The 144179-nt window shown below is 39.9% G+C and overlaps 1 protein-coding gene across 3 annotated transcripts; it reads right to left on the bottom strand.

Annotated features, from left to right (window-relative positions):
* Positions 1-24082: 24082 nt before the first annotated feature.
* Positions 24083-135966, bottom strand: RYK (receptor like tyrosine kinase). 3 transcript variants are annotated; one of them, XM_052638043.1, is made up of 15 exons: positions 135738-135966; positions 109254-109375; positions 97645-97744; positions 95696-95830; positions 92619-92672; positions 88881-89025; positions 81684-81784; positions 78225-78359; positions 75572-75658; positions 66074-66143; positions 58544-58676; positions 57544-57653; positions 57220-57379; positions 25974-26110; positions 24083-24464 (listed from the first exon to the last, which is right to left on the bottom strand). In XM_052638043.1, exons 1-15 carry the CDS (start codon positions 135964-135966, stop codon positions 24353-24355), a joined length of 1830 nt encoding a protein of 609 aa, XP_052494003.1. In that variant the 3' UTR covers positions 24083-24352. The 3 variants fall into 3 exon arrangements, with proteins under 3 accessions (XP_052494003.1, XP_052494006.1, XP_052494008.1); XM_052638046.1 differs by lacking the exon at positions 135738-135966 and adding an exon at positions 124095-124187; XM_052638048.1 differs by lacking the exon at positions 135738-135966 and adding an exon at positions 124095-124187 and having other exon boundaries at positions 78225-78350.
* Positions 135967-144179: the final 8213 nt, after the last annotated feature.

The raw sequence follows: 144179 nt of genomic DNA, 5'->3' as shown, positions 1-144179 counted from the left end.
AGTCAATGAAGCAGAAATAGATGTTTTTCTGGAACTCTCTTGCTTTTTCCATGATCCAGTGGATGTCGGTAATTTGATCTCTGGTTCCTCTGCCTTTTCAAAAACCAGCTTGAACATCAGGGAGTTCATGGTTCACGTATTGCTGAAGTCTGGCTTGGAGAATTTTGAGCATTACTTTACTAGCATGTGAAATGAGTGCAATTGTGTGGTAGTTTGAGCATTCTTTGGCATTGCCTTTCTTTGGGATTGGAATGAAAACTGACCTTTTCCAGTCCTGTGGCCACTGCTGAGTTTTCCAGCATTATGTTAAAAATGTTATATTGAATACAACAATATATAAAAAGAATACAGCATCAAGTTGTATTCACTCAAGGTATACAAAATTGGTATATTATTACTACAGAAAATCAATCAATTAATTAAGTTGCCACATAACAGACTGAAGAGTATGAGGTCCATCAATACATTATGTATTGTATTGCTGTGATGGCTGTAGAACAATATAACATATTAGCATTAATAATAAAGTTTAGTTAGCTTGCTGGGTACAAACTCAACATAAAAAAATCAACATTCCTTCAGCAAGGTTGTTGGATACAGTATCAACATACAAAAATCAATTGTATTTCTATAAACTTGCAATAAAGTCTGAAAATGAAATTAAGACAACAATCCAATTTACTCTATCATCAGAAAGAATAAAATACTTCGGAATACATCTGACAAAATAAATGCAAGGCTTGTATATAGAAAACTACAAAACATTGTTGAAAGAAATCAAAGAAGTTTTCAATAAATGGAAAATGATCCCATGGTCCTGGACTGGAAGACTTCATATTGTTCAGATGAAAATATTCCCCAAACTCAATGTAAACCTAGTCTAACTCCTAGCTGGGGTTTTCTTTTCTTTTTCAGAAATGACAAACTGATCTTAAAATTCATGTGGAAATACAAGGGAGGCAGAATATCCAAAATAATCTTGAGAAAAGTATAAAGTTGGAAGACTTAAACCTTCTAGTTTCAAAACTTACTACAAAGCTATAGTAACCAAGACAGTATGGTGCTGGCATAAGGATAGGCATATGGATTAGCAGAATAGAATTGAGAGTCCAGAAATAAACCCTAGCAGTCATAGTCTCTACATTTTCGCCTATTCTGAACATTTCATATAAATGAAATCATTTAACACGTGGTCTTCGGTGACTGGCTTCATCATTTAACACAGTGTTTTCATGGTTCATCCATATTGCAGCATATATCAGTATTACATTCTTTTTTACAGTTGAATAATATTTTGTTCTATGAATATACCATGTTTTGTTTATCTAGTCATCATTTGATAGACATTTTGGTTATTTGCACTTCCAGATATAATGTAAAGAATTTAGAAGTCATCACTGTCATTCCTACATAAGAAAAAAGCTAAACAAATGGAAAATCAACAACTCTTCTTAGAGCCACAGAAAGTTGAAGTCATAGGGCAAACTGTTTCCCTGAAAACTAGAGAAACAGTTGGATACGGAGACCCATATCTCACCTGGAGAATCCCAGGAGCAGAGGTCAGTATGATAAAAAGTATAAATTACAATTGACAGATTGCCGGAAGCTCAGCATAGACAAGCTTGAGAGCTAAAAACTCTGAAGGGGGCAGTCATGGGGATTCCTAACACTTTTATTACTTTCAGGAGCCTCTCAACCTCTCATGTAAAGATTGGAGGTTTCCCCTTGTGCTTCTGGCAGAGGAGGGGAAAAGCAAACATTTTAGAATATGCCCAGAGTCCCCTCTTCTCCTTGACATGGCCTACCCTCAAGGGAAACTATTTTATCAAAGCCTGACTGACCTGAGTTTTGCTCAAGTCTAACCAGCCTGAGGAAAGGACACTACTCAACTGCAGTCTCCTCTGAGCTTCCTGTCTCACTTAAAGGGTGAGGGAGCTGGGAAGCGCTCGTGATGCCCAGGGACACGGGCCGACTAAGAGACTGAAGTCCAATGATGGTACTACAGAGTGTGTCCCTTCCCCCACTTCCACATCCTGTACAACAGGGATAACAGCCAAAAGATTGCAAACCTCAGATCTGACTTAAGAAGGAGTCTCTTGGGAAACTCAGTGACAACAGGGCAGACAAACACAAAAATGCTAGAAGAAAATTTAGCCTCTGACCGTAGCTCCAGCTGGCAGTGAACACAGCCTGACTCCCAGCCAGACAAATGGAAAATATTCCACTACTCCTCTGTTTGTTCCTTTCACACAATATTTCACATCCAGCTTTCAGCAAAAAATTGCAAACCTTGCTACAAGGCAAAAAAAAAAAAAAAAAGGACTGAAGACACAAAGTATCAGAATCAGACTCAAATATGGCAGAGATTTTGGAATTATCAGGCTAGGAATTTAAAATAACTGTGGTTAATACACTGGGGACTTTAATGGGGAAAAAAATGGACATGTAGGAACAGATGGGTAGTATAAGCAGAGAGATGGAAACTCTAAGATAGAACCCAAAGAAAATGCTAGAAATGAAAAACACTATTAACAGAAATGAAAAACACTATTAACAGAAATGAAAAACACTATTAACAGAAATGAAAAACACTATTAACAGAAATGAAAAACACTATTAACAGAAATGAAAAAATGCCTTTGATGGGCTCATCAGTAGATCGCACATGACTGAGGAAAGAACTAGTGAGCTCGAAAATATTTGAATAAAAACTTCCTAAATTGAAAAGCAAGGAGGAAAGGAAGAATATCCAAGAATTGTGGGACAGTTACAGAGGGTTAATGTAATAGCAATAACAGGGAGAGGAAAGAAAGGAATAGAAGTATTTGAAGTAAAAGGATGTCCAATCTCCTTACTTTGATTTCCAGATTCATGAATTCCCAATCAAAATGTTCAATAGGATGGTTTTCTTTTTAATTCTTTCTTTTAGTGAAACTGACAGGTTGATTCTAAAATACACAGGGTTAAGAGCCAAAGAATCTAAAGGAAAACAAAATGGAAAATCTTGGCCTATCAGATATTTAAGACCCTACAAAGAGATAGTAGTAAGACAGTGTGAATACAGTGCTCAAGGGAAAAGGAGTATGTCAAGGCTGTATTGAGTTTTGCCTGCTTATTTAACTTATATGCAGAGGACATCATGAGAAACACTGGGCTGGAGGAAGCACAAGCTGGAATCAAGATTGCCAGGAGAAATATCAATAACCTCAGATATGCAGATGACACCACTCTTATGGCAGAAAGTGAAGAGGAACTAAAAAGCCTCCTGATGAAAGTGAAAGAGGAGAGTGAAAAAGTTGGCTTAAAGCTCAACATTCAGAAAACGAAGATCATGGCATCTGGTCCCATCACTTCATGGGAAATAGGTGGGGAAACAGTGGGAACTGTCAGATTTTATTTTGGGGGGCTCCAAAATCACTGCAGATGGTGACTGCAGCCATGAAATTAAAAGATGCTTACTCCTTGGAAGGAAAGGTATGACCAACCTAGACAGCACATTAAAAAGCAGAGATATTACTTTGCCAACAAAGGTCCGTCTAGGCAAGGATATGGTTTTTCCAGTGGTCATGTATGGATGTGAATTGGACTGTGAAGAAAGCTGAGGGCCGAAGAATTGATGCTTTTGAACTGTGGTGTTGGAGAAGACTCTTGAGGGTCCCTTGGACTGCAAGGAGATCCAACCAGTCATTCCTAAAGGAGACCAGTCCTGGGTGTTCATTGGAAGGACCGATGTTGAGGCTGAAACTCCAATAACTTTGGTGAAGAGCTGACTCATTGGAAAAGACCCTGATGCTGGGAGGGATTGGGGGCAGGAGGAGAAGGGAACGACAGAGGATGAGATGGCTAGATGGCATCACCAACTCAATGCACATGAGTTTGGGTGAACTCTGGGAGTTGGTGATGGACAGGGAGGCCTGGCGTGCTGCAATCCATGGGGTCGTAAAGAGTCAGACACGACTGAGCGACTGAACTGAACTGAACTGAACTGAGTCTCAAGAATCCTATAATAAACATGACCAGTCCAGTGCAATAATCAAATCCTTCTCTCTTTACTGCCAGCTTCTCTGTCACTGCGTGGAAAACAGTTCTGGTCTGTAAGTGCTTGTGGGATAGATTCTCTGAGCCCCAGTTTCCCGGCCTGTGAGAGGTATTTCACACTGTGCTGCTTACCTTGTAGAGCTGAGGTGTGCAATAGCAGAATAAAGTGACCCTGTGGTGTCTCTAGAACTCTGCATACCATGCTCTCTCTGGCAGGGAAGACTCCTCCTAAATCCCCCTCCTGGACAGCTCTGCTCTTCCTCCTGACTTAGCTCCTGAGAAGCCCTAGCTCCTGAGATACCCCAGGCTGAATTTGGGGTTCCTCCTTCATGTTGCCATCTCTTGGAACTTGATCACACTGTTTGTGCTTGTGTGTTCTTACCTCCTGTTAGATCCACCACCACAGCCTGCAGTGGTGTTTGCTGAATACACAGAAAGAGAGGGGAAGAGTCCCTGATAAACGGTGATGAGAACTTAGCGATGTGAGGCTGGTATAACCGGTAATAAATGAGAGAGAGGAGAGGTAAGGGATGAAAGCAGGAAGAAGAAAGAGGCAGGGTGGGAGAGAAAGGAGAGGACCAGAGACAGAGGAGCAGCTACCCAGACTCACAGGCTTCCTGCGGTAGTTCAGCGGACCAGGGGGTGGGGCCAGCTCATCCCCGTCTCCTACTGAGCTGCTGGAGGAAGGAGGAGGGAACAGCTTTTGCTGGCTGTTTCCTGCTCCCTCAGCCTCACTCTCCCTCTTGTTCCCGTGGCCCAGCCCTTCTACAGGTGGCCTGTAGGCAGGGGGAGGGGGTAGGATTTAGAATAAGATTGTCTCCAAAGAAATTCTCCCATCTTCCTTGCTCTTCCTTCGTTTTCTTGAAACAGAACATTCCTTGGACATTTTCTTACAAGTTTTGTGTGTGATGGTCTGTCTCGGAATTGTTGGAATCTGATTGTCCATCACGTTGGTGACTCAGATGAACTGAAGAGTCCCATTTTAACACTGATTACACTAGTTTACAAAATGGCAAAAGGAAATGTAAGTTACAGCACTAATTCACAGCACTCATGGGACAGGGGCCACCAGAAGAGTTGGAAGAAAATCATATGGGACCATCCTGAGGGGCAGAGCAGGCAGCCAGAGATGTAGACGCCTGGGAGGTGAGAACCACTGCTCATGGGGACCTGGGAAGAGTCAGTGGTCAGAAAGTACAGGTACAGAGGTCATGAGACAGCAGGGAGGAGAAATCAAGGTGAGTCTTTTGCCCACCTGGAAAGAGTTGTGTCCAAGAGAACATCCACTGTATGCTTGCCCTCTGTATTGAGTAGGAAGAACAGTAGGCCAAGATGGTACCCACCCCAGGCCAAACCAGAGGGTGCCTTATAAAAGAAATTAGAGTTTTGGGAGAAGGCTGGGAGTTCCTGCAGCCAGTGTTACCAGCCCAGGAGAAGGCTTCTCCATTTTACTGGGGGCTGGGAGAGAAGAGGCCCTGGCAATGACCCTTAAATGGGATCTTGCCAGTTGATATGCCAAGGGTTCCAACTTGGAGGAGAGGGCTGTTGAAGAAATGGATTCTATGATTGTAGAGAAGATAAATACCAGCCATCTATATTAAAACACAAATCCTTCATTCGCAGATATAAATGTGTAGCCAAGGATCCCCAGATCTTTGAGTAAAACCAACAACCCATAAAAAAAGAGCCGAGATAAACAAACAGAACCATGAACCCAGAAGAAACAGAGATAGTGTAGGGAATAGAAAAATAACTGAAAAAAAGTCTACTTGGTATCCTCAGGGAGATTTTTAGGAGGTTTTTCTTTTATAGACAAAGGGAAAAAATGTCATCAGAAATAGAAAACAATGAAAATGTTCCTGGAAATTAAAACTGGAATTTTCACACTTAAAAAATGCAAAGACGTAGAAGAAATACCTGAGAACAGTAGGTCTCAAAATGTGATGCCCAACTAGCAGCATCAGGATTACTGGGAAACTTTTTAACATGAAAATTTCTGAGTTCCAGCCCAGACTTACTAAATCAGAAACTAGGGGTGGGGCCCAGCAATCTGTGGGTTTTCACAAGCCTTCCAGAAGACTGGGGTGCACCTCAAGTTTGATAATCACTGTGACCTAAAACATAGGAAAAAAAAAAACAGAGAGGTGAGAAATGTGAGAGAAAAATTAAAAGATCTAGAGAATGAACGGAGGAAGAGTCACTGAAAAAGAAAACAGATTTCTGGGGAGAACACAATCAAATACATAATTTCAGAAAATGTCCTTGAACTGAATAAAGATATAGAACTTTAAATCTGAGAGTCTTCAGAGTTGTATCTTTTCAGAATTGCTGGGAATATTAGAGCTAGTACATGTAAAGAATCTGTAACATCTCATAGCACAGAGCAAGCACTCAGTAGCTATTATTCCCTTCTCGTTCCTTGTTTGCTGTGTGCTCTTCCAGACCTCTCTCTACACCTTTATAGAGTCCTGCTTGTAGTTTATTTTTTACATAGGTTCATCTTACTGTACACAGTGTTTTGCAACTTAGTCTTTTGTGTTTAACAATCAGGATGTTCTCCAAGGTCAGTTCCTCCAGATTTACTTCAATTACTAGGCAGTATCCATACGACTCCCTGGTGGCTCAGAGGTTAAAGCGTCTGCCCTCAATGCAGGAAACCCGGGTTCGATCCCTGGGTTGGGAAGATCCCCTGGAGAAGGAAATGGCAACCCACTCCAGTACTCTTGCCTAGAAAATTCCATGGATGGAGGAGCCTGGTGGGCTACAGTCCATGGGGTTACGAAGAGTTGGACACAACTGAGCGACTTCATGACGACAATCCATACTCCACCTGCCTCTTGTTGATAAGTTTATGTCTATATTTTACAGTTATAAATAATGCTGTACTAAGTTTCAGGTCATTCAGTGAAGGTACCAATTTCCTTCATCAACACTTGATATTAAAAATGAGTTTAATTCTTGATACAAGTTATTAAAAAGAAAAGATCCTCTTGCTGCATTTCACTGCATCTCCTTGACTTCAGAGGGGGTGGCCCCTTTCTTGTGTTTGTTGAACATTTATGTTTGCTCTTCTATAAACTTTATGTTCATATTATTCTTCTAGTTTTTTTCATATCAAGTTCTTTTATTTATTGTTTCATATAGTATGAAAATTAATTTTTTCTTCTCAGTTGGTAAAGAATCCACCTGCAATGCAGGAGACCCCAGTTCAATTCCTGGGTTGGGAAGATCTGCTGGAGAAGGGATAGGCTACCCACTTCAGTATTCTTGGGCTTCCCTTGAGGCTCAGCTGATAAAGAATCCACATGCAATGTGGGAGACCCTGGTTTGGGAAGACTCCCTGGAGAAGGGAAAACTACCCATTCCAGTATTCTGGCCTGGAGATTCCATGGACTGTATATTCCATGGGGTTGCAAAGAGTTGGACACAACTGAACGACTTTTACTTTCACTTCATGTAACAAATTTACAGCTTCAGGTTAATATTAATTTTTGAGGTTATAACTTTCTAATTTTACTTTTTTTCATATAGATAATTTTTAAAAACTAGCATTTGAATAGTTTTTTTATCCTAAAAAAATGTTGTTTAAATCATTCCCCCATTGTCACATGTAAATATGCCCATTTCAGGGCTCTCTATTCTGTTTCAGTGACACATTTTTCAAATCCTTAATAATTTTCCCCACCCTAACCACATCACTACTACCAATCACCATCATTCTGTATCTTTTTCAAAATATTCTTATCTATTCTTGAACATTTTTCTCCAAGACAAACTTTAGAATAAGCATGCCAAGTTCATTTTATACTCACTTACTACTTTTTCAACATTCTCCCTCTGTGTAGATCCAAGTTTTTGACCTATATTATTTTCCTTCCCTCTAGAAGAACTTCCTCAAATATTTCTTGTTTAAAAAGGTCTATTGGCAACAGATTTCATGAATTTTTGTCAGAGGTAGTGTCTATTTCTCTTTTACTTTTGAAGGAAATTTTGCAGGGTAGAGAATTCTAGGTTGGTGAATTTGTTTTTCTTTTTCTCTTGGCACCTTAATTTCACCCCACAGCCTTCTTGATTTGCATGTTTTCTGAGGTGAAGTCCTATGTTAATTTTTACCTTTGTTCCTTTGTAGGTAAGGTGTTTTTCCTCTCTGTCTTCTTTCAGGATTTTTTTATTTTTTATTTTCAGTAGTTTTAAAATTGTACGCCTAGTCTTTCTTCTGTTTTTCCTTCCTTCCTTCCTTCCTTCCTTCTTTTCCTTCCTTCTTTTTTAGCATTTATCCTGCTGGATGTTCTCTGAGCTTCTTCCCAGTTCTGTGGTTTGGTGCCTGACACTCAGTAACTAACAAACAAAAATTTTTGTAACACAAACAAAATTTTTCAATAATTATTGTTTCAAGTGTTTCTTTTGTTTCTTGCTTTCTTCTCCTCTGGTCCTCCCATTACACGTGTACTACACATTATTGTTGTCTCACAGACCTTGAATCTTCTGCTCATTTTTGATTGTTTGCTTTGTCTTTTAGTCTTTGCACTCCTTGCTTTTCAGTTTTGGAGCTTTCTATTGAGATATTCACTAGCTCAGATTCTTTCCTCAGTTGTTCCAGTCTACTAATAAGACATCGAAGGAACTCTTTATTTCTGTAATGCTGCTTATCTCCAGCATTTGTTCCCCTGCTTACGTTGGGCATCTGGTTTGCATGTTGAGACTCTATCCGTTAGTTTCCTTAGCATATTAGTTGCTTTGAATTTATGGTCTCATAATTCTAATATCCACCCCCTCCATGTCCGCTTCTGTTTGCTCTGTCTTTTCAAGCTGTTTTTTGTCCTTTAGTATATCTTGTAATTTTTCTCTTGAAATATCCAACCCTGGTCAGCTCTAGTCTTCCACAAGGGAGAAGGGAAATTCCCAACTCCAGCCCCCTCTTCCCATTCTGTCCCACTAGAAGTGCCCCCCCATTCATTTAAAAAAGCCCTTGTTTTTAACTGCATTGAACCTATTAGTTAATTTGGGAAGAACTGACATGTTTATAATTTTGTATCTCTGTATCCAGGAACATGTTTAACAACTCCATTTATTCAGGGTTGCTTTTTAAAAAGTTCAGTATCTTCAATAATGCTTGATAGGTTTTTGTATAAGTCTTGCACATTTTAAGACTTGCTTATTCCTATTTTGTATAATTGTTTATAAAGCTATTTTTATAAAATGCTTTTTAAAAAGTCAAGTACCCTGTTTAGGTATTGTTGGCTTCTTGAAATGTTAATGGTTTTAGTAAGCTATTCTTTACTAGGCCTCTTTTTTTTTTTTTTTTTGGCTGTTTTTGCTTTTTTCCTTTACTTCTAATAGTTCGTCTAATAGCTTTATTAGTTCTAATTGTCAGTTGAGTCTCCTGCATTTTCTAGCTAGTTGATGAAAAAACCTGGTGATGACCACAATTTTTGTCACCCTTCCTGCACCACCACCTGCCTTCCTATATTATTTCTTATTCACATCTTACTCTACCATGAGATTTTGACAAATAAGGCCTGGAAGAACATGAAGTCACAATCCAAATTTATGGACCACGTGAGAAAAGAAACCACCACAAATGAAAGTCAGCAAAAACATGAGCAGCTTGAGACTAAAAATTTAAGAAATGGAATTAATAGATCCAAATTATTAAAAAGGAATGTGTAAAATGATTAAAGAAACAAAAAGTGTAATGAAAAACATAAGCAACTACTTAAGTAAAAAGAGATTTTTTTTTTTCAAAAAAAAAAAAAAAGAACTCTGGGAAATGAAAAAAAAGAGACACTGAACTTTAAAAGTCAAATTCCATTAGAGAGCAGAACAACTATAATTGAAAAAAAAACAAACAAACTGGTAAATCAGAAGCTAGTTTACAAAAATCTACCCAGAATGCAGGGCAGAAAATTAAAATGAGGAAAAATTTTAAAGAGAGGTTAAGAGACATGAAAAGGGGAATAGGTAGGCAGGCAGGTTTGGTAGCTCAGTCATGTCCGACTCTCGTGACCCCATGGACTGTAGACTGCCTGGCGGCTCCTCTGTCCATGGGAGTCTCCAGGCATGAATACTGGAGTGGGTTGCCATTTCCTTCTCCAGGGGATCTTCCCGACCCAGAGATTGAGCCTGGGTTTCCTGCATTGCAGGCAGACTCTTCGTTGCCTGAGCCACCAGGGAAGGGGAATAGGAAAAGACAAAATTAGACTTCAACATATTTTTTTCCCCTCTTATTGTTAAGGATTAATCTAACACTATACTCTAGTCCTGTATCCAAAACTTGGCATTTCCCCCCAGATAAAAGGAAGTTAATCAAATGCTTACTGTAGCAAGTACATTTACACACAAACATATTTTCCTTAGATCTTTGAAAACAATTTCAAAGCTGCTTCCTGGTATCCTGTGCCTAGATGAGAAAGTATATTTGTAACAAAGGTACTGTATGCTTTCTAATTTTGCTGCATACATTTTTTAAAAATAAAAAAATAGACCAAGGAATCTAATTCCTGGGTACGAAGGAGTGAGGGAAGGCATTTGTCATGAAGTCACCATGGTGGTTGCTGGTGCCTCTGTTCCATGGTGGGTCAGCCAACCATGTCAACTCTTCAGAACGACATTCTTAGTGATGTTTGTGCTGGTGAATTAGAGCAGAGAGTGATGATGTCTAGGTCATGGGTCATTTCCTTAGTGGCTCACTACCACAGGCAGCAGCCCAACCCCAGTAGGCGCCTTGTGGTCTCAAGTATGGGTCCAGAGGTCAGGGCCACTGGGCTGAAGTTGCTATCACTACTAGAAAAGCAGCTCCAGGGACTCTACCTGGACCGTGCACATGCTTAAATATAGGTTGAGTGAATGCATAAACATATGAGCCAGCACGATGCTATGCAGTGGAAAAGGGACCCCATCAGTGGGTCTCACGTAAAAACTTCCTACACGTGACCATCTCACCCAGTAGATTGCACTAAGCATTCCATTCTTCTCTTTCTTTCAGGAGGGTGTGTCTTAGAAAACAAGCTTGTCTCTCACATACCTTCCTCCAAGGCTTTTGAATACATTTAGATTTTTTTTCTGCCAGTAGGAGCTCTTAGAATAATGAATTCCATATGTGCATATTTCTCAGTGGGAAGATCACCTTTATTTGGTCAGTAAAATTTACTCTTTGCTCCAATAAATCATTATATTTCATAAGCCCTAGAAGAAGTTGCAGAGAAGAGAGTGGAGTGATCCTTCATTGCTTAGGAAGCTTACAATGTAACAGACTCCAAAATATATATCTCTGCTATGCATCAGTATTTGTTATTGGAAAACATTTCTCATACCAGTTTTTCAGAATGCTTGAGTGATTTTCAAAAAATAGAAAAAGAAGGTTAACTCTGGCAGCCAAGGTAAGACTGGGAAGAAGATGGAAAGGGAAGGAGCAGAAGGTACAGGAGAGGCTGGCCTGCAGACAAGACACTCTTAGGAGGATGGAGGCTAGAGCAGGATTGGTCAGAGAGATCCAAAATTCTGCCTCCGGTTGACTCAGTAAGAATCACAAGAGAAGGAGTGAAAGTGGCTCCCTGGTCATGCCCTGATGGAGGACCAAAAATCAAGAGGATGAGTTTTGTGTTGTCCATGTTGGTTTGAGGTAGCTGAGTAACATCCAGGTGGGAATGCCCAGTAAGAGATATTCAAAAAGGCCTGGACTAGAGCTCCCGGTGCGGGTGGGAAGGGAGGTGGTGGCTTGGCATGGAGCAGTTATCTGAGTAAAGATGGAACCACTGAGTAAGACAATGGAGAGAGAAGGCTGGGCTAGGAGCCTCAGGAAGTTCCACATTTGAGTGAATGGGAGAGAAAGGAGCCTGAGTAGAAGGCTAGAGGAAGAGGAAGAAAGGGCCCAAGGAAGAAGCACTGAGGGAACAGTGTTTTGCGCAGGGTGACGTGGTTGAGGGGTCAGGAGGAGGACACTGAGTCTTGCTGCTTCAGGAGCATTGGAACCTGCCAAGGGAGGCATCCCAGAGAATAGACACTGGTCACAGGTTGGGGTGCTGACCCCTGAGCAAGCCGTGAGATGGCCCAGGGGTGCTTGAGCTGCCTCTTCCTGTGATGCTGCCCAGCAGGGGGCACTGAATGGAGAGCAGAGGGAAGTCTGGACAGAGGAGGGGCCATTAGAGATGAGAGAATCACAGGGGATGAAGACCACCCTGAGAGAGGACCCAGGGCAGGAGGGGACGAGAGTGTTGGCAAGAGCGAGAGATGAGAAAGCTCTTCCAAGAAAGGGGAGAGGCATCCGAAGAACACGAGAAGGATTTTCTCCAAGGGCTAAGTCAGGGAGCTGCCGGGAAGGGTCAGCAGGAGGGAGAAGGTAAGATGAGATGGGAGGACAAGCAGGGCCAGAGTGAAGGAGAGGACAGTAGTGGGACACCAGCAGACAGATCAGACACAAAGTGGGTCTGGACAAGCGAGGGAGAGCTAGACTTCTGAGAGGTGCCCTGGCCTAGCCTGCAGCTTTGAAAAGGAGCCCAAGGTCACGCCGTGGTCAGTCTTCCTTTTCCCTGAGCCCCAGGGAACTCAAGGCTTCCAGGTGACCACCGAGACAGTGGTGGCTTCTTTTCTGGGAACACTCCAGCCCAGAGGTCCTCTGTCTAGCATAACCTGGCCTTGCTCTGTTTCCTGTGGTTTCCTCCCTTCACTCACAGCTTCCAGGGGAAGGAGGTGATACTTCCTGTGCTATTCCTTCTGGAATTCCTACCCAGGCTTTTGGGGTCCATGTTCTGGAGAATCAAGTTGTGCCATACTTGCCCACTGTGATGATCCAATGGGCCTTCAGCTCAGACAGCTGTGAGGACCATGGCCTGAAGTAAGGGAGGCTGGAGGGCAGCTTCGTTAGGAAGGGGTTGAAGTGTCCTAGCAGGAGAAATGGAGGCCCGGACAACAGGGTTGGTGATGGAGTGGAGAAGCGGCGGGGTGGGGGTGGTGGTGCAGGGGCACATTTGAGAAGGAGTGGATTGAGTATGGGGGTGAGAAAAAGAGAGGAACCAAGGCTGGTCTCTCAGACTAAGTGGCACTGAGTGTTGTCATCTGACCAGCAGAGTTCCTAGCAAGAAAGGTACTAATGAGTGCATGGCAGCCCAGAGGGTTTTCCACAAAAGAGCAGCTGTCTGTTTTCCTGAGAGGCCAAGAGGGTGGGCAGGGCCCATGGGTGAGGGCCCGCTTCTCCTGCACAGTCACGCAGGGACTTCCCTGAAAGGTTCAGGGTCAAAGTCTCTGAGCCAGCTCCGGGGAGGCTGGGGGAGGTCCAGCCTCATGGGACCACCTCAGGCCTGTGCCCTCAACTTCTCCCAGTTCCTGCCCTGGGTGCAACCATGCTGTGTGGACTGGGAGGCCAGGCTAGACTCCACTCATCCATCCTAGGAAGACAACTGACCTAACGTGATACAGCTTTCCACAAGATGGACATTTTTGGTTTTTATCTCTGGGAAATGGAGCATTTGTTTTGCAACAAACAGATTTTTGGATAGAAAGAACTGGATTTGCAAATAAAAGTTTTAATAAAAATGGGGGGAGCCAGGGAGGAGGTCAGCCAGACTCTTTCTAGCTGATGCCATAAATGATCGCCTTACTGTGAGGATGAGGCTCAACCCCAGGGTGTGTGCAAAACTGCAGCCAGACTCTGGGACCTCAGTGATCTGAGCTACTGGGTTTAGAATATAGGCTCTCCTCACACCAGTCAGAAAACCAAACTCCAGGACAGAAGTGATGGCCACTCACACGGACAAGGGCCATGCATGTCCACATAACCCACACACTAGCCCTTAGCAGCATTCCAATCCCACAGGAGTGGCTTGAGCAGTTCCCTCTTAGAACAGGAGCCACTGCCCCTCTAGGGATCACCCCACAATTCTGGAGATGCTGGTGATGCCCTCCCCTAGAGTTCAGGCTTTGCTGGTTTTATTGGGCCCGGGGGTAAGGTTCTGTGTGGCTGGAAACCTGGGGTGCCCCAGCTTCAGAGCCTTTCCTCTCATAAACACTGCGCCATAACTGGCTGGTTATCTGCCCTGCACCCCCTCTTCTGTCCTACCTTGCCACTCACACCAGACTGTGAGAAAAGATGTCTTCCTAGCCTTCTCCATTCCCAGGGACTGGCAGAGCTCCTCAGTGTTCTTGTGGAAGGAACAGACCAACAACCCAATACTCAGCCAGCTCATCCCATCCCTTTGGTACAATAGAAACTTTATTCCTCAGCGGTGAGGACAAACAACTTGTATCTCCCTAAAAGCCCCTCCTACACTCAAGGCCTGGCAGGACAACAAGGCAATGAGGAGCTTGCCTTTCTTTCCATCACTGTGCCCACGGCCACAGCCACAGCACTGAGCCCAGCACAAGAAGCAGCCGGGCTAGCTGTGGGTCTCATTCTGTTCTCCTGCACGTGACTGGCTGGCTGATGGCAGGTAGCACACAAGTTAGCTATGCTGTGGCATGAAAAGATGAGATGGGCAGGGCCAAGCAGATGGCCTGTCTTGGAAATTTGACACGAACATAAGCAAAGAAACTGCCAGTTAGTTACAGATATGCAGTGTGTACACAGAGGGCTGGAAGGGCCAAACTGGCCATATGCAAGTTTCAGTTACAAACTATAAATAAGAGAGGAGGAAGCTAGCTGGTACCCAGACAGAAGCCAAGAGGAGGCTTTAAAATTCTAGGGTTCAAGAACAGCCTCTAGGATAAGGGAAACAAAAGCAAAAATGAAGAAATTGGACTAAGTCGAACTAAAAGCTTTTGCACAGCAAAGATTATGATTAACCAAACAAAAAGGCAGCCTGTGAATGGGAGAAGATATTTGTAAACCATAAGTATGATAAGGGGTTAATATCCATAATATATAAAGAACTCATACAAGTCAACATCCAAAAAACAACCCAATTATGAAATGGGCAGAGAACCTGAATAGACATTTTCCCAAAGACATAGAAATGGTCAATGGACACAAGAAAAGATGCTCAGCATCATTAACTGTCAGGGAGATGCAAACCAAAACCACAGTGAGATAGTACCTCACACCTGTCAGAATGGCTATAATAAAAAAGATTACAAAATAACAAGTGCTAGCAAGGATGTGGAAAAAAGGGACCCTTCATGCACTACTGGTGGGAATGTAAATTGGTGCAGCAGCTACTCTGGAAAAGAGTACAGAGGTTCCTCAAAAAATTAAAATTGAACTACCATACAACCCAGCAATTCTACTTCTGGTATTTTCCCAAAGAAAACAGAAACACGAATTTGAAAACCTGTCTGCATCCCTGTGTTCACTGCAGCGTTATTCACAATAGCCAAGATATGGAAGCAACTGATATGTCCATCCATAGATGAATAAAGATGTGGTGTATACACACACACACGAGTATTGTTCAGACATAAAAAAGAATATCCTGCCATTTCAACAACATGGATTATACTACGTGAAAAAAGTCAGAGAAAGATAAATACTATGTGAATTCACTTACATGTGGAACCTGAAAACCAAATGAAGAAACAAAAGAGAAACAACCTACAGATGCAGAGGACAAACAGATGGCTGCCAGAGGGGCAGAGAGTGGGAGCGGTGGGAAAAAAAAAAAAAAGGTGACTGTGAAGCAATGAATGCTAATCCGCTTGCCTGTGGTGATCATTTCAAAACGTATATTTATATGAAACCATCACAGGTATACCTTGATCACATACAGCTTTTGTCAATTATACCTCAACAAAACTGAAAAAAGATTTTAAACATTAAATTTTAAAAGGACAGTCTCTTGGGAGAGATGAAATGTGTGGTGGTTTCTGCAGGTGAGGCTTTACCTAGATGGAAAGGAAGTGTGGTGTGGTGCACATTTACAGAAAGGGAGAGAATGGGAGAAGTCATATAAAGGGTATATGCGTAAGAACAACTGGCTTCGTGTGGTGGGTAGAAAGAAAGGGAAGGGAAGAAGGTGCATGTGAGCAGAGGGCAGGCCCAGATGGTGGAGGGTCCTGTGTGCTGGCTGCTGTGCAGGGAACCTTGAATATGCTCTGGGACGGCCTCACCTCTGGGCACCACCATGTCCCCATGCCCCCCTCCCAAAGCCATGGCTCCCCCATCCCCCAGAACTACGCCACTTCTAGACCCAACGTCAAGCCTACTCTACCCACAAAACACTAACTCCTATTCCAACCACTTACTACTTAATCTCACATCTGCTCTGCAGCCTCTATGACGCAAGGCTCCAGGCCCTTAATATCCTGGCCTAACTACTTTGCCCAGCTGGGACTCAGCTGATCACGTGAAATACGTCTCACCAACACCTGAAGCTTTCTCACACTGCTGCCCTTACACCTGTCCAGAAAAACTACAATCCTTCATCAACCCCACATTCAGCCTTCTCTCCTGTGGTGGGCTCCGAGCTGGCCTCCAAATCTATTTTCTTCTCTCACAATAGTAGAGTTTCATTTGGGAATGGTGGAGTTTAATTTAACTAGACCCATTTCCCAGAATTCCTTGTAGCTGGGTGTCTAAGGTCCCACCAGTGGAATGTGAACAGAGGTGATGTGCACAACTTCCCTCTCTCTTACCTGAAAGGAAACTACTTGTTTTCCGCTTCTGCTCTCAGGAGCTGGAACACTGCTGTGGCAGAGACCTGGCTGTGGCCACATTAGCAGTTGATGGGATGGTGGAACAAGACAGAAGGACTGAGGACCCTGAGAGGTTCTGGAAAAAGAGTCACTACACTCTCCTCCCTTTGGACTGTAACATGAGAGAAAATCAATGTTTATTGTATCTAACCCACTCCTTGTTATGGCAGATTCAAGTACAGTCAGAAGTGTGCAGAACAATGCCCTAACTGATCAGGGCAGTCCTGTCTCCAGGCCTCAGCTAAGATCCACCTTCACTTGATTCTGATCAGCTCCCTTGCCAATTTCCCGTAGTAAAAGCTTCCAGCTCTCATGTTTATCAGGCCCCCATCCGACTTTCACTCTCAACAATCCTGTCCCTTATGCACGACAAATGTGGAGATGAGCAAGCAGGGTTCACCAAGTCCCCCACACCCCTGCAATACTCTCCTCTATCCCAGTGGCTGGTGTCCTTTTCCCTGAGCTCTGATCAGACTCCCTGGATGGAATTCACAGCTCCACCACATACTACCTGTGCAACCCACCTCAGCATTCCTTTCCTCCGCTGCAAAATGGAGATGACAGTACTACTGAACAGGACTGTGCGGATAACTGAGATAATGCCTGGTGTTAGTCAGCAATGGCCACCAGCCACTAAAACAAACGTGACCACACCACCTTAGATGGAGGCCTTTCACTGAATCTCCATCACCTACAAAACTCAGTCTAAACCTTGCAATAAATAAATAAAGTCCTTCATGACACATTGGCCATTTACCCCAGAAATCTTTCTTGACATTTTTCCTTGAATGCTATGTTCCAAAAAATACCAAAACTGCCCACAGATCTAAAATAATAAAACATTCACTAACTAGACAGATAGATATTAAAATGCCCACTTTTGGAATATTAGTGACTACTCCAGTATTAATGTCTACTTCCCTTGCTGGAAAAAAACACCCACTCCCTAAAAATCACCATATGAAAAAGCCTATTTTTTATCCTGTGTCTGGGAAGTGATACTGAATTCAGTTTCCTAAAATAGAAGTTAGGATATCCATTTTTCAGCTCTAAAGTGCGATGATATTATCAGCTCTACGCTAAGATGATTTGAGGGAGGCAGGAAACAATCTTTACATCTACTTTTAAATCTTATTCTATCGTTTACATACATTTGAAGTGTTGCCTCCTGTGGAAAGGGAAGGATGTTCCTTTCAGAGGGACATGACACATGAGTCTGATGTTGAGGCTGGCAGTAAGACGGCCAGGGTGGCCAGCAAGGGCTGTGGGGACGGGGCAGGCCCTCAGGGCAGAGCTAGCTCCAGGTTTCCACAAAGCCCAGCAGTGCCTGGCTGTGGCCTCCTGTCTCTGCCTCTTCCTGCCTTCCCAGAAGAGGCTGGAAGGACCCCTAGGGAGTACTTAACCCCCCCTCCCCCCACTACCCCACCGAGACAAGAGTCTGATGAACTGACCAAGAATGCCTGGCAGGTCAAATAAAACTGCCCTCCTTTCAGTCGGGTCATCTTGTGGGTATCTAAGAGGGGGGGGAAACAGAGCAAAGGCCAGAGGGACACTGCCTAGAGATTCCAACACAAAACTTAAACACAGGTTTATCAAGACACTGCACTTCCTGATGAAGAGATTACGGTCAAGTCACACCTATTTTGGCCTGAACAAGTCAGAGTTAGATGAGCGAGCTTCATTCAGAATATGAACTCCAGCACTTTTCTGGGGCCAGGGCCTATGACCAATTCCTCAAGTCCACCAGTGTCCAGAATGTCCTGTTCTCTGAGTTATGCAGACAACATCTAAGATGTTCTTTAGATGTATATTAAGTAACACTGTCACCAAATACTTTCAATTCAAAATTAACAAACCTTACATGAATGCAGTCTTTAAAAAGCATATAAAATATAGTCCAATAAATTCACGTGATATTTCATTAAATGAATAAACAAATGTTTAAGCTCTTTTACTAAGAATTTTTATGGAGACAGACAGCTAATCCCAAAGGCTCTAGGTAGTGAGACTGAAGCTAGAGGAAAGGCACCTGGTGGGAAATACTGCAGGCCAAACACTGAGAACAAAAATATCCCCACAAGGCCAAACCTATAAAGTGGCGGCAGAATTATGGACTGGTGGAAAATAGTAGGGCTGAGGCCAAGGGAACAGCAATCATGGTGGAATAGTAGGGTTTTCTGGATATAGAGGCTCAAATGTTAGGCAGTTGTCCCGATCTGGCTTTCTCAAATAACGGCAGTACTCACCAACCCAAAAACAAGCTGACTGGGCCCTCCTTACACTGGGCAAGGCTTCACAACCACTGTACCCCCTCTCAAACTGACAGAACTCTGAAGCAGCAATACTGCTAAAGGAGCCCAGGGACCAGCCCCTTACCCCATTTCTGCACAAGGGCAGACAGTGCTAGCTGCCCACCAACAGCCATCCCTACTTCCTTACCAATGGAAGGTAAATCTTGTTCAATATTTGTGCTCAAATGTGCATAAACTGATGAACAGTATATGTTTACATACATGCATGCATATATACACACATATACATACATATATATTCATTACAATGGAAAATTTTGCATAAAAAGAAACACTGAATATGCTAACATATGCATGAACCCCAAAATGTTATGCTACATGAAAGAGGTTAGACATAAAAAGTTAAATGCTATATGATACCATTTCCATCAAAGGTCTAGGACAGGCAAATCTAGAGAGACAGAAAACACACTTGTGGTTGCCGAGGGCAGGGTAGGAATGGAATTAGGAGCGACTGCTGACAAGTATGGGTTTTTTTTCTTTTCGCATTGGTAAAAATGAATTCAACTGTGGTGATCACACAGGTCTATAAATACACTGAAAACCAGGGTTGTACACTGGAAGGGCAATATGTGAATTAAATCTCAATAAATCTTTGAAAAAAATCCAATAAAACTTTATTTCCCAAGATGGTGGACTGCTGGGGTGCCCATGTGCTACAGCTCTGGCTGGTAAGACGCTGGTGGAAGTACACTACGGATAAGTTGTCTCCTCAAGGAAAAGACTCAACTAACTCATGCCTTTTGCCTTTCATCCTTTTCTCATCTTTCTGCCTACTACAAATCTAGGCCCTGGGTCTCTCACAACAAAAACATGTTAAAGCTGAAAGAGTAGCCAAAATGGAGGTAGTGGGTAATGGGTGATATCCTGGGATCCCCACACCAGCTCTGGCTTCTCTCTCTCTGGAGTTGTTATGTGAAGAAATAAGCCTGTACTTCGTTAAGTGATTATAATCATGTTTTGATCACTTGCAGCCAAGCGATCATTCATGCATCATTATGAATGATAGCTAACATCAGCAGGACTGATTCATGGGGCCAAGAAGGCGAAAAAAAGAAGTTCAGAAAGACACAAAAAAGTGGTTTCCAAATGGAACATTCAGATGCCATGCAGTGGGCCTTAATTTTTTAAAAAAGGGTAGTTATTTTATTTTCAAACTATATGTATTTTTCCCAGTTTTGTATATCCCCAAGGGGGTGCTTACCCCTCTCCAAAAACAAATTGCTAAAAAATGTTTTAGTTTTGAAATACTGATAAACCAAATATGAACAAATGGCATACTATTATTTGCTCAGAGGAGTAATTTCAAATATAATCAATTTCCATCTTTTTTTAAAAATAATTTTCCTTATTTATTTTGGCTGTACTGGGTCTTCGTTGCTGCAGGACTTTTCTGCAGTTGTGGTGAGCAGGGTTCCTCTCCAGCTGTTGTGTGCGGGCTTCTCATTGCAGTGGCGTCTCTTGTTGCAGAACACAGGCTCTGGGGCATGTGGGCTCAGGTTTTCATGATGGAAACGTTAAAAGTTCTGTGCACCACTTCCCTTCACCCTCACATTCCCCCCGCCCCAGTAAAAACATAACCTTTACCGCAGAGAAAGAGATTGGTGGCTAGAGAGGTTTTCATGCTTGCAGACCAAATGATAAGAATGAAGAGGACTCTACACCCAAGGGATTTTTCTCCCTCTGCTTAGTCATTCCCATGAACAGGGAAACGTTTCCTGATACTGTATCTTCACCTGGAAAACATGCCTGTGCCCACTCCCCACACCCCCTTACCCACTCCCCACACCCCCTTACCCCAGTACCTCTCTGATCTCTTAATTACAGCACCATTTCCCTTCACAGCAAAACATTCAAGTAAGGTCTCCACTTTCCCACCTAGTATTTACACTTCAACTTGCTCCAAGCCCTACTGTTCTGCCAATAATTCCATAATGCCAAATCCCACACAGGCTTCTTCCTCCATTTTGAAATACTTTCTTCCCTGTTTCCTGTTTTTGTTGTTGTTGCTTTTTCCAAGTAGAGTGGTTTCTGCTCAGTCTTCTGTTATTTTTTCTTCTTTCACTAGACCATTACCAGTCGGAGTGCTCAGGACTCAGTCCCAGGATCTTCTCTCCATCTGTAACTGCTCCCAAAGCAAGTTCATCCAATGCCATGGCTTTAAATACGATCCACATGTTACACTCCTACACTTAAATGTTCACTAAGACCTCCTCCCTGAGCTGCAGGTTCTCAGCTATCTCCTTAACAATCTCCACTTAGATTACCAATTGGCATCTCAAACATGGCTTACCAAAGTTACTGATTTCCCCTGCCAAAGCATAATCCTGTTCTGAGGTTTTGGGTTTTTTCTCCATCTCAGCGTATAGTTTGGCCATACAGATTCAACTATACATTCAAGTGTCAAATTATCATTCTGATTGTGCTCTTTCTTTCTTCACCCCACCCTCCAACATCCAACAAATCAGGTCCAATCTTTCCCTCTTGACTTCCTGCACTACTCAGATTAGTCCCAAACCACTATCTTGTCTCTCCTAAACTATGCAACAGTTTCTTACAGCCTCATTACCTTCACCCTTGCCATCTAATCTTCACAAGAAGTTGGCATAATATTCTGTAAAAGCCATGCAGACCACGTCACACCCTTATTTAAACACTCCTTGAATGAAATTCCATTGTATTTAGAATATAAATGTGTCGCCTGGCTTACAATCTACCCTCCCCAAACAGGTCTGTCTCTGCATCTCCTCTGCCGCCCTCTTCCCTAACAACATTCTGGCCACACTGGCCTTTATTCTCTGCTTCCAGTGGCAGCAGCTGGAGAATGAACGGGGATGGCTGACACTGGAGGTCAGCTCGTTCCTGCTTTCAGGCTTCTAAGGATGTCCCTTCTGTCTGGATTGTCTCATGGCTGGCTTTTTGTCATTCAGATCTCAACTCAAATGCCAGCTGCCCAGAGAAGCCTGGCTAAAGACACTTAAAGACTCTCTATGATACCACCCTGTATTTTTTTCTTTTATAACACTTACCAAAATCTTGCTTATGTTCATTATCTGAGTCTTCTAACTAGAATGTGAGACCTAAAATGGGAGGGACATCAATGTCTTGTTCCCTGCGTATCTTGAAGGCCAGATGTACAGTGGGATCTCAGTAAATACAAACTGAATGAATAACCCAGACTTCCTTACTTTTAGAAAGAAAATTTTCTTACAATGGGATTGTTATAAGGAGAGAATGTAACAGTGTTCTTTGTCACTAGCTTATACCACATCAGCGCTTTGCCAATTTGCTTCTTTCCTATAAAAATTACATTTTCTACAAAATCTATTCTGTAATATCCACAAACCACTGGAACGAGACCAGCCATGGAAATCTTATAACTGCTGTTTTTGTTGCAGTCAATGACTCCAAGTAGTTCAGCAAGAAAAACCTACCTAAGTCTTAAACCACTTCTAAAACAAATATACAAACATAAAATAACTTATAAACAGAGATACGGTTACAGGCACTGCACATCCAAGCAAACTGAGAGCACCTCTTACTACATGCTAACTTAGGGTAGAAGTCAATGACAGCACTTTTTTCTCTGAACTGATCTTGTGTACTGAACTGTGATATCTAAACAACATACTATCCCGAACACTTAAAAACATGCACTGAATGTTAGAAGTGATGCCAGAGCTTAACCGCTCACTTCATGTGCATAATAATATACAGTAAATGCTATAAATATTTGTTGACTGAATGTCTTCTAAGATTGCAGGTTGTGAACCCAAACTTCTATGACTTACAAAGTTCAAAGAGCTGGCCCTTTAGGCGGCTGAGTATTTCACAAAACCGAAGAACCAGTATTAAAAAGGAGCACCCAGAGAGACCATGGTCTTGGCTGCTTGTAGCAGAGCACGAACCATGTAAGCTATTTCCCCAAATGAACTGCTGATTCATAAAGCTCATTTTAACAAGAGCAAAAGCCTTCAACTGCTACGTACTCTCTCTACTCTCTCTCCTGAGGATGGGAGCAGAGGCAGGCACCTGCAAGGCCTAGCTATTAACATTTAAGAGGCCCAGCCACCTCTGCCTTTGGCCAACTATAGCCAAACATAAACACATATACCCTAAATTTAATGGCTCTGGAGAAAAGCTTTAGTGTTGTAATACTGTCCTGTAATAATACTCTCAACTTTTTATTAGAACCTGGTGGCTGAGTAGAGTCGACTGCACTTGTGTTAGGGCTTGGGAGCCTGAGTGAGACGTGCATGAAACGAAACAGGGTGTCCAGCTGTTGTGTGTTCAGAGACTTATCAGACACGAACAATCATTCATCATGAAGAACATTTTCAATACTGTCATAATATAAAACAAATATTTTAATTTTTCAAGTGTTTTCTTTTAAAAAAAAAAGTTTTATACTTAAGTCAGCCTTGAAAATAAGCACAAAATCTACCTGTTTACATTTTTTAACTCAAAACACTCAAGCACCCATTCTGTGCATAGCACTATTCTAGGTGCAAGAAAAGGGAGTCTTAACTATAAAAACAGGATTTCACTTTCTGGAATTCTGTTATCTCCTTTCCAAAGAGTAAAAATAAATAAAATCACCATTGTTTACTGTTGACCTGCCCCCAAGCCCACTCCTGGCTCTCAGAAATGCTAGGTTCTGCCAAATTTAAGATGTTTCAATGAACTCAGTTCCTACTTCCCCCAAAATAAGAAAGCAGAACCCTTTTCCATTAAACAAATAAAAAAAGAAACAATTTTCCATGAAAGGCCAGTTTCTATTTCTAGTAAGTATTTTTCTTTTTTCCTCTCTATCTTTTCTTTAAGTTTTCTTCCTCCAACATTAGCTTTTCCTGTACAAGGCAAACCAACATTTTTTTCTGTTTTTTTTTTTTTTTTTTCCTAAGAAAAAGTACTGAATCTTGAAGACAAACCATTCCCAAGACTGGTGATATTCAAACAAACAAACAAAAAACTTTAAAGGTGAATCACCTACATTGATGAAGTAAAAAAAAAAAAAAAAAAAAAGCAGTTGGCACTAAGATAGCTATTCCAAATATCCATGTTTAAACAATTTAAAAAACTGTTTATTTATTTTGTAACAATGTACCCTAGTCCAAAGTTAACTATGTTTAAAAAAATTTTGGCCAAAAAATTTACACAAACATTTTCAGTTCAATCTAATAAAAGTGATATCTAGAAAATATTCCATATCATTAAGTCTGTCTTATATAGTTCAAATTCTAAAGCATTCCTAAGGCATGGTGTTCTGGAAGACAAATGTGCTTCTGTGGCGCTGCATGACGTATGTGGCATCCAAGATTGGCTCCAAGCAGGCCCGGCAGGCACGTTCCTCCTGACGCCATGAGACTGTGACAGCAGAGTCAGACGTAGGCCCCCAGGGCTGCATGGAACTCTGTGAGACACTGGACCAGCTGCTGGAACTTGGGCCTCTCCTCCGGATCTAAGGCCCAGCAACAAGCCATCACAGCAAATCTGCAGTGACAAAACCAGAAAATTTGCCTATTGACGATATACTGGTTTGGCCAAAAAGTGTGGGTTTTTCCACAAGGTGTTACTCTTAACCTTTTGATCAATATGATACCAGCTACATTTTCAGTCTAAATGTAGGTGTGGAGAGGAAGACACATTAAAAATCAATCTCTTCGCAGAGCAAAAATGAGTTATCTGGACATTACATGTGGATTTCAATTCTGAAACATGTCAAAATATACCACCAAGTAGAGATTTTATGTAATTATTTAAAACACAGTCAAAATAATAATCTGCTTTATCCTGCACAGTTGATTCTTGAAGAACACAGGGGTGAGGGGAGCTGACCCTCTGCACAAGTCAAAAATCTGCATATAACTTATAGTTAGCCATTCATATCCCCAGTTCCTCCACATCCATAGACTCAACCAGCCACAGGCTATATGATACTGCAACATTTATCACTGAAAAAAAATCTACATGGAAGTGGACCTGCAGAGCTCAAACCCACACTGTTCAAGGGTCAACTGTATACAAGCTGTGACAGAAAAAACTTGGAGGAAGGGGAAGCTGTAACTAAGCTGTAAGAATCCTGGATCTATAGTAAAATCTGTACAAAGCTGCCCCCTCATCACAGTATAAAAACCTCAGGGGATTCTGGAACTGTGACTTAATCACTGTGCACTGCATCACCCCTGAAGAGCCTCCTGCCCACTCTGATCCCATTACATGGGAAGACTAGCTATGTGGTAAAAACAGGAGATGGGAGATATGTCACTCACTAGACCAGAACGTCTTCCTTATACGTATATCAATTCACACCAGCTGGCAAGGCCAGATGGCAAAGGGAAAGGCTCGATATAGAAGCAGAAGAGGGCGTCAGAGGATAAGATGGCAGGATGGCATCACCAATGCAATGGATGTGAACTTGGGCAAACTTCGGGAGATGGTGAGGGACAAAGAGTTCTGGCATGCTGCAGTCCACGGGGTTGCAAAGAGTTGGACATGACTGGGCGACTGAATAACTAACAGCATGTTCAGTGTTTTCTCACTATGCAAATGAGTATCTTGGATTAATCACTACAAATATGAGACAAAAATGTCCTAATGTCAAATGCACTCAAGAGTGACTGAGTCTGGCTGACTCTGTGGTTTCTCTGTGTGCATGCTCACTCAGTCATGTCCGACTCTTTGTGACCCTTTGGACTGGAGCCCATTAGGCTCCTCTGTCTACGGGATTTTTCAGGCAAGAACAGTGGAGTGGGTTATCATTTCCTCCTCTTCTTCACCAAAGGATTGAACCCACATCTCCTGCATTACAGATGGATTCTTTACCACTGAGCCATCAGGGACGCTTACGGCTTCTCTACAGGAGTATAATTCAAGTCCAAAGAGGCATGAGTCTCAAAAGAGTAGTCTCTGTATTCGTACAGACACCTGTTCTTATTTCTTTCATCCCAATCACTGTAAATGGAATCAAATCCATGTCTTCAAGCTCAGAAAGAAACTTACAGTTCATCAGGACAGTTGATTGGCTGGGCTATTCGGTAACCGTCTTTCAAGTATGCAGCCATCTCAAATGGGTCGATGTCCACGTAGGGTGTCTGGCCCAGAGTCATAAGCTCCCACAGTGTCACTCCAAAGGCCCACTGAGAAGAAGAGTAGTAACACCATGAGGGGATATTTAACACAGTGGTCAGAATGCTGCTACTTGTGGCCAGGTACGGATAAAAAATACCAATCAACTCTTGACATATCCAGTTAGGTTCTCTTGTTGAACAGAAAAGAACAGTTGAATAAATACAATCTGTAATATGAATATTATTATGTATACTCTTAGAGCCACTGGAAAGAATTACTGTTGATTACAAGCCCCACCACTCAAAATCGCTAATTATTTCTAAAATTTTCGTAATATTTAAATGTGTTACTATAAATACCATGGCTAGCCTGCATAGCTGTGAAGTGGAAAATGTAAATCGTGTAAAATACAATGTCATGGATTTTACTATATTCAAATAATTTAAATTACCAGAAATTCAGGAAATTTCGGTATCTGGAAAGAATATCTTTCAATCTTGCTTGAGTAGAAGACCAGATAGTGGTAGGAGCAGAAATCATAAGCAGTGGCAACAGTGCTTAGTCATGGTCCATCCGGGCTCCTCAGTTCAGCTGCGGCTTCTGGGGAGTACGGCAGGAATATGGGGAGTGGCTGGCAGGAATACGTCTACATGCAGCTGCTGCCACGAGGCAGGGAAGGACCCAGACTGGGATACCCACTCATCTGCTACCACGCACGAGTCTTGAGGTCAGGGGAGCTGAAGGTGCACAAGGAGGAATATATCTGTGTACCATGCTGTCATGTTTCGAATCCCTTCAAGTTCTAGACCTTTTTTTTTTTTCCCATTTTTTCTCATTTTTTTCATTTTTCCTTCACAACAAACCTATAAGCATCATTGGTAGCCTGGTATTACAGATGAGGAAACAGGCTCAAAGAAATAACTTGCCACAAAATACACTTTTTATAAGTGATGGGGGGGGGGGGAAGGAAAGGAAAAAAGAGAGGAAAACACAAGAACTGGTCTGTTTAAAACATTTAAGCACAATGCATTAAATTTTAAGCTATTTTTTAATAATAATAAAATCTAGAAATATTATCTAAAGTATACAGATTTTTAGAAGATGTATTAGTGAATAATAGCTTTATTTCTTATTATAATCTAGACAAGAAAACAGTAGAATGTTATCTTCTGGATACAGATTTTTTAAAAGATGTATTAGTGAACAATAGCTTTATTTCTTATTATAATCTAGACAAGAAAACAGTAGAATGTTATCTTTTGGAGTATTTTTTAAATTGTCAAAGAATTCTATACTAAGCAAAAATATACTTGAAACATGAAGACAAAATACAGGTTTTCAAACAAAAGCTGAGAGAACATGTCACTGGCAGACCTACACTGAGACATGGAATAGTTCCTCATGTGGAAAGAAAAAACACCGATGGGAATTTGGATCTAGTCAAAGCATGAAGAATGCGGAAAACATATGAACTAGGTATTTTTTCCTCATTTAAAAATTTCCTTAATAGACTGTTCAAAGCAAAATCCCATGTACTATGGCGTTTACAATATAAATGGAAGTATTAGGTTGGTGCAAAAGTAACTGCGGTTTTTGCATTGTTGAAATTTACCATTTGATACTGGAATACAATTAAATAAATGTGGTTACATTATACATCATTTTAATGTACATTTATTTTTTTGCTAATGACTTATTACTTGCTGTTTTGTATTTATTTTAGACTAGGGAAATGATGGTAGATAAAAAGCAAATTCGAGTAGTTTTCTTATTCAAGTTCAAAATGGGTTGTAAAGCGGTAGAGATAACTCGCAACATCAACAACACAACTGGCCCAGGAACTGCTAACAAATGTGCAGTGCAGTAGTGGTTCAAGAAGTTTTGCAAAGGAGACGAGGGGTTTGAAAATGAGAAGCGTGGTCGCTGGTCATCATCAGTTGACAACTGCATGAGAAGCTGCTGAAGAACTCAACGTGGACCATTCTACAGTCATTTGGTATTTGAAGTAAATTGCAAAGGTGGAAAACTTGGTAAGTAGGTACCTGATGCTATTGCTAAGTCACTTCAGTCGTGTCCAACTGTGCGACCCCACTGACGGCAGCCCACCAGGCTCCTCTGTCTTTGGGATTCTCCAGGCAAGAACACTGGAGTGGGTTGCCATTTCCTTCTCCAACGCATGAAAGTGAAAAATGAAAGTGAAGTCGCTCAGTCGTGTCTGACCCTCAGTGACCCCACAGACTGCAGCCTTCCAGGCTCCTCCGTCCACAGGATTTTCCAGGCAAGAGTGGGGTGCCATTGCTTTCTCCGGCAATGGAGTGGGGTGCCATTGCCTTCTCCGAGGTACCTCATAAGCTGACCAAAAATCAAAATAATTGTCATTTTGAAGTGTCATCTTGTCTTCCTCCATGCAACAATGAACCATTTCTCGATTAGATTGTGACATGCAATATAAAGTGGATTTTATATAAGAACTAGAGACGATCAACTCAGTGGTTGGACTAAGAAGCTCCAAAGCACTTCTCAAAGCTAAACTTGCACCAAAAGGTCACAGACATTGTTTGGTGGTCTGCTGCCCATTTGATCCACTGCAGCTTTCTGAATCCCAGCAAAACCATCACATCTGAGAAGCATGCTCAGCAAATCAATGAGATGCACAAAAAACTGCAATGCCTGCTGTTGGCATTGGTCAACACGAAGGGCCCAATTCTTCTCCATGACAATGCCAGACCTCATGTCACACAATCAATGCTTCAAAAGTTGAACGAATTGGGCTATAAAGTTTTGCCTCATCTGCCATATTCACCTGACCTCTCACCAACCGACTACCACTTCTTCAAGCATCTCTACAACTTTTTGCGGGGAAAATGCTTCCATAACCAGCAGAAGGCAGAAAATGCTTTCCTGAGAGTTTGTTGAATCCCAAAGAATGGATTTTTACGTTACAGGAATAAACAAACTTATTTCTCACTGGCAAAAATGTGTTGATTGTAATGCTTCCTATTTTGATTAATAAAGATGTGTTTAAGTCTAGTTATAATGATTTAAAATTCATGGTCTGAAACCACAATTATGTTTGCATCAACCTAATAAAATGTATGTCCAGAACAGCATAAAGGATGGGTAGGGATGAGTGAAAACAATGTATTGTAAGCTGCTTATATTACATATGAAGTGGCATAATATCTGAAAGTAGGATGTGTACTTTTGTAAATCCTAGAACAGGTTTCTTAACCTCAGCACTACTGACATTACAGAGTGACTGAATTTCTATTGCAAGAGGCTGCCTTGTGCATGGCAGGATGTTTCGTTCAGCAGCATCCCTGGCCTTCAGCCACTAGATGCCCCAAGCAGTGATAACTGAAAATGCCTCCAGATACTGCCGAATGCCCAAACCCCCAGGACAGAGGGTACAAAATTGCCCCCAACTGAGGAAACCCTAAGCTAGACTGATCAAAGAAGATAAAAAGACAGAACCAAAATGAGGAATAAAAGAGGAAACATCATTACAGACCCCATAGACGTCAAAAAATATTACAAGTAGCTCAACTTTATGCCAATAAATTCAACAATTTAGATGAAATGAACAAACTTCTTGATATACACAAATGACCAAAACAGACACCAAAAAAGAAAATATATATAGCTCAGTAATGTTTTTTAGAGAAACTGAATTCACAATTTAAAATGTTTCCACGAAGAAAACTCTATATCCAAACAATTTCACTGGGTGAGTTCTATTAAGCTTGAAAGAAAAGAATAATACAAGCCTATTATTTGTTTGCTAGGGATGCCATAAAAAGCACCACAAACCAGGTGACTTGAACAATGGTATTTATCTCACAGCTCTGGAGGCTAGAAATCCAAAATCAGGGTGTCAGCAGGGCTATTCTCCCTCTGAAGCCTGTAGGGGTGAATCCTTCCTTGCCTCTGCCTCGCATCTGGTGGTTTGCCAGCAATCCTAAGTGTTCCTCAGTTTGCAGCTGTAGGACTTCAATTTCTACCTCTATTTCACATATCATTCTCCCCTTGCAGGCCAGTGTCTCTTCTTATAATGACATCAGTCCTACTGGATTAAGGTTTACCTTAATTATGACTTCTTTTCAACATTATATCTCTAACAATTCCAAAAAGTCACATTTTGAGGTAAAGGGGTTAAGAGCTTCAATGTATGCTTTGGGGGAACACAACCGAAACCACAGCACCATCATATACAAACTCTTTTAGAAAACAGGGGAGGATGAAACACTTCTCAATTCTTTTTTAGACCAGAGTTATCCTAAATAACCAAACCAAAGAGTTAAACCTTTTTGGACTTAATATCTTTTTCATTAATTGTTACCACTAGGTAGAGCAATGGCCATCCTTGAGGTCTATGCTTTGGGAGGACGGAAGAGAACAGGATCAGATGCAGATGGGTCCGTATTTTTAAAATCTCCACAGAGACAGAGTCTACTGAAATTTCCACAAACTTACCTAAGAGTAATATTCTATTCTGCTTAAAAATGGAAAAATGATTTCAAATTAATAAAGTTAAAAGAAAGTGCCTGCTTACACACAGGTATCTGTCTACCTTTAAACTTTATATGGCAAATAGATGGGGAATCAGTAGAAACAATGGCTGACTTTCTTTTTCTGGGCTCCAAAATCCCTGCAGATGGTGACTGCAGCTATGAAATTAAAAAACACTTACTTCTTGGAAGGAAAGTTATGACCAACCTGGACAGCATATTCAAAACCAGAGACATTACTTTGCCAACAAAGGACCATCTATTGTCAAGGCTATGGTTTTTCCAGTGGTCATGTATGTGCAAGTTGGATTATAAAGAAAGCTGAGTGCCAAAGAATTGATGCTTTTGAATTGTGGTGTTGGAGAAGACTCTTGAGAGTCCCTTGGACTGCAAGGAGATCCAACTAGTCCACCTTAAAGGAGATCAGTCCTGGGTGTTCATTGGAAGGACTGATGTTGAAGCTGAAACTCCAATACTTTGGCCACCTGATGCAAAGAGCTGACTCATTTGAAAAGACCCTGATGCTGGGAAAGATTGAGGGCAGGAGGAGAAGGGGACAACAGAGGATGAGATGGCTGGATGGCATCACCAACTCGATGGACATGGATTTGAGTAGACTGTGGGAGTTGGTGATGGACAGGGAGGCCTGTGTGCTGCAGTTCATGGGGTCGCAAAGAGTTGGACACGACTGAGCGACTGAACTGAACTGAAACTTTATATAAACTCTTAATAATGACAGTAATTAGTCAATGCAATGATTAATTTTTAAAGTGGTGTCTTATTTCCACAGGGAAAGTAGTTCACCTACACAGATGGAGCAGAGCCTTTACAAGATGAGACGGATCTGTTATTCACTCATTGGGGCAGCAGCTGTGGGGAAGGAATAATCAATCCAAACAATCTTGGAGGAAGAAACAATGAGAATTGGTAAGAACTGGATGCTGCCACTTCAGTAACCCCATCCACTGACAAAAGAAGTTCTAACAACTTCTGACTGTAAGACAGTACTGCTGGTGGTATTTGTGACCTGGAGTGTACACAGGTATCATAACAGTATAACATATATAAGCTGACTTTTAAAAAGTACATCGTTCACATTGTTTTGTCCACATTATCACTAAGCACCATCTACGGTTCCTGTATTACAAATTGCAGCACTAATAAACACCAAAAAAGAACAATAAAGCCAAATGGAAAGTTGCAGTTTCATTTCCTTAGAAGCTAACAACAACACAAAAAGTGATTAATTACATGTTGGCTCACCAACCCTCTTTAAAAAAAAAATCAAGACCAAATAGCACAAGGATGATTTGTGGAAAACTTGTTCTCTAAAGTCTTCTGATAACTGAACTATTTTAAATTTAGACAGACATTCTATAATTTCCACTTGTTTGATGTTGATGGAAAGGGGCCAGTAAGGTCAGGCTGTTTTTCCCAGAGTTTTATGTAAAATGTATTGCTATGTCCATTTAAGGAACATGTAGAGACTAACAATGTTCTATTTCTCTTAATCCTCTTCTCCAACTTGTATTATTTTATAGTTTAATACACAAAAGATATGAAATACCTTTTTTCACTAACAACATGTGATGTTCACTAACACACTGATGTGACTTGTCAACAGGTATATAAATAAAATTCTTTTTTACTCTTTGATAGAATGTTCACTAATGTTGGGACTATTCAGAGATTTTCGTTTTGTTACTTCAGGTATTTACAATGCAAGGCTAATTTCAATATATTATATATGGTAAGAAAAAAATTTTGTCCAATTCTGAATGATCTCATCTGACCACAGTAGGGCATCATCAAGTGTTCTATGGCTTAAAAATCTGTTAACACTAGAAACTTTACATCCTTTTTTCATATATGGAAATAGGTTCAGATGACCAAAGTAGAATTAATTTAATATGGGACAAGTGCTTTCCAAGCTTGAGTAATAAGAAGAGTCACCTGGAGTGTTTGTTAAAAATACAGATTCCCCAGCCCCATCTTAATAGTTTGGAGGCCTGGAAGTCAATATTTTTAACAGATATTTAGACCCATCTATCTTTAGACCTAGCTGGGTCTAAAGATCCTGCAAATTTAGGAAGTAGTCTTAGGTGAGTTAGCAGTGATGGTCAGACAACAAAGACAGATGACAGCTTTTATTTTTACTGTAGTATGGGCAACATATAATAAACTAATTTGCTATATTCTCACACATGTATATACCTCTGAAACAAGTCCCATAATCAAGACAATAAACAAATCCATCACTTCCAAAAGATTCTTACAGCTCTAATCCTTTTCCCCTAGTCCTCTCCACCACCACCCCTACTATTTCCAAATAACCAATAATCTGCTTTCTGTCATTAACAATAGTTTGCATTTTCTATTGCGTGCATGCTAAGTCGCTTTAGTAGGGTCCAACTCTTTGCAACCCTATGGACTGTAGCCTGCCAGGCTCCTCTGTCCATGGGATTCTTCAGGCAAGAATACTGGAGTCGGTTGTCATGCCCTCCTCCTCCAGGTGATCTTCTTGACTCAAGGACTATAGAATTTTACATAAATGGAATTATTCAAACTGTACATCTTTCCTAGCTTCTTTCACTCTGAATAACAATTCTGAGATTCATTCATGATGTAGCATATATCAACTTTTCATTGTTGAATAGGATATGAATAAAGCAGTTTTTACCTGTTGATAGACATTTGGATTATTTCCTGGTTTAGCTACAAAAACAAGCTGCTATGGACATCTATGTACAAGTATTGGTAAGGAAAACACCTGCTTTCATTTACCTAGAAGCAAAATGACTAGATGTGGTATGTATATGTTTAACTTTTTAAGTAACTGCCAAACTGCCTTCCAAAGTGAGTGAATGGACCATATTACATTCCCATCAGCAGTGTAAGAGAGCTACCATTTTTCCATATCCTTGCAAACACTCTGGTCTTCAATTCTAGCCACAGTAACGGGTGTGTAATAGTATTTCATTGTGGTTTTAGTTTGCATTTTCCTAATGACTAACGATGTTAATCATATTTTTATATGCTTATTTGTCATCTATGTTATCTTCACTGGTGATGTATGTTTAGATATTTTGCCCATTTTTTTTTAACATTGGGTTGCTTTTTTTTTCCTTTTATATTTACTTATTTGGCCCTCCACCCAGCATGTGGGATCTTAGTTCCCCAATCAGGGATTGAACCCAAAACCCCTGCATTGGAAACACGGAATCCTAACCACTTGACTGCCAGGGAAGTCCCTTGGGTTGCTTTTTATTATAAGTTTCCCTTGCTATCTGAAAGTAGAGCATTCCTATGAAACAGTTTATAAACTGAAATGGTATAAAGTGAGGCAATAATTACTTTAGGACCAGTTTACTAACACACACACAATATAAATCAAGATAAATCACAGATGTTCACAAACACAGTTAAAAGCTATGGTGGCTTGATGCTGATATGCTAAGTGTAGTGCCTGGGTTTGAGAAGGCAATGGCACCCCACTCCAGCACTCTTGCCTGGAAAATCCCATGAACGGAGGAGCCTGGTGGGCTGCAGTCCATGGGGTTGCGAAGAGTTGGACACAACTGAGCGACTTCTCTTTCATTTTTCACTTTCATGCATTGGAGAAGGAAATGGCAACCCACTCCAGTGTTCTTGCCCGGAGAATCCCAGGGACGGGGGAGCCTGGTGGGCTGCCGTCTATGGGGTCGCACAGAGTTGGACACGACTGAAGCGACTTAGCAGCAGCAGTGCCTGGCTAAGGAGCTTGGCAAGGCCACTCTTGGTTAGGGTAGTTAGGGTGAGAGATGCCTCTATAATCGCCACTGCAAAACAAACACTTGAAAGCTATTTTGCTTTTTACCTTTTTTTGTAAAACCAAAATCCTCTTTGGATTTCTCTTGGTTTGTGAAAATCATTATACTAACATAGGTCTTTTGTAAAAGCAAAGTCACATAAAGCGAACTTCTGAAAGTGGGGAATGAAGTGAAGTGAAGTCACAAAGTCGTGTCCGACTCTTTGTGACCCCGTGGACTGTAGCCTACCAAACTCGTCTGTCCATGGGATTCTCCAGGCAAGAATACTGGTGTGGGTTGCCATTTCCTTCTCCAGGGGATCTTCCCGACCCAGGTATTGAACCCAGGTTTCCTGCATTGGAGGCAGACGCTTTAACCTCTGAGCTTGTACTGAATTTCTAGAGTTCTTTATATATTCTGCAAATTTGTCCTTTACCATAGATATACAATTTGCAAACATATTCTAAGTGTGACTTGTCTTTTCATTCTCTCAACACAATTTCAAAGAGAACAAGTTTCAAATTTTGATAAAGTCTAATTTGTTCTTTTACAGATCTTTACTTGGTGTCTTATTTAAGAAATCTTTGCTTAATGCAAAGCCCCAAAGATTTTCTTCTACTGTTCTCTTCTAAGAGTTTTATAGTTTTAGGTCATGCACTTAGATCTGTGATTTACTTTGGGGTAACTTTCGTGCATGGAACAAGTTATGAATTGACGTTCATTTTTTTTTTCCTGGTAGCTGGATATCCAGTTGCTCTAGGACTATTTACTTAAAAGATAATCCTTTCTTCGCTGACTTGCCTTAGCACTTCTGTTGCAAATTAACTGTCCATACATATGCAGGTCAAGTTTTAGACACTCTATTCTACTCCACTGAACTACCTATCTTAGTGCCAATACCACAACTGTTCTAATTACGGTAATTTGAAATCAAACCCATAATGTCTTTTTCCAAAGTGTTTTGTGAAGTGAAAAGTTATCTTTTCATATTAATCTTATCAACTTCTACAGAAAACATTTAAAGTCTGCAAATATTTTCTTTGAAAATGTGTTGAATCTATACATCAACTTGGAGAACAGCTCAATATTGAGTTTTCTGGCCCAAAAACAAGGCACAGCACTCCATTTACGTAGGGTGTTAATTTCTCTCAACAATGTTCCCTAGTGTTCATCATAAAAATCTTTCCCAATTTCTGTCATATTTCTAAGAATTTCATAATTATGTTATTTCTTTCAAAAAACTCTAATATCTGATTTTTATTAGTATGTAGAAATACAACTGATTTTTGAACAATGATCTTATATTTTTCTAAACTCTTTTTTCTAAATTTTTCTAAACTCATTTACTCGATTTTATTCATAGACAATAAAGTTGTCCACAAATAAAGTTACTTTTCCTATCCACTCTTTTCTTGCCTTTTGTTTCCTTTTCTTGCCTCAGTACACTGGCTAGAACCTTGAGAACAATACTGATGAGAGTAGGTGTCTTTGTCTTATTACTGGTATTAGGTAAAACGAATTTAGTCTTTAAGCATTAAGTACAGTAATAGCTATAGTGTTTTGTTTTGTGTAGATGCCCTTTACCAAACTGAGGAATTTCTGTGTCTATTCCTAGACTGCTAGAAATTTTTATTAGAAATGAATTTTGGATTTTTTTCTAATACTTTTTCTGCATCTACTGAGATGATCATGTGGTTTTTCTTTTTTAGTATGTTAATATGGTATATTGCACTGCTTGATTTTTCAAACGATAAAAAAGCTTGTATTCTTGGAATAAAGTTTATGTGGTCATAATATTATCTTAAAATATATTTGTGCAGTCTAAACTTTCAATTTTTACATTTGTGACCATGATAATGATATGTAGTCTTCTTCGGTGATGTTTCAAAAATGAGAATGAATTATTAGTGAGAATGAGTTATTAGTGTTAGTCGCTCAGTTGTGTCCGACTCTTTGTGACCTCATGGACTATACAGTCCATGGAATTCTCCAGGCCAGAATACTGGAGTGGGTAGCCTTTCCCTTCTCCAGGGGATGTTCCCAACCCAGGGATCGAACCCTGGTCTCCCACAATGCAGGTGGATTCTTTACCAGCTGAGTGACAAGGGAAGCCCCAGCACGAATTAATAAAAGTATTCTCTCAACTTTCTGAAGGAAATTATATAGAATTTGTATTATTTCTTTCTTAAATGCTTCAAGGCATTCACCAGTGCCCCAGTTTAATACAGACCTAAAGGTTTCTTTTGGGGCAGGCTTTTAACTAAAAATTAAATTTTGGAGAAATTCCCTGGCAATCTAGTGGGTAGGACTCTTGAGCTTTCACTGTCGAGGGCCTAGGTTCAAGACAGTGCAAGCCACACGGTGTGGCCAAAAAAAAAAAAAAAAAAAAATTCAACTTTTAAATAGATATGGGTTATTCAGATTATCATCTTTTAATAGCTCTGCTGGAATTCCATCACCTCCACTGGCAGTGGGGGAATTCTGTCTTAATTATTTTCCTTTAGCAGGTATTCTATATTTACAGAATTGAAGTTGATAACGTGTGTTTGTGCACACACATGGGCATGTGCCTTTGGGGCATTTAAGATCACTCACACCCAGCAGTGTTAGCCTTATCCTTGGAGAGCTGCACAGAGGGCCTCACACTGTCCTCTTCTACCCTCTATTTCCATGTTGAATCTTCATATTTCTCTTTGTCTCACTCCCACAGACTTCCCTTTGGAGATCCCATCTGCTCCCTCGACTACAGTTGTTATTTATGAGTAAATGATTTATTCATTGACCTTTGTGGCCTAAGGTGTCCCTCTTAACTATCAGATACACTGCATAGACATCTACTGTGCTTTTGTACCCAGGGCCCATGTTTCTGAAAATGTCAGCATAATCTTTGCACTGTGAAGATGCAACACAATTGAGGACAACAAGTAGACTGTCTGGTTTTGGGGGAAAACATGATTGATTTGCTATGGGGCATGTTGAGTTCAAGATACTGATGGGTGGAGTGTAGGTCTGGACTTACAGAAAGACAGAAGCAGGATATTATAAATTGGACATCAGCTTCATGAGAGTGGTGACTGGATAAACAGAGAGCTTATGGTTCTCAGAGGTATAAAGAAGCAAATAGAAAGAGAAGAAAGCCAAGAGAAGAACATAGGGAATGCTGACTTTTAGTTAGTGAGAAAGGAAAGATGAACAGTGAAATAAAGCAGAAAAGTAACAAGAGAATCCAGAGAATGCTGTGTCTCAGAAACCAAGGAAGGAAATAATTTCAAGGAGATTCTAGTCTCTAAACATACCTGCAATAGTCAAAAAGGATGAAGAAATCATTGGGGGCTTTTAAACAAGCAGGTTTAGTAAATCAGTAAAGATAGACACGATTGTCATGGCCCTGTGGGAGATGAGAAAGTGGAGACAATAAGTAAATTACACTTTGAAGAAGTTCAGTTATGAGGAGGAGTGGAAGGATTGTACCTTAATGGGCTGGTAAGAGCAAGAGAGGTTTTACTCTGTTTTCTTTTATTGAGTTTGTTTGGGTTTTAGGCAAGGAAGCAATAGGGACAAAGAAACTGGACAATTGATTACTGGAAGAGAGGTCCAAGCAATGACAGGTGAATGGGCCCAGAAGTCCAGGTAAAGGTACACTTTGGCATAGGAGGAGGTATGCCTCATCTGAGATGAAATTAGAGCAAGAGATAGGAGGGAGAAGATACAGAAAATTCTTAAAGAAGGACCTCTCACTGACCTGTGGGACAACTTCAGGTTGCTGAATATATTTGTAAGTGAGGTCCTCAAAAACATGCAGTGGAGACATGGGACAGGGGACAGTGGACAGAAAAAATGATGAAGAAATAGCTACTGAAATGTTTCCAAATTTGATTAAAATTAAAAAGCAACAGATCTAAGAGCTCAACAAACCTCAAACACTATAAGCATGAAGAAATTTACCGAATATAATCAAATTGTTCAAAACTACTGATAAACAGAAAATCCTAAAAGATGCCAGAAAAAAGAATGTTAATATACAGAGGAACCAGGATACTTTCTCACTGGAAGCCACTCAAGGGGGAAGACAGTGAAGCAACATCTTTAAACATCTTCAACATCTACTGCATGAAAAATACCCAGCTAAAATATCTTTCAAAATATGAAGGAGAAATAAAGCCTTTTCCAGAAATAAAAAAGCTGAAAGAATTTATCACAAGCAGATACACACTATAAGAAATGGTAAGGGAAGTCCAATAGGAACCAATAATGTCAAATGGAAATACGGCTCTAACAGAGGAACAAAGAGTACCAGACATGGTAACTGCATGGGTAAATATGTACAACTCTTTTTTTTCATTGCTTAAATCCTTTAAAAAGATCACTGAACATATTCCCATGCTCTTTTTGCAGTAATTGATAAAAGAGAAAATCAGTTAAGGATATAGATTTAAAAGACAGTATCAACTATCTTTATTTAACTAACAATTATAGAATATTCCATCCAACAACGACAGAATGTGTATTTTCGGGTCCACATGGAATATTTACTACTAAGGTGGACCATATTCTTGACCATGATGAAGTCAATAAATTTAAAGGATTTAATTCATGCAAAGTAGGGTTTTGTGAACACAATGGAATTAAATTTAGAAATCAAAAACAGAAATCTAGAAAATCCTCAAATATTTAGAAACTAAATAATACATGTCATCCAAACATCTCATGTCAAAGAAGTAATCAAAAGGAAAATTACAGAGTACTTATTACAACTGAATGAAAATAAAAACACATTTCAAAATTTGTGGGATGCTGCATGTATACTATTAAACATCAATATTAGAAAAGAAGAAAAGTCTTAAATTAGTGACTTTCATTTTCACCTTAAGAAACTAGAACAAGAACAAATTAAACCCCAAGTAGGTGAAAGTAAATAATGAAGATTAGATGGAAGTCAATGAAACATGAAACAGAAAAATTAGTGAAAACAATTCATAACTCTGAGAATATCATTAATGATAAATCTTTTGCCAGATTAAAGGAAATAAATGTTATAAATTAATAATATAATGAATGAGAAAGGTGATATCATTAAGGTGATACTACTACTTACAGGTGTTAAGTAGTAAGAGAATATTATGAACAACTTTTTCTCAGTAAGTTTAGACACTCAAATGAAACAGACAAATTCTTTGGAAGATAAGAATTCTCAAAGCTCAGTCAAGAAGCAGATAATCTGAATGTTGTTCAGCTGCCAAATCATGTCCGACTCTTCATGACCCCATACACTGCAGCATGCCAGGCTTCCTTATCCCTCAGCATCTCCTGGAGTCTGCCCAAGTTCATGTCCATTGCACTGGTGATGCCATCCAGCCATCTCATCCACTGTCGCCCTCTTGTCCTTCTGCCTTCAATCTTTCCCAGTATCAGGGTCTTTTCCAATGAGTCAGCTCTTTGCATCAGGTGGCCAAAGTACTAGAGCTTCAGCTTCAGCATCAGTCCTTCTAATGAATATTCGGGGCTGGTTTCCTTTAGGATTGACTGGTTTGATCTCCTTGCAGTTAAAGGGACTCTCAAGAGTCTTCTCCCGCACCACAGTTTGAAAGCATCAGTTCTTTGGTGCTGAGCCTTCTTTATGGTCCAGCTCTCACAACTATACATGACTACTGGAAAGACCAAAGCCTTGACTATACGGATGTTGTAGGCAAAGTGATGTCTTTGCTTTTTAACATGCTGTCTAGGCTTGTCATAGCTTTCCTGCCAAGAATCAGTCATCATCTAATTTCATGACTGCAGTCACCATATGCGGGAGACCCGGATTTGATCCCTGGGTTGAGAAGATCCCCTGGAGAAGCAAATGGCAACCCACTCCAGTATTCTTGCCTGGAAAATCCCATGGATGGAGGAACCTGGCAGGCTACAGTCCATGGCGTCGCAAAGAGTCAGACACGACTGAACAAATGAACTTCACTTCAGTCACCATATGCAGTGATTTTAAAGCCCAAGAAGAGGAAATCTGTTACTGCTTCTGCCTTTTCACCCTTCTATTTGCCATCAAGTGATGGGACCAGATGCCATGATCTTAGATTTTTAATATTGAGGTTTAAGCCAGCTCTTTCACTCTCCTCTTTCACTTTCATCAGGAGCCTCTTCAGATCCTCTGCTTTCAACCATTAGAATCGGTATATCTGAGGTTGTCGGTATTTCTCCTGGCAAACTTGATTCCAGCTTGTAACTCATCTAGTCTGGCATTTCTCATGATGTGCTCTGTATACAAGTTAAATAAACAGGGTGACAATAAACAGCCTTGTAATCCTTTCTCAATCCTGAGCCAGTTGTTCCATACAAGGTTCTAACTGTTGCTTCTTGTCCGGCATACAGGTTTCTCAGGAGTAAGGTAGGATGATCTGGTACTCCCATCTCTTTGAGAGTTTTCTACAGTTTGCTATGATCCACACAGTGAAGGCTTTTAGCACAGTTGATGAAACAAGAGGTAGATGTTATTCAGGAATTCCCTTGCTTTCTCTATGATTCAGCCAATGTAGGCAATCTTAACACCTGGTTCCTCTGCCTTATCTAAACCCAACTTGGACATCTGGAAGTTCTCAGTTCACATAACGCTGAAGCCTAGTACGCAGTATTTTGAGCATAACCTTACTGGCATGGGAGATGAATGAAACTGTCCGGAGGTTTAAACATTCTTTAGTACTGCCCTTCTTGGGAACTGGGATGAGAATGGACCATTTCAGTCCTGTGGCCACTACTGGGTTTTCCAAATTTGGAAAGACTTCCAAAGGAGGCTTTACAAATAGCTGAAGAAAGGAAAGAATTGAAAGCAAGGGAGAAACGGTAAGGTATACACAACTAAATGAAGAGTTCCAGAGAATAGCAAGGAGAGACAAGAAGGCCTTCTTCAGTGAACAATGCAAAGAAATAGAGGAAAACAACGGATCTCTTCAAGAAAATTGGAAATATCAAAGGAACATTTCATCCAAAGATGGGCACAATAAAGGACAGCAACAGTAAAGACCTAATAGAAGCAGAAGAGATCAAGAAGAGATGGAAAGAATACACAGAAGTACTGTACAAAGAAGATCAATATGCCAGCAGATTTGGAAAACTCAGCAGTGACAACATGGAAATGCTCAGTTTTCACTACAATCCCAACAAAGGACAATGTCAAAGAATGTTCAAACTTTCACATTATAGGGCTCATTTCACAGGCCAGCAAGGTAATGCTCAAAATCATTCAAGCCAGGCTTCATCAGTATATGAACTGAGACCTTCCAGATGCATAAGCTGGATTTAGAAAAGGTAGAGGAACCAGACATCAAATTGCCAACGTCTGTTGGATCACAGAAAAAACAAGGGAATTCCAGAAAAATATCTACTTGTGTTTCAGACTACACTAACAACTTTGTGTGGATCACAAAAAACTGTGGAAAATTCTAAACAGATGGGAATACCAGACCACCTTACCTGCCTCCTGAGAAACCTGTATGCAAGTCAAGAAGCAAAGTTAGAACCAGACTGATTCCAAGCTGGGAAAGGAATATGTCAAGGCTATATACTGTCACCCTGCTTATTTAACTTATATGCAGAATACATCATGAGAAATGCCAGGCTAGATGAATCACAAGCTGGAATCAAGACTGCCAGGAGAAATATCAATAACCTCAGATACGCTGGGCTTTCCTGGTGGCTCAGATGGTAAAGAGGAAACAATTCACCTGCGATGTGGGAGACCTGGGTTCCATCCCTGGGTTGGGAAGGTCCCCTGGAGAAGGGAATGGCTACCAACTCCAGTATTCTGGCCTGGAGAATTCCATGGACAGAGGAGATAGGCAGGCTACAGTCCATGGGGTCACACACGACTGAGCAACTTTCACCTTCACCTTCAGATATGCAGATGACATCACCCAATAGCAGAAAACGAGGAGGAACTAAAGAGCGTCTGGATAAGGGTGAAAGAGCAGAGTGGAAAAGCTGGCTTAAAATTCAACATTCAAAAAATGAAGATCATGGCCTCTGGTTCCATCATTTCATGGCAAATAGAAGGGGAAAAAATAGAAACAGTGACAGACTTTACTTTCTTGGGCTCCAAATCACCGTGGATGGTGACTGCAGCCAAAAAATCAAAAGACGCTTGCTCCTGGGAAGAAAAAGTACAACAAACCTAAATAGCATATTTAAAAACAGAGATATCATTTTGCCAACAAAGATGCATATAGTCAAAGCTATGGTTTTTCTAGTAGTCATGTACAGATGTGAGAGCTGGACCATAAAGAAGGCTGAGTGCCGAAGAAGTGATGCTTTCAAACTGTGGTGCTGGAGAAGACTCTTGAGAGTCCTCTGGATAGCAATGAGATCAAACCAGTCAATCCTAAAAAAAGGTCAACCCTGAAAGTACATTGGAAGGACTGATGCTGAAGCAGAAACTTCAATACTATGGCCACCTGATGCAAAGAGTGGACTCATGGGCAAAGACCTTGATGCTGGGGAAGACTGAGGGCAGAAGGAGAAGGGGCTGACAGAAAATGAGATAACTGGATGGCATCATCGACTCAATGGACACAAGTTTGAGCAAACTCTGGGAGGTAGAGAAAGACAGGGAAGCCTGGCGTGCTGCAATTCACGGGTTTACAAACAGTGGGACACAACTGGGGGACTGAACAACAATAGATAAAACAAGAAGATAAGGGACAGGAAGTTCTGAAAACCACAGGGAAGGAGTCTGGATCTCTCTTTACCAGTTTTTTTAAGAGTTCACTTTGAAGATCAAAATATCATGAAGTAACATTCCTGGAAGTAGAGGCTTGACTTAGCTCAATTTTCATTGACATTAACTAAATTTTCACAAACTTCCAAAACTAACACTATGCTGTATTCAAGGTATAGGTTTTATTAATATATATATATCCCTTTTTGAATATCCAATTTTTGAAGTTATAATATTCTACCAAGTTTCATTTTTCAGACATATTTTTAACCCCTTTCCAACTAACCACAGCTGAAACATGTATCTATAGAATTATGTTACTTTAAAAAAGCTTTACTGGCAGCAGCACGGCAGCCATGGAGGATGAGCGGCTAGATCTCCTATGGGACCAACACGTGCTTCCAGCGCTGTCTGCAGGAGGTAACTGATGGCCACAGTGAGTGTGTGACATAGGCTGGTCCTGCAGAAAGGCACTGTGGAGCCGGGAAGCACCCTCAGGGGGGCTGCACAACCACCCACCTGGCACTGTCTGCACTCCCTGCCAGCCTGTGGTCACCCACGCTCCCATGAGCTAAGGTGCAAGGGTTGGGGTGAGCAACTGACTATTGCATTTTTTGCGCTCTCCATGCTTGAAACGTTGGACTCCTTGCATGTGGTGAACAGGGATGATATAATTGACTGGATTTACTCCCTGCAGGTCTTTCCCACAGAAGACAGATCAAATCTAAATCACCGTGGTTTCTGAGGCTCTTCATATCTGGGTATTCATTCAATCCATCAAAGAATCCTTGAACAGTTTACCCTCATGATAGTGGCCACACAGCAATGACCTACATTGACCTTTCATTCCTAGTTATTCTTGGAGATTGACTTAAGCCAAGTAAATAAAGATGCTTGCTTAGAAGGTCAGAGAACCCTTCAGCTAAAAGATGAAAGCTTTTGTGCATACTTGAAGGCAGTAAAAATGACATGTAATTTGTATACCCAGGCTTCAACAATACGTGAACCGAGAACTTTCAGGTGTTCAAGCTGGATTTAGAAAAGGCAGAGGAACCAGAGATCAAATTGCCAACATCTGTTGAATCATAGAAAAAGCAAGAGAGTTCCAGAAAAACATCTACATCTGCTTCACTGACTACACCAAAGCCTTCGACTGTGTGGATCACCACAAACTGTGGAAAATTATTAAAGAGAAGGGAATACCACACCACCTTACCTGCCTCCTGAGAAATCTGTATGCAGGTCAAGAAGCAACAGTTAGAACCAGACATGGAACAACGGACTGGTTCAAAATTGTGAAAGGAGTACATCAAGGCTGAATATTGTCATCCTGCTTATTTAACTTATATGCAGAGTATACCATATGAAATGCCAGGCTGGATGAAGGAGAAGCTGGAATCAAGATTGCCAGAAGAAATATCAATAACCTCAGATATGCAGATGATGCCATGCTAATGGCAGAAAGTGAAGAGGAACTAAAAAGCCTCTTGATGAAAGTGAAAGAGGAGAGTGAAAAAATTGGCTTAAAACTCAACATTCAGAAAACTAAAATCATGGTTTCTGGTCCTATCACTTCATGGCAAATAGATGGGGAAACAATGGAAACAGTGACAGACTTTATTTTCTTGGGCTCCAAAATCACTGCAGATGGTGACTGCAGCCATGAAAATAAAAGACACTTGCTCTTTGGAAGAAAAAGTATGACAAGCCTAGACAGTATATTGAAAAGCAGAGACATTTCTTTGCTGACAAAGGTCTGTATAGTCAAAGGTATGGTTTTTCCAGTAGTTATGTACAGATATGAGAGTTGGACTATAAAGAAAGCTGAGTATGAAAGCATTGATGCTTTTGGACTGTGATGGTGGAGAAGGCTCTTGCAAGTCTCTTGGACTGCAAGGAGATCAAACCAGTCAATTCTAAAAGAAATCAAACCTTAATATTCATTGGAGGAACTGAATCTGAAGCTGAAGCTCCATTACTTTGGCTACCTGATATGAAGATATCTTTCTTTTTTTGAGTGGGAGCAACTCAACTCTAAATTTCCATTCTGAAGGAGATCAGCCCTGGGATTTCTTTGGAAGGAATGATGCTAAAGCTGAAACTCCAGTACTTTGGCCACCTCATGAGAAGAGTTGACTCATTGGAAAAGACCCTGATGCTGGGAGGGATTGGGGGCAGGAGGAGAAGGGGATGACAGAGGATGAGATGGCTGGATGGCATCACTGACTCGATGGACATGAGTCTGAGTGAACTCTGGGATTTGGTGATGGACAGGGAGGCCTGGTGTGCTGTGATTCATGGGGTCGCAAAGAGTGGGACACCACTGAGCGACTGAACTGAACTGAACTGTGAGGTAAACAAAAATTACATCTCATCAACTTAAGACTGACTCATAGGGGGATTTGTCAAGTGACCAGATAATCATTTAGATGCTTTGCATGTACACTTTGGAATCTGTGGCCTGTCACTAATGGAGGAAAGTGGCATTTATAAAGTTCATCCTGGTCTGAATGTAAGCACACGGACTTCTGAGCGCCTTTGAGATCTCCATCAGAGCTAGAAAACCAAGGACTGTCTGAACAGTGCTCAGAGAATGTACACATCTCCACACGACTAACTGATTGGGAAACTGCTCAGAGAATGTACACATCTCCACGTGACTTTGTTTGATTGGGGAACCGTGCTCAAAGAACGTACACATCTCCACATGACTCACTTTGATTGGGAAACAGTGCTCAGAGAATGTACACATCTCCATGTGACTAACTTTGATTGGGAACAGTGCTCAGAGAATGTACACATCTCCATGTGACTAACTTTGATTGGGAAACTGCTCAGAGAATGTACATATCTCCACGTGACTTTGTTTGATTGGGGAACAGTGCTCAGAGAATGTACACATCTCCACGTGACTAACTTTGATTGGGGAACGTGCTCAGAGAATGTACACATCTCCATACGACTAACTTTGATTGGGGAATGTGCTCAGAGAAGGCACACATCTCCATATGACTAACTTTGATTGGGAACAGCGCTCAGAGAATATACACATCTCCACATGACTAACTTTGATTGGGGAATGTGCTCAGAGAAGGCACACATCTCCACATGACTAACTTCGATTGGGAGGGTGGGAAGGATTTGTAGCGTAACTGTAGCTCAAGGCTAAAAGCCATGTATAACCAAGTATAGGGCTTCCCTGGTGGCTCAGTGGTAAGGAATCCACCTGCCATTGCAGGAGATGCACTTTCAGTTCCCAGGTTGGGCAGATCTGTTGGAGAAGGAAACGATAACCCACTCCAGCATTCTTGCCTGGGAAATCCCATGGACAAAGGAGCCTGGTGGGCAACAGTCCAAAGGGTCACAGAAGAGTTGGACATGATTTAGCGACTAAGTAACAACATAACCAAGTGTGCTCTTTTTTAAAGAAGTAGTCTTACAAGAGAATCCCGTGCTGATGTCACTCTGGAACATCGTCTTGAGCCAGTAACCTCTGTGCTAGGTTCAAGAAAATATCCATTCAAGTTTGAACCACACTGGACTCTGTTGTGGTTCTTAAATGTTTACACTGTATCTCTAAGTTCTGTGAGGCAAATTAACTATATGTACTGTAGGTTATCTTTAAAAAAAAAATTCTTCAGTACAAAATTGTATCATATTATAAATGTACACATATCTTCAAAAGAAGTTAACAGTTTACACAGCATTGATAAACTTCAGGTACTTGGATACTTAGTGATCATTTAAAAAGCCTGACTGCTTATGGTAGAACACTGATATAATGAACAAAGTATCTGGGATGGTTCTTTGAAAATGGAATATCCCATAATTTTTAAAAGGAAGAATGACTTACTTTGTCTTATTAAGTAAAATGTGCCAATTAAACTTTTGTGGCCTATACAAATGAAACTAACTTCACAGCAAGAATAAACACCTTATCTAATACAATAATTTTCTAAAGGGAGATTTTTGTGCTGTGTGGTTCATGTATTTTTAGATGCTGCTGGGGTAAATAATAGTTATATTGGATTATAGTTGCAAATCATTAGTTGCTTTTTTTTTCCTTTCTGCAGAGAAAACAGTCTTATCTAGAAGGAAAGACATTTAGTGGTTTTGTTTCTTTTACTGAGATAAATGATACTGTAAATTGTACTTTTATAACTGAGTTATTTTTAGCCATTTGATTTTTTTTTAGTTTGTTGCCCCTTTGTGTTAACTGCTCTAATTTCAAACTGACGTTCTTTAATTTTTTTCTAATTAGATAAGTAAACATTTAAGTAAGAAAAAAAATAACACTATTCAAGTAAATTTAATGGTATAGCTCCATACACAGTCATTCATGTATTTGTATATTCAGGCAAGCTGGAAGGAAATGTAACATTTAGAGGTTAAGGACTGGGGATTTGCTTTGTTTTCTTCATTCTGTGACCTACTTGAATTGTAAGGAAGTTAGTATAAAACTTACTTTTATTAGTAATCAGTTTATCAATAAATCACATCCATCACTGTTAAAACAAAACAAAAAATAAAATGAAAAAGCTTTACTGGATGCACAGTGGTGGCATGTTGAACAGAGAGAGGCAAAGGACAGAGGCAGGGATCTGATTAATAAATTTATACAAGTGAGCCTTAAAGGGGTCTTTTTAACAACTTCAGTATAAACTATCACCTAAAAATCTTAATAATCTTTATATTAATGCCACAATATTTTATATTATGGCAATATTATTCTACTACAGTTAAAAAAAAGTCCCCAAGTGTACAATTACTGTATATAAAATGCACTGACAAAAAATACACACTGTCTGCAACAAGTATCAGATTGAGTACATGTTGTTAATTCAACTTCAAAAATCAGCAATCTTTGGACAGAGATCAATTGAGATCTCTTTGAAAAGAGATCAGTTCTACCATAAATCTGTCCTCAGATCTAATATTGGATGCCTACCAAGCCATCACACATATCTGCTAAATACAGTACTTTCCTCCATGGTATCAGATGCTTTGACATTGCTCCATCAGAACAATGGGGCCATTTGAAGGGAATATTAAATAGAATGATAAGGATAAGGCAGGAAAGGAAAGAGATGTTCACAAGATCTCTTAAGGAAAATATCTATTCTCAGCTCAGTTCAGTCGCTCAGTCGTGTCTGACTCTTTGTGACCCCATGACCTGCAGCACGTCAGGCCTCCCTGTCCAACACCTACTCCCAGAGCCTACCCAAATTCATGTCCATTGAGTCAGTGATGCCATCCAACCATCTCATCCTCTGTCGTCCCCTTCTCCTCCTGCCCTCAATCTTTCCTAGCATCAGGGTCTTTTCAAATGAGTCAGCGCTTCATCAGGTGGTCAAAGTATTGGAGTTTCAGCTTCAATATAAGACCCTCCAATAAACACCCAGGACTGATCTACTTTAGGACAGACTAGCTGGATCTCCTTGCAGTCCAAGGGACTCTCAAGAGTCTTCTCCAACACCACAGTTCAAAAGCATCAATTCTTTGGCACTCAGCTTTCTTTATAGTCCAACTCTCACATCCATATATAACCACTGGAAAAACCATAGCCTTGACTAGATGGACCTTTGTTGGCAAAGTAATGTCTCTGCTTTTGAAATATGCTGTCTAGGTTGGTCATAACTTTCCTTCCAAGGAGTAAGCATCTTTTAATTTCATGGCTGCAATCACCATCTGCAGTGATTTTGGAGCCCAAAAAAATAAAGTCTGACACTGTTTCCACTTTTTCCTCATCTATTTGCCATGATGTGATGGGACCGGATGCCATGATCTTAGTTTTCTGAATGTTAAGCTTTAAGCCAATTTTTTCACTCTCCTCTTTCACTTTCATCAAGAGGCTTTTTAGTTCCTCTTCACTTTCTGCCATAAGGGTGCTGTCATCTGCATATCTGAGGTTATTGATATTTCTCCCTGCAATTTTGATTCCGGCTTGTGCTTCCTCCAGCCCAGCGTTTCTCATGATGTACTTTGCATAGAAGTTAAATAAGCAGGATGACAATATACAGCCTTGATGTACTCCTTTTCCTATTTGGAACCAGTCTGTTGTTCCATGTCCAGTTCTAACTGTTGCTTCCTGACCTGCATATAGGTTTCTCAAGAGGCAGGTCAGGTGGTCTGGTATTCCCTTCTCTTGAAGAATTTTCCACAGTTTATTGTGATCCACACAGTCAAAGGCTTTGGCATAGTCAATAAAGCAGAAATAGATGTTTTTCTGGAACTCTCTTGCTTTTTCCATGATCCAGCGGATGTTGGCAATTTGATCTCTGGTTCCTCTGCCTTTTCTAAAACCAGCTTGAACATCTGGAAGTTCACGGTTAACATATTGCTGAAGCCTGGCTTGGAGAACTTTGAGCATTACTTTACTAGCATGTGAGATAAGTGCAATTGTGTGGTAGTTTGAGCATTCTTTGGCATTGCCTTTCTTTGGGATTGGAATGAAAACTGACCTTTTCCAGTCCTGTGGCCACTGCTGAGTTTTCCAAACTTGCTGGCATATTGAGTGCAGCACTTTCACAGTATCATCTTTCAGGATTTGAAATAGCTCAACTGGAATTCCATCACCTCCACTAGCTTTGTTTGTAGTGATGCTTCCTAAGGCCCACTTGACTTCACATTCCAAGATGTCTGGCTCTAGGTGAGTGATCACACCATCGTGATTAACTGGGTCGTGAAGATCTTTTTTGTATAGTTATTCTGTGTATTCTTGCCATCTCTTCTTAATATCTTCTGCTTCTGTTAGGTCCATATCATTTCTGTCCTTTATTGTGCCCATCTTTGCATGAAATGTTCCCCTGGTAGCTCTGATTTTCCTGAAGAGAGATCCAGTCTTTCCCATTCTATTGTTTTCTTCTATTTCTTTATATTGATTGCTGAGACAGGCCTTCTTATCTCTCCTTGCTATTCTCTGGAACTCTGCATTCAGATGGATATATCTTTCCTTTTCTCCTTTGCTTTTCGCTTCTCTACTTTTCACAGCTATTTGTAAGGCCTCCTCAGACAGCCATTTTGCTTTTTTTGTATTTCTTTTTCCTGGGGATGGTTTTGATTCCTGTCTCCTGTACAATGTCATGAACCTCTGTCCATAGTTCATCAGGCACGCCATCTTATCAGATCTAGTTCTTTAAATCTATTTGTCACTTGCACTGTATAATCATAAGGGATTTGATTTAGGTCATACCTGAATGGTTTAGTAGAGAAATATCTTAATGGATTTAGTGGAGAAATCCACTGAATGGATCAGTGGAGAAATAACTTAAGAAAAAATGAAGGGATGATGCCAAACAAAAACAACACCCGATTGTGTATGTGAGTGGTGATAGAAGCAAGGGCCGATGCTGTAAGAGCAATATTGCATAGGAACCTGGAATGTTAGGTCCATGAATCAAGGCAAATTGGAAGTGGTCAAACAGGAGATGGCAAGAGTGAACGTCGAAATTCTAGGAATCAGCAAACTAAAATGGACTGGAATGGGTGAATTTAACTCAGATGACCATTATATCTACTACTGCGGACAGGAATCCCTTAGAAGAAATGGAGAAGCCATTATAGTCAACAAAAGAGTCTGAAATGCAGTATTTGGATGCAATCTCAAAAATGACAGAATGATCTCTGTTCGTTTCCAAGGCAAACCATTCCATATCACAGTAATCCAAGTCTATGCCCCAACCAGTAATGCTGAAGAAACTGAAGTTGAATGATTCTATGAAGACCTACAAAACCTTTTAGAACTAACACCCAAAAAAGATGTCCTTTTCATTATAGGGGACTGGAATGCAAAAGTAGGAAGTCAGGAAACACCGGGAGTAACAGGCAAATTCGGCCCTGGAGTACAGAACAAAGCAGGGCAAAGGCTAACAGAGTTTTGCCAAGAGAACACACTGGTCATAGCAAACACCCTCTTCCAACAACACAAGAGAAGACTCTACATATGGACATCACCAGATGGCCAACATCGAAATCAGATTGATTATATTCTTTTCAGCCAAAGATGGAGAAGCTCTATACAGTCAGCAAAAACAAGACTGGGAGCTGACTGTGGCTCAGATCATGAACTACTTATTGCCAAATTCAGCCTTAAATTGAAGAAAGTGGGGGAAACCACTAAACCATTCAGGTATGACCAGATCAAATTCAGTCTCAAGGAGAGCCAAACACAGAAAATGTATTGAGGGCAACTACTTGATCTCAAGACAAGAAATGGTCACTCTGAAACTATGTTAATTGTTCCCAAGGTAAATCCACTTATTCCTCATTCTCAGGAAATATTAGGTCTATTTCATAAAACTAAACAACATTTCTTAATGTTAATATTAAACTTTAAATCCTTATTTCCTAATGTCTCAATGATCTTTCATTTCTGCAGCTTTTTCCTAACATCTTTTAGACAATTCATCTTAATATAAATTTAATATTTAAATAATAAGTCCAGGATTTCCCTGGTGGCACAGTGGTTAGGACTCCACCTGCCAATGCAGAGCACACAGGTTCCATCCCTGGTTTGGAAAGATTTCACATGCCACAGAGCAACCAAGCCCGTGCCCACAGCTACTGAGCCCATGTGCTGCCACTGCTAAAGCCTAGAGCCTGTGCTCTGCGACAAGGAAAGCCACCTCAGTGAGACGCTTACCCAGTGTGACCAGAGAATGGCCTCCACTCACTGCAACTAAAGAAAACCTGTGCAAAGCAACGAAGATCCAGTGCAACCAAAAATAAATAAAAAGTACATCTGTAAGACTGTTGATGTATAAAATGTCAACCATAATGGAAACAAAATAAGTAATGGGACTCAAGTATTATTCAAAAATTAATAAGGAGGAAATAGCATAAAATGGAACATTTTCTGTTCTTTTAGAAATAATAAGCCTCTCTGAAAACTACAGCGCTCTCTCTGATACCACAGTATCACAGCAGTTCAGAAGACCACTCTTCCTGGGCATATTACAAACATGAGTTTCTCCTGCTTGAGTCTGTTCAGGATTGTGGCAGTGACTTTCCATGGTACTGGGCAAATAGGAGTAATTTAAGAAGCACTCTACATCAAACACAATATCTGGATAACTTACAGATTTCTCTCCTTCTTCTAGAAATAATCTCTAATAGTCACAAAAAAAAATGTCAATGAATACATTGTCATGTGTAAAAAGTGAAAGTGTTAGTCACTCAGTCAAGTCCGACTCTTTGCAACCCTATGGACTGTAGTCTGCCAGGCTCCTCTGGCCATGGGACTTTCCTGGCGAGAATACTGGAGTGGGTTGCCATTCCCTTTTCCAGACAATCTTCCCAACCCAGGGATCAAAGTCAGGTCTCTCGTATTGCAGGCAGATTCTTTACCATCTGAGCCACCAGGGAAGCCCACTTTTCATATGCCCTGCACCCTAAAAACTGTTCAAATACCTTAAAGGATCTCCTCATTGCCACAAACTACACTGATAAGACCAGCACGGAAATCATTTCCTTGATTTGTTTTTCCCAAGAAAATGCTTTTTAAACACTATGTAACACCACAAAGACAAGAAAACTAGCATGAAAAACTAATTGTGCATTCCTGCTTGCATTTGTCTCTTAATAGAAGGTAGCCTGTTAGCAGAATTATGTTAGCTACTAAAATTAGCTAAATAATTCAAAGAAGATATAAATCAAAAAATCTGTTCTCAAATAAAGGAAAAGCAAGTCACCAAAAAAAAAAAAAAAAATCTATGGCAGTACCACATCTGATGAAAACAGAATAAAAACAATATCCAGAAATTCTTAAGAATGGTTAGGATGACATCATATCTTAGAATAATATTAGAGATTTATAACTAGTCAAATCTAATTGTGCATATTTCCTACGTTCAACAGTTAAAAGCTTATATTAACATTATAAGAATGTCGACATAGTGAAATATTGCGTCCAGTAAAAACTGTTAAAACACAAGCCAGAAATGCAATGTATTATTTTTAAGATGGAAAACATTAATGTATTTCCAAGGAGAACTTTTAAATATAAAGGAATGCAAAAATATTAAGAGTCTTTTAAAGGGCAGAGAAAATGTCCCTTCCAAGGCAGTAATATCATTTGTTAGATGTTACATTAAATGTAATAGCTAAAACAGGTATTTTACATGCATAGATATTCTGGTGGGAAGGGAGGTTACATTACTTATGACTCTGAATGAAGTTTTACAGCCCAAAAGTAGACTGTTAAATATAGTTTTTTAAAATCCCAACTCCAGGAGAATGGACACATGTATATGTCTGGCTGAGTCCTTTTGCTGTCCACCTGAAACTATCACAACATTATTCAACAGCTATATGCCAATATAAAATAAAAAATTTCAAAATTAAAAAAAAAAACAACCAACTCCATCCATAAAGGAAAAGTGGGATCAGAATACATGATTATACATTTTCAATACCAAAGTTAAAAGGCAATTTAACACATGTGCTTTAATATAAGAATTCAAAAAATATTCAATCTCACAAAACTGAAAGGCTAGATTTTTACACTAAATAAGTCCCATTAGAGTCATAGGACACAGAAAGGTATTTCCATTCCTTTCAATCTCAATTATCCAAGACAAAAGATACTTAAGGGAAAAATACATCTATCTTAAAAGAAATGACATTATAAGAATCTAAAGAAGAAAAATCTGAACCTTTTAGGATCTGACCATGTTAGATGTAAATTGACAGGTATGCTCACTATCATACGCTCCGAAGAACTTGGGTCACACAGATATTTCAAGTTTATGCTAAGGCACACTAAAAGTAGAGATGATTTTAAAGTAATTTTCCTGTTAAGCTTCTTACCAGTAAGACTGTGGTGATTTTTAAAAATAAAGCCATCAAGTGATCAAGTAACAGGGTATTTGGTAGGACTCTATCCTGATGGAAGGCGAGTTCTCATATATGAACTCTTGTAAAATTTGTAAAATATCATAACAGTAAGAATAACCGATCCTAACTACGATTTTGAAATATTTGCTTAACTAAGCAATGTATGCTCCACATGGACTTCACCAGTTAATACAGCACAGTGTGCCAAGCTGAAGAGACGCAGATCATATTGGTTAGAAATGTATTATTAAGTGAAACCTCATTAGCTGAAGCGTATCATCTAATTTTTACTCTGGAGTTCCTGTGAAATATGCGATAAGTGTTACTAAAATTATCTCCTTAAAAATTTTCCTAGTACGGTTTAAATATACAATGGAATACTTACACAGAAATAAGCAGATACATTAAGTTAAGCAGGCATATTGGGGGGTTTTCATTGTGCAAGCAAACAGTACCATCATGCATACCCCTCTGAAAATTTTTCTAATAATTAAACAATCCCCAATCTCTTGAAGCTACATGGCATTCATGAAGACTGTAATCTCAGAAATATCTTTGGGTTTCCTGCCTGTTAGACTAGTTTTGAGTTCACCATGACTGCCACCTCATGTCTGCTAAGGCAACTATGCTACATTTCAGTGAGTAATAAGATCATAAAATTTCAAAATCAACCACTGAAAAGAATACTAACATCCAAGAGAGATGAATGAATTAATCTTTTAAATCAACTATGGAATGATATTTTCAAAGAAAACGTAAGGAAAGTTTCTTTTACTTTTCTGCATTTACAAGTGTTTAGGCTTTCCTACTACAGAGGTGAATTTGAAAACCATACAGCTCTAATTCAACCGATATTATGTTTTAGAATTATGTTCTAACGCCAAAGTTAAATTCAGTTTTCGCCCCCATGAAAACAGTTTTGCTTAGTGTAGAAACTGGTATTTCATCTACTATGCAGAACTTCTGAACACAGGTTTGGCAACCTGAAGAACAGGCACTTGCATATAACTGGTCCTTACTGTCATTCAACACAGCAGCTGTGTGCTGGCCTAGATTCTGCCTTCCTTTTTAAAAATATCATTTGAGAAACATAAACATAAAAAACAAGAAAACGACCCCTCCTTCCCTGCAAAGAAGTCCAGGTTCTCTTTATGTAACTATGGAGTCATGTAAGCTGTTTCGTTTATCTGTACTGCTTTACTTGGGATTTTAACTTTGTGACATTAATGTTAGAGAAGTTTTATTATCACAGCTCTGGAAGAACAGACTAGACCTAGTTCCCCACTGCATACAAGCTGAACCCTCAGGGCTCAGTATCTAAGAATCAGCATTTATTTCTCCCACTTCCACCCATTCTCCAGCAGAACCCACGCCTCTGGCTGGGAAAGACTGTGGCAACATGAAGCTAGTTTCTATCCACTATTAACCTTTGCAGCTGCTCCATGAAGAAGAAAACATCCTTCTTATCATCATCCATATTTTTTTCTAATATTTATTTTTATTTGGCTGCACTGGGTCTTAGTTGCATCATGCGGGATCTTGAGCTGTAGCCTGCAAACTGTTAAGTTTCGCCATGTGGGATCTAGCTCCCTGACCAGGGATCGAAACTGGGCCCCTGCATTGGGAGCACAGAGTCTTAGCCACTGGACCACCAGGGAAGGCCCCATCATCCATATTTACTCTGCCCATCTGACAAGTGTCAGATAAGTTATTTTATGTTTTTTTTCCAGAGAGTAGCTGACTTTAAGTTAAAAAAAGTATTTTGTAGATATGCATAATGGAAGACCTTCATTTACAGAAAAAAAAAAAAAACCTTTAAAAAGTACATATGTAAATTGTTCATTCACATCAAGTGAATACATTTTATCAAGATGCTTGGTTTGCAGAAAGGCACAATATATCAAATAGCCAACCTAACTTCTGACAAAGAAAAAACAAACTTCAAGTAAAAGATTATAGTAACAAGAGAAGGTTTCTCCCCAAATAAATCATTCTGGTTTCAAAGGTTTTAAACTGGAATACCTGCCCTCAACAAGGAAATATTAAATAACTTCAATTACTGAGGGGTGGATTGAATGGTGGCAACAAAGATATGTCTACATTCTAATCCCTGAAACCTATAAATATCACCTTATATGACAAAAGATGTGATTAAATTAAGGACCTTGAGAGTAGCAACTTCTGGATTTTGAGGTGAGTCCTAAATGCAATCACACATATCACTGTAAGAGAGGCAGAGGGAGTTTTGAGAGACCAGCACATGGAGCACAGACGATATGAACATGGAGCAGAGAGATGCAACCACAAGGCAAGGAATGCCAACAGCCACCAGAAGCTGGAAGAAGCAAGGCAAGTTTCTCCCTTAGCAGCTCTGGAGGGAGCATGGTCCTGCCTACACCCTAATTTCAAACCTGTGACTTCTGGAATTCAATTGTGAAAGAATAAATCTCTGCTGTTTTACCACCAAGGGTATAACAACAGCAGTCACAGGACACTAATACACTGAGAAAAAGTGTGTATTAAATGAGAAATCCTTAAATGACACACACTTAGTAAAAGGGTAACCCTAAACAAATCGCTGAGACCCAGGATACAATGATATGGTAAGTCTGATTTTTACAGCTGAAACTTTGAAGCAAATTACCCTACAAATATTTACATGCAACACTAACAGATTCCGGTTGATACAGGGGACTTGTAAACAGAAGTTTTACCTAATCTCTAAACATTCAGCTATAATAATAAAGTGCAGTGAACAAGACACAGAAAAACAATTTTCCAAATCCAACTAAAACATGACAGAAATGAAAAACAATTAAAATAGCTGTAAAATACACACCAATAAATGTGGCTTCTGAAACTATACATCACTAAATTTAAAGGATCCCACTATATGATCTCCTTGAATGAGCAGAACCACCTAGACACCGACAAGAGGGAAGAGAGTGACATCTGGGGAATTATAAATTATACAGGCCACAAAACCTGGAAGAGGTCATTTGGAAAAAAAAAAAAGAAAATAATAAATCTTTACTATCTGACAGCCACTTGGTCACTCAGAGACTTAAATAGCCTATCTTCAATATCATTACCTTTAAAACTGGGATGGTGTCTCTCTCTCTCTCACAGGTTATTGTGAGGATGGAATGAGATTACACACAGTGATGGTCCCACAGTTTGGGTCACAGCTCGTCTCCACAAATCAGCTGATAGGGAGCTAACTACACTTGCTTTCTGAATAAAAAATTTGGGGGAACAGATACTAGATTTTAAAAAGTGGAAAACACTCTAAACGTGTTTGGAGCCTCTTCCACATTTTGTTGCTATACGGGCGTCTCAGCACTTACCACATCACTAGCGCTGGAGAACTCATTATTAACCAGACTTTCAAGAGCCATCCACCTAACCGGCCTGTTTTCATTGTCTCCCAAACAATGATAGTCCATGGGGAACAAGTCTCTAGAGAGGGCATTGTCTGTGATCTTAACTTGAAGTGTGTCATCAATGCTGAAAAGGAAAGACATGAACATCAAATACAATCAGCATGTTGAAAAAAATAAGGAACATAGTCACTCTTAAATACAACACAATCCCCACTGTGACTCCTCGAGAGAACCCCAAATCTAGGGAGCGCTAAACATCAAACCACAGTGACAAGTCATGGCACCTACACGCAGTTCCTAGCAGCCAGGTCTTTGTGGATGACTTCCCTTCTGGCCAGATAGCTCATTCCACAGGCAATCTGAATAGCCATGTGGACCAGGTCTTGTTGAGAAATTGCCTGAGGTAACAGAAAATGACAATGCTTGTGGTTAGCACAAAAACATTGATGGGTTGTTTATTTTATCCCACATCTTACTCTATCCCCAAATACTTTATACCTGCACACTGAGTTTTAAAAAGCTATTTCTTGACTAAGAGTATGTTTCCATAGCTTATACTTATATCCACTATAGTCCTTACTGTTGACCATTTAGTTTACTATTTCTCATCTGTTAGGCATATCACACCAACATCCAGAATATACAACAGTGGCTCAATAAACATCTGATCAATGAATGCTGAATTCTCCAGGTAATATTTCTAATGTTTATAATTAAATAACTTGTTATTTTATAGGAGGTTATCCCCTAGGGACCATTTTCAAACTAATGCAAGTTTACAGCTAACTCTGATGTGCTCTCTGAAGCCAGTGTGCCCATAAGGAATGAAATTTTCCTGCACATGATGCTGATGGACACAGCCTCCAACAACTTGTTGGAAATCCTGGTTATCAAATTATTCCCCACAATGTATACCTCTGGCTATCACCAGTTTTTTGGGGGAAGTACAACCTCTGTAAGCTCTATTTTCATTTCTAGAAGAAAGATCTAGTGCAAGTACCTTCAAAGAATTATCAGGAAAATGACTGAGATGGTGTTACAGAGGGTCTGAGGTGGTTATGAATAACACACATGGCTACACAGGGAAAACCTTCAGCACCAGCCTCAAGAAAGGAATCACAAACCATCTTCCTCTAAATCAACAGGTTAGCAACACCTTCTGGTTCAGTGTGAGTTTCTTTTTGCAGACTTCTAAACAGTTTGTATTCAAGAATGTTAACATCTACTTTCAAAGATATTATTTAGAAGCTACTGGCAAATGATTGGTATTTGGGCAAATTTTTCTCACCTGCGGATTATTGGCCTCTACTAATTTGCACTGCCGTAAAAACAATTTAAGATTCCCCCAATTCATGTAAGGCAATATCACCATGGGCTTTTCTCCTTCTTCTATACACACATTGGTAATAGGAAGAAGATTTCTATAAAATAATAAGAAATCAGGAGAAAACAAGTGAAATCTGAAACTTCAGGGGGCTATTTTTAATTAAAAGTAGTAAAATAAAGGTAACCTAAAAGAAAACAAGAAATTCTCAAACTTATTTGAAAACACATAACCATTTAAAATGTAAAATTATAAAGCTCTTTTAGAATAGACTTTAATGCTTCCCAAGTATCCACTTTCTTGATAGGGAAAAAACTCAAAAGCTGTTTCCTGTAGACTAGATTCTTCTAAGATACTACTCTAGCCACACTAAATCGTTACTCTAAAGGGTAATCAGAGAGACCCAAAAGATGACTTGATGATGAGCATATGATAATAGCTTACTTGGTTCATTATCAACACTTTAAAAAAAAAGGGGCCCAATGCAGTCTACAGAAAAGAATATGATAATCAAGAGCCTGAAACTATCTCACAAAGCCAAAGAGTTCTTAGCAGTTCACATGAGATTTCTAAATCCTAAATTTACCATTTACTGTCTGGGTGACCATCTTTCTTGGCCTTAGTTTCCACACCTCTAACATAGGGACACCCCCAACCATAAAAAGTTGCTGTGATATGCAAAAAGCCAAGCATGTAATTTAAAAAAAAAAATTGTTCCTTTTTAAATCTCCAGGGCAGACATAAATACATACATCCTCTGCCTAGTGACATCTCTTCCATTGGTACTGGAAATAATTTTTCCCAAAGCTATGTAACTTTTTACATAATTATTAATACCTCATTTCCCCCACTAAGCTGAAAATTCCTAGATGGCAAAAACTAAAGTGAACTTTTTAAAATACCCAATGCTTTGTATTCTGTGCCAAAGAAATAAGCATTTAATAAATATCTAAAAAATAACACCCAACAACAACCTTAAAAACACTTCTCCTTAACTTAGGAAATTGTCTCTAAGCATATTAATAAGGAAACATTATTTAACATAAAGCTATATGAACAAGGATAGTTAATGCAGGATTATTAGTAAAAAGTTGCAAACAACATGATTGTCCAAAAGTAAGAAAGTACAGCCAAATAACAGGCTAGTATACAAAACAAACAGTCACAAAGAGATGCTATGAGAATATGAGCAAAAGCTTACATTATAGGAAAACAAGATACAAAATTCACACATTTGCAGGATAATTACAAATACAGTAGAAGAATAGTAAAACTCTGCACAAAAATGTGCCAGAGTTGTTGTCTGAGTTATGGGACTTTAGATCATTCCTACCTTGCTTTTCTGTATTTGCTACGTTGTTTCAATTGAGTATATATTTATCAAAACCACAGTCACACAATTTTGGCCTAACAGTGCACAAGTGAAAGCTATGGGCCCCCCTTCTGCTGTGCAGGAGCTACTAAGATGGAAAGCACTGATCCTGTGGAGCCAAGAAAATGAGGACTAGATCAGTACACTTGTATGTGGTAACCTCTCTGTAAGGCTTCTTGCTTGTATTACAGCCTGGGAGTGGCAGCGATGATTAGTTCCACTTCACAGGGGAGGTAATCCATGCAGGAGTAAGTGATAAGGGTATCTGCCAAGAACAACAGCAAGCACATGAAGGAAAAAGTCAAGTCTTCAACTGATTCTAAAACCCTGTTTTCCCCTCGATCATTGGATATTTCCTACCAGGGGAGCAAGACAGAGCTTCTTTTCACACCAAGTCCCATACATCCTAAAATGACTGCAGCAGGAGGATTGGAGGGAGGTGATCAAAAGGTACAGACTTCTCATTATAAGTACGGAAGTGAAGTCGCTCAGTCGTGTCCGACTCTTTGCGACCTCATGGACTGTAGCCCGCCAGGCTCCTCTGTCCATGGGATTCTCCAGGCAAGAATACTGGAGTGGGTTGCCATTTCCTTCTCCAGGGGATCTTCCCAACCCAGTGATTGAACCCAGGTCTCCTGCATTGCAGGCAGACACTCTACCCTCTGAGCCAACCTGATGACTACAGCTAACACTGCTGTAGAATGTTCAGGAAAGTGGTTGAGAGTAAACCTAAGAGCTCTCATCACAAGGAGGAAACTTTTTTCCTTTATTCTTTCCCTTTTATTGTATCTATATAAGAAGATAATGTTAGCTGAATGTACTGCAGTACTCATTTCACAATATATATAAATCAAACCATCATGCTGTATGTTTGAAATTTAAACAGTGATATGTCAATTATTTCTCAATAAAAGTGGAAAAAATGATGAACAGGTGTGAACTCAGGTTTAAGTGAACCTACTATGACTTCAGAGGTATGTGAAAGAGCTGTCCAATCTATTAAACTTTCAAAATTATTTTTCTTCTCCTTTCTTAATGACTGAAATTCACTGAGCAGAGTTAAAGGACTCTGACTCAAGCACAGTAAGTTTGCTGGATGAGATCAAAGCATTTACCCTTTTTTTAAAAGCCCTCCAGGAGAAATAACAAGCTGCACAAAAATGTTTCAAAGAACAGATGGCTGCTCTTCATTTTGCCCAGTTTATAAAGGGAAAGATGATAAAGAGGAAGGTCTGGGATCTATAAAAAGAGTAGATGGGAGCAGAAGCAGGTGTATAAAGGAAAGGTAGGTTCTGGGGGGAGTCAAGACAAGAATAGTACAATTCTCCATCTTGCTGAGTGGGCCTGCAGAGTGAGAGCCATGAGGCATTCAGCAAAGTGCCTACCATCAGGCACTCTTGGGCCTATGGAGAGTCAAACCACAAGAAAAATAGTTCAAGTACTTTTTATGAAGCAGTCCTAATGGAATTTAAGTAAACTGATAGCTATCTTTTATTTATACAGCTATTTTAACTTACAATAAAAATTATTCTCAAAAATTCCACTGGAAAAAGGAGTGAACAGAATTTCAAAATGCTCTAAAATATTTCAGTCCTTTACAACTCTTAATCATAGAAGGTAAAAAATAAAGTAAACATGATGAATTACATACCAAACCTAGTTTTTTTAAAAAGGGTAAAATCAGAAACCAGGCGTCATTTGTTGCTGAGTATATTGAGTTTGCTTGATAAATTCTATAATCTGATTACTAAAGATCATTATCTGATTTTTAACCCTCATGCTTGGCAGCATTCCAAGTGCAAAATGGGCACTTAATAAAGGAGAACAAAACAATGAATAAACAAATGCATAAACATAGCCATGAGCAGTCCAGACAGCTCAGTTCAGTCGCTCAGTTGTGTCCGACTCTTTGCAACCCTATGGACTGCAGCACACCAAGATTCCCTGTCCATCAGCAACTCCTGGAGTGCTCAAACTTACGTCCATCAAGTCGGTGATGCCATCCAACCATCTCATCCTCTGTCATCCCCCTCTCCTCCTGCCTTCAATCTTTCCCAGCATCAGGGTCTTTTCCAATGAGTCAGTTCTTCACATCAGGTGGCCAAAATATTGGAGCTTCAGCCTCAGCATCAGTCCTTCCAATGAATACTCAGGACTGATTTCCTTTAGGATCAACTAGTTTGATCTTCTTACAGTCCAAGGGACTCTTAAGAGTCTTCTACAACACCATAGTTCAAAAGCAACAGTTTTTCAGTGCTCAGCTTTCTTTACAGTCCAACTCTCACATCCATACATGACTGCTGGAAAAACCATAGCTTTGCTAGACAGACCTTTGTCAGCAAGGTAATGGCTCTGCTTTTTAATATGCTGTCTAGGTTGGTCACAGCTTCTCCCAAGGAGCAAGTCTTTTAATTTCATGGTTGCAGTCACCATCTGCAGTGATTCTGGAGCCCAAGAAAATAAAGTCTGTCACTGTTTCCATTGTTTCACCACCTATTTGCCATGGAGTGATGGGACCAGATGCTATGATCTTAGTTTTCTGAATGTTGAGTTTCAAGCCAGCTTTTTCACTCTTCTCTTTCATTTTCATCAAGAGGCTCTTCATTTCTTCCTCACTTTCTGCCATAAGGGTGGTGTCATCTGCATATCTGAGATTATAGATATTTCTCCCAGAAATCTTGATTCCAGTTTGTGCTTCATCCACCCCAGTATTTCGCATGATGTACTCTGAGTATAAGTTAAATAAGCAGGGTGACAATATACAGCCTTGACGTACTCCTTTTCCTATTTGGAACCAGTCCATTGTCTGGTTCTAACTGTTGCTTCTTGACCTGCATACAGATTTCTCAGGAGGTAGGTCAGGTGGTCTGGTATTCCCATCTCTTGAAGAATTTTCCCAAGTTTGTTGTGATCTACACAAAGGCTTTGGTGTAATCAATGAAGTAGATGTTTTTCTGTAACTCTCTTGCTTTTTTGATGATCCAATGGATCTTGGCAATTTGATCTCTGGTTCCTCTGTCTTTTCTAAATCCAGCCTGAACATCTGGAACTTCACAGTTCATGTACTGTTGATGACTGGCTTGGAGAATTTTGAGCATCACTTTGCTAGCGTGTGAGATGAGTGCAATTGTGCAGTAGTTTGAACATTATTTGGCATTGCCCTTCTTTGTGATTGGAATGAAAATTGACCTTTTCCAGTCCTGTGGCCACTGCTGAGTCTTCTCAGCATTCGACTTCACATTCCAAGATGTCTGGCTCTAGGTGAGTGATCACACCATCGTGGTTATCTGGGTCATGAAGATCTTTTTTGTACAGTTCTTCTGTGTATTCTTGCCACCTCTTCTTAATATCTTCTGCTTCTGTTAGGTCCATGACATTTCTGTCCTTTATGGTGCCCATCTTTGCATGAAATGTTCCCTTGGTATCTCTAATTTTCTTATAGTCTAGACATCAGGAGCCAAAAAGAAATGTATTGTAGACCCTAATCCCCTTATAAATGAAATAAATTCCTACCATGAGTAGAAAGAACCATATACGTTCTACATATTAACAATGTATTTTGCTAATTTAAAACCTAAGAGTCCTGGTATCACTTTATGACTGGAAGGAACAATTAATCAGGATCAAACCATAACCTATCTTTAGAAGACTGCCCCTAATCACTGAACGTGCAGTAACAAATAACCCTAATTCAGTAAGTCATCCCATTCCACCATCTAAGCGTATCTTGCTAAGTCGCTTCAGTCATGTCCGACTCTGTGTGACCCCATAAACAGCAGCCCACCAGGCTCCTCCGTCCACAGGATTCTCCAGGCAAGAATACTGGAATGGGGTGCCATTTCCTTCTCCAAAGGGTATCTTGTGGCTACTAATTCATCCTAGTTGGATTCTGGAAAATCCAGCTTAAAGCTGCCTGAGAAAATGCTACAAATGCTTGCTGTGAACATTTGTCAGCCAGAGCACCTTTGGGCTACCATGGATATGAAACTGCTTCGTGAGAAAATTCTGGCTTTGTCTATTTTTATCCCTGCCACCCACTTTTGTGCTGATGTGGTACAGATCTTTCATCAGAGTAAGAATACTAGCTAAGCACCTAAGTATTAGGTTAATATTATACACTAGTATTTAACATTTTGGTTCTTCCCCCAAGGCTCAGCATGATAAATAAAGTACTCCCAACACTGTCAACAAGAACACTTCCCAGTTCATCATTACCCAGTTCTTATCTTGTTACTAAGAGGAAATAAAATGTAGCTTTTTTCAGAAAATATAATCTAAGGAATGAGTTATCTATCCATTCCTCTTCAAATGAGTTCTATTCTTGGATTAAATCAGTGAATCAGGCCAATGGAAGGTCATATTCTTAAAAGTACATGACTTTAATCCTTCAAAAGGACATTTTTAGCCCCTCATTACTGTGTGGTCAATTTTTTTCAAAAGTCTCTGGCTGCTTTATTTTCAATGTTCATTAACTTAATCAATGTCCCAAATATATGATAAACCTAATGAGACATCTGTCTCAGAGTATGAAGCCAGAAAATCTTTTCTCCGCCAGGAAACATGTACACTTCCTTCTCTTCTAATACTGAGATATAACAAATTGTAATACTTCCTTCAGCCTTGCTTGCCCAGAAGCTAAGAGTTGCTTTGTCTCCTTATTGTTGGCTTTTCCAGCATCACAATGCCAAAAGACTCAGTTTCGTTTTTATTACCATTTTTTTATCTTACTATAGCTGCCTTTTTACATCCTCAAATTCTTTTGAATATGAACTGAAGTATAAATAAAATTCAAAAATAAAACTGCACATTTTTTTGCAGAACTCAAGTAACTGCTCAAAGTACACAGAAATTACAATGTATAACACCTTCTGCACATACTACTTTATTTTTTCCTAGAAGTCTATAAATATCTTCCAATAAGGATGGTCACCCTCCCATTTTTCAAACATAAGTGACCAAATTTCCAGTAGGCACACAAATTAAACTGACTCTGTACAGTGCTTTACAACAACAACAAACACGTTGCCCAAACACTGATACCGCTACATAATGTGATACTATAATTATGCCCCTTTTGGCTCAGAAGTTAAAATATCTTGTTATAGCTCTGGAAAAGGACTCCTATCAAGCTTTTAAAAATTTTCTTCATATAATAGAACTATATGTATCTTTAAAAAAATCATACTGAAAACTAATGATAAGAGACTAGTTAAATAAAATTTGATGCACCATTTAATGAACTACAAGTAGTCTTTTAAAATATGGATATGAATCTAGTTACTTACATGAAAAGTTAAATACATTATTTTGCTATAACAAGAAGGATGCTAACCTTATTAAAGATAATAGTATTGTGATTTTGTAGGAAAATATTCTCAACGTTTTGGAAAATTGCATGCTAGAAATGCATTAAAAGTGCTGAGATATCCAATTTAGTTTAAAATATTTCCACAATCACAAATACCTATCTATCTGTATCTATCTAAATAAATGAATGATACAGACATGCACAGCACAAACGGCAAAATGTAAACTATCAATGAATTTAAGCTGTGGGCTTATTGGTGTTTCTATTCTGGTCTTTGGTACTCTACATTGGAGGTCCCCAACCTGTGTGGCACCAGGGACTGGATTTGTGGAAGACAATTTATCCACAGATGTGGCGGGGGCGAGGGGATTCAGGTGGTAAACTAAGCAAAGGGGAGCGGGAGATGAAGCTTTGCTAGATCACCAGCCATTCACTTCCTGTCGTGCAGCCCAGTTCCTAGCAGGCCTGGGGACCCCTGCTCTAGATGCGCAAAATTTCCTAAGAAATATTTTTTTTAGCATATGTATATTATTATCCTACTTTTTAAAGGGAAATATACACATAAATATTAGCCCTTTCCTGAAAGCTCAGCTATAATTACCTAGATGTGAGCTTATACACTCTTCTTTACATTTTATTAAGTTTTTAAACTTTGTGCAATGAGCATGCATTTCATTTTTATATTCAAGAAAAAAATTAAGCTATTCCAAAAAGGCTTTCAATTAAGAACACACTATAACATTTTTAAAAAACATAGCATACTATGTTACCAAGTGTACTTAACACTTAAATGCTGAGTGGTTTCTGCTCTTACCTGTGATGAAGACCTCGGAGCTTACAACTTTCGGTGAGCATCATTGTCACCTGAATTTCAGAAGCTTGATCTGTATATAAAGAAAAAAATATTGTCATATATAGTATGATGATATTACACTTATGACACCAATATTTTCTGATATTAGTAAGGAACTATCTCAAAGAAGGCTGAGAGCCAAAGAATTGATGCTTTTGAATTAAGGTGCTGAAGAGGACTCTTGAGAGTCTCTTGGGCTGGAGATCAAAACAGTCAATCCTAAAGGAAATTAACTCTGAATAATTACTGGAAGTACTGTTGCTGAAGCTGAAGCTCCAATACTTTGGCCACCTGATATGAAGAGCTGACTAACTGGAAAAGACCCTGATGCTGGGAAAGATTAAAGGCAAGAGAAGAAGGGGGCTAAAGAGGATGAGATGGTTGGATGGCATCACTGACCCAATGGACATGAGTTTGAGCAAACTCTGGGAGATAATGAAGGACAGGGAAGCCTGTCGTGCTGCATTTCATGGTGTTGCAGTGTCAGACACAACAGAGCGACTGAACTGAACTGAATCTGTTTCATCAATCTTAAGTCTATATAACACTTTCTTGATTGCTGTAGTTTTCTAGTATATCTGAAAATCAAGTATAGTATAAATTCTCCAAATTTGTGCTCTTTCAAGATTATTCTGGCTTTTTATCTTTAACATTTCCACTTTAATTTTAGCATCAGTTTTTCTATTTCTATGAGAAAAACCTGCTGGAATTTTGATCAAGATGAATTCGAGCCAACTCCAGGAGATAGTGTGGTACACAGAGGAGCCTGGTGCGCTATAGTCCATGGGGTCACAAAAAGTCAGACGTGACTTAGTGACTGAATAACAGACTATATGGTAAATTTTCATTAAAAGTTTCAGGTAAATCTAAACAGGTCTTAGCCTAAAATTCTATTGTAGTACATAGAATCTCACTGACAAGGTCAATATTTACAAACGCCAGTAAGGATACGTTTGACTACATAAAGTTGAAATAACAAAGTAGAGAAAGTAATAGGCTGGATAAATATCTGCAACACATAAGGCATATAAAGGGCCAACTCCCCCCCACCCCACCCTGCCGCTTAGAGCTCATACAACAGGGAAAAAAATTTGAAAAAGAGGCAAAGGATACAAACAGTTTATTTAAAAAAGAAACATAAAGAACCAGCAAAATTAAAAAAGGGTTTTCTGCCTCATTCTTAAATAAAGAAATGCAAATTAAACTGTGAAAGTCGCTCAGCTGTGTCTGACTCTTTGTGATCCCACAGACTGTAGCCCGCCAGGCTCCTCTGTCCATGGAACTTTTCAAGGCAAGAATTCTCAAGGGAGTGGGTAGCCATTCCCTTCTCCAGGGGATCTGCCCAACCTAGGGATCAAACCTGGGTCTCCTGCATTGCAGGGGTATTCTTTACTTTGCTAAGTCACTTCAGTCATGTCCGAGTTTGTGCAACCCCATAGACAGCAGCCCACCAGGCTCCCCCGTCCCTGGGATTCTCCAGGCAAGAATACTAGAGTGGATTGCCTTTACCGTCTGAGTCACCAGCAAATTAAACTACGAGATGCCATTTTCCTCTTAAGGTTGGAAGAGACAAAAAAGTCAGCTACCTGCCAGTTTGGGCAACAGTGTAAACAGGCTCATGAACAGCATCTTGGGTAAGCAGAGGAAGCAACATCCAACACAATTTTTAAATACATATACCACATACCATCATTAATCCCACTGCTAAAGTCTACTCATAAAACCTCATCTATACCTAACTTAACAAGAATACTGTTCAACTGTAACAGCAAAAAACTCAAAACAACCAAAAACCAAAGTGCCCATCAACAGAGACCTAGTTAAATTTTAGCATGCAAGAACATTATGCAGATATCTTAATTTAAAAAATCAGATTTATATGCACTGACACAGGAGTATTTAAAAGATACATTAAATTTTAAAAGCAAGGTAAAAAAACTGTGTTTATGTGATCAGATATATTTCAAAATCAAATTTATTTGGATGTCCATCAACAGAGGAATGGATAAAGAAGATATGGTACATATATAAATGGGATATTACTCAGCCATAAACAAGTATCAAATCACACCATCTGCAGCAATAAAGGTGGACCTGAGACGGTCACACTGAGTGAATTAACTCAGACGGCATATGCGGAGTCTAAAAAAAGCATACAAATAAACCTCTTTACAAAACAGAAATAGAGTCAAAGACGTAGAAAACAAACTTATGGTTACTAAGGGGGGAAAGAGGGATAAACCAGGAGACTGACTTACACACACTACTATATATAAAATAACCAACAAAAACTTACTGTATAGCACAGGGAACTCAAATCGGTACTGTGTAATGCCCTACATATATGGGAAAAGAATCTAAAACAGTGGACGTATGTGTATGTATAACTAATTCACTCTGCTACACAGCAGAAACTAACACAACACTGTGAGTCAACTATACTCCAATAAAAATTATTTTTTAAAATGGTTTTTGAAAATTAGATATATTTGGATGTTTTTCTTCTTACTGGTAAAGAGTCATAAGAAACTATTTAGGGTGGCTACTTTTAGAGGTAGGAGAGCTGCATTTTGTACTTTCCTGTCCCATTTAAATTTTCTAACTGTACAAACATACAACTAGAGAAGAATGACCACAGGAGACGGTGGTGCCTTTCATTGTTTCCTTCTTACCTCTATGTAGCTAAACAAACAAAAAGGAGTACCACTACATTAGTAAAAAAGATATAATTTTCATATACTAGTCAAAACCAGTAGGATTATTCCATTTTATTTTTAGCTTCTGAACTCATGGTTTTCTCTCCAGGTAACAAACAGACTAAAATTGGCTTTTAATTCAATGTTTTTGAAATAAAACATGATAACGCAGTTTATTAATATCTTTAGTCTACACCTTCAAATGAATTAAATAAAAAACCATCAAATATTTGTACAAATCTACAAGGGTTCCACTATCTTAATAAAATAGAGGATATTCTTTCCTGTTTGAAAAGAACACTTCCATTAAGTGAATAGTATATTTTCATTCAGTTCAGTTCAGTTGAGTTCAGTTCAGTCGCTCAGTTGTGTCCGACTCTTTGCGACCCCATGAATCACAGCACGCCAGGCCTCCCTGTCCATTACCAACTCCTGGAGTTCACTCAGACTCACGTCCATCGAGTCGGTGATGCCATCCAGCCATCTCATCCTCGGTCGTCCCCTTCTCCACCTGCCCCCAATCCCTCCCACCATCAGAGTCTTTTCTAATGAGTCAATTCTTCGCATGAGGTGGCCAAAGTACTGGAGTTTCAGAGTCAGCATCATTCCTTCCAAAGAAATCCCAGGGTTGATCTCCTTCAGAATGGACTGGTTAGATCTCCTTGTAGTCCAAGGGACTCTCAAGAGTCTTCTCCAATACCACAGTTCAAAAGCATCAATTCTTCGGCGCTCAGCCTTCTTCACAGTCCAACTCTCACATCCATACATGACTAATGGAAAAACCACAGCCTTGACTAGACAGACCTTAGTCGGCAAGGTAATGTCTCTGCTTTTGAATATGCTATCTAGGTTGGTCATAACTTTTCTTCCAAGGAGTAGGTGTCTTTTAATTTTATGGCTGCAGTCACCAACTGCACTGATTTTGGAGCCCAAGAAAATAAAGTCTGACACTGTTTCCACTGTTTTTCCATCTATTTCCCATGGAGTGATGGGACCGGATGCCATGATCTTCATTTTCTGAATGTTGAGTTTTAAGCCAGCTTTTTCACTCTCCTCTTTTACTTTCATCAAGAGGCTTTTTAGTTCCTCTTCACTTTCTGCCATAAGGGTGCTGTCATCTGCATATCTGAGGTTATTGATATTTCTCCCGGCAATCTTGATTCTGGCTTGTGCTTCCTCCAGCCCAGCGTTTCTCATGATGTACTCTGCATAGAAGTTAAATAAGCAGGGTGACAATATACAGCCTTGACGTACTCCTTTTCCTATTTGGAACCAGTCTGTTGTTCCATGTCCAGTTCTCACTGTTGCTTCCTGACCTGTATACAGATTTCTCAAGAGGCAGGTCAGGTGACCACCTGATGGTATTCCCATCTCTCTCAGAATTTTCCACAGTTTATTGCAATCCACACAGTCAAAGGCTTTGGCATAGTCCATAAAGCAGAAATAGATGTTTTTCTGGAACTCTCTCGCTTTTTCCATGATCCAGCAGATGTTGGCAATTTGATCTCTGGTTCCTTTGCCTTTTGTAAAACCAGCTTGAACATCAGGAAGTTCATGGTTCACGTATTGCTGAAGCCTGGCTTGAAGAATTTTGAGCATTACTTTACTAGCATGTGAGATGAGTGCAATTGTGCAGTAGTTTGAGCATTCTTTGGCATTGCCTTTCTTTGGGACTGGAATGAAAACTGACCTTTTCCAGTCCTGTGGCCACTGCCAAGTTTTCCAAATTTGCTGGCATGTTGAGTGCAGCACTTTCACAGCATCATCTTTCAGGATTTGAAACAGCTCTACTGGAATTCCATCACCTCCACTAGCTTTGTTTGTAGTGATGCTTTCTAAGGCCCACTTGACTTCACATTCCAGGATGTCTGGCTCTAGATGAGTGATCACACCATCGTGATTATCTGGGTCATGAAGATCCTTTTTGTACAGTTCTTCTGTGTATTCTTGCCATCTCTTCTTAATAACTTCTGCTTCTGTTAGGTCCATACCATTTCTGTCCTTGATCGAGCCCATCTTTGCATGAAATCTCCCCTTAATTTTCTTGAAGAGATCTCTAGTCTTTCCCATTCTGTTGTTTTCCTCTATTTCTTTGCATTGATCACTGAAGAAGGCTTTCTTATCTCTTCTTGCTATTCTTTGGAATTCTGCCTTCAGATGCTTACATCTTTCCTTTTCTCCTTTGCTTTTCGCTTCTCTTCTTTTCACAGCTATTTGTAAGGCTTCCCCAGGCAGCCAATTTGCTTTTTTGCATTTCTTTTCCATGGGGATGGTCTTGATCCCTGTCTCCTGTACAATGTCACGAACCTCATTCCATAGTTCATCAGGCACTCTATCTATCAGATCTAGGCCCTTAAATCTATTTCTCACTTCCACTGTATAATCATAAGGGATTTGATTGAGGTCATACCTGAATGGTCTAGCAGTTTTCCCTGTTTTCTTGAATTTCAGTCTGAATTTGGTAATAAGGAGTTCATGATCTGAGCCACAGTCAGCTCCCAGTCTTGTTATTGTTGACTGTATAGAGCTTTTCCATCTTTGGCTGCATAGAATATAATCAATCTGATTTCGGTGTTGACCATCTGGTGATGTCCATGTGTAGAGTCTTCTCTTGGGTTGTTGGAAGAGGGTGTTTGCTAGGACCAGTGCATTTTCTTGGGAAAACTCTATTAGTCTTTGCCCTGCTTCATTCCGTATTCCAAGGCCAAATTTGCCTGTTACTCCAGGTGTTTCTTGACTTTCTACTTTTGCATTCCAGTCCCCTATAATGAAAAGGACATCTTTTTGGGGGGTTAGTTCTAAAAGGTCTTGTAGGTCTTCATAGAACCGTTCAGCTTCTTCAGCGTTACTGGTTGGGGCATAGACTTGGATTACTGTGATACTGAATAGTTTGCCTTGGAAATGAACTGAAAATGAATTTTAATTTTTTAAAATGGTTTTTAGATATCAAAAACAAAGTCATGAGTATATCTTTAAAAATACTTTCAAAGAAACCAATAATGTATGTCAATAGTAAAAAAAAAATAGTAATAATAATTTACATATCTTATAATCAATGCAGTAGGAGGGAGAAGACACAAAGATTGGAAAAGCCAACATCCAGCTTCCAGTCCTACCTAGGAAAATGTTGAACCATCAATAAAATCCAGACCACTAAACACAAGCACCATGATTACATACTCATTCCTTAAAAGTGGAGCTGTCAAAGCTGAGAAATTATTAATTTCACTTACTTCCAAGACTAACCCATGGAATCACTCCAGATGGCTTCACTTAAAACTTTTGTAGGAATAAAAAATGCATAGACAGAAACCCTAGGACTTGAAACACTTGCTACTTTGGAAAAATCACTTTACCCCAATGTCTGTTGAAATAAATTTTAGTTGTTTAGAAACTGTTTAAAATTTAGGCTCATTCAGTAAATGGCAGGATATGTCTTTTTTATTCTTTCTGTAATATAAACAATTTTTAATCAAATTATGGTCAGAACTATTAGTATTTGGGGGCTGGAAGGAATTTTTTAGAATTTAAACCTAGTAATAGTTGGAAGTCTGCACCTAATTGGTAAGAGTTTATCTTCCTGCCAGCTAGTACAGAGATCCAAGCAAAATAAGAAGTAATTTCACAATGTCATGTTTTGCATAATTTTTCAAGTTCTTAACTTTGATAAGCATGTTCTATTAAGCAAGGGACACTTGAGCTGGATAATGAGCTAAGAAAACTTTAGGGGGAAATAATTTTATACATTTAGTAAGGAAAAATCATTTTCCTGGATTCTTTACCCAGTTTGGCCCTAGCCTTTTAATTTTAAATATTGAAAGGTCTAACTCAAAATGTATGTATTTGAAAAGAATACTATACAATAACTTATATTCTAAAAGTTTCAAGAAAGAACAAAATGATTTTTTAAAAGCCTACTTATTTCTAATTTGTAAAAAATTAGAAGTTACAAAAGAAAATAAGAACTTAATACCAATAACCTCAAATTCATTCATTTATTTTATGGAATTCAATTTCACAATATTCAATGTGTGAAATTCAGATTCCTAATTTCAATCTCTGGAAATTTATATTAGCATATCCATTAAGTTTCTGTGAAAAATTATGAACTTTTTAAGAAGCCAAACTCCAATTTTATGTTTTTGCCTAAAGGAAAGGTCACTGATCTTTTAAAAACTTATTTTTGTATTTTAATCTGTACTTCTAACTGTACAGCATGTAACAAAGCACACAGATTTGTCAGAGAACTTCGTCAGCTCTATGTGGCTTCAATTAAAAAATAAAAATAACATTCCAAGAGAATAAATCTCAGAGACAATCATGTGGAGCTATCTAACAATTTTAAAGCAAATACTGTGGTCAGTACACTTCCTCCGTGTTTCCCACACAAACCATGACTGTATCCTGGCTAAGGACTCACTGTGCCTTCTCTGGTTTCCGTATAACTCAGAGAGAACATTATAATTACAGTGGTAAGATACAGAAACAAGCAAGTGACTACAATGCAAATGTATACAGACAGAGAAATCTTATCTTGTGAAACAGTCCCAGTATCTGCACTGTGTTTTCTTATCACTATTATTTCCTTTTCTCCCCTATTCCAATCCTAAATCAACCCAGTTCTGTATAGAAACCTCTTTAGTTAATTCTACATTTATTCAGAACAAATTAATATTAGTTCAGTTCTAAATTATCCATAGAATATTTACAAACCTCAGAAGAAATACTAGAATTAAGGGGAAATGTTTCCTTTAAAAAGTGGAGAAAGTGTAACAAAAGACAGATGTTATTAAAATTAGGGCTCAAATTTTACATTTACAAAGAGTAATAGATAAAGTATCCTTCAACACTAGTCAGAAAACCTAGTGGGACCAAACTTAAATATCCATTTTTAATAGTGTTTTACGGTTAGGAGAAGTGAATGAATAAATATTGAACACAGTAAGTTAAATCATTTGTTTAGAAAAGAAAAGTATAAATTTGTGCTTGTAGCATCCTTAAACAATTTTGCTAAATTAAAAGAAGGTAAATTCCTAAGATTTTTTTTGGTTAGATTAGTACAATCCAACTTTTTAGAAATGATAAACATAAGCCCTTTGTACTTTTCAAGAATTCCTTTAAGTAAATTTAGAAACATAAGTTCTTGTAAATTAACATTACACATAAGTTCTTGTAAGTTAACGTTGTGAACGTCATAAAATTGTCACCTCCTACTCATAAAACTGAATTTAGTTTTGCCCTCAATTTATGCATTTGAAATGTTAAATTTGCTTTTCAAAAATATTCTAGTTATCTCACCTTACATCAGACACTGTCAGGCTTAATTAAGTACTCTTTAAATTACCACATTTTTTCCTTCTCTTAAAATAAGCAAAAAGACTCAACTAAGAATTATTTTAGTTCAGTTCAGTTGCTCAGTTGTGTCCGATTCTTTGAGACCACATGAACCGCAGCACACCAGGCCTCCCTGTCCATCACCAACTCCCAGAGTTTACCCAAACTCATGCCCAGCAAGTTGGTGATGCCATTCAACCATCTCATCCTCTGTCGTCCCCTTCTCCTCCTGCCCTCAATCTTTCCCAGCGTCAGGGTCTTTTCAAATGAGTCAGCTCTTTGTATCAGGTGGCCAAAGTACTGGAGTTTCAGCTTCAAAATCAGTCCTTCCAATGAACACCCAGGATTGATCTCCTTTAGGATGGACTGGTTGGATCTCCTTGCAGTCCAAGGGACTTTTAAGCTTTTACAAACACCAATCATAAATCATTAAAATTTTAATATCATAAAAAGGTTTGCTAATTTACCAGTATTAGGCAATAAACCATATTAAAAACATTCTAGTATATTTTTATAGGGACTCTCTAACTGAAAATTTTATATAAACCAGTAAGTGAAAATCTAAGCAATATATTTCTCCAAAAGGTGAACATGTGAAAATACGTATTCTGTTAATGAAAATATAAACTAAGCACTACCTTTTAGAAAACAATCTGGCAACAACTATCAAAAATTTCAATGTAAATACCTCATGGGGCAGCAATTCTAACTATGGCTGTATCTGTAAAACTCTACCAAGATAGAACACACACAAGTGGATATTTTCTGCAAATTATACATAACAGCAAAAAAAGGGGGTACCAGGAGTGAGAGGAAGGCAAATAACAGCTATACTCATAAGGTACAGTGGTTCATCTTTTTCTTTACAATTCCTCAGTACTGGGGATAGGGTGTGCTGAGATGTTTTTTAAGAAGGAAAAACCAAACATTGGAACCTAGGAAAAACATAATATTAGATATAAGAAAAAAGAAGTTAAGTGGATGCAGTTTAACTGGAAGCCTGAGTATTATCTGGGGCTTCCCTTGTGACTCAGCTGGTAAAGAATCCACCTGTGATGCAGGAGACCTGGGTTAGATCCCAGGGTTGGGAACATCCCCTGGAGAAGGGAAAGGCTACCCACTCCAGGTATTCTGGCCTGGAGAATTCCACGGACTCTATAGTCCATGTGGTCTCAAAGAGTCGGACACAACTGAGTGACTTTCACTTTTGAGTACCATCTAACAAATGCATAGTGTCTTAACTATTAGCTTCTATTTTCTATACCTTAATGAGAACAACACAAATCTCCTAAAAGTTAGCCTGTATGAGCTAAATTAACATGGACTTATTGAAAGGTCTGTCACACTTTGAAAATCTGAAATAATTTCACTGGCATAAGCCACCTTAGACAGAAAAGCATTATGGAGACAGGATGGGAACAAATCCTACCTTTAACTGTTTTCACAAATGTTTGTTTTTCTTTATTTGGATCTTTCTCATCTACTAAAATCCCATGGAAAATACGCCCAAAAGTACCTAGAAGGAAAAACAATAATTACTGAGATCATATGATAATGCTCATAAAATTATACGTACAAAACTTTCTGGCACAATACAACTTAAACATAACAAGGCCAAATGTGATCAACATTACTCCAGCCCTAGCACAGAAAGACTCAAATCTTTATTTTCCTTCTTTTTAAACTACAAAACATCTTAACTTGCTTTTAGAAAAGACGTATTTAAAATGTCTATGAGAATTCATTCTGAAATAGCCTAAACAAACTAATGATACAGCTGGGAGCACTGGGGAGAAGGCAACGGCACCCCACTCCAGTACTCTTGCCTGGAAAATCCCATGGGCGGAGGAGCCTGGTAGGCTGCAGTCCATGGGGTTGCAAAGAGTCAGACACGACTGAGCGACTTCACTTTCTCTTTTGACCTTCATGCACTGGAGAAGGAAATGGCAACCCACTCCAGTGTTCTTGCCTGGAGAATCCCAGGGACAGGGGAGCCTGGTGGGCTGCCGTCTATGGGGTCGCACAGAGTCGGACACGACTGAAGCGACTTAGCAGCAGCAGCAGCAGCAAGAGCACTGGAGCTCAGCAATGGGCTATCCAGAGAGACATTTACAAATTTCTAGACTTAGCCTCAGAGCAATGACAAAGGAGAAAAATGGACTCTCCTTAAACATTCAAAAACACAAAAAAAAACCTGCTTCTGTTAATGACTATTTGCCTCTGGGACAGTTCAAACCCCTCCCTTAGCTGTGACTGACAAACAAGCATCTCTAACTGATAGATGAATTCAGAATGACTCACATGCACCCAAAACACTTCAAACTGAGTTGTGGAAGGGGGAAAGCTACTGTCTATTAAACAACTTGAAGAGTTCAGGAAAGTATGTTATTATTAATTTCTGTCCTCTTCTTTCAGCATTGTCCCCAGTCAATACCCTGAAACTTAAAAAAGAAAGCAAGGACCAGCAAACAGGGAAGGGCAGGGTCTTATCTCTCAAACACTTATCATGTGCTACTTCATTTAATGTACATCAGTTCATCTAATCTTCGTGTCTAAAGTAGAAAACATAAGCCCATATTTACAGACAAGGAAACTGGCTACGGAAGACAGGAAATTATTTGTCTAAGGTCATGTAGGTAATAAACTGTGGGACTGAGACTGGAATTTGGGCATAACTCCAATATCGATGCATCTCCTTCTGCTGGAACCCCTATACTTTCCATCACAGAGAAAATTACTTAGAATGTTTCAAAAAGGCCTGTGAGCAAGTGATCATCTTTGGTCAAGAACTAAACAGGAAATATCCTTTTAAAGGTGATAAACACTAATAATCATGCTTTAATATACTTGAATATCAAAATATCAAAATCATACCAAAGCTTAATAAGGCAAGTTAAAAATCTAAAGAAAGGGAAAATAAAAATCAGCTTTATAGAGGAAATAAATTGTGCACTGCTTTCTACCTGACCTGTCTCTTGAGAAACCTATATGCAGGTCAGGAAGCAACAGTTAGAACTGGACATGGAACAACAGACTGGTTCCAAATAGGAAAAGGAGTACGTCAAGGCTGTATATTGTCACCCTGCTTATTTAACTTCTATGCAGAGTACATCATGAGAAACGCTGGGCTGGAAGAAGCACAAGCTGGAATCAAGATTGCCGGGAGAAATATCAATAACCTCAGATACGCAGATGACACCACCCTTATGGCAGAAAGTGAAGAAGAACTAAAGAGCCTCTTGATGAAAATGAAAGAGGAGAGTGAAAAAGCTGGCTTAAAACTCAACATTCAGAAAACTAAGATCATGGCATCTGGTCCCATCACTTCATGGCAAATAGATGGGGAAAACAGTGCAAACAGTGGCTGACTTTATTTTTCTGGGCTCCAAAATCACTGCAGATGGTGACTGCAGCCAGGAAATTAAAAGACACTTACTCCTTGGAAGGAAAGTTATGACCAACATAGACAGCATATTAAAAAGCAGAAACATTACTTTGCCAACAAAGGTCCGTCTTGTCAAGGCTATGGTTTTTCCAGCGGTCATGTATGGATGTGAGAGTTGGACTATAAAGAAAGCTGAGTGCCAAAGAATTGCTGCTTTTGAATTGTGATGTTGGAGAAGACTCTTGAGAGTCCCTTGGACTGCAAGGAGATCCAACCAGTCCATCTTAAAGGAGATCAGTCCTGGGTGTTCATTGGAAGGACTGATTTTGAAGCTGAAACTCCAATACTTTGGCCACCTGATGCAAAGAGCTGACTCATTTGAAAAGACCCTAATGTTGGGAAAAATTGAGGGCAGGAGGAGAAGGGGAAGACAGAGGATGAAATGGTTGGATGGCATCACCGACTCGATGGACATGAGTTTAGGTGGACTCCGGGGGTTGGTGATGGACAGGGAGGCCTGGCGTGCTGAGGTTCATGGAGTAGCTAACAGTCGGACATGAATGAGCAACTGAACTGAACTGAACTACTTTCTATCCTTAGGGATGAAATGAGATGAAATTCTTAAAATCTGAAACAAAAAAACATTTAGACTAACAGTAAATCTTCCTTGAAAATCTGATTTTGAGAGAATAGGTACCTTCTTGGAGTACATCTTTTAGAGTTATCCTCTCCCTGGATATTGCGATATCCTTCACCTTAGCTTTTGCCTCCAAAAGAGTGACACTTCTCAGGTCGTTCTTCTCTATCCGCAAAGTAGGATAACCTGAGGAGCCAACAAAGCCAAACCAAGAAATATAAATACCTTCTTATGGCATCAGGATCAACTAGTTCAGTTAGAACCCCAGGAGTCAAGTCATAGGAACAAATGAAGGTAAGAATCAAAAAGGAAAAAGGCACACACAGGGAGAATTATTTATGAAGGCCCTACTAAATTTTAAAGAAACACTTTCCCACCTACCCCAAAACCTTAAAATGCAGAATTAAAACAAGAAACACTAAAAATAGTATTTTATTAATACCACTTCAATTGCTTTTCTGCCAAATGAAACAAAATTTGACTCATGGAATTAATCTAATCCCTTGAATGAACTGCTTTTTTCTCCAAAGATTTTCTAATATAGTCTCCTAACAAAAAAACTTCAAATGAAGAGATGTTTGTAAAAATATCTTTTCTTAAAAAAAAAAAAATATATATATATACACATATATAATTGGTTTAATCATTCTAGCATCCATACAGCCTAGTCATACCATTGTGAGATCCATATTCGTTTTTCAGTTCCCTTGATTCATATTCATTCTTAATATGATGACAGCAAAACAAAATTTCTGGCCATAAATTAAAATTCTCATTGCAACAAAAAAAAGTTAGAATAAAAGGAAGATCTAGTGTTATTAGCAAGCAGAAATTGGAACGGTATTTTAGGGAAGAAAAATTCCGAAAGAAAGGGTGGACTCAGACAATGATTATCAGTGGCTGCTGGAAGAACTACATGACAAGCTTTGAAAAACTTTACTATAAAAAGGATGCATTAGGATGACAAAACCTGATCCCACTGATCAGCAATTTGACCATGATACATCTAGGTGTGTGTGTATGTCTAGTACATATGAGTGTTTAATCCTTCCTGGAGTTCTCTGAGTTTCTTCCCTCTGTATACTACTGTGTTTTGTTATTTTTGAAAACTCTTGACTCCTTTATCTTCAAGTATTTTTTTCTGCTCCTTTCACTTTTTTTATTTACAGGCAAATATATTTCTGTTGGGCTTTTTTTAAAAAACACTATTTATTTTGTATCATGCTTAAGAAATGAAGTATCTATCTCCTTAAGGCAATGTCTACAAAAACAAGTAAACTTATTGGTGGTAAACTTGAAAATCTGTCAAAAAATAACTGTACTTCCACTGACTTTTTAAAGTGCGTTTTGCTTTTAGCATATATAATGATTTGCTTATCTACCTCTTTAAGGTTATATCCACAATCAAGAAATGACTCCAATGAGCAAAGCTAAACATTTAAAGCAATGATGTGTTTCTTAGGAATAATCTGAACTACCCTCACATCTATCATTTTATATCCTGAGGGACATACATCTTTCTTTCCTTGGTGGAGATGTTAACTGCTGCTATGATTTGTCTTAGATTTCTTTTAAGCTACAATGCCCGCTTCTTTCCCCTTTCGTTTTTCTTGCCACATCTTACTAAAGAAACTAGATCAACTACCCTGGAGAAAGTCCAGCATCTGACTCTTCTAGTGTCATCTAACTCGTTCCTCTATCCTTGTAAACTGAAAGTCAGTCTTATAGCCTTAATTAGATCCAGGTTAACTCTCTGTGGGGGAAGAAGACAAGAATATTCCACCTGGGAATACAAACTACCTAGCTATCCTACTTTTAATGACGCTAAGTTCCAGTAGCGGATTCAGGCAGTAACACTATGATCCCTCAAATGGTAAAGCTCCCTACCCTCCCTCTGTTCATATAGTTTAAAACATGGACAATCTTTTACTGAATCAAGTATTTTATTAGGGGATGCAGGTATGATATTCTGAGTCTATCATTCCTTCTGCATTTATTAGCTGGGACTTTTCTGTTAAAAAAAAAAAATGTTCCCTTCACAAGCCAGCACTATCTGGTTAGTGCAAAACAGTTCATGCTCAGCTGTCAGAGTAAGGTATTATTGGTGCCTCAGTTAACTTCCATAAGGAACTTTTTTTAAAAAAAAGTATCACTACAAATCTGTGGATTTTTACACATTTCTACATTTCACATTTATATCACTTCAATCTACTGCAGTCATTATTCTTTTTGATGCTCAATGGTTCCATTTTGGAAAGCTCTTGTCTTTAGTAGTTTCCTTGATTTTGGGCTCAACAAATATCCCAGGTTATCTTACTTATTCCTGACCCAGTCCTAAGATCGTCCATTTCTCCAAAGAATCCTGATTCTTCTTAATGAGAAACAATACTGAAAGACCATAGGAGGGCACTGGGTGAAGAACAGATAGTCTTATCTTTTAAATAATGTTGTTTATCATTTTTTTAAATTGACTTTGCATTTTGCATTCACTCCTAGGATCATCTGTTTATCTGGGGGCTGTGCTGGGTCCTGATTGCTGTGCCTGGCCTTGTCTCTAGCTGAGCTGCTCTCTAGACGCAGTGCATGGCTTCTCACTGTGGGGGCGTCTCTGGTTGCGGAGTACAGGCTCTAAGGCGCACGGGCTTCAGTATTTAGCAGCATGCAGGCTCAGTAGTTGTGGTCCACAGGCTTAGCTGCTTTGTAGCCTGCAGGATCTTCCCAGTCCAGGGATCAAACCTGTGTCCCCTGTACTGGCAGGCAGATTCTTAACCACTGGACCACAAGAGAAGTCCAAGAACAGATATTCTTAATTTTAGTTTACTAGAAAGTAAATGTCAGTCCAAGGGAGAAAAAGGTAACTTGCCTACAAGAACCTAATTAATCAATGACACCAGTGAGTTGAGTCCTGACTTGTGGCCCACTGTCTATCCTGATGATTGTGTTGTTTCTTGTTTGGTGAATGACGTTTCTCAATCCTCATTATGTCTAAATTATACTCCAAGAGTGATTATTTTCCCCTGAACAGCTACAGTATAAAAACTTTAATTAAAATCCTGTTCAAAATAAAGGAAATTAGATCTCCAATGGCAGCTAGTTTACCATCATGATCAGAAAACAATGTAAAGTCCTTACCACAGCCCATGAGACCAAATAATTCATTAAAATCCAAGTCTCTGTCTTCATACAGCTCAGTGGCTTATTCTAACTATTTGAAAATCCTCCTTTTGAATTTGTACAGAAGTGATTCAGTAGCCCTTTTAACATAATCTCTAGAAACCTCCCTAAAACTAATTCTAACAACTAAACCTAAAATTTTAATACTCTAATTTTGGAATGTTTCATTCAATGTTCTAGAAGACAAAAGTTTAAGCCTAATTCTGTACATGTTAGATTCTATGAATGTAGCACAGCATATGTCCCATAAGTAATTAACCAAGGACAAGACAGACAGGACCAAGAACAGACCATAAACAATTTTAGTAAATCATCTTTAACTTTTAGAATTAAATTAACTCTTACTGGTAATAGGAGTTGCATTGTTGGGTGTGTCGGCTCTCAGATACTGAGTCGTCTGGGTAGACGGCTGAGACAGCCCTTGGGAACTACTGCTGGCACTGATGCTGCAAATAATTTTTAAAAGAGAAACACTTGGCAAGTCAGCTTCAATGAGAAATTTCCTTTTTCAATACATATAAAATGCATGGAGCCATTACAACCAGCTTAAAACCTTAACAGAGATCACAATAATGCATGGATCTCCATCACAAATGTTTCATACTGAAATTTTACTCTACTTCATAATGCAGAGCTCTGTTCTTTTTCTTTCGTTTCTACCTCCACAATCATCAGGTGATTCATCATATCAAAGTCATTCACAAAATGTAGCATTCTTCAAATACCATAGATAGCAGTCTTGAACCTCATACAATATATTAGGGAACTGTGGACCAATACTTAGTTAAGAACTCATGCCACTCAATTTAGATCGCTTTTAAGATAAGGAGTATAAAGACAGGATTCTGTTAATGATGGTCCATAACCAAATGGCCTACAGATGATGGCATATGAAAGCAAATCAAACATGCTCAAAACTTGGGAAAGGATATCCTACCGGGTTCAAGTCTGTTTAATTGAATACATTTTGCTTCTTCTACTTCCCTAATCCCACCTTTTGGGAATTTATAGAATCTATTAGAAATCATTAGCACTTGAAGCATTTTATTATGCCACAGTTTTTAAGCAATCAAGAGACCCAGAAGATGGTAGGCTCAAACAACTTCATACTCGAGATTACTACAAATCAATGTCCTTTCATTTTGTCAGTGGACAACCACCTTATCCCAAGTCACCCTCGACCACATTCTAATTACACTGCCTCAAGTCTAGTAATTCTGCAGCAGTGGAAAAGTAAAGCATAGAAATTCAGCATGAAGTGTGAAATCAAAGGCAAGATGTCATACCCTCAAGAAGGAAGGGATACTTTCCATGTCTCCCTTAGCTGTAGGATCGGCAGAGTCCAATCAGAGACTCCGAACTTTCCTAAATATGGAAATCTTTTGAATGACCACACCCCACACAATAGTTCTGCATTTTCAAAGCCCAGTGATTAAAAATACACATAATGACAAAAAGCTGCTACTCAAAAATTGATCTATATAGGTCTACATGTATAGTAGGTACAGGATAGCACAGTGAAGAGATGGAAAGTATAACCTTGAAATCAAAACTGCCAGCACCACCATTTATTAACTAGCTGTATGACCTTAGGCAAAATAGTGCTTTTGGAGCCTCAAACTCGTGATGGATAAAATGACTACAATACTACCTCCTGAAAAGGTTGCTAAAATAATTACATGAAAAATATAATCCTTTTAGGTCAATGGCCTGCCCTCAAATATACATTTATAAATTATTATTACTATTTATATTCATTATTACTAATATTACCATCCCTAATCCCTAGAACCACAGAGCACCCGTTTTTGGAGTTTTGAGCATGACTCAAAGATCACATCAGAAATTAAAACTGTAGAAGTCCAGGATTCAATAATGGGGAGGGAGGAGAAGCATTATCATTCCCAAAGATGGAGAATATAATAGAATACAAATACTTACCCATAAAATGGGATTAAGAAAACCCATATCCCAGGATCTAGGGGAGGCTCAAGTTACATAATATATGTGGAAAGTACAATTTAAATATTACCTGCAACCAACACTGATGACTGAATAAATATGCACAGATCCCAAAGTATTTACTAGTTCAACAGTAGGTGGCACTCTTGTACCACCTCAGATTCTTGAAAAGCCTGAGCATGCAATAATGTTAGGAGCATGTACATATTTAGTGGCTGAAAGTTATTACCAACCTAAATAGCATATTCAAAAGCAGAGACATTACTTTGCCAACAAAGGTCCGTCTAGTCAAGGCTATGGTTTTTCCAGTAGTCATGTATGAATGTGAGAGTTGGACTGTGAAGAAGGCTGAGCGCTGAAGAATTGATGCTTTTGAACTGTGGTGTTGGAGAAGACTCTTGAGAGTCCCTTGGACTACAAGGAGATCCAACCAGTCCATTCTAAAGGAGATCAGCTCTGGGTGTTCTTTGGAAGGAATGATGCTAAAGCTGAAACTCCAGTACTTTGGCCACTTCATGCAAAGAGTTGACTCATTGGAAAAGACTGATGCTGGGAGGGATTGGGGGCAGGAGGAGAAGGGGATGACAGAGGATGAGATGGCTGGATGGCATCACCGACTCGATGGACATGAGTCTGAGTGAACTCCGGGAGCTGGTGATGGACAGGGAGGCCTGGCGTGCTGCGATTCATTTGCAGGTCGCAAAGAGTCAGACACGACAGCGACTGAACTGAACTGAATAATGAGCAAAGCACTATGTCAAGCGGCCAGAACAAACCTTTGAAATTCCAGATTTATGAGAGAAAGATGGAGCATTTGAGGATCAACCCTTGTTACCTATTAAAATCAATATTTACATAGCTATAGCACATGAGATAAAAGGTGAGATAAAAATGTACACTTGCTTGCACTTAATAGTTTAATACCAGTCTAAATAAATTATCTCATTTAACTTTCATAAGCAAGTAAGATGCGCAGATATGAACTCTGCTATAGAGTTAAAGTTAGAATTTAGGGCAAAGATCATCATTTTCCTTCAGAGCACTTGTTATAATTTATATTTATATATCTAATTCATTTATTAATTCAACACTATTTACTAAGTGTCTATTATATGCCAGATACTGTGCCAAGTGCTGGCGATACAGTAGTGAACACAATAAACAAAGATCCCTACTTTCGTGAAGCCTACATTTTAGCAGGATTTCTGGTTTAATATTTGTTACAGCAGACTATAAACTCCATGAAAGCAGGAGAAGTACCTGTTTGTTCACTCCTTCCTCCCCAACACTAAAGCCAGGGCCTGGCCCAAGAGGCCTCAAGTGGGCCCAACTGAGCCTTACTGAGAGCTCAACTAACACTTATTGGATCAATCAATAAACAGAGAAAAACACACTTTCTTCATATAGAAAGCTATAAAGCACACAGAATGGTTGCTTCCGATATGAGCTATTGATATGTATCAAAAGAGGCAAAGAATTACTGCTCTAATAGAATGATTCCTGCCTCTCTCCACTAATCCCTCCTTCAAGAAATTCTTCATGAAATATTCATTCAACGATAGCCATTAGACACCAGACACAGAAATGAATAAAGGGAAATAAAATGGCCTTGTCGCCAGTAACGAGATAATGGAAAATGAAGATATTGTCAAACGACAAATTCAAGCAACCCACAAAGGCATGAGTTCTCCTATATTCAACAGCCAACAGGGAGAGACTATGGGGCAGACAGAGCAGAGGCCAGTCCCTCTGTGCAAAGGCTTCACAGAAGCTCTGCTTCTCCAGAACACACTCCCCGGGCACAGCAGAGATGGAAAAGATGAGCTTGTACTGTCAGGAGAGGGCAAGTCACACACACGGGCTCCAAATTCCTTGGCATGAGCACCCCCTTACGCAGTTTTGGTCTCTGCCTCTAAAAAAGCTGTGTAGAACAGGACTCTGGCTCCCGAGTGTCAGGAATGGAAAAACTCTCTACCATCCCTGTGCAAGGAATTCCGTGGAGCCATGGGTTCCATCAAACCTTACAGGGCTGTTGTCAAGACTGAGGGAATTAATGGATGTAAAGCACGTGGAACAGTGCCTGGCATATAACAAGTGAAAAAAGAAGTGAAAGTGTTAATTGCTCAGTTGTGTCTGACCCTTTGCGATCCCACAGACTGTAGCCTGCCAGGCTCCTCTGTTCATGCAATTCTCCAGGCAAGAATACTGGAGTGGGTAGCCATTCCCTTCTCCAGGGGATCTTCCCAACCCGGGGACTGAACCTGAATCTCCTGCATTGCAGGCAGTTTCTTTACCGTCTGAGCCATCAGGGAAACCAAATATAAGTGCTTTATACAATTACAATACTGAGTTATTACAATACATCTATTACAACAATTGGCCTTCCCTTATGGCTCAGACAGTAAAGAATCTGCCTGCAATGCAGGAGACCAGAGTTTGATCCCAGGGTTGGGAAGATCCTCTGGAGGAGGAAATGGCAACTCACTCCAGTATTCTTGCCTGGAGAATTCCATGGACAGAGGAACCTGGCGGGCTGCAGTCCACGGGCTCACAAAGACTCAGACATGACTGCGCGACCAACACTTTCACTTTCATTACAACAACAATGAGGCCTTCCTGTTGTTCTGCTCTGGTTCTAGCAGCGCAATCCTGAAGAAGTTATTTAATCTCTTCAAGTCTGTTTCTTCACCTTTAAAACAAGGACAGCATCATACCCACTAAGTGGCTGTGAGCATCAAATAAAATACTACACATACAGAGCATGGTGTAGTGCTAGCAGACAACACTTGATGAAGTGGCAGTCACTGCCATCTCACAGGCCCCAACGCAAAGAGAAGCAAGTGCCTCGATACTATTAGATTACTACATGGGAACTTTCTAGTCACCACTATTAGCTTGCTGTCAAGTAATAAGTAACAGCTAGTAGAAAAGGCAGAGAAGGCAATGGCAAGCCCCTCCAGTACTCTTGCCTGGAAAATCCCAGGGACAGAGGAGCCTGGTAGGCTGCAATCCATGGGGTCGCTAGGAGTCGGACACAACTGAGCGACTTCACTTTCATGCATTGGAGATGGAAATGGCAACCCACTCCAGTATTCTTGCCTAGAGAATCCCAGGGACGGGGCAGCCTGGTGGGCTGCCGTCTATGGGGTCACACAGAGTCGGACATGACTGAAGCAACTTAGCAGCAGCAGTAGAACAGGCAAGAGTTGAAGAAGAAATCAATCCATGACTACCAGTACACTGCAACTTTCTGAAAAGAAGAAGCCTAATAAAGGCACTTACCATATGCAGGGCTTGTTCTAAGAGCTTACAGTTTTATTTCACTAGAACTTAACAACATGCTTACTAAGTATGTGCCATGATCATCTCTGCTTTAGAGATAAGGAGAACCAAGACATAAAGAGGCTACAAAACTTCCTCTGGGCCACAAAGTTAGAAAGTAGCACAACCAGAATTCAGAGGTGTGCTAGCTCCAGTCCATGCTCTTAACCACTAGGCTGTACCCTGAAAACAAGTGATGATGAAAGGTGCTTCTCATCAGGCATCGTCTGGAAATATTTGTCAAAAAACTAGAGAGAACTGGAACACCAATTAATGGGTGAGTGAGTGAGTGAAGTCGCTCAGTTGTGTCCGACTCTTTGCGGCCCCGTGGACTGTAGCCTACTGGGCTCCTCTGTCCATGGGATTTTCCAGGCAAGAATACTGGAGTGGGTTGCCATTTCCTTCTCCGGGGGATCTTCCCAACCCAGGGATCGAACCCGGGTCTCCTGCATTGTAGGCAGACACTTTACCGACTGAGCAATGGGTGGTAACGAATTATTTCAGCAGCAAAGGTATAAGCCCCACAAATTCTTAAGTTTTTGTACAACTCTGACCTGGCTGTACATGGTTCAGAGCCCTCACACACAAGCAAACCCTCAAGAAGAATGTGTTTATCAAGACTAACTCTGAAATGCTGTGCCTCCCAGTGACCTTTAACTCTGCCATATCCTCTCTCAAGAGTCCCATCAAAATGTTCCTGTTACCTCACGACCTCCTTAGCTCTTTCTCTACAAAACCCAAATCTAATGAATGCAATCATACACACAAAACATATTCTGCAACACCTCACCCATTTGTTTCTTTTCTTACTCTGACCTCCTTTCTCTTCTTTCTCTGCTCAGATAAAAAAAGTGTAACCGAGGGGACAGAGAATACTTAGGGGCAGGAATTAATCCAACCAGCCTCCCCCATTCCCTTGTGCTGTTTCTGCCGGACATATGCTTACTCACTATATGTATGACACCACATAGGACTGGGGGAGTCAGCAGTAAGATGCAATGCTTCCTAACTGGAAAAAGCTTACATTCGAGCAGGAAAGACAAGTACATAGGGAAAAGGTACAGTAACTGCTACCAAACAGAGAGAAAAAGAGAAACAGGGAAGGAAAGAGAGACAAAAAGAAGAGGGAGAAACTGACAGCTGGGGGGCTCAAAAAAGACTTCATGAAAGAGATGGCAATGGAGTTGAGATGTGAAGAATGGAGAGGGTTTGAATCCATGGCAAATATAGGGAACAAAAGAAGGCATGAACAAAAGTCCTGGAGGGCAAAGAGTAGAGCAAAGGTGAGGAAGAAGTAATTATTTGACTGGAGCATAAGAGGCAAGTTCAAAGAGGAAGGGGTGCTTATCTCCACACTTTAAAGGAGGACACCTTGAAAGCCAAGTCACGAAGCTGAGAATGTCTTCAGTCAGCAAGCGGGAATCACTAAGGAGGGAAACGAGAACTGTGGACTAAGAAAATAAACTCATCTATCATTTCATCTCTACCTCTCACCCTATCCTGTCTACAATGTACTTCTAGTCATCCTGACTCACCCAGGCTGGGACAAGCTGCTATATTCCCACACTCTAATACATATCATCAAATTTATAAACTTTTATAAATATGTTTAATGTCAAAGATTAAATACTTGAAGCCATGATAGTACATCATTTATTGTTTTATTCCTAGCACTTAGCATAGTATCTACCAGTGTATCTCAAAGCTACACATTAGAGTCACCAGCGAAGCTTTAATTAAAAAAATAAAATACTGAATGCCCAACCACCACCCTAGACCAATAACATCAGAATTTTTGGAAGGGGTGTTGATATATTTTAAAAGTTTACCCATGACTCTAATAGGCAACCAGGTTGAGAACTATGATTTAAATCATAGCAGGTTCTCAGTAAATGTTAAACTGGATGGATGAATGGACAAATGGACAGATAATGATGGAGGGACAAGCGAGAAGGAAAAAGAAGGGCTATTTCAAAAAGGCACTATAAGTCTAGAAGACATTCATGTCAAAGGGGATAGAAAAACAAATTGATCTCTACTTTTTCACCAAATAATAAACTGTATTTCTGACCTCACAAATTTTTTAAAATAAAACTACAGAGAAACACAAAGATGGTATTTTTCCTTTGGCCAGTGCTTAATCACCTTCCCTTCTTCCCCTGCACCACTGTGCACCACTGTGCATGGGTGTGGGTAGGCTCCCATGTATATGCAAATAACTGCTTTTATTTTTTTCCTTTCCCCAAAGATGTACAATACCTGTCATCCAGTTCAATCCTTTTCATACTATGAAGGTGCAAAACAGCTAATATTATTGCTACAAGAAATATTACTGCACAGCAAACTCCTACGCTGATATAAAACACACGCGTAGAAGTGGTTGGAGCTGCATGTACAGGATCATCTGAAATAAAAATGAACAGCACATTAAGCTTTTGAAACAAATGTCATCAATTGCTTTGTAACCCAATATACACCATGAGTATCCTGTTCTTTGTAAAAGAGATCTTCATTTCACGTGTCCATTTTTTGATAAGATCGGTTACCAGTAGTGTGTTGCTATAAATTCATACAATTTAAAAAGTGTTTTTGTTGTAGTTTAAAAAAGGGTTTTTAAATTGGACTTTTGGTTAATTAGCACAATTCACAAGTGGCATACACATCATAAACCATCTATCTACAGTCATGCTGTCCAACAGGGAAATGCTCTGCAGCACGCCATGCAGTACAGTAGCCACCAGCCACCTGTGGCTAGTAAGCACTTGAAACGTAGCTAGTACAATGAAAGAACTGAAGTTTTAATTCTATTTCATTTTCATTAATTTAAATACTCACATATGGCTAGTAATTACCATACTGGACAGCAAGCTCTACAGACCCTTCCTCAACAGTGGCGTCTGGTGTGAGAGATGAGACATCTATTTTGCCAGTCACCACTCCTCAAAGGGGGAGGAATACACAGCAGGGCAACCCACGAGGTAAAACAAACAACGTTTTTCATCTTTTTCTCTTGAGAGTTAAAAGAAAATATTTTGCTCATCTGTTTTTAAAAATAAAAGCAGGAAAACAAGACTTTACTCATGAAATAATATTCATCTTAATGTTATTCAAAAAGAAAGCCTCAGCAACAGAGTGCTCACATACACACAGGAGCAACAGAGAAAGACGCAGAACCAAAGATCCACATGATTAAGAGCAAGCAGAACGGAATAGAAATGATGTAACTGGAACTGGTGTAACTGAAGATTAATGAATACTCACATCAGCATTCTACTGAAGAATTTGAGTTTCATCCTAAATGATATGGGAAGTCACTTCAAGCCTTCAAGCAAAGGAATGACACACATAACGAAAGTTGAAAAAAACAAAGATGACTCTGCATGCTATATAAAGAATACTGTGGGGAAGAGCAAGAGCAGAAGCAAGAACATGCCCAGAAAGAAACGGCCATGGCTTGGACAAGGATGTTACGGGGAAGGTAAGAAGTTCATGGATTGGGAAGCAGGGTCAACAGAGTTTGCTAAAGGGATTACGCCAGGATAGAAAGAAAAAGAGGAATCAAAGCTTTGGCTTAAAGAATTAGGTGGAAAAGGTACCTTTATAAAGAGGAAAAAGAAGCAGGTTGGGGAAAGAGAGAATTAAGAGTTTTGTTTTGTCCAAGAGCACCTGTACATGTCTATGTGGAGATGTCAAACTGACAGACAAATGCAGAGTTATGGGAATACGTCAGGACAAAAGATATAAAAGCGACAGCTTTCAAAAACTTATTTTAAGATTGCTTTCTAAAATTTAAACTTTGAATCAACAAATAATGAACCAGTACAGACTGATGCAGAGAGACCAAATGGCTTCTAGAACAGCTATACTTGACCTGCAGCCTGAATGAAAGCAGGACTTTCCTTCAGAACACTAGGGGTCATTCAATATTGAAGGGCTGGGAAAGAAAGGTTCCAAAGGTTGATGTTGGCAGCATCCATCTCAGCACATTCCAGGGCAGAGGAGAGGATGCTGCTCTGCTGGGCACATGCCCAAATGCACCCTGCCTGATCACCTTTAATTCCAGACTAGTGTATGCACTGTTCCCATCCCCTCATTGACATGTTACCTGCTACCACCTGGTCACCCTTCGGGTCTCAGATGAGACGCCATTTTTCCTCAGGAAGCTGCCCCACATTTCCTCACAGGAGATTACATACCCTTCTCCTCAGGGTCCCAAAGCACCTTGTGCTTGCCATGCCACAGCTTGCCACAGGATATTGTTATCACTGCTTATTGCCTATCCATTTCCTCTGGTGCATTAGAAGCCCGAGGGAGCTTACAAAGTCTGTTTCATTCAAGGTTTAATCTTCTGCCTCAATCATACCACCTGGCATGTCATAGCGTCTTGGTAAATGTTAGGTAGATGAAAACAAAGAAAGGGAAGGGAGGAGAGAGGAAGCAAGGAAGAGACCAAGGATATACAACACTCTATTCTCCCCGTCAGAAATAATAATCCTAAGCATAAAAGGAATGGATAAAATCACCAGAATTTTAAAAGTAAGCTTGGGGAGCAGTGATATTTTAAAAAATAGTTTAATTTCTTCTCAAAGACAAATCCAAATGAAATATTTTTAAAAGGCAGATAAATCTCATATTATTTCTCTTTAAAAATGGTATGCTTTGAAATATCCAGAACTATTCAATTTAACCAAGTACAAAATCTAACTACCAGTTTAGAAGAGAGAAAAACATGTTAAATGGCACCATTAAAATGCAGATGTAGAAAATTCTATGAGACAAATGAGTCAAGTTCTTCAACAAATAAATGACAGTGAAGGGAAAGGGGTGGTTTCTGATTAATATAATCCATGTCAACCACATACAGTGTAAGTTTGCTTCATCTGGATCCTGATTCGGGGAAGAAACTACACACAGACAGCTTTGAGACAATCAGGTTAACGGGAGCATGGATTAGCTACTAGAAGACATTAAGGAGTTAGTTTTGTTACACGTGATAAATCAAATACAAGAGGTGTTAGATGATTGTGGCTTGTTGACTGCTGCTGCTGCTGCTGCTAAGTCACTTCAGTCGCATCCGACTCTGTGTGACCCCAGAGACGACAGCCCATCAAGCTCCCCCGTCCCTGGGGTTCTCCAGGCAAGAACACTGGAGTGGGTTGCCATTTCCTTCTCCAATAACTAATGGCTTTTAAAAAGTTCTTTACACTGAAACATTTATAGGTGAAATGGCATGATGCCTAGGATGTGCTTTAAAAAATTCTACCCTTCCCTACCTACCCACCTGTCTGAAAGACGAAGGAATCAACAGTACAGGACTGGCAAATGTTGATGATTACTAAGGAGGGTGATGGTCACATGGGGATTTATCAAGACATTCCCTTGACTTCTCTATTTTTGAATTTCTCTGCCCCAGTTGTTTTTAGTTTACTTCCATAAAGAGAATCTAACAACATGTTAAGATGCTGCTATTAAAATGGCTTCAGGAAGAGTAAGACTTAAGAATGCACCCATATCAGAAAAGGAAAAAGAAGTCTAAGTTATACAATCTTACGGAACCATTACCAAAAAATAAAAACCTATGCTGCGTTTCTGCTCTGTAGGTTTACACAACGTGGATCTTTCAGCTCATATTTTCGCCTGGATGAAACTAGCTGAGAGCTGCATCCAGGCCATGAATTAGATTTTCTAACTTTCTGTTAAACAGATGAAGATCTTACACATATTTCATATTCATACTTTAATTATGGCCACCTGAAATGATGATATAAATTCTTGATTATAAAAGTTTTTTAGAATTTTACTTTACAAAATTTTCAATATTAAAATAGTTCCATCTAAATATACCATTCTACAAAACATCAGTTAAATAAATAGCATGGCATCACTTAATCTTTTGGGAAATTGGAAACCACAAAACCTCCAAGCTTCATGAAATCAAGTCTATTTGCAATCAATTATTTTTCATCCCTAATGATGGAAAAATACAGTAACACTTACAAATAGTTCTGCTAGTGTTTTTGTCCAAGGCTGAAGTTTTTACTTCTTCAAGTTCTGAATTTAAAAGGAGATAAAAGATGCTTTAGAAGTTCTTTTCCATGAAAATCCTTATATATTGTAATTAAATTTTCTGAATTTTTTCTAAGTTTTATATTCTAAAAGAACATTGCCTAAACTAAGTAACAAGGTATTTGTTGCAAAATGATAAATGCTACATTACTATTTTGATAATCATCACTATATTCATCAATCAACAGTGTATGCCTATATTAGCCAATTACAGTTACTCATTGAAAAAGGATTTCTGTGTTAAGAAGTCTATGAAAACCTACAAACCATAACCTCTGTGGAGGCTAACAGTGCACATTAGCAGAGTGTAAAGGCACTGAGGAGTTTCAGAGTAATGAAACTTGTCTGAACCAATAGTTTCCATCCTCATATGATAAAGGAAACTTTTCTTGCCAGTACCACCAATTAACATTCGATACAGTACACACGTTTTCTGTTGCAGACACTTTTCAAACAGTACTAAGCTTGAAGACCATATAAATAAATATATTAGATCACATACTAAAGTAAGAATCATGAATGTGAACTGGAAGATTAGGGTGGCCAGAAGTACAACCACCAAAAAAAAGACTGGTTCAATATTAAGTTTAAGTCAAAAACAGAATAGAAAACTACATCAACGGTTAGTTTTCATGTACATAATAAAGAAAATGGAGAGGGTGTGAGATCATTCTGAGTATCAGCTGAGCATTAAACCTCAGTGGGTACTAGCACTGGTGTGCTCCACAGACTCCATCACACTTGGCCATCATTCTGCCTTTAAGCACTAACAGTTGAAATGCCATTGTACAGGCAGCGCCACCTCCCTAGGGACCAGGAACCATCTGTTCTGCACTCTGTATCTAAAGTCCACTTTGGCTTTAAAATTACATGAAAGTAAGTGTGTAGCTGGATATGCAAGAACTGACAAATGTACCAAAACACTAAAGCTAAAATGGGGCTAACTTTTCATTACAAAAATGTCTATTCTGGATAAAGAAGTGGTGAAAATATACACACACAATAAAATAAAAAAATAAGAAAATCCTACCATTTGTAACAATCCAGGTAGACTTTGAGGGCCTTATGCTAAGTGAAATAAGTCACACAGAGAAAGACTATGAGATACTCTATGATCTCACATATTTTCAGAATCCAAGAATTAAAAGTTTTTTTGAATCATAAGAGAAGAGATTAGATTTGATATTATCAGAGGCCGGGTGTGAGGAAAGAGGAGGACCTAGAGAGGTAGTCAAATGGTACAAACTTCCAGTTACAAGATAATTACTACAGATATAATGTATGCATGGCATATGTTATATGTTAACTGTATGATTATGTGAGAGTTGTTGAGAGAGTAAATCCTAATTTATTAAATTCTCATCACATGGAAAAATTTTTTTTCTTTTTTTGCTTTCTCTATTGTTCACTACATGAAATGATGGAGTGAAGTCACTCAGTTGGTTCTGCAACCCCATTGACTGTAGCCTGCCAGGTTCCTCCATCCATGGGATTTTCCAAGCAAGGATACTGGAGTGGGTTGCCATTTCCTTCTCCAGGGATCCTCCCAACCCAGGGGTTGAACCTGGGTCTCCTGTATTGCAGGCAGATTCTTTACCATCTGAGCCACTGGGGAAGCCCACATGAAATGATGGCGGCTATGTAAACTTATTGTGATAAGTTTCATACATTGTGATTTCACAATGTATGAAAATCAAACCATTATACTGTCACCTTAAACTTATACAGTGATATGTGTCAATTATATCTCAATAAAACTGGGGAAAATATATAGAGAGAGCAACTGTTTACTCTTAATTAAAAGATTAAATGAGAGCTAAAAAAAAATGCCCATTCTAATGCAGTACCACTTTTTTGCTGGCACATATCTGGACATTAGCCATTTTAATTCTGGCTAATGAACACCTGCTGGCCTCAGGTGTTCTCATAACACTCAGCAGTAATCCTGACTAGGAAGTGTGTTAAGAGACAGTTTGACAATGAAGCAAAAGCACAGGTTTGCAACCCAGCTCCACCACTTAGTTATCCGGTCTTGGCAAGTTGGTCGGACTCTCTGAGCCTCAGCTTCCTCCTCAGAAACTGGAGATAATGACAGAAGCTACTGCATCAGGCTGCTATAAGCATTAAATGGGTTCAATGTGTTTGTAAAGCACTTGGAACATGGTTGTCACTCAGCAAAACCCAAACTCAGCAAGTTTTCTTTAGTATTTTTTTTCCTACCTTACATACTAACCAGCTCCACCACTGTGATGGGTAAATTCAGGTCACTTTAATCTCTATGGAACTTAAGTGAGTGGGTTGGATTAGATAACCTTTAGGGAGAATTCTAAAATTCTTGCTCTATGAACTCGTGTGCTGAAGCTCTTTCATATCTGCTGAAATTTCTTGAGTAACGGATTACTCAAAGCCAAAAACTACCGACAATTGGTAAGTATCGACATATAGAATTTTAAGTTTCATGATAGTAGATTAATCTAAAGTCAACCCACCTACCTCTTGAAACAGGTTATTATGCCATTTTATAGATGGAAAAAAAAAACAAAAAAAACACCTGAAACTTAGGTTAATAAAAGGAAACCTATTCCAGTACTCCACCAAGGGTAGAGTTATAATTCTAACATGTTTTTCTGGGTCCAGGGCAATGTTTCTATATAAAAGTAATTCATAAAAGAAACATAGTTAACATCCCATTACTCAGGGGCCCCTGTCTAAAGGCTGTAATTTCTTTACCTCTTCGGCCATTGGTGCTATTTCACATTCCTAAAGGAAAACATTCTTACCAATTCTGACAAAAATTTTGAGAAAGCAGGGACTGAGCGGGGCCTAAATGAGATTCCTAGCTAGAAGCTATCATGGTGATTATTTCAGAATTTCATCAGTTAGGCTCCCTTTTCTTACTTGCAACTATAGTCAAGATTGGAACACAAATCTGTAAAAAGATGACAAAATCTACTTTTGATCTTCTCACATCTATATAAAAAACATACTTTAGTAAATAAATTTCTTACTTTTATAGCACATTTTCCTTCGTTTAAAATTTAAGACTGTAAAGTTTTTTGAAGAATTTACTGTCAAGTTGAGCTGCATGAGTATCATAACCTCAGAATCTACTTTGCCCGTACAGGAAAGCTCGACCCGAAACACTGTTAAAAAATAAATAAATAAGAAAAAATATTTAAATTTTCTAAAAATCAACATTAATGTCCCATAATTTAGAATGTATTTCTGTTGCAATAAAACTAAAAAATAATACATTTACATAAAATAGTAAGCAAAAACTTTCAGAGAATTTATCTTTAGACTACACAGCTTTAAGTATAAAGTACTATAAAAGTTAACATTAAAGAACAAATCAAGACAAAGGAAGAGAATTATTTTCAAATTTGCTCATGATTTTTAATACACCAATTTGTCTCCTAAATTCTCTTATTACCACATAGTAAAGATACAAGATCATAAGGCAAACTCCACTGTCTTACCAGGCACAAGCAACAACAGTAACAACAAAACTTACTTGATAAAAAGGAAAGACAGTTTTACCACCAAAATGCAATTATGTATTGTTGTTAAGGAAGAGATTAAATATAAAGCTATAAATGAAAGGGATAAATTCTCACCTATGCATTAAAAAAAAAGACTTTCTAAGCAGAAACTGTTTTAATCAATTACCACAGCAATGGGATAACAGACTTGGGTGCTTTTTTTTTTTTTTTTTCAATCTTTCAGTTTAAGACTCTTTCTACAAATTTAGAATGCATCATTCTACCATCTGTATCAGCGTATGAACAATATGGGCATTTCTGAATTTCTTTATTAGCCCATAAAAATTAATCAGCCTTCTCATATTTTCTTAAGGCTTAGATTAATGTATGCTACTGGTAACAGTGAGTTAAGAAAGTTTCATAACACTGGGGCTTATACTTTCAAGTTTTAAAACTTTTCATTTTCTTTAAATCTCACATCTTCAGGAGCCCTTCTCAAAAGACGCTCAAAACAAACTGGTATAAACATGATACATATCATTTACTCAGGCAACTCTTGAGAGCCTATCCTGTTCAGATGTTACGCTAGGCACCAAGGGTAGACAGCTGAAACTGACAGCTCCTGCCCTCAGGTGGCCACAGGCTAGCAGGCACAGACAAGGACAAAGAATTATAAAATAATGTGATCAATTTTAAACAGTTAAATAAAGATCTTACAGGGCAGGAAGAATAGAAAGAGTTAACAAATGGAGAGAGAGGAGGCAGAAAAGTAAGAGTAAAGACTTTGAGTCTTGCAGAATATTTAATATGAACAGAAATTCAGATGCAGGAAAGATGAAAAAATGGTTCAAAATATAGAGATCAGCATGGGCAAAGGCTTGGCTCTGAGAATCGCATGCAGCCTGGCACTGCTGGAGCACGGGGGCAGATCCAGCAACAGGCTAGACAGACAGGCAGGGGCAGATGCTAAGCACAGCACACCAGCTGGAGAATCTGGAAGGTGCTCAACAGATGAGGGTGGGGCACTGAGGAAGTGACTGTCCAGGCTGCAGTGCGGGAGCTATTGGAAGAAAAGCAGTATCAGGCAAAGGGGCTCGGGTCAGGGCCAACAATGCAGAAAAGGAGACAGGGAAGAGCCAAGCGCACGTGATTCCAGAGGAGATGGGGAAGAAGAAACCATTTAAAAAGTCCAAATAATCCTTATTTACAAAAATCACTTGTAAATCACTTGTAATCACTTTAAAGAACTTATGCATCTTATACCTATGTTCTTTAAAGGTATGGGTGTGTGCGTACGTGCTAGGTTGCTTCAGTCGTATCCAATTCTTGTGCGAGCCCGTGGACTGTAGCCTGCTAGGCTCCTCTGTTCATGACATTCTCCAAGCAAGAATGCTGGAGTGGGTTGCCATGCCCTTCTCCAGGTACAGGGGATACAGTTAAAAAACAGCATGTTAAACTCCGTCACTGAGACTCACCTGATAAAGTGCGTGGAACTTCCCCCTGAGCAGAAATGTTGACCTGGGGCATGTCCATAGCCACAAAATTGTCTACTTGGAATCCCAGCTTATATTCAACCTATAATATGGAGAAATAAACAAACTGGACCTGTGATAACAGACAGGGCTTAGTATAGATTGACCACACTGATTTTGGTCATTAACAGATAATCTAGCTCTATTTTTAAAAGTCCAAATTGTCAGAAACAGTCTTAGGAATGTTCCTGTATTTTAACAGTCAAAGACACCAAGCCAGGGAAGTTTAACATACGCAAAGCAGCCAGAGTGAGAATCCAGATCTGCTGAGTCTAAGACGTTTCCCCACCAAACTGTGCTGCTTCTTACATGACTCATTAGATTACTACCTTGGGGTGTATTTTATTTATTTCTTCCAGTTTTACTGAGATTTAATTGACATATATCACTGTATAAAATGGTTTCAGCATAATGACTTGACTTACATACATGATGAAATGCTTATCACAATAGGTTTAGTGAACATCTATCATCTCATATAGATACAAAATTAAAGAAATAGAAAAAAATTTTTCCTTGTGATGAGAACTCAGGGTTTACTCTCTTAACATTCATACATAGCATACAGCAGTTGATTACATTTATCAGGTTGTACACTGCACCCCTATCTTATAACTGGAAATCTGTAGCACCTTTTCATTGTTTTCATCCAATTCCCCTCCTGTCCCCCTCTTCTGGTAACCAAATCTGATCTGATCTCTTCTTCTATGAGTTTGTTTGCACGTCTGTTTGTTTTTGAAGTATAACTGACCTACAACACTATGTTAGTTCCTATTATACAACAGTGATTTTTTTCCTATACATTTCAAAATGATCACCACAATAAGTAGTTATGATATGTCACCACAAAGACAATATTATTTAGTTATTGATTATACCCTCCACAATGTAAATTTCATACCCTTGACTCTCTAATTTTGCAACTGGAAGTTTGCACCTCTTCATTTCCCTCGCCTATCTCCTCCCCCAACCCCTCCTCTGGTGAGCACCTGCTTGTTCTCTATGTTTAGGACTCTGTTTCTGTTTTGTTATGCTTGTTCATTTGTTCCTGGGAATTTTCAATTGGATAAAAATCCAGTCCAGTAAGCCACCCTCTACCTCATTCCCAGAACAGTACCACCACTCTCCTAAACCACCTGCCATCTAGGAGCCAGAAATCCTGCTGAGGATCACAGTCACCAACAGAGAAGCCCTAGGGAGGCAGAGAGGTATGACGAGCCAGGGAGTTGAGATGTATAATTTACAGTCCATGACTAGTCACCAATGTCTTCTCTAGCTGATAAAAGCCAAGCTCTGAAGGCCTGTATGTGACTGGCAGACGAAGGTCTGATCTGTAGATCCACTCACCTCACAAGTAGATTCCAAAGTACAAACTTCTCATAAAATATCTATGCTGCATTCTCTAGTCCAGCTTTCACCACTAATAGAGTTAATGTTTGGATGTCCACCTAACCTCTGGATCTCAAGTGATTCAGAATTTAGAAAGGAAGAGAGATGACTAGAAAAATGTCTCTGGAACACCAATATTCTCTATCAATACCTGGCCTCTATAGGTGGCTTGATAGAACCAATCAGTATCAATCGATATCAACACCAAACACACCCCTTTTGCTAGCAAGATGTTCATGAAAGAAACAGCTCAAACTGCAAAGCAATAGCTGAAATTCAGAATGGATGCCATCTTCAAGACCCTCAACGAGGCCTTGTATTTCCCGATATTCTTTGTCCTGTTCTTGGGATTCAATGAGAAGGGAACCCCTCTCCCATTCAGTGGTCACAGGCCTTCCAGTGAAGGCTGGGATTGGCAGAAGCCAAAGGGCAGAGGGTTAGGAAAACAGTAGTAGGAAAGAGGTTCAAGAAACCATTCTTCAAGAAACTTAACTAGAAAGAACATAATTAGGTAATGGCAGAATAGACTTCAAAGCCTATCTTTCTTTTTTCAATGGGAGATACTCAAATGTGGTACACGCTAATGGAAAAAACCAACAAATAGGACATAACAAAGATGAAAGAAAACAGGGAAAAGAGTAACCTCCCAGATTGTAAGAGAAAGGATGGACACCTGGGCACTGACTGAGTCAGGAGGTGTTTAACCCACAGATAAGAAGGGATCAATCCAATGACTATAACTCCCTCTCTTGGTTCCCCTTTCCACACTTTACCTGAAAGTTCCAGAACAGTACTGCTGTTGTTCAGTTGCCCAGTCATGTGCGACTCTTTGTGACCCTGTGGACTGCAGCACGCCAGGCTTCCCTGTCCTTCACCATCCCCCAGAGCTTGCTCAAACTCATGTCCCTTGAGTCAGTGATGCCATCTGACCATCTTGTCCTCTGCTGTCCCTTTCTCCTCCTGCCTTCTTTCCCAGCATCAGGGTACTGGGCCATTCAGGTGTACCCAGAACGCTATAGGGATATGCAAGCATTAAAGCACTGCTTTACAGTTAAGACAGATATACAAACAATTGTTAAAAGTTGTATTTGTTAAGTGTCATGTTCATAACAAAGGAAATGCTCTCGCTGCTGCACATCAGTGACTTGGTGGTTCCTTGGTTAGAAGTGTTCCCGCTCACTTTAGCATGCTGCAATACTTAGTCACTGCCACCAGGGGGTGTGAGAGAGCCACAGCCCAGCAAGTGTGGGCCAAGAATGAGCAGGCCTGCCAGCAATACTTACTAATATTAAGAAAATGCATTTGACTATATTCCTATATCCATGCAATCTCTAAACAAAGCAATACATGAAAGGCAACTGCCTGAAAAAAAAATTCAGCACAGTCAGCAAGAACTGGATTGGAACCATGAGACTGTGTGACCATCAGATAATTGACTAACTTTTCCCGAGCTTCAGTTTTTATAAAATGCTGCTGCTGCTGAGGATCAAATAAAATAATTAAATGACATACCTAACTGTCAGTCTGGTACAGGTCCCCTCTGATAAACGCAGACCCCAGTAGCATCAGCAGTCACTCCAGGGTGGCCATGCTATGCCCCACTGCACTTCCTCATATTGGCCAGCCTGCTCCTGACCGCCAAGATTCTGACACAAGCCTTCCTGTGCCCTGCCAAGGGCAATCCTGCAGCCCTCTGTATTGTCCCCTGTCTTGGGAACCCCACTAGACTGAATAGACTCTCACACTGTCGGCCTCTTCACAAGAGTCTTCCCTGCCTTTTCCTCCAGCCCGGCTTTCCTAATCATTTGGTCCCTGTAACCCTCAACCCTCAGGGCCTAGACAGCAGGGTCAGCATTCCCTCAGGATCTTCAGGTCCTTTCTCTACTTCCCTTCCTCATGCACAAGCCCCTGTACTCTGAAGCTCACAGCTTCTACTCACAATGGCTATTTCTCACGCCATCATCACCAGTGTCACACAAGGACTTTATAGAGGCAGTGGCGCTCGGCTCTCTTTGTCTCCTGCCATCTTCCTGGTGGCTTTGATATTAATATTCAGCATTCCTATGTACTGAAGAAGTACTCCATAACCAAAACAAATGTAAAAATCCCAATCTATCAAAGAGCCTATCACAACCTCTGATTTCTACAAAACCAGTTCTTTGTTTCCAACACTCTGATTCAACCAACACTTATGAAGCACATTTGTAAACCAAGGGCTGTGCTCATAGCTGGGATGTAATGGCCAGTGACGCTATTTCCATTCTCTCCAGCCTATCCATCCAGGGACCTGGTTTCACTTTCCATAGACTGTGCCCCAGAGAAGACTGGCTTCCAACACCGTCTTTTTGCCGTCAGAATGCTGACCACCTCTCACACCACCCCTGCTGCCCAGCACAGCCGGGGGAAACCACAGACCAGAGAGAAAGCTGCTCTTACACAACGATGATCCCCATGTTCAGGGTAGGCCATTAATCCTGCTCAGTAGTCCCTTCCCCACTCAGCCCCTTCTCCTTAGTCATCTCACTCTAAACCTCATGGGACTCAGGGCTTCACCACCTGCTGCCCGCCCCACTTTCCTCCTCTCAGACAATGCTCCTGTCCCCTTCACCTGGCACACAAGAACCGGCACCCCACTTTCTGCCTTTCTTTTCAGCTCCAGGCAGATTTGGTGGCTCAGATGGTAAAGCGTCTGCCTACAATGTGGCAGACCCAGGTTCAATCCCTGGGTCAGGAAGATCTCCTGGAGAAGGCAATGGCAAACCACTCCAGTATTCTTGCCTGGAAAATCCCATGGACGGGGGAGCCTGGTAGGACACAGTCCATGGGGTCGAAAAGCGTCGGACACGACTGAGCGACTTTACTTTTCACTTTCCAGGCAGATCTGTTAGAGCACTCTTCCTCTGCACTCCACTCCCAAGGAGAGATTTATTCTCCTCTCCAAAAGATAAACCCTTCTCTCAGCACACTAGCCTTAGCCCGCTAGACCACTAATGGGATCCTGTATCATCAGCTCGTCTCTCTCACTGTCCTACATCTTCATTCTCTCCCATATGCCCAATAACTTACTAGACATATGTGCCTAATAATCTTACAGCTCTCAAACATAGCAGATTGAAAACCAAATTTCCTATGCTTCCCCACACTTGCTGTCTCCTTTACTCTAGGTCTCAATAATTGCAGGCAGAGGTACAGCCAGCCAGGGACCAGAACCCCTGGGGCAGCAGACAGAGCGAGCTGCAAACAAGGTTAAAGGCCCTAATTGTAGTCTGAGGGCAGGGACGAGACCAGCACTGGAGAGCCTCAGTGTGGCAGGGGGTGAGGGCAGAAGGTAGAGAAATGGGCTCGTGAATGGAGCTGGGTAGCATCAGAGGCACGCGGAGAAGTGGTGAAGGGGTTGAGCAGGATTTCTGAGAAGCCCAGCCCTTTGGCCAGCAGCAGCCTGGAACACAGATAAGCGTGAAAGCATGGCGCCTGCCCTGTGGCCTCCCTTTTTGAGGGACTGCCTGAACATGAAAGGCATTCCAAAGCAGTTCTCTTCTCCCTCAGGAATCTTCAGAATATAAAATTTTAAATTGTAGTTTCTGGGGTTAGAAACAGCTTATTATTAAAGGGCAGTTTTTTCTATTTTGGCATGCCATCGATCTACACAGACTCTCACTGGCCAATAACCCTTTGAAGAAACAGATCTGCTCTAAAGCTAACATTTATAATCTACTGGAACAAAGAAAATCTGAAAATCAGTTGTTTATCAGAACAAAGAATGAGCCAAAATACTTCAGAAAAGAAAAAAGAAAAAAATATAAATATTTGAATAAGCTAAGAAATAAACATTTTTTGTAATCTTTCCTTACTTGGAAACAAATGGTAATTGCAAATAGGCAGCTGCTAAGTAAAGCCACTTCCTCTTGGAACCCAGTACAGATTTAAAGTGAGTACACTTTGCCTGAAGCCCAACAGCCTTTCAATTTCTCTGAAATTATCACAAGTGCTGCCTTTCTCACAGAAACCCCACTCTTCAGGGGATACAGCAGGCTGGCCCCCAGGGCTGCTGTAGGAACTCTGGACAAGTTCCCTGCAGACCCTCCTGACAATGATCAATTCCTGAAACCAGAGAACAGCTTATAGGGACTGAGTGAGGTAAGTATTCTGCTACCTTTTGGTATATTTTTGCCTTTCAGCTATCTAAAATATCTGACACTTAACAGATGCAATTGCAAGTTTTTTTCCTGGATACTGGAGAATGTTCTGGAATGCAGAAGCAAGTTGTTATCTGTTAAAACCACCAGTAAGGGGACTGTGAAAGAAAAGCAACACCAGAGTTCTTACCCCATCTGGAAATGCAATTAACCCATTATATTTACCAACCACTCTCTAAGGCAGTGTGATACAATGTCAAGAGTAAGACAAAGCTCCAGTCTCTGAGAAGACCACAATCTGTTTGGCAAGATAAAACAAAGTCACTGCAGAACACTATTATCAGAAGCTTCGATAATGTTAAAATATCCACAATGAAGTGACATACCAAGAAGACTGAAGATCTTTAGAAGCAAGTATCTCATCTTCTGGTAATTCTTAAAAAGCAATAATTGCAAAGTGTTGGAGCCGAGGAGCCTTGACTCTCCTTCTGAAAGTTCCTAACTGCATTCCAGAGCTAACAAGATCAGGTGAAGAACTCTTCATCATGTCTCTCCTGCCCCCTTGCATGACTATCATTTCAAAAATATAAATATACACACACATACATACTCATATCTAGATGCTTATCCATGTACAGACTATCTTTAGAAGGGGAGATCAGAATCAGGGAACAGCGGCTGCCAATGGGAGGGGAGTTAGGTGGCTAAATTGCTTGGGGATGGTACTAGAAAGGGGTAGGGGATTTATTTTTCACTACATACCCCTATGCCTTTCGCATTTTGTACCATATGCATAAACAAAATACTCAAAAGATTAATTTTTAAAATAGACAAACTTCAATTAAACAACTATGCTAAAACCACAAAAGAAATTATGACCTAAAACTGGAACTAGGAGTTGCAATGGAGGTCAAACCTGACATTAGATTTCACATACACACACTCCTTTGCTTTTTTACTATAGAATATTTTAAGTCATAACATGACTAGTACTTTCCTCAGAATTCTTATACCTTCTACAGATGAACTGTGAAACGGGCTTAGCTATATGTTCAAACTATGAGTTACATTCATTTTTTTCAATTTTAAAACTATATTTTTTCAAATTTACAACTTTATTCACAGTAAAATATCTGCAAAATCCCAGGTGTGCAACTAGTTCACCAAATAGTTTGTCAAGAATACCCGACCCATGTTTCCACACTTCTAGATACAGGCATCCACTGCCTCCGAAGCAGCGCATCCTAACTGAAAAGCTCTAACTGCTCTGAAGTTGCCCCTTTGCTGAGCTGTGCCCTGTGCATCTCTTCCATAGTCAGTTAAGGAGCACCTGTAACTAAGCACCAGGTGCTACAACAGGCACAAGGGACCCAGAGAAAGATGAGAAGAGGTCCCTACCCCTGACGTGCTCAGCGCCTCAAAGGGAGAGAGAAGATCAACTACAAAAATATTCTTAAGAGCATGATAAGGGTGTGAAAGGAAAGGGCACCTGACACAGCTGAAAAAGCGGTGGCACCAGGTCTCAGTTTCATGAGCTAAACAAGAGTTAGTGAAGTAAAGACTGGGGAAAGGGTATCTCTAGCACAGCGAACAGCAGCACAGTAACAGAGTCCAGGGCATTCAGGAAATAGAGACACTAAACGATTAGCTGGAGGGCGGGCAGAAAACAAAGATGAGATCATGAAAGCTCCCTATGAAACAGAATTTTATTCTGGTGGCAACCGAGAGCCTCAGAGCAGCTTTGCAGGGGGTGCAGCAAGAAGTCAGCCCAGAGGCCAGGAGACCAGTTAGAAGGCTGCTATTTTTCCATAATCAAGAAACATGATCGAAACATGAAAGCCTAAGTTAAGGAGGAGGCATTAGATCTCAAGAGAGATAAGAAACTAACTTAAGGCATAGTTATGAGAGAGACTCAGCTGGATCATCTGGACTTGGAAGGTGTAGGAGGCGTCTAGGATCCCTTCTAGGCATCTGGCCAGGCCGGGTAAATAAATGGTGATGGCCTCCAGCAACTCAGGGAACTTCTGACTTACAAAGACCATCATACCAGTAAGGGCAGCCCAAATGTACACTAAGGATGGTGTTTAACACCTGCCACAGAAGAAAGTTATGCTCTACAAGATATTGTGAAGAATGCGAAGTACTGCAGAGCTACACCAAGGCTCCTCCTCACCCAACATGTACCCAGACCAACACTACTTCCCGTTCAAACATTTACATTCATCTGAGCCCCTTCTTCTATGTATTCTCCCCCACTCCAATTTCCTCCTTGTCTACAGGTTTCTAAAACTCCTCAGGCACTCATAAGCAGTCAGATCCCTGAAACTCACTCAAAAAAAAAAAAATTAGTGTATGTATATTTTTTAAAACAAATGAATAAGAGGTTTAATTCTGTTCAATTCTAACTGCCACATCCCACATTGCCTTTTTATTCCTAAATCACTACCCATACTCTTGCCTGGGAAATATTCTCATGGTGTGTGTATATATATATATATATATATATATATATATATATATATATATATGTGTGTGTGTCAGCAATCTTTTTTCCCAAGTGGGCCCCCAAACAATCACATCCTGTTCAAAGTCAGTAGTTCACTCAGAATAAAATCTCTACTATTTCATTAGATTTTTCACAACTTTAAAATATATGTATTATTTGTTTTTATATTCATTAACATTACAGATGGGAAAAGTAACAAAGGACTAACCATCAATTTTTTGGAGACTATAAAAAGCTTCTCTACTTGAAACAATGGATCTCAGAGTTGCAAGGGAACCTAAAATTCAAGACCACCATTCCACAAATGTTTAAATTCCTTCTACAACACCCCCACCAAATGGTTACCCAGTGCAGATCTGACCTCTTTCAGTGAGAGGAAAAATCACAATGGCTAAAAGTGAAACCGAGTTTTAAACACAGGTGCAAAAACTAGTGTTTGAAAGGGTGTTGAGTTACAGAATTTTATATAATTTCAAATTGTGCACACGTGTGCGTGCTAAGTCACTTCAGTCGTGTCCGACTCTTTGCAACCGTATGGGCTGTAGCCCACCAGGCTCCTCTGTCCCAGGGATTCTCCAGGCAAGAATACTGGAGTGGGTTGCCATGCCCTCCTCCAGGGGATCTTCCCAACCCAGGGGTCAAACCTGCATCTCTTATGTCTCCTGCATTGGCAGGTGAGTTTTTTTTACCACTGGCACCAGCTGGGAAGCCCTAATTTCAAATTATTTCCCCACAATTACTTGTTCATTATAAAGGAGAGAACCTTACAGTGGAGAAATCTGGTGAGCTGAGCGGTCACAGTAACATCCACAGTAAAAGGACAAGCTGACATCACGTGCCCAGTGGAGGACAGCACTGCTGCGGTGTTACCACCAAGGAGGCATTCGTGAGCCCAATCACGAGGAAGCCTCAGGCAACTCAAACTGAGGCGGCCCTCCACCGGCCTATATGTCCCTAAATGTCAGAGTCAAGAAACAGAAAGGCCACAGAAGCGGGAAGAAAAAAAGCCACAAAAAAGATGATTGTGCTTAACTGCTGAAGTGTGAGTTCTGGAGATTAGGAACAGTCTTGTGTCAGTGTTAAGCTTCCTGATTTTGACCACTGTACTTTGGTTATATAAAGAACGCTCCTATCCTTAGAAAATATACACTGATGTACACTGGGGTAAAAGGGCACGAAACATGCAATTCACTTGCATGCAGTTCAAGAGGAAAAACGTCTGTGTGCATGAGAGTAGGGAGAATGAGAGAATGAATCATAAAATAAATGCGGCAAACCAGCAACAATTTGTGAATCCGGGTGAAGGATAAATGAGAATTCTTTGCACTGTTTTTGTAATTTTCTGTCTGAAATTATATAAAAATTAAAGGTTACTGCCCCAAGTAATGGTAAGGTCACCCAAGTAATAATAAAGTCACACAGTACTGAAAAATGCATTAGGTTTGTCTCCTTGAAGAGTCCAGGTGCCTACTCATTCAAACCAACAGACCTCAGATTAACATGTCTCGAGTGAACCTTTTCTGAGTGACCTATGTCATTTACGCTGGCACTTCAACATATCCAAGTTACCATCTACTAAATGTTCTTAGATCACATGAATCTTCTCCCTCTGTTTCTGCAGATTTCATCCTAAAGAGATCTAACCACTTCCAAAAGAACATCCCCTATTTGGATACCCCAAGGCAATAATGTTGGACTTGAGGTGTTCTAGACAGCAAGGCACATACACTTTACCCAGGATCCAAGCTAATTTAACTTTAATCAAAACATTCCTGCAGGTGTATTTTAATGCACATATGTCTATATGTGTACGTTTCTCTAATATACATGTGAGCATATATAAAAATGTGGATATATGCATATTTACATAATCATTTTTGCTTACCTAACTGGCAAACAAATATACTTAAAATATTTAGCATTAAGCAGTGAACTGAAATAAGCACCTTATTCACTTTGTAAGGAATGTTGGCTCATTGGTACCATCTTGGGAGAGGGATGGGAGAAAGAATCTGGCAGTAGCAATCAAAATTTTAATCATGAACATTCTCTGACCCAGTCATTTCACTTCCTGATCACAATGTACTATTCAGAAATAACGCTAAAAGTACACAAAAATTTCTGAACAAATTTAGATATTCTTAATATATATATACACACACATATACCTATATACATACATACACATTCACACACATATTTTTTCTATGATTCTATATTCATTAATAATAACGCTAGAAACAGCAACAAAAGATGACTACCAATTGTTTTTACCATCCCTTTACCATAAAATTTTGCCTGCCAAATGAATGAAACTATTTGTAACAGGGAAGGGAAATGTTACTAAAAATCCATACATCAATGAAGCACTTAACAAATAACCATACATCATACATCCATACAATATCATACTATAAAGCCATTAAACAGACTGAGTTAAATCTGTAATTACAAAAGTGGAAAGTTGCCAAGACATAGTATCAGGTAGGGAAAAAGTACTGTGCAACACATGTATCAGGTAATTCCCTTTTTGTTTAAAAAGGAAAAAGAAGTACGGTTTCAAGTATCAAGTACACCAAATTTATAAACAATGATTATTCTTCTCGGTTCAGATGTACAAAGTCTTAACAGTTCTTAAAACAACTCTGTAATAGTTGAATTTTCCCAATAACCATTATTGTTTTCTAAGAAGATACAAAGATCTATATTAAAGGGGTCAGATTCAAATGACTTGCGTAAGAACAAATACCACTTTATAACAATTTTTAAAAAATAAACTCTACAATAGGTATTTTTATTTTAGCATAGCAAAAACTATTTTTATTTCCCACATAAAATCCTACTCAGAAGCTTATACATGAGGCTGACAAAAGAAAAGAGACTGAAGCTGACTGGGGAAGGTGGACTCCACTCAGCCTCTCACTCTTCGACTTAAGAGAAAGCTTACCATGCCAGACGAGCCCAAACAGAGGAAATCTGAAGAATTCAGCAACAAGTAAACCGGGCAAGAAGTTTGTTCCAGTTACAGAAGCTTAGCCAGAGCCAACACGAGTGCTTACACGTCCTGTTCTTTCCTTTTACTGCTTCTCCATAACTGGGAGAACTGTACCCAAGACCTCAAATGTGTCTAAACCACCTATCTTACCAATCCCCCCACCCCTCATTCATTCTTCATAACACCACAGTCACTAGCAGGTCCACCTGTCCCCTCTTCCAGCTAGAGCTACATCCTTGCTTGAAAAGCCTGAAGATAAGTGTTCTGTCAGAAGCTAGTCACATACATGACTAGCTTTCTTTTCATTTTCAAATGAAAGGCTACTTTCATTTTCAAGGATTTTGCAAGTCTAGAGGAATGGGCTCAAGATTTAAAACACAAATCTGAGAAGACCCAGTACCACTATAGCCCACCACCCACTGACCCTCTTGTGCAGCTGGCAGCCCACCCCGGAGATCCAGCCTCTGCCTCAGCCTCTGGGCCTGGGTGGTCCTGTCTCGGCCTCTTTGGTGGACCGCTCTCTTACCTTGGACTTTGCATGCCAAGTGAAGTGCAGGAAATTTGTCTCGCTGGGTACTAACAGGTTAAAGGATAGAGCGTAGTGACTAATAAGGTCATTTCTCACATAATAAAGTTCTGCATCAAGACCTAGGAAAAAAAAGAGAAAAAATTAAATGCCCCAAATACCCTCAAAAGCATTCAAATACTGATCCTAATAACAGAGTAAAAGCACATCCCACGCGTGCTGCCTTATGAAGCAGGAAGAAGACTGGATTTCATCATTGCCAACAAAGATGAAGAAACTGAGATTCGGAACAATTAAGCACAGGGGTGCTGGAGCCAGAACTCTGGTTCTGAGAACCACCAATGCGACGCATTTCCTTTTGGACAAAGACCTTCTCAGATAAATGCCTAGAGACAAAAGCCCCTTCACCCTGCAAAACTGATGTGGATTTAGGAAAAGAGACAGGCACCTGGGGGAAAACAGATGAGTCAAGGCCTCAAGACCCAGCCAGAGGTGATCCTGGCTTCTGTCAGTTCAATGTGCTGGCCACCTGAACAGCACGTTACCAAGGTACCCTCACGCCACTGCCACACAGATACACATCTTCTTCCAAATCTGAACTGCAAAGCAGAGAACACTACACTTCTCACATTCTCAGGACTGCCCTCTCCACAAAGCAGATGCTCGGTAAACTCTTGTTAGACAAGTTAGCACCACAGATGAAAGGAAAACATATCAAGATGCCTAAGAAATGCTAGAGATTTCAAATTTCACTCATCTCCACACCACTTTCTTGGCCAAGGTTACACCCAACCTCCAACACATATCACATTACTCAGTTTTGTGATAACCCCTTCATCCTACTTGTATTAAATATTTTCTTTAAAATTAATTCAATTTTTAAATAAAAATTTAAAGGAAAGATTTAATCACCATCTTAAGAAGAAACCCAGTAATTACTGAGAAAAAAATACAAGGTAACCAAAAAAAAAACAACCTACCTACTAACGGCTAGCTAAACACTACTGTCTACATGAAGGCTGTGAGCCTGAGCACAGCTCATTGTTTACAAAAAGGGAAGAAGAGGGTAACAGCAAGTGCTTGAGAGAGGTAAAAATATCAGAAGTTTTCTCCACAATATAATCCAAAAGAACTGAAAGAATAAAAGCAGGGAATAAGAGCTCTCAATTGATTTAGTTATTTATAGTTGTGGGTAGGTGTCCCTCCAGTAACGGATGACACGTATTCCACACATGGGAGGAAAAAGGTACAGGGGAGGCCAAACGAAATGTAAATTTCCTATTGACTGAGCCTCATACCATGAGTTTAAAACGCCTTGTGGTGTGCAAAGAGGTCAAGGTGAGGCTCTCATACCTCCTAAGATACCCACTCCAGTATTCTTGCCTGGGAAACTCCATGGACAAAGAGGCCTGGCAGCTACAGTCCATGGGGTCGCAAAGAGTCTGACGTGACTGAGCAACTAACACTTTCACTTTCACTTTTCACAACCTGGGTTTAACAAACATCTCTTGGACTAGCCACGCAAACCATGAATCCAAAGAGAAAAACTGATGAAGTGGTCATCATTAAAATTAAAAACTTTGCTCCTCAAAAGATATTGAGAAAATTCAAGTCACAAACTGGGAGAAAATATTCACAACACATCTATCAAAAGGACTTATTTTTAGAATATGTCAAGATCTCTTATGAACCAAAAATTAAAAGACAACACAATTACATAAAAAGGGCAAAAGATGTGAACATACATTTTGTAAGAAAAGATATGTAAATAGACGATATGCATATAAAAAGGTGCTACACATTACTAGCTAACAGTGAAATACAAGTTAAAACCACAATGAGATATGATTTCCACTCAGAAGAATGACTAAACGTTGGCAAGGATGTGGAGCAAATACAACTCTCATACATTGCTAAGAATGGGACAATGTTCAACTACTTTGGAAAAGGGCAGTTTTCTTACAAAGCAAAGTGTACGTCTACTCAGATTCAGTTATTCCACTCCTAGATAATTAACCAAAAGAAATTAAAACATACGATTCCACAAAAAAAACTCATATGTTAACACTAAGAGCACTCTTATTCAGAACAGCAAAAACTGGAAACAACACAAACACCCCTTGGTAGATAGATGAATAGCCAATTGTGTTATATTCATTCACACAATGGAATACTACTCGGCAATGAAAACAAACTGCTGAGATTTTGTAACAAGAGATGACTCTAACAGACCATGAACCAAAGAAGCTGTACATCCTGTATTAATTATTTTTATAAAATGTTCTAGGAGCAGGCAAAACTAATTTGTAGTGATAGATCAAATCACTGTGTTATTAAGGGAACTTCCTGGGGTGATGGAAATGTTCTGCATCTAACTAGGGTGATGGTTACATTGGTGTATGTATTTTTCAAAACTTAACCAACTGTACATTTAAGATCTGCATGTTTCATTATATATAAAGTTCCTCTAAACTTTTTTAAAGAGGGAGGAAAAAAAAGACTCAGCAATAGTTTTTACCTCTCTTTTCTAATCTCAGAAAGTGTGCATACCATAGAAAGTTACTAGCACCAACATAAAGTTTTAGCAAAAAATCATCATAAGTGACCAACAACTTCCAAATTTACATTTCAAATATCATTCACAGGGAAATAAAGAAATCTGTTCCTAACAAATAACAGTTACAATGTAATTACTGGTAATAATAACAATGATGCTTATTTGCACCTTCCAGACACAGTTTAAAATGTTAAGAGCATCTAGTAAATTCAACTCCACACAAAGCCCCTTCCCAGTGTCTTAGCTACCTCATTCACTGAGATACTGGAACTGTTAATGAAACTTCTAAACACCCTTCTCCTGTGACTTATTATGCAGACTCCCAATGTACGTGAGGTGAACCCACTCTCAACGTGTTCTTCAATGTTCCTTTCATTCCCCAACTCCAACAACCTTTATCCATACCAAAGTAGCCCATCTCTATGGACAGTGGGAATATACAAATTGCTTTACCTCCAAAATCTTGAACTGTAATTATCTCAATACTTTAGTAGCTCTTCAGTTCCTTCCTTTTATTGTTAAAACAGCTGTTCTCTGGGCTCATACCTTCAGGCTCCATAATCCTCTTGTTTCTCCCACTTGATTATAGCAATCATTTCCTTGTTTTTTTCTTACTGACCTCAACCCCAATTACTGCAATTACTTTCTTAAGAGTACCCTCAACTTTCTCCCACAGCTAAGACATGCATACCCCATCCTGCCAACACCAGTCTTGAACTGTTTTGACTTCCCTGCTCCTTGTCTTCTCCGGTGCTCTAACTGAGTGCTGCATAATCCTGGATGAAGGCACTCCCACAAGTGAGTCACTATAACACCATGCTTCTATGTTCAACAAACAAATATTTATAAGCTGCTGACAGTTTGGAGCCCTGTGATCCATATCTATAAACACTTAATGGCCACCAAAATAAAAACTGAAATTTTAAATGCACTACCCTAGATTTAGGTATTGAAACTATAATATAGTAATACTGTAAAACTGTAATACAACTGCAAACAGAGTTGCTGTTTCCTGATTAGATTTTGAGAGAATTTGTTTTGAAATAGCCATTCTTTACTAAGGTAGTTATTCCTAGTTTGAAAGGATTGAATTTCTTCAAAGAAGCCATTAAAATGAAGTTCAAATTTTCACCCCTCAAATTAGTAAATCTAGTTTGTTCTATCATAAAATATGTTCCTAAACATCAATTAGCATATCAGTGGTTAGGAAATAAAAATACCAGTACAACATATTAATAGAAACTGTGTCAGTTAACATTTGAATCTTCCCAGACATGGGGAACTAGAATAGCAGGTAAAGAACTATAACTTTCACTGGAAAAGGAAAAGACCCTCACTTAGTTCAGCTGACAAAAGGTTCTCTGCTCAGAGGAGCACCACCAGTCTCTGTGTGGTTCTTAGTCCCAGGAAGCTGCACGTTCTCTTATGCCCAACTTGATGGCAGCCCCACCAGCTTAGAAAGCAGCTCTCATCTGCACTACCTCAAAATCATGCAAGCCAGTGATTTCCATCCTATTATTTTTTAACATCTTTAACTCTCTTCTGAAGCTGCCTCAGCCACCCTAAGTGGTTTGACCAAGCTGTTCAAGTTATCCCATAAGGTACCAATTATGCTTTTATTAGTACTTGGTTTGAAAATTGCAGAGGTCTTGAATGGTTTGCCCTTAACCTTATTTTTCCCATAATTCCTGTTATTTTTAATGATTTCGAAATCTTAAAGGTTTTTGTTTGTTAGAAATGCATTTGATGTTGGAACAGAAATGCTTATATTCTTTCAATACAATACTGAATGTTAGATAGGGTGTAGCAAGCAAGCAATTTATGAACATATATCAATGATTTATAAATGTTTATACTCTAACCCAGTAAATCCAATTCTAAAAATTCATCCTTAGAAAACCAAATATAGACACAAACATTTATGCATAAAGATATTAGTCAAAATTATATTTAAAACTGAAGAAAAGTAACAATATAAATTACCACTAACAGAGCCATGATCAATAAACTATAATACATCCATAACAGAGAACAATAGTTTTCAACAATTTCTTTGGAGGAGAGAGATGGTGTTCCAAGCCACTGCACCCTTTAGTCAAATCTCTCTCTGCTCACCCACGAGACATACTGAAATTCCCCTTTGAAGACAGGTTTTAGCCACTAAAAAAATTACTGGAAAAGACTATGAAGCCATCAATAAGACTATTATAAATAAATTTTAACAAATTGAGTTTTGCTTATAATAACATTAAATAAGGACAGGCAAGATACATACTATACATAGTAAATTTTAAATAATGTCTGTCATTTATAATGGGTCTCTTGCATAAAACAGATGTTCAATAAACATCTGGTAAATTAAACTTAAACGTACATACTAATGCCATTTGCAGCAACATGGATGGACCTAGAGAGTGGCATCCTAAGTGGAGTAACTCAGAAAGAGAAGAAGAAATGACATCCCTTAAATGTGGAATCTAAAAAGAAATGAGAAAAATGAACTTAGCAAACAGAGACGCACAGACTTAGAAGACAAGCTTATTGGTTGCCTGTGTTGTTTTAGTCACTAAGTTGTGTCTGACTCTTTGCAATTAAGTGAGATAGAGTCTGACTCTGCGATTAAGTCAGATAGAGAAAGATAAATACTATATGATATCACTTTTATGTGAAATCTAAAAAAAATGATACAAAGGAATTTATTTACAGAACAGAAACAGACTCACAGATATAGAAAACCAGCTTGCGGTCACCAAAGGGGACAGTGTGTTTATGTGTCTGCACACGCTCAGTCGTGTCTGACTCTTGGCAACTCCCTGGACGGTCGCCCACCAGGCTCCCCGTCCATGGGAGTTTCCAGGCAAGAGTACTGGAGTGGGTTGTCATTTCCTCCTCCAGGGGATCTTCCCGACTCAGGGATCTAGCCCACGCCTCCTGCATCTCCTGCACTGCACACAGATTCTTCACCCGTTGAGCCACCAGGGTATTAAAAAAGTGGGCAGAGTAAATCAGGAGTTTGGGATCAGCATATACACACTACTACATATAAGATAAATAAACAAGGACCTACTGTATAGCACAGAGAACTATATTCAATATCTTGTAATAACCTATAATGGAAAGGAATCTAAAGGAATATATACAAATTCAGAATATATATTCAGTTATAACTGAATAGATAATATATAACTGAATCACTCTGCTGTATAACTGAAACCAATATAACATGGTAAATTAACTATACTTCAATTTTTAATAAGATTTCTAAAAAAAGACGAGAACCTTCATTTTTTAAAAAACTAAATTTATATACGTACTGTGTGAGTTCCATTTCTCAAAAAAGAAAGAAATACCAAAAAATATGAACAGTAATTGATTTTAAATGGTAATTTATGGGTTATGCTTTTATCCTTTTTCTTATATTTTTCATAAGAGTTAAGTTAAACTGGGAAAAATAAAAATTAATTTTCAAAATCACATTTAAAGAAATATTCAGTCAGCTGCAGCAATTCACTAAACAAAAACCCAACTGCTGTCTAAAATAATACATGAAGGCCAGTAAAAGCTAGAGAAAAGGCCCTCAAATGACAAAATTCAATTAAAAAAATCACATTGGTAGAGATAATATCTTTGATATATTAAAATTAACATAGTAATAGCAAATTACTAATGACTAAAACACCTTTCCCTCAACTTTCCCTTAAAATAGCCAACCAAAAGGCTGTCATTGTTGCTGTTCAGTCACTAAGTCGTGTCTGAGTCTTTGTGACCCGTAGACTGTAGCCCACCAGGCTCCCCTGTCCACGGGATTTCCCAGGCAAGAATACTGAAGTGGGTTGCCATTTCCTTCTCCAAGGGATCTTCCCAACCCAGGGATCAAACCCTCATCTCCTGCATTGGCAGGCAGATTCTTTACCATTGAGCTACCAGCGAAGCCCCAACCAAAAGGTAAAATTTGGAAAAGCATTACAAAGTGAAAAAGATCAAAGCTCAGTCACCATTCAACAGTGACAATGGGGCTGAAATGAGAAGAAAATCCTTGAACCACCAGGCTCACTGTCTGAATGAGGATAACCTGGGAAATCCTAAAGATGATAGGGAAGGCAACAGAGCAATAGGTTTCAGGGGAATCAGAAGTGTACCAAGAATTATATTCCCAGACAAATTCTCATCATGTGCAAAGACAATAGATTCTCAAAAAAATACCAATTATGTATCCTCCTCCATAAAAGTCACTCCAAAACATACTGAGACATTAATAGCACTTTTATTTTTAACATGAGATAATCATTTTATACTGAGAAAAGGTTTATCACGCATAATAATTCTAGTATAATAATTATGAATATAGCTCTAAATCAAAACGTAGAATCCAAAAAAATCTCTAAATATTAGAAATGCAAAAAAAAAAACCAATGTAATCAATTTTCCCAAAATAACAGAAATATGAGGAGAATCCAATATATGTTTAATCATGTTATGAAACTATCAGCCTATGACTGATCTTAGCACATAGATATGTGTATCTCCATCCACAATTAATATGGGGGAGTGGACATGTAGACACATCAAGACCATACTTTTAAAGGAAATTCAATTCTTCCAAAGCAACCATAAGAGATTTAAAAAAAGGTGATCAGCTATAAGGAAAAGCACAATAAGTTTGTAAAGAAGAAAATGTTTAGTCCACAACCTAACCACAGGGGAGGGAGGGAAAATATAACATTATAGGTCCTGATGTACCATCTATCTCAAAGAGTTACCTGTATCCTAAGATTTCAACTGCATAAAGAAAAATGAGAACATGGAAAAATGCTGGAAAGATATTTACCAAAGACTCCCAATGCATAGTTAAATAATGTGTACTCTTCTTCTTTTTTACAGTCCTGTATACTTTCCAAATGGTGTATGTTTTTATTCAGATAATCAGGCAATAGTTAGTAAAATAAAAAGAATTTTAAACAAACTGATTTTTTTTAAAAAGATGAAATCTGTAAAGACTATGATACATGTATTCCTGAATGTAATCTTTATTCTTCTCTTCCCCATCATGCTCAAAACAATTTTTAAGAAAGAGAAAAGTAATAGACAATTGAAGACAGGATCTAGGTAATCTACTCCTTTCTAACTGCCACTAATCACTAGTGTTTCCAGTATGACATAACAATTAAACGCAGTCTCAAAGCAGGGCCAGCAGATGGCAGGGTTTATCACTGTCTAGGAGTGGTGCTGTAGCTTCTGCAGAGAAGTGGGCCGTGAGGAATGGTTAGAGAGGTAGTGAAGGAAACCGTTTATTCAGTGATGCTTTACTCAGGCATTTGTGCACAAGCCAGGGAAAGGGCAACTTTAAGAGACCAGGAAACAGCCTGGTTCTGGTAGAAGGGAGTGACTAAGAGTAGGTTGGGGTACCCTGATCACAGCAAGGAAGTTCCAAGGGCTGAGAAAAGGACCAAGTCCAAACTGGCCGTTTCAATGAGTGCCTTATTGAGAAAAGCACCAGCACAGCCACAAGTAACAAGTGAGAAAAAAAAAATCATAGTAATGTTAATATCCTCGAGGATAAAGGGAGGGAAATAATGAAAACAACTCACTGAGGCTCATCTTACAACTCAGTGACTCCAACAACCCTAACGGGTCAAAGGTCCTATAAGTAAATCTCAATGATATAAAAAGAGAAGAGGATGCTGAGTCACTATTCTAGGGCAAAATAATCAAAAATCAAAGTAACAAATGAAGGATATAATGCATGATAAAAGCTGGTCCCCTAATGAACAATCCAAAAAGGAAATTAAGAAAACAACTCCAATCAATTAAATTAGGAGATAAAAGTTTTATACACTGAAAACTACAAAACTGCTGAAATTAAAGAAGACCTAAGCAAATGGAAAGACATCCCATCTTCATGCATTGGAAGACTTATTATTACTATTGTTAAGGTAGCAATACTACCCAAAGGGATATAGCAGTACAATCCCTATCAAAATAGTAACTGCCCTTTTTGCAGAAAACAGAAAAGTAGATTCTCAAATTAATATGGAAATTCAAGTAGCCTCCAACAGCCAAAAGAGTCTTGAAAAAGAACACAGTTGAGTTACGTTTTCCAATTGCAAAACTTACAATAAAGCCAGAGAAACCAAAACAGTGTGGTAATAGCATAATGACAGATCTCTAGACTGATGGAAGAAAACTGAGAGTAAGGAAATAAGCCTATATATTTCTACCCAATTGACTTTTTTCCTTAGTTTTTTTTTTTTAATTTTAATGGAGTACAGTTGACTTACAATGCTTTGTTAGTTTCAGATATATGACACAGTGATTCAGTTATACATTCATTCTTTTCTAGATTCTTGAATATAGATTATCCGAGAATATTGAGTAGAATTCCCTGTGCTATACAGTAGGCCCTTGTTGCTTATCTATCTTCTCGATTAATTTTTACATAGCTTAAGTTCAATAGTTAAAAAGTTTAAAGTTTTAAAGTTTTACACAATTGATGCAGGTATAATCAGGCCTTTGATATAAAATATTGTGCAACCAGAGATATCGGTCACTTAGCAGTTATTGCTTCTTCCCAATCAGCATAAAAGACTTAGCCAATTAATGTAGAGTTTAAGGAACCAGAAAAACACTAATTTTAAACACACTACAAAAATATCTTGCAATGAAATTGGCAATGTTTCTCTATGCAACTTTTAAAAGGGGAAATGTGTTCTGTAGGATAAATTTAGGTTTCTTGGCAGAGTGCTTCAATCATGTGTAAACATTGGCTCCATTAGCTAGTACTGGAACAGAACAAAACCCATAGTTATTTTAACCATCATCAAAAGTGGTACTCAGTTCCTCAGGAACTATATGGTAAAGGATGTGTTATGATGCATGGCAAAGAAGCAATAGATAGGAGGGAGTGGGGCACAAGGGCAAACCTGGGAAACCCTGTAAGGCCAAGGCTGTTCATGACCTCAAAAATCCACCTGATGTCCAAGTAGACATCTAGCCTACTGATTTTTGGCAAGTGTGCCAAGACTGCTTAATGGGGAAAGAACAGCCTCTTTAACAGATGGTCCTGGAACAACTGGATATCCATATGCAAAAAGAATGAAATTACCTCAACCACATATAAAAACTGACTCAAAATAAATCAACCACCCTAAATATAACACCTAAAACTATGAAACTCTTAGAAAAAAGTATAGTGATAAAACTTTATGACCTTGGATTTAACAATGGATTCTTAAATATGGCACTAAAAGCAAGAGTAACAGAAGAAAAATAGATAAACTGGACTTCATAAAACCCTCTGCACATCCAAAGCCATTATCAAGGTGAAGACAACCTAGAAAATGGAGGAAAATGTTGCAAATCATCTATTTGATAAGGGTCTAGTGTCCACAATACATAAAGAACTCTAACAACCCAACAACAAAAAGACAATTTAAAAATGGGCAAGGGGGACTTCCCCGGTAGTCCAGTGGTTGAGAATCCACCTTCCAACGCAGAGGACGCTGGGTTGATTCCCAGTCGGGGAATTAAGATCCCACATGGGGTGGGGCCACTAAGCCCACACACCACAACTAGAGAGGAGCCTGCATGCCACAGCGAAGATCCTGTGTGCCGCAACACAGATCCTGTGTGCTGCAACTGAGACTCACGAAGCCAAATCAATAAATATTTTTTTTTAATGGGCAGAGGACCTGAATAGACATTTCTCCAAAGAAAACACACAAACAGCCAACAAACATGTGACTATCATTTGTCATGAGAGAAATACAGATCAAAACTACAATGAGGTATCCCTTTACGCTCACTAGGATAGCTTTAATTAAAAAAACAAACAGAAAACTGCAAGCGTTAGCAAGGATATGGAGAAGTTGGAACTTTTGTACACTGTGATGGGACCACAAAAAGGCTCAGTCGCTGAAAAAAAAAAAAAGTTTGGTGGTTCTTCAAAAAGTTAAAACAGAGAATTACTACATGATCCACTCTCAGGTATATATCCAAAATTGAAAATAGATAATCAAGTACTTAACACACACGTTCATAGCAGCACTATTCACAATAGTAAAAATGTGGCGACAGCCCAAATGTCCATCAAAATACGAAGGAATAAACAAATTTTGGTATATACACAGAATGGTCATGGAAGGGAATGAAGGACTGACACGTGCTACAGTGTGAATGAACTCCCAAAACACAGCGCCAAAAAGAAGCCAGATAGAAAATGTCTCACATTTTATTAGTCCATTTATGTGAAATATCCAGCAAAGATAAATCCACATAGATAAATGGAATATAAATTGGTGGCTGCAAGAGGCTGAAGAGAGAGGAAGATGGGAAAAAACTGCTTAATGGGTAAGGACTTTTACTCTGGAGCAATGGGAATGCTTTGAAACTAGACAGGGTTGGTGGTTGCACAACATGATATATAAACTAAATGTCACTGAATTATTTCTTCACTTTACAAAGGTGAATTTTATGTCATGTGAACATCACCCAATAAATTATTATTTTTAAAAAAGAAAAGAAAAAAAGCTGACCCCTACCCCATAAATGCAAAGGGAGTGTGCTAACACTGTTTTCCAGTGACCGGAAAGGATTCTGAGGAAAATTTCACTCACAAGAGGAAATCAGGTTTCAGTTAAGCTGAGGAGAAAAAGCAGCACTGTGAAAGAGTCAGAGGAGACCTCAAAATAAAACTTGAGTTCCACAAGATAAAAATGAAAGGGCCAACAGAAAAGAGGACAGAGCAGGCCAACAAGCAGATGGAAAGTGGAACGCAACTGCTGGAGGGCAGACAGGAACAAGGGTGAGCAGTCGTGGGCTGAAAAGGCAGCACTCTAGTCTTAAAATTATCGAACTGTTCTCTCCTAAGATGAAAAACATTTCAGTTCTTCAACTATCATAACCAGACTTAAATTTCTCACTGCCAATTCTAGCATAGTAGGAATGTTACTCTTTTGTTAGAAAATATGACATTTTATTCGTAAGTTATTTTCAGATAATCCAAATTCCAAGCTGAAAAACGAAAGTTATTTCTACAAAACGCTCAACATCCATCAAGGAAAATTCACTTTCCCCTAAACAATTTTAAGCTCAAGCTTAATTCAAGGCTTATATTCTACATGACCTGGCCTGTGCAGCTTAAGTTCAAATAACACAACAGTTTAAAAACTATTCTAATTGATTTTAAAAGTTAACTATTGGTTTCCTAAGACCACAACAATGGTTGAACGATTAGTGCCAGTGACCAACCATCTGTCTTCCCTGCTACCTCGCACACCTCTCAAGCAAGGCTGGAATGTTAGTGTACTTGTAGGCACTCAAATGTTAGATGCATGAATGGCTGACTATTGATAAAAATCAATGTCAAAGACGAACATGAGGAATCAGTTAAGGCAAAAAACAAAAGTATTGTAGGAACAGAACTAAAGTGGAGTTTTTGCTAATGAGTAGCTGAGTGACCTTTGGCAATCAATTATTTAACCACCTTCTCCAGGCATCAACTTCCTCAACTATAAAACAAGGGAGTTAAACCAGACAAAGTTAAAGTCCCTCCTCAGCCACAAAATTCTATTATTCTATGATATCACGATGGTTTCCAAAAGTCAGCCAAAACTCTATTATTCTATGATATCATCCATGGTTTCCAAATGTTAGTCAAACTAAAGTTGAAAATTTAGTCAAGATACCCTTCTAGGTTCTGAGGACAATATGGTGTGCGAGCCAGAGGAAAAAAAAGGCTAAATCGTTTACTATGTCTGAAGCCACTAAATAGTCTGTATTTTTATCAATGCTCAAATTAAATAAATACAGAGTTCTTGTTTCAGATTTTCCTAGTTTATGGAAACTAACAAACTGAAATGGATACAATAAGGTAATAATTTGTCCACCAGAAGCTCATAAATCTAGCTATAGTCAAATTATACCTAGAAAATTAGCTGAGGCCTAATATTTAACTACATCATAAGAAGAGAATGTACAAATGTTACACTGTAGGAAAGGGGCATCTTTTCTTCAACTCCTATCTAAGGATAGTAACAAAAACATAACCCATAATCTCTAGCACTGTAACATAAAATATGAAGCATGCCCTGCCACAGTGCCAGAATGTTCTATCTGGTAAAATGATACTCTGAAAAACAATTTATCATTGATTCCTGCACTATTTAAAGAAGAAAATTATCTTACCAAGCTCATGTATTGCAAGCGCAGCGCTACAGTAGAGATGAAGTAATTTACTCACAGTCTGACATAACCACCTTTCAATCTCTTTCATAGCCAATTCCTAACAGGAGCACACACACACTTTCAGTCAGCTGTGCAGCCATTAGTAACTCAGAGTTGGCTGTTACAGCCAGGGAATCAAAAACACAACAGAGAATTCACAAACATTATTCCTCCCTGCAAGCAACTCCAAGTGCAAATTTGGAGTCCTTGTCCCAAAGTTACCTGAATTTTTTTTGCCCCAGGCAAGTCACTCAGCTCTCTGCTAAAAGTTAGTTGTATGAGGACAGGGATCTTTATCTGTTTTATTTCACCAAAACATGTCTAGCTTCTAAAATAAGGCCTAGTGTAAACTCAGTAAGTAAGTATTCAATGAGTGATAAATGTTGCTACCTAAGGCAATCAATCAAGCAAGTGATATCTAAATGACCCCTCTAACATTCTATGATTTGAGTTTTTATCCAAAAACATACAAATCCCCTGCCAATAACTAAAATAAATTATTCTGAGGATTATATGACACTTTCATATACAGCAACTACGGTAACAGACATCCTGTTATACACTGAAAAGCATCTCATTCATGAGGAAACCAACACTCAGAAACATTAATTACTTGCCTGCCCACATATACAGAAGGAGGAGATAGATTTAAAACTCAAATATGCAGATTTCAAATCCAATATTATCCCACACCATATTATTTACTATAAACCCACATTTTTGCACATGTGCATACATGCTCACATACACAAACCTTAGAACTTTTTCTTGAAATTGGACTGAATTATCTTAACAAATAATCTAAGGAGTTAAACAACTTTTGAAAAAATGCAAACAATCGAAAAGATAATCCTCGGACATTTCCACTTCTGGATGAGACAGAGTAACAGGACCAGATAAACTCTCTCGTCTGAAATAATCAAAACCAGACAAAATACATGAGTTCAGAAAGGCAAAGACAGCTAGAGTACGTAAGACAAATTTCCAGAGAAGAGAGAGCTGCATAGAGAGAGAACTTCCAAGGTCTGCAGAGGGCTGCCCCTCCAGCCTTTGGCTGAGTACTAATCAGAGCATGCATCAGGAAGCTACACAGAACAGAGTAAAAATAAAAGGTTAACAGAGTGTAACACTTCATAGTTTCTGGAATATCACCTATTCACATCTACCAGACTGGAAAACCTCATGAGTCACAGGAGAAAGTACACAGAAAGCTCTTGACTCAGAAATGCTTAGACCTACACTGAGCCTGCTCCTGTCCTATCTAACAAGTCTAAATGCCTAGACCTGAAAAGATCAAACTATTTCCAAGTAACTTAACTGAGCACCGGAATAAAACCTAAAAATATTTACAGAAATATAAAAATATCCAGGACCCAACAGGACGAAATTCATAATGCCTGCATCTAGTCAAAAACTATCAGGCATGCAAAAAAGCAAAATAGATCAACTGAAACCAATGTGGAACTGGCAGATGTTAGAATCAGCTGACATGAAAACAACTACTGTAACTGTACCCCCACAAAAAGTCAAGAAGAAATATGGAAGACGTAAAAAGACCCAAATCAAATTTCTAGAGATGAAAAAATACACTGGCTAGGGTTAACAGCAGATTAGCATTTCAGAAGATTAGAAATCTGTTTTCCAGCTTTTAATTATTTTGCCAGAATCTCTGTTGAATATTTTATATCCTTCAGCTGTAGTGTGGACCAGCAGTCTGCTGAGACAGCTATGTGCCAAGCCACAAGGTAGTCTTAGTGAAGCAGGGACACTAGAGAATATGATGCGTACAGTGATCACACGGTTTATATATGGTACAGAGCTATGGAAGCCAAGGTGGGGACATCTCACCAGGGAGCGGGGTTCAAGGGAGAGAGAGTTGGGAAAATTAGGCAACTTCAAAGGAAGCTATAACTAATTTATTTACACTTCCATTCGCAAGTTGAATCCAATACCCTTTTGGATAATAACTAAGTGGGCAAAGGGAAATGATCAAAAGAATGATGACTCCAGCAAGGCACAAGATGGGGAATTTTTTTTAAAAAAAGCATGATTCATTCACTTACTCATTCACTGAATTTTAACTGAACAGTACCTGACTATGTGCCAGGTACTGTTTCAGGTGCTGGGGATACAGAGTAAAACAATATAAAAGGGTCTCTACTCAAACAGAATTAACTGTCCTACAGAGGGAGATAGAAACAACAAAAGTCAAGTGTTAGCCTCTCAGTCGTGTCTGACTCTTTGCGACCCCTTGGGCTGTAGCTCGCAGGCTCTGTCCATGGAATTCGCCAGGCAACAATATCGGAATGGGTAGTCCCTTCTCTAGAGGCTCTTCCTGACCCAGGGATTCAATCCAGGTCTCTGGCACTGCAAGCAGATTCTTCGCCATCTGAGCCACCAGAGAATCCCACCTAAAAGAAAACAAAAGTGACAGAACAGAGTGGCACTGAGGGTCAGCCCTAGAGAAGCAAAGCTCTCTGAGGAGGGAACACTAAGCTGAGACCCAGAAGGCTCCAGCCATGAAAAGATCCGAGGTAAGTACATAAGGCAGAGCAAGGGGTGACTACAGACCCTAGGGTGAGAAGAGCTTGGCACCGAAGGAACTAAACGGCAGTGTGGTGGGGCGCAGCAACCAGAGAAGCAGCAGGCGGCAGGCAAGAGTCTCCATATAAACATTAATTTATAAAGCAGGAAGACTGAAGCCTAGATATACGATATTTATGAATCACTGTTAATTTCTTAGGTGTGATCTTGGTTATTATAAATTTTTAAGAGTCCTTATCTTTTAGACACACACACGGAAGAATATTTTATGCAATTTTCTGAGTTTGCTTCAAAATAATCCAAGCAGAAGACGGGGGGAAGTGATGACAAGGGAGTGGATTGGGAGTGGGGAGGTACCGAACAAACAAAACTGGCCCTGAGTTGTTAACTGTTGAAACTGGATAATGGATACATAGAATTTCATTATACTAGCCTGTCTACTCCTGAATGTTCGAAATTCTCCATAATAAATACATTTTTTAAAAGCAAACTTACTTAAAATATAAGTAGAGGTATTAATAAACATAAATGCCCCCTTCACAGGGGAATTTTCAGGGCTGCAAAATTATTCTGTATGATACCACAGTAGATGCATTTGTCAAAAGCCATGTAATTACAAGAGAATAAGCTTTAATGCAGCCATGAAATTAAAACACACTTACTCCTTGGAAGGAAAATTATGACCAACCTAGATAGCATATTCAAAAGCAGAGACATTACTTTGCCAACAAAGGTCCGTCTCGTCAAGGCTATGGTTTTTCCCGTGGTTATGTATGGATGTGAGAGTTGGACTGTGAAGAAAGCTGAGTGCTGAAGAATTAATGCTTTTGAACTGTGGTGTTGGAGAAGACTCTTGAGAGTCCCTTGGACTACAAGGAGATCCAACCAGTCTATTCTAAAAGAGATCAGTCCTGGGTGTTTTTTGGAAGGAATGATGCTAAAGCTGAAACTCCAGTACTTTGGCCACCTCGTGCGAAGAGTTGACTCATTGGAAAAGACTCTGATGCTGGGAGGGATTGGGGGCAGGAGGAGAAGGGGACGACAGAGGATGAGATGGCTGGATGGCATCACCAACTCGATGGACGCAAGTCTGAGTGAACTCCCGGAGTTGGTGATGGACAGGGAGGCCTGATGTGCTGCAATTCATGGGGTCGCCAAGAGTCGGACACGACTGAGCGACTGAACTGAACTGAAGCCTTAATGTCTGCAAACTTTTTACAAATTCAGGGGGCAGGAGGAGTTGGATGAAGGTAGTCAAAAGCACAAACTTCCAGTTGTAAGATAAGTCAGTATTAGGGGTATAATGTATAACATGATAAGTAACACTGCTATATGCTATATATGAATGCTGTTAAGTAAACTGAAGAATTCTCACCACAAGGGAAAACACTTTTTTTCTATTTATTTAATATTGCATCTACATGAGATAACAGTGTTCACTAAACCTACTATGGTAGTTATTTCATGAGGTATGTAAGTCAAATCATTATGCTGGCCATGTTAAACTTACACAGTGCTGTGTATCAATTATATCTCAATAAAACTGGAAGAAAAAAAATCCACCTATGAGCCACCTCCCAGAATTCTGGAAATAAAAGCAAAAATAAACAAATGGGATCTAATTAAAATTAAAAGCTTCTGCACAACAAAGGAAAATATAAGCAAGGTGAAAAGACAGCCTTCTGAATGGGAGAAAATAATAGCAAATGAAACAACTGACAAACAACTAATCTCAAAAATATACAAGCAACTTATGCAACTCAATTCCAGAAAAATAAACGACCCAATCAAAAAATGGGCCAAAGAACTAAATAGACATTTCTCCAAAGAAGACATATGGATGGCTAACACACACATGAAAAGATGCTCAACATCACTCATTACTGGAGAAATGCAAATCAAAACCACAATGAGGTACCACTTCACACCAGTCAGAATGTCTGCGATCCAAAAATCTGCAAGCAATAAATGCTGGAGAGGGTGTGGAGAAAAGGGAACCCTCCCACACTGTTGGTGGGAATACAAACTAGGACAACCACTATGGAAAACAGTGTGGAGATTCCTTAAAAAATTGCAAATAGAACTGCCATATGACCCAGCAATCCCACTGCTGGGTATACACACCGAGGAAACCAGAATTGAAAGAGACACATGTACCCCAATGTTCATCGCAGCACTGTTTATAATAGCCAGGACATGGAAACAACCTAGATGTCCATCAGCAGATGAATGGATAAGAAAGCTGTGGTACATGTACACAATGGAGTATTACTCAGCCGTTAAAAAGAATACATTTGAATCAGTTCTGATGAGATGGATGAAACTGGAGCTGATTATACAGAGTGAAGTAAGCCAGAAAGAAAAACACTAATACAGTATACTAACACATATATATGGAATTTAGAAAGATGGCAATGATGACCTTGTATGCAAGACAGCAAAAAAGACACAGATATGTATAGCAGACTTTTGGACTCAGAGGGAGAGGGAGAGGGTGGGATGATTTGGGAGAATGGCATTGAAACATGTATACTATCATGTAAGAATCGAATCATCAGTCTATGTCCGATGCAGGATACAGCATGCTTGGGGCTGGTGCACAGGGATGACCCAGAGGGATGTTATGGGGAGGGAGGTGGGAGGGGGGTTCATATTTGGGAACGCATGTACACCTGTGGTGGATTCATGTCAATGTATGGCAAAACCAATACAGTGTTGTAAAGCAAAATAAAGTAAAAAAATAAATAAATAAAAATTTTAAAAAAAGAAAGAAAGAAAAAAAATCACGTAGGAGGTCAGAGAATTTGACCTGATGATATACAGAATGTAATAGATGCTCCCTTCCAGAAGCAGCTTTAAGGGATTCAGATGTACCCATAAGCTTTCATCAAGAGGCCCTGCAAAACCCCTAAAGTCTAAGAACCCCCATCAGAGTACACAAAACTTAGTATATGTGGGACCCATACCCTTGTCTAGGGAAAGGCTCTAAGGTTTACACAAAATAAGTTGAGAACCACTGATATTTCTCTTGACAGCAACTTCCTAGCTGAAAAGCGAGTTTCCATTGTTTTTAAACCTAATGCCATTTTGGCCTTCCCTGCAAGGACATTACTATGCAGCCATTACCACAAATAAGTTACCACCAGTGAATTTTACGATTCTGAAAGAAAGTTGTGACAGATACTCAAATAAATGGCAAATTATGTCTAAGTCTCCTTTACAATTTCACCTTGTTAAAATACTGTATTTCATTTAGTCTAAATGCACCATTATTTTTTGTGCCATTAAGAAAGAGAAAAGGCTGTCAATTACCTGATGACTCACCACTGATTGTAAAATAATTCCAATTTCAGAGATGTTCAAATGTGAAAAAGCCATCCATCTTATAATTCATGAGATATACTGTTCAAAAACCTCACTGGCTGGACCCCATCTCAGATCTCCTAAACAAATTGCTCAGAGTAGGTCTCTGAATCTGTATTTTGTTTAAGCCCCTCGGATGACTCTGGCTGGATAAAGACTATGTAAACTGTTAACTTTCAGAGGCAGCATAGTAGAGAAAGCATGCACTTTACAGTCATACAGCCCCAGACATCTCTGTGACCTCCAGCAAACTGTGTAATTTCCCAGAGTCTCAGCTTTATCTATTAAAAAATGCCAATGCCATCTACTGCCAACAGTTGATAAATAAAAGAAATTAAGTGAAACTGATGACACAGAGCAAGACATATTTATAAAAGAACACGTTCATTATTTATGAACAAGATAGAACATATTTGTCTTAAGAACAAGAATGAGACCTCTGAAATTACTTTTCAAAAATAGTCTGCCACTCAACACTGTTAACACAGTTGAGAATTTTCAGTAAATGGTTTATTACGTAATTCAGCAATACACACATTTGTTTTGGCACACCACATTTTTAGAGGTCCTACATAAATGAAAGCTGTTTATAACATCTTGATTAGAAAATATTATACTTGGTATACATCAACAATAACACAGAAAAAAAACATAGTTTTAAGCGTAATACAATTTCAGAGTAGCTAATGGCTCTATTTCATGTCAAGGTTTGGTTTTGTTTTAGTACATATAGCTGGCAAGTTTTTTCAGAACACTGGCATAACTGTGTTAAAACCCCAAAAGTAGTCATGTGGAACTTCTCAATTCAGGATGCTCAAAAAAAACAAACAAACAAACAAACACCCATGTTTCATTTGTTTCTAAAGTGACCCTTAAAGTCCAAACAGTATTTCAGGCAGCACCTTCAGAACAGACGAGTCACTCAGGATGTGACTCACAGGAGACAGGTTTAGCCATAACTGGACAGTTCTCCCACGTGTGTAGAATGAAGATGGGGAAAAAAAAGTTCAAAACCCACAACTGCACGATGTCTCAGTGTTGCTCTCCCAAAGAACACATGGATTCAAATTAACACTGTATCAATACCACCAACCCCACCCAAAACATCCAGGCTTAGGAGCATGCTGCAGGGCGCTAACCCACCTCCACCAGCACCCACCTCCTCAGAGTCTCAGCAGCAGCAGGACAGGCCCCACAGCAGCAGAAAGAACACGCTCACTGCTCCCCCACCCCAAACACTTGAGGTTGAAAAGGAAGAGAGTGCTGGGAGAAAAAATGGCTCATCTCATTTTTCTTTTCCTTCAACCATTTTCAATAAGAAAAAGCTGCCCAAGTCTGAAACTTTGATTCCTCTCTGCCTCCTCCCTTTTCTTTAGCCCTCCATTCTCCCCAACTGAGTCTTCTCCAAACTCCCTGTGAGTTCCCCATAAACCCATCCCACACCCTCAACTGCCCTAGCTGATCCCCTAGTGGGCTCAGATGGTAAAGAATCTGCCTGCAACATGGGAGACCTGGGTTCAATCCCTAGGTTGGGAAGATCCCCTGGAGGAGGGCATGGCAACCCACTCTAGTACTCTTGCCTGGAGAATCCCCATGGACAAAGCAGCCTGGCGGGCTACAGTCCATGGGGTGGCAAAGAGTCAGACACGACTGAGCGACTAGCACAGCACAAGGCTGACTCTGTTCCATTCCCCTGATCCATCTTTCCAGCCTGCAAGCCACACTTTGACTGGGGCCAAAGCTGTCTTCTCTATAACCTTTCTGTGTACTCTCCTTTCCTAAATTCTATAGTTTCGCGTTACCTATAAAATAAAATTCAAATTCCTAATCTAATTTCAACCTACCTCTCAGCTTTATATTCTGCCACTCCCTGGTTTTGCCAAATTTTCTCATTTTAGCCACATTAAATTGTTCCTACTCCTTGAGTTCACACATACCTGCTTCCATACATCTCTGGCTTTGTGCTATTTTTTCTGCCTGACATGAAATGCTCCTCTTTTCTGTCTTTCAAGCTCATCTTTGAAGATGAGACTCAAATGTCCCCTTTTCTAGAAAATCCTTCCCTAAACCCCATAAGACCCTCCACCCTTCTACAGTCAAAATCAATCATTCCCACGATAACTTACATCAATCAGAAGTATAACTCATATCTTAATGTTAGAGTTGTAGCTACAACCGTTAGTCTCTCCGAAATTTCGAGTTCCTTAAGAGAAGGAATTTAGTAACTTTGAATTGCCATTTTCTACCACAGTATGTGGTACTTGGTTGGGCTTCAAAAATTTTTACTGGACTGATTCGAGAAGCAATGATCTCAACTAGTATTAAACTGATTTTAAATAAGATGTTAACAATGCTTAACTCTTCCAGAGGGTACTTTATTTTAATGGAGAGGCAGTTATCCAGAGTGAATTCCTAATTGGTGGGAGGCGGAGTCTGTTCTCGGAAGTCCCCTAGACTCCTACAGATGCCCTACCGCCAGCATCTCTGCTATCACGACCAGTTTATACCATACCCCCCATCCGTCAGCAAATTTTTCCCACACCCTAGCACTGCCCCAGCCACAGACAATTTTCACCCTGGACTTCCAGGGAACTCAACTATCAGAATTACCAATTAGACGGTGAACAGGAGAGAACGTGGATAATAGTGAAGACAAATGAGCACATGTGGCAGCAGGCTTGTCAATTCTACTCCTTAAGAATTTCAGTTAATCACAGCTCCTCCAGAGCTGACACAGAGGCAATATAGATTCTGGACTGGGTTAAGACCTGGCCCTCTACTCACTGCCCAAAGGGCCCCAAATCAGAGTCCTCATTAGTAAAATGGGGAATCGAATGCCAGCACTGCCGCCTAAGCAGGCCCTGGGGCAAATAAAGGGATTCCCCATAAAGCTTCTGAGGCTTTTGGAGTCTCTATACCAATAGACCTCCATCAAGACTGCATGCCCTACTACCAGGGAATGAGCTGGTTACATACTTCCTTCAAATCTGTAACAATACATACCCAAAACAGGGATTATTTTGTACCTGACATAGGGAAAAGATTTTAACGTGTCAGCAGCACTATAAAGTGTCAACCATTACTGTGACCACCACCACTACTCTTCCTAATATTGTTATTATCAAAAAACTACACATCACCAGCTCTTCAACAGTCAAAGCCCAACCCTAACTTCCATTTACACACTGTGATCACTAGCCTTTAACCCCAGCTTCCTAGGACTCCTCTAAAATGACAGTAATGAAACCACAAAGATATTAAACTACAAAGGGAGAGTAGACAACAACCCATCAAATATTTCAACAAACCTTTGCATGGTGTGCTCGTGTGTGCTTAGTCCTGTCCAACTCTTTGTGACCCTATATGCAAGATGCGACACGGCTGAAGGAGTGGTCAGTGCTTCTCAGGACCCCTGGAGGGACTCAGCCCTGGATGCACCAAGGGCCACCAGCCTGAGGCTCTAGCCTGTCAAAGGAGGAGCCACGGATGAGGGGCATTCAAAGCTGTTGGGCCCCCAGGTCTGGCAGTTAACGCAAAGTTTTTCTCTGAAGAAACTGAACCACAGAGACAAGGGAGTTGTAAACTGAAGTCCAAGTCTACAGCCTGAATAACGGCACCCTCCATCTCTCCCCAACCTGATAATCCAAACCCAGGTGGCACATCTGAGGCAGCAGACTGGAGGTGTCTTCTCCACAGACGCTGACTAGCCCTAAAGAAGTGGGGAAGGTGCTGATAGGAGGCTCCCAGTGAAAAGTCCACTCGCACCCCATGAGAGGCCAGGAGACCTCTCACACACATACACACAAGCTTGCTCTCCCATAATCAACTTTTCAGAATCTCACTCTTAATTAATTACAGACATGGAAGGATCAACAGATCTAATTTACATGAAGAGAAAAAGAACTCTGAAATAAACAGGCACATTGGAGGAAGCAGAAGAAATATTTTTAAAATATTAAATATACAGAAAAAATTAAAAACAACATACGCCTGAAAGATAAATGAAGATAATATATCCATAAAATTAGAATAAAATGAAATTGAAACAGGGAACAGAAGGAATTCTAAAATTTAAAATCATTAAGATTTTTAAAATACAAGAGCTTAGAAGACAAAACTGAGAAAATTTCCTCCTCCTTCCACCTCCAAATATAAAGATATAAATAAGAGGCAACATAAGTTAAGGGTATCTGAAGATCAATTACAGGAGATTCAATAACCAAACCAATAGACATTTCGGAAACAAACAAAAAGTGATGGACAGGAAATTATCAGAAGTAACAGGCATTCTTTAAAACTGAAGGATATGAGTCTCTAGATTGAAAGGGCTGACTAAGACAAGAGGAACCACAGACAGGAGAAGGCGCCACAGAGAAGCTTATAAAATCACAGAATTTCTTAAAGACAAAGACCCTAAGCTCAAACAACAAAGAAAAAAAGCATCAGAATGCCTTTGGATTTTTCATCAGAAACCCTTAAAGCCAGGTAACTGTGAAAAATGCCACCAGAAGTAGCAAAAACATATGTATTTTTTTCTGTCTGATATGTAAATTCTGTCAAATCACCTAAAAGCATGAGGACAGGATAGACATCTCCAGACGTACAAGGCCTGAAATAATTTACCTCCCATGCACTCTTCTCGGGAAGCTACTGAGGATACACTTTAGTAAAATGAAGCAAACCAAGAAAAAGAAAAGGCAGGAGATCCAGGGAACAGAGGAAAAGCGTACAGAGGACAGAAGAGAAGGGTACAGAATCTGCAGAGAAAACAAGCTTGCTGTTTTCTCCCTCCAAAACAAGGAGGCTCTATGAGGAAAACAAGTGGAACTGATAGATGATTTGATGTGTTACTTGAAAAAAAATATCAAAAGGCATTTAATATATTTCTTGGAGTGTATGAGAGAATGTAGCCATAGATACAGAATAGACTAATCAAAAAGTTTAAGCATCTTATTTGTTCCAGGAAAAACAAAAGCGTTTTGGAAAAGAAAACATAACCATTTACGGGTCACCATTTAACTCAGAAGTGAATTTATATTTATGTGTGTATGTGTGTGTATACATACATGTATACATACAATAATGTATAATAAAAGTTTATAATATAAATATATACACAATAATGTAAATATAGACTGCTGGTTTTACTAAAAACAATGAACTAAGCACGGGGGTTTGGGAATGAGAAGAGGGCAACTGCTCAGTTATTATACTAGGATATCTACACTGATATCAAAATATGAAAAGTAAAAAAACAGGGGGAAAAAAAAGAGCTAGCTTGGGAAAGCAGCTTCCACTGGAAAGTAGGGCCTGGAAGATGAAAGGCCAAAAGCAGAAGACTATTGCTTTTTAAGTCTTTTAGCGTTACTGATTTTTTTAAAACTATGTGCATGTATGAACTGCATTTAAAAAAAAATTATTTTCATGCCAAAGACAATTAGTTCCATTTAGTTCAACTTATGAAGTCAACTACCAACTTCATTTATAAGTTTCGCACTTGGCAATGCAAATTCGTTGTCTTAGAATATAGACACTGTATAATATAGAATATTATACAGTGATGGTTAGTTTCTCAAATTAGCTTTTAGAAGGCACGTAAATCATAATGATACAAAAACAAGACACAAGCAGTCTTAATAAGAGTTCCTATAGGAAACTGCATTCTGAGAACTCAGTACACCTGGTACACATCACCCCACCCACTTGCTCTTTTCCAGCCAGGAGTAGCCAAGGAATACTTTCAAGTTAGAATAGAAGAACAGATAAAGGAAGAAGAGGACCTGGATCTGTGCAGGATGGAGAGTCAAGAGACCCACTATAACAGATCAACTCTTTCTGTATTAAAGAAAATACTACAGGTCTCCCCTGTCCCAGAGGTGACTGAGGTTTTGATCAGCAAGGAAATTCTTTCTCCCTTCTTCCCAATGGCTCATTCCTGGGCATAAATTGGATGTTTATCAATCAGGTAACAAATACAACGTTTCAAGTATTAATTAGCAATTATTCTTTTCCACCACACCATAATCAAACTTCTATTATAAATATCTTCATTTCATTCAATGAAACTTTGTGGTCTATGTCAACACTACGTTTGATTTTTTAAAAAAAGATTATTAAATGTGTGGCCTTAAGCAAGTTACTTAAAAGTCTCACTTTCTTCATCCTTAAAATGGGGATAATAATATTCACCTCACTGGGTCACAAGAAAATTAAAGAAAATAACGTGTATAAAAGATGGAGGAGCAAGTATATGGCAGGCACTCCAGGTCAGCCTCTGGTTGTCCCCTGTCCCTTTCCTCAATCCAGTTCAGTTGGAGACCCAACTGCTTGGGTCTCCATGACGGCAGCATGCCAAGCTTCCCTGTCCTTCTCCTGGAGATGATTTCTTACATATAAACAAAGCCACAAATTATATACACATTTTTAACCAAAAAATCTTCACAAAATCATGCACAATAAATACATAGTAGTTTTTAAATGAGTAAATCACTATTTTAAAAATATTATTTTTTAATTAATGTGATGGGTTAATTTATAAACACTATTTTTCCTAAACCTTAGTCTTGCTTCAAGCACTAATCCAATTTGCAATTTTCATTCAGCTAAACGAAATTCTGCTAATTCTGCTAGACTGCAAAGAGGATTTAGAATGGCAGGACATTACAAAAACACAGCATTCTTCTTTGGTTAAAGACTACAAACCCATATATGCAACAATGTCTAAACAGTCTGCTTAAAAGCAATTCCATTTTAACACTACGCCGACTTCAACAGGCTTCAAGAAAGTCCTCTGACTTTTAAAAAACAGAATAAAATGATAGGTAAAAGAATAATTTTTCCCATCAAACACTCAGATGTACCACAAATCTGAGATGAAATAAAGACGGGGGAAAAAAAACAAACTGCTCTTTGGCCCATAATACACAAAAGAAAGTGAACGTCTAGGTATCTGCAAGTACCAAAGACTTCCTATTTGGGGCCATTTCTATTAGACCTTCCTCTAAGGGGTTACTTCCAGAATCCACAAAGTCATATTTTTCAAATTAATTCCCCAATAACAAAACTATTTAGGTAGAACAGAACCACCAGCTGACCCAAAGCCAAGTTCTCCTTTCCTTAGAAGTTATCAACGAAGAAGAGTGGCCCAGAAATACAGGACCAGTCCAAACTCCAACATATCCAAGACAAAACCCAAGGTACTGAAGAAGCTAAAAGGTCTGGCACCTGGAGATTCATTCACTACTATAAAATACGCTTATCGTCCCTGATCTGGAGACTGCCTCGAACACGTAGCGCCCTTATAACCAATTTCTTTCATTTAAAGAAAATATAAACCTATGATAGCAGCAAAGTATCAGCACAGTAGTGTGGCCTCTACCAGGGCATCAAATTCACTGCAGTTCCTAAATAAAACGTGGATTTCGAGTACCCAAAGTCCAGGGCCCTAGAGCGACACGTATAGGAAGGGTCAAAGAAACTTGGAGCGGCGGGGAAGAGTGCCTCTAGGGAATAAGGCGAAAGGCTGAAGAGGCTGTAAGCAGGCTGGAATGGAGTAGCTCGCCGGCGGCCGAGGGGTCCCCGGGTCTTTAGGCGGCTTGGGAAGTAGGCCGGAAGGCTGGCCCGGGGTCGGGGGCGGGCAGGGACCACACCTCCCGGCCAGCACAGCAGGCAAACGCCGGGGCCCGGAGGCGACCCTGGAGCTGGGACCGACCCGCCCGCGGTCCAGCGCGCGCGGACTGGGCCGGAAGCGCCCGGGCCCGGGCCGACCTGCCCGCCCTGGCGCAGGCGTCCCCACTCACCGATGAGCCGGCGCACCTCATCCTCGCTCAGGTAGAGGCTCACGCTGGGCCCCGCGGCCGCGGGCGGCAGCGCCGGGGGCCGCGAGGCCGGGGCGGCAGCGGCGCCAGGCGTGGGCAGCAGCGGCAACAGCGCGAGCAGGAGCAGCAGCGGCGGCGGCGGGGCCTTCAGGCCGCGGGTCCCCGGGAGGCGGCCCTGGCCCGGCGGCCCCGGTCCCGCCGTCCGGCGCATGGCCACCGCCGCCGCCGCTGAGGAGAAGCGTGGGCCGCCCGCTGCGCCGCCGCCGCCCACCCCCGGCCCCGAGCCCCTCACAGCCCCGAGCCGGGGGCGGCCGCCCAGCTCATCGCGCCGCCGGCCCGTGGCAGCCGGCCGCCGCTTCAGACCGCCGGAGCGCGCCGCCGCCGCCGCCGCCTCCTCCTCCTCGGCGGCATCGTCCGCCGCGGGGAGCGGGTCGCGGTAACGCGCGCGCGCGCCGCCGCCGCCCTGAGAGCGCGCACGCACGCACCGCCTCCTCTGTGCGGACCTCGAGCCTCGCGAGGAACCCTTTGGTTTCCCAGGAGCGTTGCTGGCCTGGGACTCTCCGGTCACCCTCTAAAGGAACCGGTCCTCGCCCCACGTTGTCACTAGCCTGATGTTTGCTTGCCTATTGTCTGTAACACACACACACCCGCCCAGGATGGAGGGTCGTGGCAGGCAGGCCCAGGCCGCGGCTGCAGCAGACCAGGCTCCCAAATCCAGGGAATTGTGTGGATGCGGCCGTGGATTGCAAAAGAGAAACATGCTTTTCGTTTGGAGAGAAGATGGAGACAAATAGAAATCACCTTTTATCCTACCAACAGAGGTCAACACTAACATTTCTCTGTCTGTCTTTATGGGTATATACTATATACTTTTATTTTCCAAGATCTTGTTCAGCAAACTTTTTAACCTTATTTCTACATGTGACAAATTTTTATTTTTTATAATCGTTCTGCATCTCTATAATCAACCTGCATTTGGGGTCGTTAACATATGGTCCGTGCTGGACTTTGACAGCTCTCCCCTGCCATATGAAATTGTGTGCAAAAGTGTGTTCTGTATGTGGGCTTGAGCACACACAGAAGTGATATGGACATCTCAATTGTTGTAGGGAGTCCCTGTCCTTCAAAGAGGTTAAGAATCACAGATACACCTGGTCTCTTTTTAAAGGCGATCTAGCGAGCTGGTGGGCCTTGTAATGTCATGACCTGTCGCAGTGAAACCTGCTCCAGATGCTGCCTCTCTTCTGGAGGCTTCCAAGCATACTTGCCGGTCTGGGTCACCTAGTCCCTGTAGGCAGGTCTCTGCCTTGACCCTTCATGCTTCCCACCAGGCCTGCGCCCCTACAAACAGCTGCTCCCTGCCAGGCCCAGCTTCAATGAGCAGTTGCTGCACCAGTGGTGAGCCCCTGAGAGGCTGCTATTTTTATCCTCTGCGGAGGGTGGGGGAAGTCCTGGAACTTGGTATTCTTCTCTATGGAGAGGGATGGATTCCAAGTAAACTGCCCTTGATAAAGTGTTTCCAAATAGGAAAAGGAGTAAGTCAAGGCTGTATATTGTCACCCTGCTTATTTAACTTATATTCAGAATACATCGTGAGAAACGCTGGACTGGAAGAAACACAAGCTGAAATCAAGATTGCCAGGAGAAATATCAGTAACCTCAGATATGCAGATGACACCACCCTTATGGCAGAAAGTGAAGAGGAACTAAAAAGCCTCTTGATGAAAGTAAAAGAGGAGAGTGAAAAAGTTGGCTTAAAGCTCAACATTCAGAAAACGAAGATCATGTGCCGGGGTCCAGCCCCGGTGGATCCAGGGTAATTCGAAGGTGGAGACAGAGTCGGCGTCCTGGAAAAAACTTATTTAATTACAGATAAAGAGGAAGATTAGAAACAGATAGTGTAGTAGGTGAATTAGTGGAGAAAAGAGGCTGAATAACTGGTTTACATGGAATACCAATCACCACCTACGTAGGCCACGGGCATCTTTCCATTCTCCCAAAGGAGAGAAGGCACTGAGGCCTCCCCGGTCCGATCTCAGAAGCCCAGGCAGAATTAGCAGGCTTGGTGAGTACCCATATTTCAGATGGGAATTCAGCCAGGAAAATGGGGAGCGAGAAAGAAACAACACGGGGGAATCAGTCTTTCCAGAAACTGATCCGATTTCTTTATTTTTCAGGTTTGTCTATATACCTCTTTGTTATACATAGGGATGAATACAGAGTCACGCGGGGATCAGCAGACCTGACGCTTGTCACAATCAGGTGCTTCATATAAAATTATACAAAGGTCTTATGAGTTTCATCATCTTCTGGCCATGAGGTCTGCTGACATTTTATGGCCCTTTCTGATGTCGGTCAGTTAACCACAAAACTTATTTTTCCAGGGGTGATTTTTTTCTTAAATCAGGCACCACCCTCCAAATAAAGTTGCATTCCTATAGGGTGAGGGTGTAATGAGTTACAATCAAGAAAGGAATTTACTGAACCTAAGGTTTAACATGATTAATCTTAAAGGTTAATATTTATTTCTCCTATATGCTAGTTATATTCATTATAAGGGCAGGAATATGGAGATTTCGCAGCAAATATTGGCTCAACAAATGTAAACCCTTCACCAATGTTTCCCTTAAGATCTATTTTGTCTTAAGATAGTGATAAAGTTACATTTTTGCATAGCAAGGACACAGTGATTTATAACAAAGTACAGTGGTCTATAATAAAAGAGAAAATTCATTAACTCAAAAAGTCTAGTATTGCTAACATCAAAAACTACTATATTTCCTTTTCTATATTCCAAATACATTGATTAATATATTCCCAGGTGCCTAAGGATATGGAGGGCTGCTGGCAGTCATTGACTCATCAATGAAAAAAGCCCTACGCTAATACTCCATGCTCTCTGTGCTGTTTATGATTGAGGGGCTGTCACGCAAGCTAGTCTGTCAGCAGAGAGGTTTGACCTGAGACACCCTTGTCACACCCAGGGCAGGGGATTAGCAGTAATTATTGGCAGGACAAATGAAAAAACCCTTCACCAATGTAATTCGTAATCAACCTACTATACTATACTAATGATCTTCTAACTTCTCAAAAGAGTCTGTATTTAGAAAGTTTTAAAACATCCCGTGCCTCTCACAGTTGGGAGGCTGTAAACAATCACATGCGGCCGGACGAGCCTGATCAGGCAGGCCAGAGAACCTTCAGAGTTCGTAAGTTGAAACACTCTTTTCATGCCCAGGAATTTTTATTAACTGGAGCTGCAAGTTAACTCCTTCTCTGAGAGAAATGGTTATGGGGGAGAGCTCCCCGTAAAGTACTCTGGTTTGGGGGGTAGATGCTCGGGAACAGGGGGTTTCCTGAGGCTTGATCACACCTTTGCGTATGCCAAGCTTCCTTCCTCATGACCTTTGCCATGGGCAGAGTTCCTCATACTGGCTCCCAACAATCATGGCATCTGGTCCCATCACTTCATGGGAAATAGATGCGGAAACAGTAGAAACAGTGTCAGACTTTATTTTTTGGGGCTCCAAAATCACTGCAGATGATGAGTGCAGCCATGAAATTAAAAGACGCTTACTCCTTGGAAGAAAAGTTATGACCAACCTAGATAGTATATTCAAAAGCAGAGTCATTACTTTGCCAACTAAGGTCTGTCTAGTCAAGGCTATGGTTTTTCCAGTAGTCATGTATGGATGTGAGAGTTGGAATGTGAAGAAGGCTGAGCGCCGAAGAATTGATGCTTTTGAACTGTGGTGTTGGAGAAGACTCTTGAGAGTCCCTTGGACTGCAAGGAGATCCAACCAGTCTATTCTGAAGGAGATCAACCCTGGGATTTCTTTGGAAGGAATGATGCTAAAGCTGAAACTCCAGTACTTTGGCCACCTCGTGCGAAGAGTTGACTCACTGGAAAAGACTCTGATGCTGGGAGAGATTGGGGGCAGGAGGAGAAGGGGACAACAGAGGATGAGATGGCTGGATGGCATCATGGACTCGATGGACATGAGTCTGAGTGAAATCTGGGAGATGGTGATGGACAGGGAGGCCTGGCGTGCTGCGATTCATGCGATCGCAAAGAGTCAGACACAATTGAGCGACTGAACTGATGAAGTGTTTCCCAGGTGGCCCTAGGGTAAAGAACCCACCTACCAATGCAGGAGATAAGAGAGACATAGGTTCAATTCCTGGGTTGAGAAGATCCCCTGGAAGAGGGCATGGCAACTCCCTCCAATATTCTTGCCTGGAGAATCCCATGGACAGAGGAGCTGTGCAGGCTACAGTCCATAGGGTTGCACAGAGTTGGGCACCACTGAAGTGACTTTAGCATGCATGTACACGCATGGCCTCAATTTGTCAAGCCCTAGCTCCTCAGCACAGAATACTGTGCCCAGGGAGGCTGGGCAGAGGGTGGGGGCTGAGGAAGAATGATCCACTAGAAAATAAAATAGCCACAAAGGTCAGAAAAAATACTCTTGGGGCAGCCACCGCTACCAGTTAAGGGACCTGGGCTGTGTCAAGAATGGTTTAGGGCTGGGAATGTTTTGTGTGAACAGACTCTCAAATCAGAAAGGCAAAGTTTCCTTAAAGGATGGCATCTTCCCAGCATTTTTGAGAATGATTCACAGTCCCCAAGTAAGGAAGCTCCAGTTCTCAAAACAGTCTCCTCTTATTAGTGACTTCTTGAGGTAGGGTGTGATGTAAACAAAGCACGGAACTATCAGTCAGGCTTGGTTGGATTCTGGTTCTTGACCTTGGGAAAATTACTTAAATTCACTGAGCCTCTGGTTTCCTCATTCATAAAATAGAAGTGATAATGCCACACTCACAGGGCTTTTACAGGATTTAATTGGCCAAGATGTCAATAAAACACTTAAGCAGACACTGGAGTCAGTGGGTGTCACATCCATTGTTAGTGTTATTATAATTATTCTCTTCCCTCTAATGACCACTTCCTGGACAGTTTCATCAACAGTTACCTTCAGCTATTCAAACCAGGGATCCTCAAGACCATTCAGTGTAACACCACACCTACCCCAGAGCCAAGTTCAAGACATTAATGCCAGGCATCACACTTGGCCCTAGGATGCCAGGGTGAGAAGGAGCTTCCTTGAGGATGTATTAGGTTGATGCAAAAGTAGTTGTGGTTTTGGATGGTGAATTTTAAATCATTATTACTAGACTCAAGCATAGCTTTATTCATCAAAATAGGAACCATCACAATCAACGCATTATTGCCAATGAGAAATAAGTTTTTTATTCCTTAGTTCAGTTCAGTCGCTCAGTCGTGTCTGACTCTTTGCGACCCCATGAATCACAGCACACCAGGCCTCCCTGTCCATCACCAACTCCCGGTGTCCACTCAAACCCATGTGCATTTAGTCGGTGATGCCATCTAACCATCTCATCCTCTGTCATCCCCTTCTCCTCCTGCCCTCAGTCTTTCCCAGCATCAGGGTCTTTTCCAGTCAGTCAGCTCTTCTCATGAGGTGGTCAAAGTATTGGAGTTTCAGCTTCAGCATCAGTCCTTCCAGTGAACACCCAGGACTGATCTCCTTTAGAATGGACTGGTTGGATCTCCTTGCAGTCCAAGGGACTCTCAAGTGTCTTCTTCAACATCACTGTTCAAAAGCATCAGTCCTTCAGTGCTCAGCTTTCTTTATAGTCCAACTCTCACATCCATACATGACCACTGGAAAAACCATAGCCTTGACTAGACGGACTTTTGTTGGCAAAGTAATGTCTCTGCTTTTCAATATGCAGTCTAGGTTGGTCGTAACTTTCCTTCCAAGGAGTAAGCGTCTTTTAATTACATGGCTACAATCACCATCCGCAGTGATTTTGGAGCCCATAATAATAAAGTCCATTGTTTCCCCATCTATGTGCCATGAAGTAATGGGACTGGATGCCATGATTTTAGTTTTCTGAATATTGAGCTTTAAGCCAACTTTTCACTCTCTTCTTTCACTTTCATCAGAGGCTTTTTAGTTCTTCTTCACTTTCTGCCATAAGGGTGGTGTCATCTGCATATCTGAGGTTATTGCTGTTTCTCCTGGCAGTCTTGATTCCAGCTTGTGCTTCCTTCAGCCCAGCGTTTCTCATGATATACTCTGCATAAAAGTTAAATAAGTAAAAAAAAAAAAAAAAAGTTAAATAAGTAGGGTGACAATATACAACCTTGATGTACTCCTTTTCCTATTTGGAACCAGACTGTTGTACCTTGTTCAGTTGCTTCCTGACCGGCATACAGGTTTCTCAAGAAGCAGGTCAGGTGATCTGGTATTCCCATCTCTTTCAGAATTTTCCACAGTTTATTATGATCCACACAGTCAAAGGCTTTGGCATAGTCAATAAAGCAGAAATAGATGTTTTTCTGGAACTCTCTTGCTTTTTTGATGATCCATCGGATGTTTGGCAATTTGATCTCTTATAGTGTAAAAAAATCTATGCTTCAGGATTCGATGAACTCTTGGAAAGCATTTTCTGCCTCATACTGTTTGTGGAAGCATTTTTCCTGCAAAAAGTTTCTGAGTTTCTTTAAGAAGTGGTAGTCGGATGGCAAGAGGTCAGATGAATATGGCAGATGAGGCAAAACTTCACAGCCCAATTTGTTCAACTTTTGAAGTGTTGGCTGCGCAACATGTGGTCGGATGTTGTCCTGGACCAATGCCAGTTGCAGGCATTGCAGTTTTTGGTGCATCACATCGATTCGCTGGGCCTATTTCTCAGATGTAATGGTTTCACCAGGATTCAGAAAGCTGCAGTGGGTCAGATATGGGCAGCAGACCACCAAACAGTGACCATGACCTTTTTTCAGTGCAAATTAGGCTTTGGGAAGTACTCTGGAGCTTCGTCTCAGTCCAACCACTGAGCTGGTATAACTGGTTGTCATATAAAATCCACTTTTCATCACATGTCACAATCCGGCTGAGAAATGGTTCATTGTTGTTGAGTAGGATAAGAGAAAACAACACTTCAAAACAACGATTTTGGGGGGGGAGGGGCTCAGCTCCTGAGGCACCCACCTATGGAGCTTTTTCAGCTTTCCATTTTGCTTCTAATGCCAAATAACCATAGAATGGTCGACGTTGAGTTTTCAGCAACTTCTTTTGTAGTTGTAAGAGCATCAGCTTCCATGATGGCTCTCAATTAGTCTTTGTCAACTTCGGATGGCTGGCCAATCTTAAGGCTCTCATCTCCTTTGCGAAACTTCCTGAACCACCACTGTACTGTAAGCTCATCAACAGTTCCTAGGCCAAATGCATTGTTGATGTTGTGAGTTGTCTCTATTGCTTTATGACACATTTTGCACTTGAATAGAAAAAAAAGCAGTAGGGTTTGCTTTTTGTTTAACATTTTTATAATCTAAAATAAATATAAAATAAACAGCAATAATGTCATTATCAAAAAACATAAAGTGAGAAATGCACATTAAAATGATGTATCACATAGCCCACATTTATTTAAGAATGCATTCCAGTATCAAATGGCAAATTCAACAATGCAAAACCACAATTACTTTTGCACCAACCTAATATGATAAACATTTATTACACATTTTCATCAGCGCAAGAAAGAAAAAGCTAGTGGTTGTCAAAGTGTTGTTCCCAAACCAGTAGTTTCCGTTTGGGACCTAGGGAAAACGCTCATCCCTAGACCCCACCCCAAACTAACTGAAGAAACAACTTCAGAGGGTAGCAACACAGAAAGAAGTGGTATGTACATTTCATCAGCAGCTGGGAGCGCTGCTCTGTCCTACTGTGGAGCAGTCGACTTCTTAAACCTACTCCCTCCATTTTGGTGTGAAGAAGTCAAGTGGCACTGAGGTCCTCAGAGGGAAATACGAACATCCTCCTTGACACACATCATCATCTCTCTCCATCACCTCCCAGTTTGGTGTATGTTCTTATAGCCCTTTCTCTAGACACTTAGCTACATATATTAGATACACAACTATATGTATGTGTGATTTCTTTCAGTTTTACAGAAATGGATTATTGTTGACACTATTTGCTTTTTTCCCTGGTCAAAATGGACTGAGGTCTTGAGGGTGCTTGCTTGACAGGACATATGCATTTTAGTTGCAGTGGTTGTTGTTGTTGTTCAGTTGCCCATTTGTGTCTGACCCTTTGTGACCCCATAGGCTGCAGCATGCCAGGCCTCCCTGTCCCTCACCATCTGCAGGAGTTTGCCCAAGTTCATGTCCATTGCATTGGTTATACCATGCATGCATGCCATCTAGCATGCGATGGGCCATGCTAGATTTCGTAGTTCTGGTGATGGACCACATATCCTTTCACGTGCAACTCTGCACATATTCAGAAGGGAAGATTCTCAGCAGTGGATGTGCTGAGTTAAAGGCCAGTTACCTTTTATTATTGATGCTGCTGCTGCTGCTGCTAAGTCGCTTCAGTCATGTCCGACTCTGTG

The sequence above is a fragment of the Budorcas taxicolor genome, chromosome 1 (genome assembly GCF_023091745.1).
Source record: "Budorcas taxicolor isolate Tak-1 chromosome 1, Takin1.1, whole genome shotgun sequence".
NCBI lineage: Eukaryota > Metazoa > Chordata > Mammalia > Artiodactyla > Bovidae > Budorcas > Budorcas taxicolor.
Note: the sequence above shows the minus strand (reverse complement) of the source record. Positions and strands in the feature narration are given on the sequence as shown.

Coding starts and splice junctions, on each gene's coding strand:
- RYK (XM_052638043.1), bottom strand. CDS start 135,966: ATGCGCCGGACGGCGGGACCGGGGCCGCCGGGCCAGGGCCGCCTCCCG. Junction 109,376..135,737: donor TGAGGTGCGCCGGCTCATCG/GTGAGTGGGGAC, acceptor TTTTTTTCCTAG/GTCTTGATGCAGAACTTTAT. Junction 26,111..57,219: donor TCTCCAGCGCTAGTGATGTG/GTAAGTGCTGAG, acceptor TCTTCTTCTCAG/TGGGCCTTTGGAGTGACACT.